This window comes from Corythoichthys intestinalis, chromosome 6 (assembly GCF_030265065.1).
Source record: "Corythoichthys intestinalis isolate RoL2023-P3 chromosome 6, ASM3026506v1, whole genome shotgun sequence".
Taxonomy (NCBI): Eukaryota; Metazoa; Chordata; class Actinopteri; order Syngnathiformes; family Syngnathidae; genus Corythoichthys; species Corythoichthys intestinalis.
The window spans coordinates 2,306,392-2,428,575 of NC_080400.1; the positions used below are offsets into that span (position 1 = coordinate 2,306,392).

The 122,184-nt window shown below is 39.8% G+C and overlaps 3 protein-coding genes across 5 annotated transcripts; 1 reads left to right on the forward strand and 2 right to left on the reverse strand.

Annotated features, from left to right (window-relative positions):
• The first annotated feature begins 15,068 nt into the window (after positions 1-15,068).
• On the forward strand, positions 15,069-48,326 carry zgc:162698 (Transmembrane protein 87A-like). Of its 3 annotated transcripts, XM_057839052.1 has the most exons (21): positions 15,071-15,298; positions 15,358-15,430; positions 15,533-15,630; positions 18,885-19,004; positions 21,871-21,924; positions 22,046-22,189; positions 22,281-22,413; positions 22,488-22,549; positions 25,382-25,565; positions 35,101-35,200; positions 35,264-35,357; positions 35,416-35,493; positions 38,937-39,045; positions 39,114-39,172; positions 39,241-39,344; positions 43,432-43,514; positions 43,595-43,665; positions 44,066-44,118; positions 44,183-44,213; positions 47,660-47,728; positions 47,792-48,323. In XM_057839052.1, exons 1-20 carry the CDS (start codon positions 15,173-15,175, stop codon positions 47,699-47,701), a joined length of 1,818 nt encoding a protein of 605 aa, XP_057695035.1. In that variant the 5' UTR covers positions 15,071-15,172; the 3' UTR covers positions 47,702-47,728; positions 47,792-48,323. The 3 variants fall into 3 exon arrangements, with proteins under 3 accessions (XP_057695036.1, XP_057695035.1, XP_057695034.1); XM_057839053.1 differs by having other exon boundaries at positions 15,069-15,298; positions 43,598-43,665; positions 47,660-48,326; XM_057839051.1 differs by having other exon boundaries at positions 15,110-15,298; positions 47,660-48,319.
• A 2,279-nt stretch (positions 48,327-50,605) lies between these two features.
• Positions 50,606-87,533, reverse strand: si:ch211-137a8.4 (sodium/potassium/calcium exchanger 1). Its single transcript, XM_057838607.1, has 4 exons — positions 87,391-87,533; positions 58,863-60,163; positions 56,088-56,570; positions 50,606-53,682 (listed from the first exon to the last, which is right to left on the reverse strand). Exons 2-4 carry the CDS (start codon positions 59,956-59,958, stop codon positions 53,660-53,662), a joined length of 1,602 nt encoding a protein of 533 aa, XP_057694590.1. The 5' UTR covers positions 59,959-60,163; positions 87,391-87,533; the 3' UTR covers positions 50,606-53,659.
• Positions 87,534-95,109: 7,576 nt separating this feature from the next.
• On the reverse strand, positions 95,110-115,385 carry si:ch211-137a8.2 (uncharacterized protein LOC777613 homolog). Its single transcript, XM_057838041.1, has 12 exons — positions 115,288-115,385; positions 107,885-107,974; positions 107,676-107,817; positions 107,406-107,588; positions 104,763-104,897; positions 103,667-103,864; positions 103,477-103,576; positions 103,302-103,412; positions 101,228-101,445; positions 101,017-101,136; positions 100,876-100,934; positions 95,110-95,286 (listed from the first exon to the last, which is right to left on the reverse strand). Exons 2-12 carry the CDS (start codon positions 107,953-107,955, stop codon positions 95,124-95,126), a joined length of 1,500 nt encoding a protein of 499 aa, XP_057694024.1. The 5' UTR covers positions 107,956-107,974; positions 115,288-115,385; the 3' UTR covers positions 95,110-95,123.
• Between the last annotated feature and the right edge of the window lie 6,799 nt (positions 115,386-122,184).

Below are 122,184 nucleotides of genomic sequence, written 5' to 3' on the forward strand. Positions count from 1 at the left end.
AATGGCAGCCAATAATTTAAAAGTGCATAACCTGCCCAGTCACACCCTAGTCTTTCCCGTCCTCCCTCTTGATAGCAGTCAATCCCAGTAAAACAATTCTTGTTTGTTATTTTAATAAAAATATATGTACGGGATCGCATAAAAAAATCTATCCAAATAAATGCCAATTTAGGAAGGACCTCACATAAGCATGTCGGCGTGAGTCATGCGCACACGCCACACGCCCTCTATAATCAGCCGCTCTCTTCTCTTATTAAAAATGTCCGCCAAGGCCGCAGCTAAATTTACCACCGTCATTTGCAAAATAAAAGCGAGGTAAATTGAATGAAATTTCCTCAACCTTTGACGGAAGTTCGGAGGAGTTGTGAAGTCCCGGATAAAATATCTCTGTGATCAAAGTGCGGCGGGAGGAACCCGAGGAGCCTCTTTTGAGACAGAACAGAACATGGAAGTGAGACAATGATTGGACGCGTGATCTAACGGCGCCTTTGTAGCCTCCTAATCTTCGTCTTGGCAGGTCAACTCTGACCAGAAAAAAAAACTTCTTTTGCTGCTCAAGCCTCATGGAAAAGAGATTTTTAAAAGGCGCTATTAGTTTCCACCCACATTTTGTACGCCACATTCACTGAAGTATAGAAATGCTAACGTTAACGATGCTAGACATCCAATCGCGTTGCTCTTTTCATCGCTCTGGTGTGGATTTACTGCGTTTTTCAGACTATAAGCCATGGGTTTTTTTAATCAGTTTGCCCGACTTTAACTCCAGAACCAGTTATACAATATATTTTTAGCCAAACTGCATAATTTCCTACTGTATAGCCGATGCTATGCTAAGTTGTCATTAGGAATTGACATGATAGGAAGCAGTTTTTAGAATACAGCAAAATGGCTTTTCGCATACGGTGTTTTTTTGGCTTATGACAAAGTGGCTTTTGGCATATATTAGTTTGGCATATGGTAGTTTTTTGGTATACAGCAAAATGTATTTTGGCATAAGGCAGATTTTTGGGAACATGGCAAAATGGCTTTTGGCATATGGCATTTGTTTGGTATATGGCAGTCTTTTGTCATTTGGCAAAATGGCTTTTGGCATATGGCAGTCTTTTGGCATAATGCAAAATGCGTTTTGGCATGGCAGTCTTTAGGCATATGGCGAAATAGCTTTTGGCAGTCTTTTGGAATACAGCAAAATGTATTTTGGCATATGGCAAAATGGCTTTTGACATATGGCAGTCTTTTGGCATTTGGCAAAATGGCTTATGGCATATGGCAGTCTTTTGGGCATTTGGCAAAATGCCTTTTGGCATGGCAGTTTTTTGGCATATGGCAAAATAGCTTTTGGCATATGGCAAGATAGCTTTTGGCATATGGCATTTGTTTGGCATATGGCAGTTTTTTTGTATACAGCAAAATGTCTTTTGGCATATGGCAAGATAGCTTTTGGCATATGGCAGTTTTTTGGTATACAGCAAAATGTCTTTTGGCATATGGCATTTGTTTGGCATATGGCAGTTTTTTTTGTATACCGCAGAATGTCTTTTGGAATATGGCAGTCTTTTGGCATGATGCAAAATGCGTTTTGGCATGGCAGTTTTTTTGGCATATGGCAAAGTGGCTTTTGGCATACAGCAGTCTTTTGGCATATGGCAAAATGCCTTTCGGCATGGCAGATTTTTTTGCATATGGCAAAATGGCTTTTGGCATATGGCATTCGTTTGCTATATGGCAGTTTTTTTTTTTAAATACAGCCAAAACTCTTCTGGCATTAGGCAGTTTTTTTGGCATATGGAAAAATGCCTTTTGGCATGGCAGGTTTTTTTTTTGCATTGGGAAAAATGGCTTTTGGCATATGGCATTTGTGTGGTATATGGCAGTTTTTTGGAATCCAGCAAAAAATATTTTGGCATATGGCAAAATGCCTTTTGGCATAAGGCAGTATTTTTGGCGTATGGCAAAATGGCTTTTGGCATATGGCATTTGCTTGGTATATGGCATTTTTTTGGTAAACGATGATATTAGCTTGTGCAACTTATACACCAAAATTATGGTTGCGTTGAATTCATTTTGTAATTTCCCCTCCAAATTTATCATACGTGTCACTTATACCTGCTCTGCACGTTGACGTTGATCCCAGAGAGATGTGCGCTCATTAGCGTAGCCCCCGAAATGTTATTCTTTCCCTCTTCCAACAACAACAAGAACATCTCTGGGAGATCGGCCGGCGACGTCGGAAGCGTCGCCCGGTGGCGCGGCCTCGCCGTGACCCCCTTCTTTCTCCTCCTTCTATGAATGAGACGGTCTCGCTCCGTGAATCAAAGCCAGGCCTTCTGTTTTTCTTGGCTTCCTCCCGTCGGACTCCTCGTATCGTCTCGGCAGGAGGAGGAAAGGAAAGGAAAGGGAGGTCTCGTAGGAAGTTAGGGGAATGGGATGATGCCCTTCCATGACTGGGTTATTTGTCTTCGGGCTGTCTGACTTTAGCTTTGACAGCGATGGACGTCCAATCAAAATGGATTGGACGTCAATGGCACTAACACATCATTGCCTGGCACTAAGGGTCACAGACGTCCAATCCGCTCAAAGTGGGAGCTTCAGTAGGTACGGGTCACTTTCTGTTGATTACAGGCAACTTGCTGTTCATTTTGGGGGGATTTACAGGTCACTTCCTGCTGATATTTTGGGGAATTTACCATTCTCTTCCAGCTAATATTTGCATCACTTACTGTTGATTTTGGGGCATTTACGTGTCACTTCCTGTTGATATTTCGAGACATTTACGGGTCACTTCCTGTTGATTTTTGGGGCATCTACAGGTCACTTCCTGTTGATATTTTTGGGCATTTACGGGTCACTTCTTGTTGATACGTGGGGGCATTTTCAGGTCATTTCCTGTTGATTTTAGGGTATTTATAGGTCACTTCCTGTTGATGTCTTGGGAGCATTTATGGGTCACTTCTTGTTGATATTTGGGTCATTTACAGGTCACTTCCTGCTAATATTTGGGTCATTTATGAGTCATTTGCTGTTGATTTTGGGGCATTTAAGTGTCATTACCTGTTGATATTTGGAGACATTTAAGGGTCACTTCCTTTTGATTCTGGGGCATTTACAGGTCACTTCCTGTTGTTTTTGGGGCATTTACAGGTCACTTCGTGCTGATATTTTTGGGGATTTATGGGTCACTTTATGTTGATGCTTTGGGGGATTTACCAGTCACTTTCCGCTAAAATTTGCATCACTTACTGTTGAGTTTGGGGCATTTACGTGTCACTTCCTGTTGATATTTGGAGAGATTTACGGGTCACTTCCTGTTGATATTTGGGGCATTTATAGGTCACTTCCTGTTGATATTTTGGGGGTTTTTACAGGTCACTTCCTGTTGATATTTTGGGGCATTTATGGGTCACTTCCTGTAGATATTTGGGTCATTTACCAGTCACGTCGTGTTGATTTTTGGGCATTTACGGGTTACTTCTTGTTAATTTCTGGGGGCATTTTCAGGTCACTTCCTGTTGATTTTGGGGCATTTACAGGTCACTTCCTGTTGATATTTTTGGGGATTTATGGGTCACTTTATGTCGATGTTTTGGGGGATTTACCGGTCACTTTCCGCTAATATTTGCATCACTTACTGTTGAGTTTGGGGCATTTACGTGTCACTTCCTGTTGATATTTGGGGCATTTACAGGTCACTTCCTGTTGATATTTTGGTGGTTTTACAGGTCACTTCCTGTTGATATTTTGGGGCATTTATGGGTCACTTCCTGTTGATGTTTGGGTCATTTACCAGTCATGTCGTGTTGATTTTTGGGCATTTACGGGTCACTTCTTGTTGATTTCTGGGGGCATTTTCAGGTCACTTCCTGTTGATTTTGGGGCATTTACAGGTCACTAATTCAGAATTTTGAAATATCTTTCCTCAAAAAAAAAAAAATAGATGGAAGTCAACTCATGCATCTGCAGGTTCCATGAGGGGAAAAAAACAGGATTTAGCAAGGGTTATAGATATTAGATCGATTATTACACATATTTTTTTTTCTTTTTTACAAATTTGAAAAAAAGGTTTTATTAAGACCATTTTTTTTGCAAATTTTGTGATTCTCTGACAATTGCTTCATATTGCAAGCATTAAAGGGTTAAGGGTCACTTCCTGTTGATTCTGGGGCATTTACAGGTCACTTCCTGTTTATATTTTGGGGCATTTAAGGGTCACTTCCTGCTAATATTTGGGTCATTTACGAGTCACTTCCTGTTAATATTGGGACATTTACAGGTCACTTCCTGTTAATATTTGGGAGCATTTACGGGTCACTTCCTGTTGGTACTTGGGGATGTTCACGGGTCACTTCCTCTTGACTTTTGGGTCATTTATGACCTACTTCGTGTGGATTTTTGGGCATTTATGGGTCACTTCCTGTTGATATTTGGAGGCATTTACAGGTCACTTCCTGTTGATATTTGGGGGGATTTAAGAGTCACTTCCTGTTGACATTTGAGTCATTTACCAGTCACTTTTTGTTGATATTTAGGTCATTTCCTGTGGATTTTGGGGCATTTACTGGTCACTTCCTGTTAGTATTCGGGGGCATTCACGGGTCACTTGCTGTTGACATTTTGGGTGATTTACGGGTCACTTTATGCTAATGTTTGGGTCATTTACAAGTCACTTCTGTTGATATTTGAGTCATTTGCGAGTCACTTCCTGTTGTATTTAGGGGCATTTACAGGTAACTTCCTTTGGATTTTGCGGGATTTATGGGTCACTTCCTGCTTATATTTGGGTCATTTATATATCACTTCCTGTTAATATTTAGGGGCATCTACAGTTCACTTCCTTTTAATTTTGGGGCATATACTGGCCACTTCCTGTTATATCTGGGGGCATTTACGGGTCACTTCCTGTTTCTATTTGGAAGCATTTGAGTCACTGCCTGTTGATATTTTGGATGACTGAAAAGGAAGTGCCTCCAGAATGTCCCCAAATGAATAGGAAGCAACTCAAAACTAACAGGAAGTGTCCACAAAAGACTGGCTGATAATGCACTGGTTTCAGTGCCATTGACGGCCCTAGACGTCCAATCCAATCAAAACTAATTGGATGTCCAGCACCAGCTAACGTAGACGCTCTTCTGATGAAAGATTGCATTGTATTGTATGGACGGTATCCCTGTGGCGAAACCCAATCTGGGTGCAGCTCCAACAACGGAACCTCCTTCCGGAACATCTGCACCTTACATGAGATGATCTCGGTGTCTAGCCGACGCTCGGGGGGCGCGGTCGCAGCTGCGTCCGACCGCCCCCAGATGTCGCCGATAGCGTTTGATCCCGTCGCGCCGAGGGCCCGCCGGGCTCGGCGAGGGCCCGAAGGAAGCTCGGCGAGCCTCTCGGAGGAACCTGCGGTGCGCCAAAAGTGTCTTCAGATGCGAAAAAAAGGAGCCTCAGCTCTTGGAAGCGAACCGAGCTGGGCCGCAAACATTGTAATAGAAGCACTAAACACTTCAGTTTGATATACAGGCTAACCTCGTGACTTACATCGGTGCGCCTTAAAATAAAGGCTTGCCGACCATATGCGCACGAGATGAAGATTCCTAACGCCGGCCTGCCTTTTATGCAGCCGCCGTTAAGTTGGACGGCTATGATATTTTCAGAGGAGGAGGCAGGAGTGAAATGGGGGCGTGTCTGGCCATTCGTCACAGCAAAGCGCTATTTCAAAGTTGCGCTCTAATGACTGTCATGTTGTTTTCATCAAATAGCCCTGAGGTAAAATGGCTGACGAGTGATGACGCCCGGACGCATTTGCGGACAACGTATATCTCATTTATATGTACAGACATGCAGTGCTTAATTTGTAAATCATAAGGGTGCCGGAACGCAAAGTACATATAACAGCGCAGAGATGACTAGACTGGCACAGGTCCCGGAACATATGCAGAAAATGGTGCTGAAAAAATGCCCACTTGCCATACAAGCCTCAAATTCAGATAATATCCATGGTATAAATGTTATGACAACAATTTACAATTATTTAGGCTATACTAGCACAGCGCGGGAAATTGCCCACAAAACCACAGATGGGACTTACAGTAAACAGTCAGCAGTTTCTCCCCAAAAAAATCTGAGATTACAATAAGTAACACAAACCAATTCTTTTGCAAGTTTCATCACCCCATCTTCTGTGGCCCTGAAGTTCCCAACCTTACAAATTGTGCAGTCCAAACCCGAATTTCCTACTAGGGTACTAGCCTGTTGGTGGTCCACCTGGCTGACTGGTGGCGCTGTACCTGGCCCCCACTCCGGGTGGCACTGAACCTGACCGGGTGCTGCCACGGTAGCAGCCTCCTGCCCCGGCTTGGCTGGCTGTCCGTAAACCTGGCTCGCTGCTACAGCGCTAGCCTCGTAGTGCACCCATTAGCATGATCATTGGCAGTTATTGCTTTTCTGCCTCGTTTTGAAACCTCTTCCTTCTTTTTGGAAAAAAGACAGTAAATGCAACTGTCTTTTTAGCATGTTGAAATATTGTTTGATCCTGGCTGCTTGCTCCCCAGATGCCGCAAATTTCCCAATTTTTTTTTTTTTTTTTTTGAATGTCACACGAGAGGTGCCGGATCTGCCCAAATAAGTCCCGGAACACAGGGAGGCCAAAATCAAGAGGTGCCGGATCCTGTTCTGTCAGGATCCGGCACAAATTAGCCCATTTAGACATGGTAAGAACAGGGGTGGGTATCAAACGTACATACGTTGTAGTTCATCCAAACCGTACATAAGTACAACTGTACGCATGCTTTTATTTTTACATTAGTGCCGTAAAAAAGGAGAGTCTGTCAATGGCAGCCAATAAATACACAAAGAAGTGACCCCCAAAATTCCCCAAAACCAGTAGGCAATGATCCGAAATCTGGAGGAAGTTACCCAGAAATGCCCAAATATCTACAGGAAGTGACCTGTAAATGCCCTATAAGTGAGCTAAAAATGCCTCAAAATCAACAGGAAGTGACCAATGAAATCGAAGTGGCCCAGGAATGTCTAAAATCAACAGGATCTGATCCAAAATGTACAGGAAGTGGCCCTGAAATTCACCAGCATGTACAGGAAATGACCTTAACTACACCAAAACCAAAAGGAAGTGACCTAAAATCAACAGGAAGTTACCCAGAAATGCCCTAAAATCAACAGGAGGTGACCAATGAACAGGAAGTGGCCTGTAAATGTCCTTAAGGTTACCTAGAAATGCCCTGAGATACCCAAAATAAATAGGAAGTGACCTAGAAATGCCTCAAAATCAACAGGAAGTGACCAATGAACAGGAAATTGCCCAGAAACGTCTAAAATCAAGAGGAAATGATCCAAAATGTACAGGAAGTGGCCCTGAAATACCCCCGCATGTACAGGCAGTGACCTTAATTACATTAAAACCAAAAGGAAGTGACCTGAAATAGACAGGAAGTTACCTCGAAAGGCCCCAAAATCATCAGGAAGTGACCAAGGAACAGAAAGTGACATGTAAAAGCCCTAAAAGTTACTTAGAAATGCCCTGACATACACCAAAATGTACAGGAAGGGACCTGTAATTACCCCCAAACCAAAAAGGAAGTGACCCAAAATAAACAGGAAGTTACCTAGAAATGCCCAAAAATCAACAGGAAGTGACCATTGAACAGGAAGTGGCCCATAAATGTCCTAAAAGTTACCCAGAAATGCCCTGACATAACCCGAAATGTACAGGAAGTGACCCATTATTACCCGAAGACCAAAAGGAAGTCATCATCTGAAATAAACAGGAAGTTACCCGAAAATCAACAGGAAGTGACCAATGAACACGAATTGGCCCATTGATGTCCCTAGAATTTTCCTAGAAATGCCCTCACATAACCCAAAATGTACAGGAAGTGGCCCGTAATAACTCCATAAACCAAAAGGAAGTGACCCAAGGTAAACAGGAAGTTGCCAAGAAATTCTCCAAAATCAACAGGAAGTGACACGTAAAAGCCCTAAAAGCCCCCCATTCACTGCAAAATATACCCTTTTACAGTAAAATAGACCCAAAAGGGTGCCATTTGTTTGTGGTACATTTGCGCTAATTGTTGGGACACCCCTCTGTCATTGAGATAGTTGGTACGCTCCGTCAGCTGCGACTGAAGGGCTACGATTGACATCATCACTCGAAATTAATATCTCAAGTCCCCCATTTACCGCAAAATGGACCCGAAGGGGGGCCATTTGTTTGTGCTACGTTTGCGTAAGTTGTTGGAACACCCCTCTGTTATTCTGAGAGTTGGTATCCTCCGTCAGCCGTGACCAAAGTGCTATGATTTACGCCATGACTCAAAATTAATATCTCAAGCCTCCCATTTCCTCTAAAATGGACCCAAAAAAGTGCCATCATTGTGTGCCACGTTCGCGCTAATTGTTGGGACACCCCTCTGTTATTCAGAGAGTTGGTACGCTCCGTCAGCCGCGGGAGTTGGATACGGAAAAGCTGCGAATGACGTCATCATTCGAAATTAATATCTCAATTTCCCCTTTCACAGTAAAATAGACCCGAAAGTGTGCCATTTGTTTGTGCTACGTTTGCGCTAATTGTTGGGACACCCCTCTGTTATTGAGAGAGTTGGTACACTCCGTCAGCCGCGACCGAAGGGCTACAATTGACGTCATCACTCGAAATTAACATCAGAATCCCCCCATTTACAGCAAAATGGACCCGAACCGGTGCCATTTATTTGTGCTGCATTTGCGCTAATTCTTGGGACACCCCTCTGTTATTGAGGTAGTTGGTACGCTCCGTCAGCCGCGACCGAAGGGCTACGATTAACATCATCACTCGAAATTAATATCTCAAGTTCCCCATTCACCGCAAAATGGACCCGAAGGGGGTCCATTTGTTTGTGCTACATTTGCGCAAGTTGTTGGGACACCCCTCTGTTATTCTGAGAGTTGGTATGCTCCGTCAGCCGTGACCGAAGTGCTATAATTTACGCCATCACTCAAAATGAATATCTTAAGCCCCCCCATTTACTCTAAAATTGACCCAAAAAAGTGCCATTATTGTGTGCCACGTTCGCGCTAATTGTTGGGACACCCCTCTGTTATTCAGAGAGTTGGTACGCTCCGTCAGCCACGGGAGTTGGATACGGAAAAGCTGCGAATGACGTCATCATTCGAAATTAATATCTCAATTTCCCCTTTTACAGTAAAATAGACCCGAAAGGGTGCCATTTGTTTGTGCTATGTTTGCGCTAATTGTTGGGACACCCCTCTGTTATTGAGAGAGTTGGTATACTCCGTCAGCCGCGATCGAAGGGCTACAATTGACGTCATCACTCGAAATTAATATCTGAATCCCCCCATTTACAGCAAAATGGACCCGAACCGGTGCCATTTATTTGTGCTGCATTTGCGCTAATTCTTGGGACACCCCTCTGTTATTGAGGTAGTTGGTACGCTCCGTCAGCCACGACCGAAGGGCTACGATTGACTTAGTCACTCGAAATTATAATCTCAAGCCCCCCATTTACTGCAAAATGGACCCGAAGGGGTGCTGTTTGTTTGTGTTACGTTTGTGCTAGTTGTTAGGACACTCCTCTGTTATTGAGAGAGTTGGTACGCTCTGTTATCGGCGGGAGTTTTATACGGAACAGCTCCGAGTGACATTACAAACACGTACAAACCTAGCACAAACGATTTACATCATTTTTAAAAAATAAATTTGCGTCTGATGGGCTGCCAACGTCACGGAGGTAGCGAACGGTGCTGCTTGTTCATGTCAACAAAAAGTAGTAGGCTAAGAGCTAAAAAAATACAATATTTATGCTTTTCTAAATCAGTCAAGCTAGCTTGTTTGCTAGCTACTTTGGGCTTTCTCTTCCCAGTTGTTTGCAGACAAATCATATAAAATCACACACATTTGGTTGCAGCTTAATGAAATGTGTGGTACGAATACATTTTTTTCCCGCCTGGCTTTCACCCCGGAACGGCCCTTAAAAATAGTTTGAGTTGGTTTGCGCGCCGCAGGCAGATGTGTTTTTATAGCACGCGCAGCTGCGGGCTGTAACTCGCTCTCTACAAGCGGCAGAAACATGGCAGAGCATAGCAAAACGCCAGATGCAAAGCCTCGCCATGTCAATTCCTTGGACTTTCTTAAAATACTGCAAGAAAAATAGGGCTTCCTGGTGTTTTTCTCGCTACGGTTCGAGAATGTTCAAGTCATTGGATGGTAGCAATTATTTTTAATATCTATGTAGTGTTTCTGATTGGATTTTATTGGGGGGAAAGCATGTATTTTCGACTGGATGTGGGCTACACTGACGTCTAGTGGTTAGAAGGGGGAATAGCAGGCAACACAAGGATGTAGGAGAGAAAATGGGAAGTATTATGTTGAAAACTATGAGTTTTATTTTGTGTGGAGGACTTCCTGTAGATATCATGTAACTTCCTGTTGATTTTGGAGCAGTTTAGTTTCACTTTCTGTTCATATTGGGTCACTTCCTGTAGATATGGAGGGGTTTCGGGGTCACTTCCTGTTGATTCGCGGGCACTTCTGGGTCACTTCCTGTTAATTTGGGGGCATTTCAGGGTCATTTCCTGTTCATATTGGGTCACTTCCTGTTGAATTTGGGGCACTTCAGGGTCACTTCCTGTTCATATTGGGTCACTTCCTGTTTATTTTGGGGCAGTACAGGTTGACTTTCTGTTCATATTGGGTCACTTCCTGTTGATTTGAGGGTATTTCAGGGTCATTTCCTGTTCATATTGGGTCACTTCCTGTCGATATTGGGTCATTTCCTTTTGATAATGTGGCATTTCAGGGTCACTTCCTGTTCATATTAAGTCACTTCCTGTTGTTTTGGGGGCGTTTTAGGGTCACTTCCTGTTCACATTGGGTCACTTCCTGTCGATATTGGGTCATTTCCTTTTGATGTTGTGGCATTTCAGGGTCACTTCCTGTTCATATTAGGTCACTTCCTGTTGTTTTGGGGGCGTTTTAGGGTCACTACCTGTTCACATTGGGTCACTTCCTGTCGATATTGGGTCATTTCCTTTTGATGTTGTGGCATTTCAGGGTCACTTCCTGTTTATATTGTGTTATTTCCTGTTGTTTTGGAGCTATTTCAGGGTCACTTTGTAGAGATATTGAGCCACTTCCTGTTGCTTTTGAGGCATTATAGGGTCACTTCCTGTTGATTTTGGGGCAGTTCAGATTCACTTCCTGTTCATATTGGGTCACTTCCTGAAGATATGGAGGGGTTTTGGGGTCACTTCCTATTAATTCAAGGGCATTTAAGGGTCACTTCCTGTTCATATTGGGTCACGTCCCGTAGATATTGGGTCATTTCCTTTTGAATTTGGGGCACTTAAGGGTCACTTCCTGTTCATATTGGGTCACCTCCTGTTTATTTTGGGGCAGTACAGGTTCACTTTCTGTTCATATTGGGTCACTTCCTGTTGATTTGAGGGTATTTCAGGGTCATTTCCTGTTCACATTGGGTCACTTCCTGTCGATATTGGGTCATTTCCTTTTGATGTTGTGGCATTTCAGGGTCACTTCCTGTTCATATTAGGTCACTTCCTGTTGTTTTGGGGGCGTTTTAGGGTCACTTACTGTTCACATTGGGTCACTTCCTGTCGATATTTGGTCATTTCCTTTTGATGTTGTGGCATTTCAGGGTCACTTCCTGTTTATATTGGGTTATTTCCTGTCGTTTTGGAGCTATTTCAGGGTCACTTTGTAGAGATATCGAGTCACTTCCTGTTGCTTTTGAGGCATTATAGGGTCACTTCCTGTTGATTTTGGGGCAGTTCAGATTCACTTCCTGTTCATATTGGGTCACTTCCTGAAGATATGGAGGGGTTTTGGGGTCATTTCCTGTTAATTCACGGGCATTTCAGGGTCACTTCCTGTTCATATTGGGTCACGTCCCGTAGATATTGGGTCATTTCCTTTTGATTTTGGGGCATTTCAGGGTCACTTCCTGTTTAGATTAGGTCACTTCCTATTGTTTTCGGGGCATTTTAGGGCCACTTCCTGTTCGTATTAGGTCACTTCCTGTTGTTTTGGGGGTATTTCAGGGTGATTTTGTAGAGAGATCGAGTCACTTCCTGTTGCTTTTAAGGCATTACAGGGTCACTTCCTGTTTATTTTGGGGCAGTTCAGGTTCACTTTCTGTTCATATTAGGTCACTTCCTGTAGATATGGAGGGGTTTTGGCGTCACTTCCTGTTGATTCACGGGCATTTCGTGTTCACTTCCTGTACATATTAGGTCACTTCCTGTTTATTTTGAGGCATTACAAGGTTACTTACTGTTGATTTTGGGGCAGTTCAGATTCACTTCCTGTTCATATTGGGTCACTTCCTGAAGATATGGAGGGGTTTTGGCGTCACTTACTGTTGATTCACGGGCACTTTTGGGTCACTTCCTGTTCATATTGGGTAGCTTCCTGTTGATTTGGGGGCATTTCAGGATCACTTCCTGTTCATATTGGGTCACTTCCTGTAGATATTAGGTCACTTCCTATTGTTTTCGGGGCATTTTAGGGCCACTTCCTGTTCATATTGGGTCACTTCCTGTAGATATTGGGTCATTTCCTTTTGATTTTGGGGTATTTCAGGGTCACTTCCTGTTTATATTAGGTCACTTCCTGTTGTTTTGGGGGCATTTTAGGGTCACTTCCTGTTCATATTAGGGCACTTCCTGTTGTTTTGGGGGCGTTTTAGGGTCATTTTGTAGAGATATCGAGTCACTTCCTGTTGCTTTAAAGCCATTACAGGGTCACTTTCTGTTAATTTTGGGGCAGTTCAGGTTCACTTTCTGTTTTTATTGGGTCACTTCTTGTAGATATGGAGGGGTTTTGGCATCACTTTCTGTTGGTTCGGGGTCATTTGGTGTTCACTTGCTGTACACAATAGGTCACTTCCTGTTCATTTTGAGGCATTCCAGGGTCACTTCCTGTAGAATTGGGTCACTTCCTGTAGATAAGGAGGCGTTTTGGGCTCACTTCTTGTTGATTCAGGGTCACTTATGGGTCACTTCCTGTACATATTAGGTCAATTGCTGTTGATTTTGAGGCATTCCAGGGTCACTTCCTGTTCATATTAGGTCACTTCCTGTTGATTTTGGGGCATTTCAGGGTTACGTCCTGATCATATTGGGTCATTTCCTGTTTATTTTGGGGCAGTACAGGTTTACTTTCTGTTCATATTGGATCACTTCTTATAGATATTGGGTCACTTTCTTTTGATTTTGGCATTTCAGAGTCACGTCCTGTTAATATTAGGTCACTTCCTGTTGTTTTGGGGGCATTTCAGAGTCATCTCCTGTTCATATTGGGTCACTTCCTGTTGATTTGGGGCATTTCAGGGTCTCTTCCTGTTCATATTGGGTCACTTCCTGCTGATCTGGGGGCATTTCAGGGTCACTTCCTGTGGATTTGGGGGCATTTTGGGTTTACTTCCTGTTGATATAGGGTCCTGGGACCTGGGTTGGAAATCAATAGGAGTGAATGGAAATTATGTGCTATTGAAATGAATGGGAAATTTTAACCATTAGAAATGAATGGCTACTTTTTGGGGCAAATTTTGGCCGAAAGGTACGATTTTGGCAAAATCTGAATAGAAATGTTGTGCCCCATGGCGGCGTGATTTTTTTATGAATAAAATATGTGATTTGATGTTAAAGGCCATTGATAAAATAAAAAAATGAATAACATAAAATAACCCATTTGTATGCGTAGTGAGACAGTCAAGCATCCGTATGCGATCACAGGTTAAATGCTTCCCTCTACTGGCTATCTCGTGACTTACAGGCAATTTTCAACTGCAGGCAATAATAATTCCGCACTGCTCTCTACTGGCAAATTCCTAATTTACAGAAGGCTGCCCTCTACTGGCTAACTCTAATTCTGCTGTTATTTAACTGCCATTGCGAACAATAGACACCTAATTTGATGGCGCTAGACGTCCAATTTCAATGGCAACCAGTGAGATAGCAAAAAATGTATAAAAGAAAGCATTTCTAGGTCACTTCCGGTCGATTTTGGAGCAGACCTGGGTCACTTCTTGTTCATTTAAGGCCCCTTTCTGTTGATTTTGGAGCCATTCCAGGTCACTTCCTGTGTATTTTGGCGCATACCTAGGTCACTTCCTGTTTGGACAATTTCCTGTTGATTTTTAGAGCATACCTATGTCACTTCCTGTTCATCCTGGGCCACTTTCTGTTCAATTTACCCACTCCAGGCCACTTCCTGTTGATTTTGGGTCATTTCCTGTTTATTTTGGAGCCATTTCAGGTCACTTCGGATTCATTTTGGGCCATTTCCTGTGTATTTAGGCGCATACCTAGGTCACTTCCTGTTTGGACAATTTCCTGTTGATTTTTACAGCATACCCAGGTCACTTCCTGTTCATCCTGGGCCACTTTCTGTTCAATTTAGCCATTCCAGGCCACTTCCTGTTCATTTCGGGCCATTTCCTGTTGAATTTGGCGCTTTCATGGGTCACTTCCTATTCATATTGGGCCACTTTCTATTCGATTTAGCCATTCCAGGTCACTTCCTGTTCATTTTGGGCCGTTTCCTATCAATTTTGAAAGCATACCTGTGTCACTTCCTGTTCATATTGGGCCAGTTTTTGTTCAATATACCCATTCAGGCCACATTCCAGAGCACTTCCAGTTCATTTTGGGCCATTTCCTCTTGATTTGGGAGAATAGCTGGGTAACTTCCTGTTGATTTTGGGTCACTTCCTGTTAGTTTTGTGTCACTTCCTGTCATATTTTGGGTGAAAAATAATGACAAAAGTAAATAAACAAATGATAAAAATAAAAATAACAAAAAAATAATCAAAAATAATCAAAAATATTTTTGTGGGACGAATCAGTTATTGTAGTTTGTTTGCTTATGATATATGTTTTTAATATTATTGGGGGGGAAAAGTATACAAAAAGTACAGTACACAAGTATATAAGAAAGTCATTTGATAATTTGAGGGAGAAAAAATGTACAATTTAAACGAACTGCCAACATAAAACAACACGATAGCGAGAGGTGAAGAAAAGGGCGGAGCTTGTGGCTAACGACCAATGGGTTGGTGTTTCTCCTTGACGTACCCGGAAGTAGGAAGTGAAGCGTTGGACCGGGCTCCCTCCAACAAGTTTTCTCCCTCGCTCGCTCGCTGCTCAAATGGCGGCCGAGCGGACGTTGTGGTCCCCGTGGACCAGTACGGTCCTCCTGCTGGCGCTGTCCGGACTCCTCGAACCCCGCTGCGCACTATCGGAACCGGGCAAATGGGTTGTGAACGTGGACAACGTGAGTCTTTCGCCGACGCTTGCCCTACGGCAACGAGCAACCGTCTCTGTGTTTTCCAGGAAACTTTGAGGAAGCACAACCTTTTCGTCTTCGCTAAAACGCTCTTCAACAACAGCGTCATCCATCTTAAATGTACGCACGCCTAAAAAAGACAAGTCAACTCGCATCCCAACGCGGACTATTTGAGTTTCACGCGTTCTCTGCGTGTGTGTTTGTTTATATTTGACGGTGCAGTGGCGGGCCAGAGCTGCAACTCGTCTTTTCCAGTGCGCCTGAACGTCTCTTGGTACCTGAGGAGCTCTCGTTGCTACGATGAAGTCTTCAGTCTGGACGTAAGTGAGATGCGTTCACGTGTTGTATTTTTTATCTCCGCTGAAATGGCACTTAAAAAACATAACAAACAGAAAAGTCAGTGTTGAGAAATAGTAATAAATGATACATACATGAAAACATGGTATTGATTTGGATAAAAATACTGAATAAAGAAAATTAAATGTAATACTTAAGTACATGAAAATAACAAAAATGTATAGAAAGTTCATTTGAATAAGACAACAAAATAATGGAAAATCCTAAAAAATCGATAAAAATAAAAGTGTATTTCAGAAATGTAAGTAAAAATAAAACATTTTAAAATGAATTCAAAATAAAATGTTGGAAATTATTTAATCAAAATATTTTGAATTAAAACGGGGTGGGGGGGGGGTAAAAATGTCTAAAATTGTGAAGTAAAATTAATGACATTTTTAAAATTAATTATTCCATGTCTTTTATTTCTTCAAAATTGAAAAAAACATTTTGACCATTTTTTTTGTTTTAATAATTTCTAAATTCAAGCCATATTTTTAATTTTCTGTGGTGTTGTTTTTTTTTTAAACAGTACTATTTTTTATGTCCTTAACTCATTTGCTCCCGGAACCGTATAAATACGTTCTATTTCCAAATGCTTCAGTGTCCCGATTACGTATTTATACGTCTTTTGCGTTTTTTTGTACAAGAAGCATCTAGAGCAGTGGTCTCAAACCGGTCCTCAAAGGGCCGCAGGGGGTACTGGATTTCATTCCAACCAAACGAGACAAATACCTTTTCACCAATCTGGTTTCTTACAAGTGTAATCAGTTGATTGCAATCAGGTGCTGCTTATGTTAGTAGAAACCTCATTGGTTGAACTGTTTGTGCTGGATCTGTTGGAACAAAAACCAGGACCCACTGCGGCCCTTTGTGGAGTCGGTTTGAGACCGCTGATCTAGAGCTTTCGATCTATCGCCAAAACAAAAAACAAGCCTCAAAACCCATTTTAAAGCAATAAAACTGGCCACTGGAGGGCAGTAGCGCATTTGTTAAGAGCCCACAACTCAATTCAAACAGTACAACTTTATTAGGGAAGCTAGCAGAGCCCCTCCGCAGCTTGCTGCTCACGTCCACCGCACGCTCGAGGGTCCTGCACGGAAACGCGCACGGCCAAACCAGTTCCCCCCCAGGAACATAAGTTCCCCTGGTGAACGAGACAGTGGTCACCACAAAAAAAGACTTTAAAAAAAATCCATCTTTACGAGACAGTCGGCAATGAGGGAAAAGTTTAACCGCTGTCGCAGCCACCAAACATCATCTCTCAGTTAGGTAAATTGTTACTTTGCTATGAAAAGCTCTATTTGGCTGGTTGTTCATGTTATTTTGTAAAAGGAAAACATTATTCAGATGTTTGGGATGTCACTGAAGCAAAAAATAGCCGTGTTAAAGTCAAAATTATGTTTGAAATTTTTGCGTTTACAAAAAGCTCATTTTCTCCGTTTTTTCATCAGAAATTGGAAAAATGCTCAAACTAAGCTATTTTCTAATGCTGATTTCTAAAGAATGAAATAACGTATGAACTTACTTTTTTTTTCTGCTGAAAGAAGAGAGTCTAATCTTTCTTTTGGTGGGTTCCATGTTTATATAGCAATAGAACAGATTTTTTTGTGGGCCGTGCAAAATCAGTCAAAATCCAGTAAAATGGCCGGGAGCGAAGGGCCTTGCTCCGGTGAAAATGGCTGGGAGTGAATGAGTTAAGTATTCCCCTAATTCTTTATGTACCAGAATATTTGGGTTTTTTTAATTTTAAAAAGGGTAAAAAAAAAAAGTGTTTACAATATAATACATAGGCTGATATTACCAAAATTAGCGTGAGTTTAATTGCGATGAATCGCATTCCATATAATAATAATAATAATAATGAATTAATATGAGTATTTAAGACATTTTTGAGTGACAGCGAGAACCAAAAGTGTTATTTGCCATGTGGCATTTTTTTTTGCCACATGGCAAAGATCCATTTTACCACGAGGATAAAAATGCCGCATGGCAAAAAAAAGAAAAACCCCATGGCCAAAAACATGCCACATGGCAAAATCCATTTTGCCACATGGCAAAAAAAATGCCGCATGGCAAAAAAAATGCTACATGGCAAAATCCATTTGCCACATGGCCAAAAAATGCCACATTTCAAAAATTCATTTTTTCACATTGCAAAAAAAAAAAACCACGTGGCAAAATCCATTTTGTCACATGGCAAAAAAAATGCCACGTGATAAAATCTATTTTGCCACAGGAAAAAATACCACATGGCAAAATCAGTTTTTTCACATGGCAAAAAAATGCCACATGGCAAAATCCATTTTGCCACATGGCAAAAAATTGCCACATGGCAAAATCCATTATGGCACATGGCAAAAAAAAATCCACATGGCAAAATCCATTTTGTCACATTGCAAAAAAATAAATGCCACATTGAAAAAAAAAAAGCTACATGGCAAAATCCATTTGCCACATGGCCAAAAAATGCCACATTTCAAAAATTCATTTTTTCACATTGCAAAAAAAAAAAAAGCCACTTGGCAAAATCCATTTTGTCACATGGCAAAAAAATGCGACGTGACAAAATCTATTTTGCCACATGGCAAGAAAAATGCCACAGGGCAAAATACATTTTGCCACATGGCAAAAAAATGCCGCATGGCAAAATACATTTTGCCACATGGCAAAAAAAAAAAAAAAAACACATGGCAAATAAAATGCCACATGGCGAAATCCATTTTGCCACATGGCAAAAAAATGACACATGGTAAATTTCATTTTGCCACATCTAAAAAAAAAAAAAAAATCCCACATGGCAAAATCCATTTTGCCACAGGGCAAATACCACTTTTCGTTCTTGGCCCTGTTGGATTTTTATTAGACATGTACTGTGATATGAAGAAAATCTATGTTAAGTCACAATGAGGTCATGCGAATTGAAGATGATTAATTATATGAATTTATGTGAATCAACTCGCCCAGCTTTCAGGCTTAAAAAAGTTCAACCATGTCTCCAAACAATGAATTGACATTATCAATGTCGACTCATTGTCGCAACCTGTTTAAGAATTCAAAATAAGTAAGGAGTAGCCAAAAAGATCACGTCTTTATTTCTCGGCTTCCAACAAAAGAATACACACTTCATAGAAGTTGAGGGTCTATCGGTATAGTCCACTACACAGCACCAAAGGATGTGGTTCTCTACTGGAAGCAGTTTAGAAAAATTACAGGCTGGCGTAAAATCTCCTTCCAGACCTTGCGAGCGGAAAAATACTTCAGGTCCACGGAGGTGAAGCAGGAAGGAGGAAGCGGTTTCTATGTCTTTCATCAGTACCCTCTTATCACCTGCGAGTCACCAGTGGACCCCAACAAAGTAAGTCTGTCTGTCTGTCTGTGTGTCTGACAGACAAACTGTCTGTATGGCAAACTTTCTGTCTGACGGACTGTCTGTCGGATTGGGACTGTCTGACGGACTGTCTGATGGTATTTCTGTCTGACAGACTATCTGACAGATTGTGACTGTCTGTCTCTGGCTGACCCTGTTTGTCTGTGTCTGTCTCTCTGTCTTTGTCTCTGACGGATTTTATCTGTCTGACAGACTCTGTCTGACGGACTGACACATCGTGACTGTCTGTCTGATGGACTGTCTGACGGATCGTGACTGTCTGTCTCTGACTGACTCTGTCTAGGTCTGTCTCTCTATTTTTGTCTGTGATGGATCCTATGTGTCTGTCTGTCTGATAGACTGTCTGTCTGAAAGACTAACGAATTTTGACTGTCTGTCTGTCTGATGGACTATCTGACGGATTGTGACTATCTGTCTCTGACAGACTGTCCGTCTCTCTGTCTTTGTCTCTGACGGATTGTATCTGTCTGTCTGACACTGTCTGTGTCAAACAGACCCTCTGTCTGACGGAATGTCTGATGGATTGTGACTGTCTGTCTGACGAACTGTCTGATTGACTGTCTCTCTGTCTTTGTCTCTGACTGATCGTATCTGTCTGTCTGACACTGTGTCTAACAGACCCTCTGTCTGACGGAATGTCTGATGGATTGTGACTGTCTGTCTGACGAACTGTCTGATTGACTGTCTCTCTGTCTTTGTATCTGACTGATCTTAAGGATTGTGATTGTCTGTCTGACGAGCTGTCTGATGGACTGTCTGTCTTTGTCTTTAGCCGATTGAATCTATCTGTCTGACGGACTGTCTGATGGATTGTGACTGTCTGTCTGATGGTCTGTCTGTCTCTCTGTCTGACGAACTGTCTGTCTGAGTCTGATGGACTGTCTTTGTCTGACAAATTCTATCTGTCTGTTGGGACTGTCTAACGGACTGTCTGATGGACTGTGTCTGTCTGACAGACTATCGGACGGGTTGTCTCTGTCTGTCTGACGGACTGTCTCTCTGTCTTTGTCTCTGACCGATCATCTATCTGCCTGACGGACTGTCTGACTGATTGTGACTGTCTGTCTGATGGTCTGTCTGTTTGTCTCTCTGTCTGACAGATCGTGACTGTCTGTCTGATGGACTGTGTCTGTCTTCTGACAGACTGTCTGATGGGTTGTCACTGTCTGTCTGTCTGACGTACTGTCTCTCTGTCTTTGTCTCTGACCGATCGTATCTATCTGTCTGACGGACTGTCTGACAGATCGTGACTGTCTATATGATGGACTGTCTGTCTCTCTGTCTGACAGACTGTCTGAGTCTGAAGGACTGTCTTTGATGAATTCTATCAGTCTGTTGGGATTGTCTGTCTGACGGACTGTCTGATGAACTGTCTGATGGACTGTGTCTGTCTGACGCACTGTTTGATGGACTGTCTGACGCACTGTTTGATGGACTGTCTGACGAACTGTCTGATGGATTGTGAGTGTCTGTCTGATGAACTGTCTGTCTGTCTGACAGATCGAGACTGTCTGACAGACTGTTTGTCTGAAAGACTATCTGACGGATTTTGACTGTCTGTCTGACAAACTCTGATGAACTGTCTGTCTCTGACAGATTGCATCCATCTGTCTGACGAACTGTGATGGATTGTGGCTGTCTGTCTTGTGGACTGTCTCTCTGTCTTCGTCTCTGACTGATCGTATCTGTCTGTCTGACACAGTGTCTGACAGACTGTCAGTCTGACAAACTATCTGACGGATTGAGACTGACGGGTTGACAGATCATGATTGTCTGTCTGATGAACAGTCTAACGAGCTGTCTGTTAGACTGTCTCTCTGTCAGATGGACTGTCTGTCTGTGTCTGTCTTTGTCTCTGATGCATCGTATCTGTGTCTGACACTGTATGTGTCTGACAGACTGTCAGTCTGACAGACTATCTGACGGATCGAGAATGTCTGATGGGCTGACAGATCATGATTGTCAGATGAACTGTCTAACGAACCGTCAGATAGTCTGTCTCTGTCAAATGGACTGTCTGTCTTTGTCTGTCTCTGATGCATCGTATCTGTCTGTCTGACACTGTCTGTGTCTAACAGACTCTCTGTCTGACAGAATGTCTGATGGATTGTGACTGTCTGTCGGACGAACTGTCTGATTGACTGTCTCTCTGACTGATCGTATCTGTCTGTCTGACATGGTGTCTGACAGACTAACTGATAGATTGTGACTGTCTGACGGACTGTCTGACAGATCGTGACTGTCTGTCTGGTGGACTGTCTGATGAACCATCTGATGGACTGTGTGTCTCTCTGTGTTTGTCTCTGATGCATCGTATCTGTCTGTCTGACGAACTGTCTGATGGACTGTCTGTCTCTGTCTGACGGACTGTCTGACAGATCGTGACTGTCTATCTGATGGACTCTGACGAACTGTCTGATGGACTGTCTTTCCCTCTGTCTTTGTCTCTGTTGCATCATATCTGTCTGTCTGACACTGTCTGTGTCTAACAGACTGTCTGTCTGACGGACTGTCTGATGGATTGTGACTGTCGGGTGGTGGTCTCTCTGTCTCTGACAGCTTGTGTCTTTCTGTCTGTCCGACACTGTCTGTCTGTAAGTCTACCTGTCTGATGAACTGTTTGCCTTTCTGACGGACAAACTGTCTGTCTGTCTGATGGACTGTTGGCCGGACTGTCTGATAGACTCTGTCTTTGTCCATCTAACGGATTGTATATGTCTGTCTGACAGACAATCTTACAGATTCTGTCTGTCCGACTGATTGTGTCTGCCTGACGGACTTTCTGTGTGTGGTAAAAATGATGTTTTGTTGTTGTTGTTTTTTTCTTCAACAGTTTGGTCTGGAAACCTTCACAGAGAAAACTCCATTGACTGAACTGCAAATTCAGGTGAGCAAAGTGTGCAAAAACTCAACTTGAGCTGCTGTTTTTAACCGATTGGCCACCACCCGACATCTTAAGGCAGTTATGGTCTCTGTCACTGTTGATGTTTCACGCCGGTCCTTTTCAGCCAAGCAATACAAAGGCCCCCGTCAGAAACCACAGAGATGCGGGGCTTCCTAAACCCAAGGTGCAAACAGGAGGAACGGACAAGAAGGAGGAGAAGCAGAAGAATAAAAGTTCTGCAGGAGACACCAAAATTGCTCCCAAACAGGTCCATTGAAGTAAAAGAAATGCATTTTCTGGAGAAATTATCTGGGGATATACAACTGTGGCTAACTCCCTGTTTCGTTTTGTTTCTCCAGAGCGTCGCAGCACATGCCCACTTGGACGCGGTGGCCGAGAGCTGGGCGGACGGTCCGTACCTCTTCCTACTGAGCGTCCGCGAGGTGGGCGGCCAGAAGGGGGATCCGGCGCCTGCCCCTTGGAATTTGCGGCGTCAGTACACGTTTCCGGTGGGCGCCCCTTCCTCCACGCCCGCGTGTCCTCCACGTGTCTGCTTTTCTTGACAGTCGAAGTGAGCGCGACGGGACCTCGCGATTACCTCTCAGCCTCGGAGTGGCCGCTCATGCTGGTGAGACATTTTCGGAGGCTCACGATTGCATTGATCTCACGATATGGCGATGCGACAGTATCGGGTCGGGGAATCAAAAACATGACTCTTTTGTTCCTTCGCCTGTGAATTAGAATTAGTTTATCATGAGTAGACGTCTGACGCGTTTGAGGTGGGAGGGTGCATTCGCTGCCACCCTCCCACCTCAAACGGGTCGGACATCGATTGGCTGTCAGTGGCGGCCCAATGCCACGCAATTTTGGAGGCATTTCAGATCACTTCGTGTTGATTTTCGGTCGCTCCCTGTGGATTTTGGGCCATTTACGGGCCACTTCCTTGTTGATTTTGGGTTACTGAAAAGGCAGTGACTCAAAATCAACAGGAAATGACGCTAAATGCCTCATTTTAGGGCAGTTAGGGGTAATTTCCGAGTTGATTTGGAGTCACTTCCTTTTCAGTGACCCAAAATCAACAGGAAGAGACCCATTGACAGGTTACTTCCTGTTGATTTGGGAGCATTTCAAGGTCACTTCCTGGAGGTAACAGATCACTTCCTGTTGATTTCTGGGCCTTTACCGGTCACTTCTCGCTTATTTTGGGAAGTGACTCCAAATCAACAAGGAAGTAACCTGTAATTGCCCTAAAATGGGGCTTTTCATGTCATTTCCTGTTTATTTGGAGTCGCTTCCTTTTCAGTAACCCAAAATCAATTGGAAGTGACCCGTAAATACCCCAAAATCAATGGAAAATGACCCGTAAATGCCCCAAGATTAAATGGAAAAAAACTGCAAATGGGTCACTTCCTGTTAATTTTGAGGCATTTACAGGTCACATCCTGTTGATTTTGGGCACAGAAAGGCAAATGACCCAAAATCAACAGGAAGTAACTTAATTTCCCTAAAATGGGGCATTTGAGGTCATTTCCTGTTGATTTTTGGTCACTTCCGTTTGCTTTTGGGGCAATTACCAGTCACTCCCTGTTGATTTCGGTTGAATTTACAGGTCACTACCTGTAGATTTTGGGTATCTGAAAGGGAAGTGACACTTCCTGTTGATTTTGGGTTACTGTGAAAAGGCAAATGACCCAAAATCAACAGGAAGTAACCTGAAATTCTCTAAAATGAACCGGAAAGGACCTGTAAATGGGTCCCTTCCTGTTGTTTTGAGGCATTTACAGGTCACATTCTTTTAATTTTAGGTTACAGATAGGGAAATCACTCAAAATCAACGGGAAGTAACCTGTAATTTCCCTAAAATTGGGCATTTGAGGTCATTTCTTGTTGATTTTTGGACACTCCTTTTGCTTTTGGGGCAGTTACGAGTAGCTTCCTGTTGATTTTGGGTTACTGTGAAAAAGAAGTGACTCAAAATCAACAGGAAGTAACCTGAAATTGTCTAAAATGAACCGGAAAGGACCTGTAAATGGGTCACTTCCTGTTGTTTTGAGGCATTTACAGGTCACATTCTTTTAATTTTAGGTTACGGATAGGGAAATGACTTGAAATCAACAGGAAGTAACCTGTAATTTCCCTAAAATTGGGCATTTGAGGTCATTTCTTGTTGATTTTTGGACACTTCCTTTTGCTTTTGGGGCAATTACGAGTCACTTCCTGTTGATTTTGGTTGCATTTACAGGTCACTACCTGTTGATTTTGGGTTACGGTGAAAAAGAAGTGACTCAAAATCAACAGGAAGTAACCTGAAATTGTCTAAAATGAACCGGAAAGGACCTGTAAATGGGTCACTTCCTGTTGTTTTGAGGCATTTACGGGTCACATTCTTTTAATTTTAGATTACGGATAGGGAAATGACTTGAAATCAACAGGAAGTAACCTGTAATTTCCCTAAAATTGGGCATTTGAGGTCATTTCTTGTTGATTTTTGGACACTTCCTTTTGCTTTTGGGGCAATTACGAGTCACTTCCTGTTGATTTTGGTTGCATTTACAGGTCACTACCTGTTGATTTGGGGTTACGGTGAAAAAGAAGTGACTCAAAATCAACAGGAAGTAACCTGAAAATGCCCTTAAATGAACTGGAAAGGACCTGTAAATGGGTCACTTCCTGTTGATATAGTGACATTTCTGGATCACTTCCTATAGATATGGTGTCACTTCCTGATAATTTGGGGTGCATTTCAGGGTCACTTCCTGTAGACATTGGGTCACTTCCTGTTGATTTTGGGTTACTGCAAAGGAAGTGACTCTAAATCAGCAGGAAGTAACTTTTAAATACCCTAAAATGAAACTGACAGGACCTGTAAATGGGTCACTTCCTGTCGATTTTGGGGCATTTCAGGGTCACTTCATTAAAATAACCTTAAATTTACCCTAAAATGGGGAATTTCACACCATTTGTTGTTGATTTTTGGGCATTTGTTTGTAACTTCGTGTTGATTTTTGGTTTTACTTGTAACTTCCTGTTGATTTTGGGACATATACAGGTCACTTCCTGTTGATTTTGGTTTGGCTGACTTAAAAGGAAGTGACTCAAAATCAACAGGCGGTAACCTGTAAATACCCTCAAATGAACTGGACAGGACTGTTAAATGGGTCACTTTCTGTTGATTTTGAGGCATTTCAGGGTCACTTCCTGTTGATTTTGGGTTACTGAAAAGGGAATGACTCAGAGTGACTCTAAATCAACAGGAAGTAATTTGCTCTTTTCATGAAACTGAATTACTGGATACTCACTTGGATATAAAGTAACGGAATGGAGATTCATGACCAAGATAAGTCGTTAGCTGCCACTGACAGTGCTAGACGTCCAATCCTTTTGAAGTGGGAGGTCTGACAGGAAAAGAAATTGTTTGACCTGTTAGCTAAGCATTTCCTCTCTCCCTCCCGCCGTTCAGTTCTACATGGGGATGTGCGTGGTGTACGTGCTGCTGGCGCTCTTGTGGCTCATCCTGTCGGCGTGCTACTGGAGGGACCTGCTCAGGATCCAGTTCTGGATCGGAGGCGTCATCTTCCTGGGGATGCTGGAGAAGGCCGTTTACTACGGCGAGTTTCAGAGCATTCGATACCACGGATTTTCGGGTAGGCGTACCTCACTACAGGCTACTCACGATGTACAAATTAGTAGAGGTTGAGATTTGGGATTTTGAAAGGCCAATACCGATTGAAAAAATTCAGCCGATTATAGCAATTTGGTAAGCTGAAATTTGAAGAAATATATACAGTATATTCAGTAGTTTAAATTTATTTCATAGATAAGCGGCTCGGAAAATGAATGAACTTACTTTTGTATCACTGGCCATAAATCAGCCCAATATATCGGTTCTCCAACATATCTTTATAGGGAAAATGACTAACTTACAAAAAAAAAAAAAAATCCACATATCGGTCATGGAGTGACCTTTATAAGATAATCATCCAAACAGTGAACATAAGTTATCATATTGGTGAATATCGGCTGGACTTGGGGGAAAAAATCCAAATATCAGCCGATATATCGGTCAACCAATATATCGGTCGACGTTTAAAAAAAAAAAAAAAAAAAAATCATCACCCAAACAGTAAACATAAGTTATTTAAGTTAACTGTTATGTCAGTTTTGTATTGGCTGGTATTTGCCGATCTTGGAAAAAAATAGCCACATATCGGCCCGATATATCGGCCAGCCTATATATATAGGTTGACCTTTTTAAGAAAGATAATCGCCCAAACAGTGAACATAACAGTTATGCGATTGCATCGGTTATGTATCGGCTGATATCTGTGGATATTAAAATAAAATAAAAAATCCCAATATCGGTCATGGATTGAACATTATAAGATAGTCATCCAAACATTGAACATAAATTATTGAATTACTGATATCTGCTGATTTAAAAAAAAAAAAAAAAAAAAAAAAAAAAAAAATCCAAATATCGGGCCGATATATGTGTTATGCTATTATATCGGTTATGTATTGGCTGATATCTGCCAATATATCGGCCTTTTTAAGAAAAATAATCAGCCAAACAGTGAACATAAATGATCCTAATATATTGCATGATATCGGCTGATCTTATAAAAAATATCGGCCCGATATATTGGTCAGCCAATATATCGGTCGACCTTTTATAAAAAAAAATAAATAAACAAATAAAAAAACCATCATAACCCAAACAGTTGACCTAAGTTATGCTATTATATCGGTTAAGTATTGGCTGATAATTGCCCATTTTGGGGGGCGTGGAATCAACATATCGGACAGATTAATCGGCAAGTCGGTATAACAGTTGATTTTTATAAGAAAAATAATCGCCCAAACAGTGAACATAACAGTTATTATATCAGTTAAATATCGACTGATACCCGCAGATTTCAGTTAAAAAACAAAAAAAAATCCATATATCGGTCATGGATTGACCTTTATAAGATAATCATCCATACAGTGAACATAAATTATCCTATTACTGATATTGGTTGACGTTTGGGGGGAATCCAATAATGAGCCCGATATATCGGTCAGACAATATATCGGTCGACCTTTTATTTAAAAAAAAAAAAAAAACTATCATCATACAAAAACCAATAACAGTTATGCTTCTATATCGGTTATGTATTGGCTGATACCTGCCGATCTTGGAGGGTGGAATCCAGATATCGGCCCGATATATCGGCTTTTATAAGAAAGATAATCAGCCAAACAGTGAACATAAATGATCATCTAACATATTGGATGATATGGGCTGATCTTGAAAAAATTTTAATATATATATATCGGCCCGATCTATCCAGGGTACCCGAGAGTTATTAAAAGTATTAAAAAGGCATTGAATTTAGTTTTCCATTATTAAAAGTATTAAATTAGCTGTCGTAAGTCTGGAATTTTTTCACCGTGGTTTTAATTTTCAAGAACATCTCAGCGCAACCTAAATCATATCCGTGACGAAGTTTTTTGTTTTTTTTTAATCCATAACGAAGATGACGCGTAGAATTTTTACGATGCACTGCATCTCGTGCGTGCGCGCCGTTAGCATGAACATCACAACAGCAGGCAATCGCACAGTACCAGGCCCGGAGTGGCTAATCGGGAGAACCGGGACAGTTCCCGGTGGGCCGGCCCGACCTTTGGGCCGGTCGTAATACACATTTTTAACGAAGCTTTCAGTTGAACTATTTACTAACGGCATCAAGCAAACCCCGCTTTGCATGATCAATTGCGGCCCTTCTAGCATTCCGTACTTTGAAATTCGATACCCCGCAACAGGCTCCCTCGCAGTCTCCAATGCCGCCAGCTCTGCCTCTGGGAAAGAGTATCATGCTATCATCCTGTTGACTTGATTCTGGAAAAACTTAATTTTGGGTTTTAATGGCTGAAATGGGGCACGTTGAGGCAGCATGACGAGCGTGAACCCGTCTGACTGTTGGCGCGACCCATTATCGTTGTTTTTTAGCATGTTTGGATAAAAGTACAGCGATAAACCGTAAATGAACATGCAGAATGAAATATTTTTCATGAGAGCACCACTAAAACTTCCGCCATGGAGGCTCCGGGCACTATTTTTGGGCACAAAGACGGAGCATTGGGGTGAAATCCACGTTCTCAGGCAAAACATAAGTTGGGCATTTTAACCCAAAACATTGCACTCTGAGGTGGACTGATGAGCGTGAACTATCCTGAAATACACATGTGTCTGAACTAGAGCTGAAACGAATACTCGAGTAACTCGAGTTTAAAAATTGATCTGAGTAATTTTATTCACCCCGAGTAATCGTTTATTTTGACAGCTCTAAGCATCACGTTTTGCTCGGACTACTTTTAATGCGGGACAACGCGCTGATATCACGTGCGTAGAGGAAGAAGCAAAAAAAAAAAAAAAAAAACTGCAGTCGACAGCCGCTACAAGCAACGCCGACGTTGCTAAATACGAGCCCGCACGATGTTACGTTGGTAGCAGGTAGCGTCTGATGAGTCTCATAGAGATCACATGTATGTTGAACTAGATGGATATTGACAGACTCGGCCGCGTCTGGGCAGCGTTAGTAAACAGCCGCCATCTTAAAGCAGTAGAGCGCTAAGCGCTAATAAATAAGATTAACGTTACTGTCTCTAGTTCACGTAACATTAGCCCTGCGGAGCACCACTAAAACTTCCACTATGGAGGCTCCAGGCACTATTTTTGGGCACAAAGACAGAGGATTGGGGTGAAATCCACGTTCTGAGGCAAAACAGGTGGATTGATGAGTGTGAACTACCCTGAAATACACAGGTGTCTGAACTGTATAAGTGCATTGGGAGACGGCCGTGAGTTCAATTATTCTTTCAATCAATCATTCAATCTTTCACATTTAATTGCGGTAATTTTATGTCATGAATAATATGAAAACTAAGAGTGTGACAATATCTCGATACAGCGATATATCGCAATATTTTGCAACATGATGGGTTATCGATATGCTCCCGCCAAGAATCGATACTTTTATTTAACATATTGGCTATACAATGGAGTATGGATGCTGTAAACTGCTCAATGTTTGTTGAGCAATTCCTTGGCGGTCCACTAGGGACGCTCGGGAGTGGCGGTGAGGGTAAAGTGCGCACAAGTTGTCTAGAGGAACTCCAAGTGGGTTGAAAAAATAAAAAAGCTCCGTGAGAACGGTGGAGGAAAAAATGAGAAAAATATTGCTACAAATCACACATGGGGACACACTTTAGATTTTACACCAACAAGAAAGGAAGTAAGGTGAACAAGGACTTTGCTGTATGCAAGAATTGTCTAAGAAAAATAAGTTTCACTGGGAGCTGGTGACGTAGTGGACACTGGAGTTTGTGAGCTTCGCTTTCATCACTTGAGGTAAGAAAGTTTTGCAATGTAATTTACTTTTTAATTTACATGTATTATTTTAATGACATTTGGTGTTGAATGATATAAAATAAACCAGGACCCTAAACTGGATGAAAATGAATATCGAACAAGCCCACATGAATTTACCGATTTATTTGAGAACCAATTTCCATCTAGTTTACTACACAAACTGTTATTACTGTCATTTTGATACAATAAGCTATACAAATGGTTTGAATAGGTTCCAAGATATATAAAGTGATGTGCATGATAATTAATGTAGCCTACATATTAAAAATAGGTAATTATTGAATTTTTAATTTCTATACATTCAATTCATATTTTTTTTAATTCAATACTTCCAACACAAAAAAAAATCAGGATTTCAACTCAAACGCTATGAAGTAGCTAATATTTTTTGTTTTATTTTGTTGTTTTTAAGGTGAGGAAGACTGTGACTGAGCAAGTCTGACATCTTAAATGCTGAAGCAGATAGCGGAAGTGCTCAAACCAAGCAACAAAGTTCATAAACGAAGAAAAGACCCACCAATTTTATCATTGCCCCACTCCAAGCTCAACTGCTGACACCTACGGCACTTTTTATTTATTTATTTTTTTAAAGATTTAAAACTTTAAAGAAATTAAGGGTGCCATTCATCATGATCTCTCCAAGCGACATCAGTGGTCGTGGTTGGTTTCCTCTATATGTGCAGGGGCACAATTTGCAGTAGATTTTTATTTAACAGCAATGTTGCACAGAAAAGGTGTCACTGTTTAATAAATGACTTTTTTTTTTTTCGTTTCAACAGTTGTATCGTAGAATGTCATGTATCCAATTTCTGACCAATATATCGATAATTGCTGTATCGTGATACAATCGTTATCGTGAGCCTTGTATCGCGAATCGTATCGTATCGTGAGGTGCCCTGAGGTTCCCACTCCTAATGAAAACACTCATAAGTAATGATATATTACATTATTTTTTTATTTATTGAAACCTATATACAGTGCGCCCCCAAAATTTTGAATATCAGGTAAAAGTTGTTTTATTTTGGTAGATTAAACCAACAAAATTGAGTATGTCAATTTGCATGTACCACAAACCCAAAAAAAATGATGAAAAGCTTCAGTTTTGTACACACTTGCCACATGTGTAATTCAAAACACCTGCAAAAGGTTCCTCATTCTTTGAAAAGTCAGTCTAATATAAGATAAAATTATAGCTAGTACCTCAAAAATAAAATGGTAACTTCACACAAAACCCTTTTTATAAGTTATTTGGGGAAAATTCATATTTGATTCATCTTTACAAGTGTAAAGGAAAACTCTTTTCTTGTTTCTAATGAGGCTTAAATTTGATGAACTCCTGTGCTAATAGGTGTACAGTGGTACCTCTACATACGATCACTTCGACACACGAACTTTTCGACATCCGACGTAAAATTTGAGCCGCCATTTGTTTCTACATCCGACGAGTTGCTCGAAATACGACGACATGACAGCACTGCAAACGAACGCACGGTGGATTTTCTTGTGTGAGAAATCAACACAGTTTTCAAAAAAAGTTGATACAGTTGGAGAAACAAGGAAAAAAGTGATGCTTACCTTTGAAATGAAGATGCAAGTTATAGAAAAATATGAGCTTGGGGTGCGCGTCCCTGAACTGGCTCAACAATACAGCTCCATGGTCCTCTTCCGACCACCGTTCGCCACTATTTATAAGTTAAGGTGACAATTATTATTGTGGTAACATTGCCAAGGAAATCGCCAGCTTCGTCACGTTTTTATCATTTATTTAAGAACTTATCCAACACAAAACGCCCATTGTCTTAAGCAGTTGACTGCTCTCAAGAAAACGAAAGTATTATCTCTACCGCACCGACCTATCTCACTGAGACGTCAGCTTCGCGGTGCGTTCAGGGACAGTAAAAAGTGTCCGCCATATTAGAATCCGATTCGTTACATTATTTACAGGAATAATTATTAATTCTTCTTATTATTATTATATTATTCTGAATTATTTATTTATATCTTATTTGTTTTTCTATGTTTAATTGTCATTTGTAACAGTGCCAGCAGTATTTATTAAGAATTTAGTGTATGTTTTTAGGCTTTGGAACGAATTAATGGAATTATAATGTATTCCTATGGGAAAATCCTGCTCGACATACGACCATTTCGACTTACAAACAAGGTCCTGGAACGAATTAAATTCGTATGTAGAGGTACCACTGTATTTAGAAATTGAAATATATAATTTATGCATTTTAAAAAAGTTTACCATTGACAGCATGCAATTAGTCACGATTTTAAAAAATGAATCGCTTGACGGCACGATTATTATTACAATATTTTAATAAGGTAGGTCATGACATAAAGAGGGCCGGTCTGTGGCACAAAACTTTTTGTTTTAATTGTATCTTCAATAAATGTGCATTCTTTTGTCAAACGCACTTAGTAATTGAGGTTAAATTTGATGTTCAGTGCTTTGTTTTTTTAATATGATTAAATATTATCAAAATAATGGGTGCGAGAAAAGTATAAATTTTCAGTTTAAATGGCATTAACCCTTTAACACCTAAGCCTATTGTGGCCGAATTTGCATGCATTTGATGTTGCCTTTATATTTCAAAGAAAAAATTGTTCACAATGGCCAAGTTGGGTCCCTTTTTTAAGGACACCTTGAACTTCATGTCCAAACTGTTGCTTTCTTCACTGACCAATTATAATCCACATTTTGGACCCAAAAAGACAAAAAAATCCCAAAATATGTTTTCAAAATTTGTAATGTTGATGTCCCATTGACAACCAAACATGCTCGACCAAACGTTTTGAAGCTTGATAATATTTATTCTACTTGTTAGGATAAACATTCAATAGAAAAAAATAAGATTGAATAGTTTTATGTCTGACAATTCAACACAAACAGCAAGTATGTTCATAGGCGCTTTTGGCCTTTACACATACTATGGTCAAAACGGGTTATATACAGTGCAAAATAGTGAGAAAAAAAAAAAAATCATCTAACACAAAAAGGGTTTGGAGGATATCTCTTTGTGAAGTTAGGTATTATACCCATCACCTTATCTAAAGTATTTACGTACATGCAACCAAGCTTCTCGAACACTCATCTTTATAAAATTTTCTTGAAGAAAAATGTATATAACATTGAAAAAAAGTATTTAAAAAAATATTGACAAGTAGTTCAGTTCAATTCAAATTTTTCTGGCATACGACTCAATAAAGTTTTTTTTTTTTTTTTTTTGCGAACTCAATAAAGCTTCTGCATGAACAGGTCACGGAGCTGCGTCACACAGCCTACTCCGTCCTGTTTGCGCGCTGCTGTCAGCCTGTCACTTCTACTCGTAGAAACGCCGACTCATCCCAGGAAAACAACGGCAAATACGGCTCATCTTCTTCCTCGAGTTAATGAAATAATGCATTAGCTTGCGCTAAATTTAGTTTTAGATTCATTCTGCACGTTTCAAAGTCGCTCGCTCAAACTGGCCGTTGTTTGCTTCAGCATGCCTCCTTTTCCTTAGTTGGCGCCTCGCTCGGAAATGCATTTAATTTTTTTTTTCAACAAATGTCCACATTCGGTTCGTCCTTCTTGACATCACAACGACTCTTGGGATATGTAGTCTTTTGTGCTTCTTTTGGTTTTGAAAAAGGACAAGAAATGATGGAAATATGGAGATAGATACATGGTCCATGCAGCGTTTTAATGCATATTTATTAGTGCAATAAAACTATAAAACTCAAATGACAATATCTCCCGTTTTTCTTGGTCGATTGACTTCAAATAAAAACTGGTGTGGACATCAACTTCCGTACTTTCAAATGAGACCAACCAGCGGCACGTGGGTGACGTAATTACAGCGTGACGAAGCTTCAAAGACGACATGGGTAAACGCGTCGCTGCCGACACGTTCGGTGTTAAAGGGTTAAAAAAAAAGGTCTAAAAAGTCTTGAATTTAGATTTATCAATCCTGGGGGGGGGCCCTGCTATCGGTCAATATATCGGTCGACCTTTTATAAAAAATAAAAAAAAAAAGATCATAACCCAAACAGTTAACATAACATTTATGTTATTATGTGTATTGGCTGATATTTGACGAGTTTGGGGGAGGGGGGAAATCCACGTATCGGCCCGTTTTTTGGGCCGGCTGATATATATAGTTTGACCTTTATAAGAAAGATAATAGTCTAAACGGTGAACATAAGCATTATGCTATTAAATCAGTCATATATCGACTGATAACTGCCAATCTTACAAAGAAAAAAAAAATCCACATATCGGTCATGGATTGAAAATAATAAAATAATCATCCAAAGAGTGAACATAAATTATCCTATTATATTGACTAATAACGGCTGATCTTGGGAAGAAAAAAAAAATCCACATATTGGCCCAATATATCGGTCAGCTGATATGTAGTATATTTGCCGATCTTGGGGGGGGAAAAAACTCCACATATCGGCCCGATATTACAGATGGCCGATATATCTGTTGACCTTTATTAGAAAACTAATCATCCAAACAGTGAACATTACAGTTGTCCTATTATATTGGCTCATATCTGCCGATCTTGAAAATCCATCCATATATCGGCCCGATATTGGTCAGTCAACATATCGGTGGACCTTTATAAGAGAGATCATCACCCAAACAGTGAGCATAACAGTTATGCTATTATATTGGTTTATGTATCTGCTGATATCGGCCAATCTTGGAGAGAAAAAAGACACATATTGGCCAATTATCAGTTGACCTTTTCATAAGAAAGAAAGATAACACAAACAGTGAACATAAGTTATCCTAATACATTATATTGGCTATATATTGGCTGATGGCCGATTCTGAAAAAAACCCGTATCAGCCGAGCTTTAGTATTGACCTTTTGTCGCGTTTTAGCCATTTATGCTGTTTTTTGCCGACTATGTTGGCAGTGTTAGCGCTTCCTTTCCTCAGCTGTTGTGCTTTCGGTCTCTTATTTTGTGTTAGCCGTATTATATGCTAATTGTGTATTGATGCCTCTCACTTTTCTTTGATTTGTGGCCCCTTATTGTGTGTTAGCTGCTTGCGCTAACTGTGGATTACTGATACTCACTTGGCTTGGAAATGTGGTTTTTTACCCGCTTACGCTAACAATTTGATGCTTACTTTGTAGGCAGCGTTAGTGCTTCCTTCCCTCAGCTTGTCGCACCTGTAGTTCTTTTTGCATGTTAGCCATATACGCTAACCGTGTTTCGCTACCGCTCACTTTGCTTTGATTTTATGACCTTTTATTGCGTGTTAGCAGCTTAGGCGCTAACTGTGGATTACTGCCGCTCACGTGTCTTTGAAATGTGGTCTCTTGTTGTGTGTTAGCTGTTTACACTAACCGTCTTACACATGCTGTGTAGGCAGCGTTAGCTCATGTTAGCCGCTTGTGGTAAATGTGACTGGCGGCAGCTCACTTGGCTTTGAATTGTGGCCTCTTGTTGCGTGATAGCCGCTTAAGCTAACCGTTCTACGCTTGCTAGGTAGGCATCATTAGCGCTTTTTTTTACCACAGCTTGTTGCATTTGTGGTCTCATTTCTGACCTCTTTTTGCGTGTTAGCCACTTGCGCTAACCGTGACTGACGGCCATTTACTTGGCTTTGAATTGTAGCCTTTATTGGTGTTAGCCGTTTACGCTTGCCATTTTACGCTTTCCGTGTAGGCTTATTATGTATGTAAACTTAATATGTAGGAGGGGTGCATCTTGGCCAGAGAAAGAACACATTCAATTGCCAGTTGTCCTCCCTCCAGTCCAGGGGGCGGCGGTGTTCGCCGAGCTTCTGTCGGCCGTGAAGAGGACGCTGGCGCGGGTGCTGGTCATCATCGCCAGTCTGGGATACGGCATCGTCAAGTGAGTGCTTCGAGCCCGGCCCGCCTCCCGCGTGTTTGGTCACGACGCAAATATGTCCGTCAGGCCACGGCTGGGAGCGCTGCTCCACCGCGTGGTTGCCGTCGGTCTGCTCTACCTGTTGTTCTCCACCATTGAAGGCGTCCTGCGAGTCAACGGCGTAAGTTAGCGCGTGTTAGCTAGCTAGGCGCGCATTCTGACAAGACGTCTGCTTTCAGGACAGAAGCAGTGACGCCGGAAGTTTGTTTTTGTGCGACGTGGTGTTAGCCTTCACCGACTCCTGTGTCATCTGCTGGATATCCTTTGTTGCTTCGCAGCCACTGGGGGGAGCCAAAAGCGCCAATTTCCAGATATGTCTTCAAAATAAAAAGTTACTGTACTTATAATTGAATGAACAAATAGATCGAAATTGAACAATAGAAACCTATAAGTAAAATTGTAGATTATAAGATTGTAATATATTACTATACTGTATAAATATAATATTGCAGCAATGGCATAATTAGTGACTCATTTAAAAATTGATATAATGTGTTTTGTTTTTTTTAAATAGATATAATAAAGAAATACTAATGTTGAAGTCAAGAAGAATTCAAACAAATATATGAAAAATCTAAATGTTGAAATAAATCATCCAAATTTTAATTCATGAATTAAGATACTGAAATACCGTAATTTCCCGAATATAACGCGCACTTTTTTCCCCCAAAATCAACTTGTAAAATCAGGGTGCACATTATAAACGGGTACATGGATGGAGACAGAAATATATATATATATATATATATATATATATATATATATATATATATAAACCGATTTTTTTTATTGACACGGTTGTGTTGAAGAAACGTATGCGGCGACACGTTGCCGACCATTACGGTATGTGACGTCACCATTTTGTTTCAGTAATACTTCGCTCTGATCAGCCGAACGATTTAATCTGTGTTAAATTCTGATTTTTTCACTCTTCATAAAGCACAGAATTTAGTTTCTTGAACTCATTTGAGTCAACATTTATTGCAGCTCCGCAACTCGGACCATAACAAACGTAAGCACACAGACTTCCTGTGTCCGTCAACTATATCTGTCCCTCGGGAAACTCAAACCCAAATAACAATAGTTCCTATTGTTACTGTCGTGTCGACAGCGATGAGCTCTCACGGATTTCCGACTTAAACGTTCTCACTTTCATTTTACCTGATCAATCCATGGAAGAAACATTTATTCATCATGATGAAACGAGCAAGTTATACAGCAGCCTTTAAAAGAAAAGTCACATCTGTTTTGTTTTCTCCTAGATTCTGGTAAGATGGAGAAGTTGTCAAATCATATTACTACCGTAAATATTGTCAGTTTATGGTAATGTTTTGAACAACCAATGTGCTATGCTTGTGCTGTGTTTCACCAGTCAGTAAAATGACATTTCTGTAACTGTACACGAGTTCTGTTTTCTTGTATTCTTCTGTTTATTGGTGCTAAAATTAGGGTGCGCGTTATAAACGGGTACAATAATTTTCCCTAGATTTTACAAGTAAATTTGGGGTGCGCATTATACACGGGTGCGCCTTATATTCGGGAAATTACGGTAGTAGCTTTTAATGACTCTTAATTCAAGAAATAAATTATGTGTGTATATATATATATATATATACATATATATATATTTCAACTTAATAATGGAAATAATGTTAAAATATTTTTAAAATAGAAATTAATCTGTTAATATCCAATTAAATGCTGAAATAAATCATCCAAATTTTAATTCGTAAATTAAAAGAAATGTAGAAATAAATACTAAAGTGATAGCTTTTAATTTTAGATATTTACTTCATAAAAATGGATATAATGTTGAAGTAAATTAAAAAAAAAAAAAAAAAGTAATCTATTAATATCCAGTTAAATGTTGAAATAAATCATCCAAAAAATGTATATATATATTTTTTTCCAACTTAATAATGGAAGTAATGTTATTTTTAAAATAGAAATTAATCTGTTAATATCCAATTAAATGCTGAAATAAATCATCCAAAAAAAATTATATATATATATATATTTTTTTTCAACTTAATAATGGAAATAATGTTATTTTTAAAATAGAAATTAATCTGTTAATATCCAATTAAATGCTGAAATAAATCATCCAAATTTTAATTCATAAATCAAAACAAATATAGAAATAAATACTAAAATGATAGCTTTTAATTTTAGATATTTACTTCATAAAAATGGATATAATGTTGAAGAAAATTTAAAAAAAAAGTAATCTATTAATATCCAGTTAAATGTTGAAATAAATCATCCAAAAAAATTATATATATATATATTTTTTTTTTCAACTTAATAATGGAAATAATGTTATTTTTAAAATAGAAATTAATCTGTTAATATCCAATTAAATGCTGAAATAAATCATCCAAATTTTAATTCATAAATCAAAACAAATATAGAAATAAATACTAAAATGATAGCTTTTAATTTGAGATATTTACTTCATAAAAATGGATATAATGTTGAAGTAAATTAAAAAAAAAAAAAAAAAAGTAATCTATTAATATCCAATTAAATGTTGAACTAAATCATCCAAATTTTAGTTCATAATTTAAGACAAATATAGAAATGAATACTAAAATGATAGCTTTTAATTTGAGATACTTTTATTTCATAAAAATGGGGATTCTTCTTTTTTTTTTTTTTTTAATTAAAATGAACATTAAAATGCAATGTTGAAATAAATATATAAATCTAAATAAAATACTTAAAATCAATAATAAATAAAGAAATAATAATACATTTAAATTTCTAGAAAAAATTTGAGCGAAACTAACTTTTAACGACTCAGTTATTGATTTCATTACATTTAAAACAAAAATTTAAATCTAAATGAATAATAAAAAAAATATAATCAAAATAGTTGTTGAAATATTGTTTTATTACTAATGTTATTGATTAAATTTGTATTATGTATTCTAAAATGATTTTATGGGTGAAACATGGTCATATAACAAGGGTCTAACATATCGGAGAAAATGCGACAGTTACAAAAAAAAAAAAAAAAACAGTTAAGCGATAGTTATGAGGTAGATATCCGTGACTTTTTTGCAGAAGCCATTTTTTCATTTTGACGTAATTTTAAAAGTTTCAAATATGCGAGAGAATTTTTTTTTTTTTTCTTACGAAACGAAATATATGACATCAATTAATAATTCTAAGCTAAAAATGGCACATTTTGAATAATAAAATATAATTACCTTGGTTTTATGGTTGGGTTGAAACAAAAGCGGTTGCGCGACGTCTGTAAACTGTGGTTTTCAGGGTAAAACGGACAAATTAAAAATAGTTTGGGGGCTTAATACACCATGAATCTTCTATTGCAGCATATAGACATATTGTTCTATCAAACACAGTTGTTTTGGCTTAAAATACAGCCGTTTCTTTCACAGAGGGGTGCAAGAGCAGAAACTGCTTTTTTACCCATTTTAACAATTACAGGCCTCTCTAATCTTTTCAAGTAGGAGAACTTGCACAATTGGTGGTTGACTAAATACTTATTTGCCCCACTGTATTTTTCCATTTAAATGATGTAGATTTAGAAACGATTGGTGAAATAAGTCAATGCTGAAATGAAGAACATATCGAACACATTGATTGGACCGGATTGGATGTCTATCGCCGTCACTGGCACTGAAGCCCGAGCGCTCAATCCCAACCAAATTGAACATCCTTGACTTGCCGCCACATCTTCGTGAGTCTGGCTCAGACCATGAAGCTTCTCCGCCTCCGCCGCAACCTGGTCAAGCTCTCGCTCTACAGGCACTTCACCAACACGCTCATCTTGGCCGTCATCGGTGCGTACCTTCAATCGTCCCCGCTCTGAACGGATCGGATGTCAACTGACTTGCGCGTGTGTTTGTAGCGTCTGTCATTTTCATCGTTTGGACTACAAAGACTTTCAAGATGGCCAAATGTCAATCTGTAAGTGTTGGATTTGTTTTTACTTACCAAAAAACAAAATAGCTGATTTTCAGTGCGTGTGTTTGGAGGACTGGCGCGAGCTTTGGATCGATGACGCTTTCTGGCGTTTCCTGTTCTCCGCCATCCTGTTGGTCATCATGTTCCTATGGCGACCGTCGGCCAATAATCAGAGGTGGGCCCTTGTTTCTTTGGCATTTTGTTTATTTTTGGGTAAAAAAAGAATAAGATCCCCTTTCATTACCAACAGGATAACCATACAATTTCAAATGTTCAAAAGGCTGCATGTTTTTGTCATTCACGTCATTCGCAAATAAAAATAATATGGCGGAAAACACTCAGGTGATTTGAAGTTCGGCTCTGAGACCCCCAATTTGGCCAAATTTCAAAATTGTCAGATATGCGATGTGATACATCATTGGAAAGTTTGAAATCTCAATTTTCTGGGGGAAAAACATTTTGAACTGGAAGGCATTTTTATTTTTTTTTAAATAAAGTTTCTTAAACAGCAAACTAGGGCTGCAGCTAGACATGTGCCGGTTACCGCTTTCACGGTTTACCGTGGTGTGAAAACGTCGCGGTTTCAAAACCACTAAAATTTTCCGTCATACCTTAGTACGGTATTCGCTATTTTTCATGTGCCAAAATGCAGCCGAAGTGGCTTGGTGCTGCAGCGCTCACCCTTCCCGTTTGTTGCCGTGAGTGTCAGTGACGCTATTCAACAGCCAGCAAACCCAAAAACACACCCTCCAAACAGAAGGCGTACTTTTCTTCAATTTATTGAGCTCTCAAATCGTGGTGAAATATACAAATGAATACATTTAAAACGTTATACAATTGTATTTTTCCACATGTGAGTAGGTTCAACAGGATAGCAGTAGCACCATGAAAAAGGTCGCCAAAAACAAAACATACATTTTCCTTTCAAATTCAATATACAAACTATCTAAAACTTACAAAGACGAATGTTAGCCTCGCTGAGTGAGAAACAAGCTTGAATGAAGGGGGGAGAAAAAAAAAAGGATCGCGTCAAAGATCGCTAATTGCGAAAGGAGGTCTCACTCCTCACTTTTTGTTTTAGATGAAACCTTGAAACCTCAACAGTATTTACATTTTAACTAACTTATAAAACTAACTTATACATTTTTAACTAACTTATTAACTTATGAATTCTTTGTTCTTTTAAACACAAAGGCCTGACATCATGTAGAAGAGAGTTGACACAGTGGCTGAAAATGGCGAAACTTCAGCTTCTCCCCCTCAAAAAAAGTCATACAGTATATATTTTTAATTTTATTTCGAAGTGTTCTTACTTTTTTATAGCAATTATTTTGTTCTTGCTCTATTATTGAGCAACTTGAGCTCTGGCTGTGGGTATAGTCTAGGTTCTATTTATTTTAATTTTATATAAAATATTTGTTATTTTTTGTTAATTTATTTATTTTCACATTAATTTATTTTCACGTTATATTCATGTTCCAATTTGCAAATATGTTCTGAAAAAAAAACCTGTTCAATGGAAAAAAAGTTTTTTTGTTTTTTTTTTTAAACCCATACATCTCAAAATTTTGGAGCTATAATTGCAATACCGTGATACCGCGGTATTTTTGCTCACGGTTATCGTACCGTCAAAATCTCATACCGGCACATGCCTAGCTGCAGCTATAAAATATTTTAGTAATCGAGTAATCGACTGAAAATTCTATCGATTAATCGAGTAATCGGATAAAACAAATATATTTTTAGGTGAAGAGCAATTATAAATTTACATGAGAAAACAAGACATTTCATCTAAACTTGAACCATTTTCAGTCAATCAATGTCTTTATTTTCGATGTATATTGTTTTAAAACAGCCAACAATTGCATCTCAGATGTAACTAGAATTAAAAAAAAGACAAATTCACTGCTTTCACTCAAAAAACCTTTACATCTTATTAAAAAATGTATATATTTATTCCTAAAAATGCCATTACGCTTGATAACACACATCACTTAAAAGTTAGGATTTTTTCCCCACCTGTTTCAATTGAATTTCTATTTGTGTCAAGCCATTTTTGAGTTCTAGTTAAGTTTTACGCTACTCTAAACTGTAAGTCCTGATAGGATTTTGTGTTTTTGCAGTGTCCAAGATAAATGTATGATACAGGCTGTATTGGAGCACATTAGGGACCAGTGCTACTTGGTGTTTTATCCAGCAATGACTACTAAGCTAAAATTGATAGTTAGCATTATTGAGTTTTTATTTTACACCCTTATCACTCCACAAAGCTATGTTATGTTAAAGCCTGTATGTAAGACACGTTAGCCACGCATCGAAAGTGGTCATAATTAATAGAAACCTAGCCCTCCGCAGGGCTAACGTTACGTGAGCTAGTGACTCAGACTGTAACGTTAATCTTATTTTTTAGCGTTTAGCGCTCTTTATTAGCGCTTAGCGCTCTACTGCTTTAAGATGGCCGCTGTTTATTAACGCTGCCCAGACGCGGCCGAGTCTATCACATTGCATCTAGTTCAACATACATGTGATCTCTATGAGACTCCTCAGATGCTACCTGCTACCAACTTAACATCTTGCGGGCTAGTTTTTAGCAACATCGGCGTAGTTTGGAGCGGCTGTCGGCTGCGGAAATGTTTTTTATATTTTTTTATTGCTTCTTCCTCTACGCACGTGACGTCAGCGCGTTGTCCCGCATTAAAAGTAGTCCGAGCGAAACGTGATGCTTAGAGCTGTCAAAATAAACGATTACTCGAGGTGAATAAAATTACTCGGATCAGTTTTTAAACTCGAGTTACTCGAGTTGCTCGAGTATTCGTTTCAGCTCTACAGCAAACCCTATCTGGAGGTGAGAGCACGCGAGAGCAGAATTACAGACGCCATGACTTTAACGAGATATTATTGTGCACTTACCTTGTTTCGATTCAAAAACACCATGCAGCATGTATCACCGAGTGTCAAGACCAGACATGTCCAAATCCGGCCCGGGGACCAAATGCGGCCCGTGGTCAAATTTCATCCGGCCCCCAGCCTCTGTCATAAAATCAATAACATCTGGCCCGCACACAATTGGTCAGCAGTACTGCAACCAGCATATGAAATAGCTTACACACGAAATGCTGCTCCTCATTTACCCACTAAAAGGCAGCAGCACTTACTAACCGACCTCTATTATAAGCATTCATTAATGCTTATGACGTTGTAATGTAATAATTATGACTGTCAAATGACAGTGTTATGGCCAAGAAAATGTTACCAAATACCATAACTAGCAATTAATGAAACAACTGGAACAGTAACTGAAGTAATAATTAGCACAGAACATGATTGTTATTTACATCTGTAGCGCCGCAATGCATGCTAGGAGGAATGTTGGATGACAACAGTGTTGAAAGCAGGTGGCAGCAGAGGTTGACTGTCTCCCCCAAGGGAGCACCGATGGCCAGATGAAGCTTTTAGAAACAATAAGGCTTTGCACCCAATTGGTTCAAAGCTTAATGGTGGTTCATTTGTCTCATGACAGTCTTATGATGCCATTGTCAAATGAAGTGTTACCAGTTAATATCTTTTGGAGTAAATATCCCATAATACAATGAGGACAACTGCAGCTTATAGTCCACTGCGGCTTATCTATGACCAAATGCCGTTTTCGTGTCGAATTTGGTGGGTGGCGGCTTGTAGTCAGGTGCGCATTATAGTCCAGAAATGACGGTAGTTTAAAGCTGCTGGTACAGAATGGGGACTGGAATTTTTTATTTACTGTTATTTTTGTATATTTGTCAACTGTTATATGTTAACTTGATACTGATATAGTAGTTTGGTTTAGCCTGAGAGGATTTTTGAACAATTTTGGAACTAATGTACAAAACATTAAAAAAAAAAAAAAAAAAGCAGGGGGCTGCATCAATAATCGTTTTATAATCGAATCGGAGCCTCTGAATATGGTGAAACACAGCACAAGCATAGCAGTCAGTAAAATGACATTTCTGTATCTGTACACGAGCTCTGTTTTCTTATATTCTTCTATTTATTGGTGCTAAAATTAGGGTGCGCGTTATAAACGGGTTCAATAATTTCCCCTAGATTTTACAAGTAAATTTGGCGTGCGCATTATACACGGGTGCGCCTTATATTCGGGAAATTACGGTATATTTTTTTGAAATAATGAGAATGTTCACTTTTTTTTTTTCGTATTTATTTATGGGGAAGCGTCACTAAGGTTGAACGGAGGCTCCTTTGTCAATTTTCCCACCGATGTGTTGCAGGTACGCGTTCCGGCCTCTGGTGGATGAAGAGGACAGCGACGAAGAGGAAGAGGAGGAGGAGCTGATGGTGAACGAAGCTTTCGGTCAGACGTCTAGCTCGTCTCGTCGCTTACCGCCGAGCAAAACATAATGCAACTGTGCTGCTGTTTTTTTTCCCCATCAGAAGGCATGAAGATGAGAGGCGTCAAGAACGAAAGCAACGGCAGCGCCGCCGCCGCCAGAGCCAGCAAAGTGGTGAGTCCATGTTAACTACAAGCTGGACGTTTTTTTTTCTGAGAAATTCAGATTATTTGCTGGCTTTTTTTCCTTTTTCAATCAACATCAACAAAATAAATGAATAATAATAAATAGGTTCAAAACAAAATATAATAATTTTTTTGTTTCAATCAATATAAATAAACGAATAATCAAAATAATAAAAAATACGTTTTTATCTTTAATCTTGAAGCTTAATAAATTTTTCATCCATTTAAAAAAAATGTGAAAAATTTAATAAATGTAAATATGTTGACAAGTATCTAAAATACCTAAAATATATCGGTATAAAAAATTTAATTTAAATTTATATTTAAAAAAAAATCTTTTTGGCTTGTTTTTTTTTAGATATTCAGATGTGGTCACTTTATTTTTGCAGGATGAAGATCTGAAATGGGTGGAGGAGAACATCCCGTCGTCAATGGCTGACATGTAAGTGCCGAACACGGCGCCGCGGTATCCGTTGCTTGACGCTCACGTGAACTTTTTCCCACAGCGCCCTGCCGCCTCTGCTCGACTCGGAGGAGGTGAGTTGGCGCCGTATTTCGCAAACTTATGTTACGACATTTTTTAAAAATTTTTATATATATGTATATGTATGTTTTCTACGGAGTCCCCCGGGTGCCATGGTAGAAAAAATAAAAAAATCATAGCTAATCTGTCCCCACAGATTACTAAACTGTACCCACAGTTTACTAATCTGTACCCACAGATTACTAAACTGTACCCACAGATTACTAAACTGTACCCACAGGTAGAAAAAATAAAAAAATCATAGCTAATCTGTACCCACAGTTTACTAAACTGTACCCACAGATTACTAAACTGTACCCACAGTTTACTAATCTGTACCCACAGATTACTAAACTGTACCCACAGGTAGAAAAAATAAAAAAATCATAGCTAATCTGTACCCACAGATTACTAATCTGTCCCCACAGATTACTAAACTGTACCCACAGTTTACTAATCTGTACCCACAGTTTACTAAACTGTACCCACACTTTACTAAACTGTACCCACAGATTACTAAACTGTACCCACACTTTACTAATCTGTGGGTACAGTTTAGTAATCTGTACCCACAGTTTAGTAATCTGTACCCACAGATTACTAAACTGTACCCACAGATTACTAATCTGTACCCACAGTTTAGCAATGACCCAGAAACAGTAGTCACCAATGTTTGGCGGGGAATCCGAGTCCAAACGCCGAGGGACCAACCGAGCAACCATCTGCACCATTTGCCCTTGGCGAACAAAGGGGTTTTAAAAGGTAACTATTGCACATTTTCTTTGGTAGCCGTCTACATTTTCAGGTGTCATCAATCAATATGGCATGTTGTGTGTTAGTAGCCGCTAATGCGGCTACTAAAAATAGCTAACTGACAAATGAACACTACTTGAATTAAGCACGCACGGACATGACAGCAGCACAGAAAATGTGCAAACACAACATGCCATATTGATTGATGGCACCTGAAAGACGCCTACCAAAGAAAACGTGCAATAGTTACCTTTTAAAACCCCTTTGTTCGCCGAGGGCAAATGGTGCAGATGGTTGCTCGGCCGGTCCCTCGGCGTTTGGACTCGGAGTCCCCGCCAAACATTGGTGACTACTATTTCCGGGTCATTGCTAAACTGTGGGTACAGATTAGTAAACTGTGGGTACAGTTTAGTAATCTGTGGGTACAGATTAGTAAACTGTGGGTACAGATTACTAAACTGTACCCACAGATTAGTAAACTGTGGGTACAGATTAGCTATGATTTTTTATTTTTTCTATCCTGGCACCCGGGGGGCTCCGTAGTTTTCTTTGTATTTGAAAGCATTTCTTTTTTTTAGAAACTGGTTTGAAGAAAATTTTAAACATTTTTCTATATTTTCTTTTGTTTTGATTTAATTTTATTTTATTTTTGCAAGCATTATTTCTTTTTTTCAAAGGTTTAATTAAAAAAAAAAAGTTTATTTTAGATAATTTTCTGTATTTACTTTTATCTTGTGACTGTTTATTTTTAATTTTAGATGTTTTATTTTTCATTCACTTTGTATTTCAGCTGCTTTTAAATTAATAAAAAATACGTTTTTTTTTTAAATATTTCCTTTTTAATCATTTGTTCTATTTTTGCAAACAGCATTTGTTTAAATTTTTTTCAAACGTTTTAATTTATAACAATATTTAAAATATTTAAAATCCATATATATATATATATATATTTTTTTTTTATTACTTATACATGATATAGTATATGTATACTTATATGCTTTATTTTTGAAAGCTTTTCTTTGTTTTTTAATTTTAGAAACTGGTTTAAAGAAAATGTTAATGATTTTTCTATATTTTCTTTGTTTTGATTTAATTTTTAATTTAATGACTTAATTAAGAAATTAAAAAATATATATATGGAAATTTAATTTGGAAAAAAATGTCCTCCTTTTTCATTATTTGTTCTATTTTTGCAAACATTATCTTTAATTTTGTCAAAGGCTTTGATCAAAAAAATAATAATTTTCTGTATTTTCTTGTGACTGTTTTTTTAATTTTAAATATATTTTTCATTCACTTTGTATTTTATTTGCTTTTAAGAAAAAATTAGTACAATAAGTAATATATATTTTTTAAGCTTTTCCTTTTTAATTATTTGTACTAGTTTTGCGAACAGTATGTTTATTTTTGTTTTCAAACGTTTTAATTTATAAAATACATTTAAGATATTATTTAAAACCTATATATTTTTAATGATTTTTTTTTAACTTTGATTTCATTTAAAATATTTTGCTTTTAATTAAATTTCTGTAAAAATTAATTTCAGTAACTATTATCATTTTACTATGCATTTTATTTTTCATTCACTTTGTATTTTATTTGCTTTTAAATTAAGAAAAAATAAGTACAATAAGTAAATAATATTTTTAAAATATTTCCTTTTTAATTATTTGTACTAGTTTTGCGAACAGTATGTTTATTTTTGTTTTCAAACGTTTTAATTTATAAAATACATTTCAAATATTATTTAAAACCTATATATTTTTAATGATTTTTTTTTACTTTGATTTCATTTAAAATTAATTTCAGTAACTATTATCATTTTACTATGCATTTTATTTTTCATTCACTTTGTATTTTATTTGCTCTTAAATTAAGAAAAAATAAGTACAATAAGTAAATAATATTTTTTAAATATTTCCTTTTTAATTATTTGTACTAGTTTTGCGAACAGTATGTTTATTTTTGTTTTGAAACGTTTTAATTTATAAAATACATTTAAAATATTATTTAAAACCTATATATTTTTAATGATTTTTTTTTACTTTGATTTCATTTAAAATATTTTGCTTTTAATTAAATTTCTGTAAAAATTAATTTCAGTAACTATTATCATTTTACTATGCATTTTATTTTTCATTCACTTTGTATTTTATTTGCTTTTAAATTAAGAAAAAATAAGTACAATAAGTAAATAATATTTTTTAAATATTTCCTTTTTAATTATTTGTGCTATTTTTTCAAACATTTTAATTTATAACAATATTGTAAAATATAATTTAAAATATATATAAACATATATATAAATGATTTTATTCTTTACTTGGAGTTAATTTAAAGTATTTTGTTTTTAATTAAGTTTCTGTAAAAATTAATTTCAGTAACTATTATCATTTTATTATTTTTCTTTATATTATTTTGCAATTTATAATTTAGGATTTTCCATGATTTTGAAAAAAAAAACATTTTTTTTTACTTTGATTTTTATTTATTATTATTTACGTATTTTCTTTTTTTGTATTACTCAAACAATAAATATTATCATTTATATTGAATATAATTAATATTCAAAAAATATAATGAAACGCTTGATAGTGGAATTAAAAAATATATGCCTATATTTCATTGTCTTACCTTTTGCATACCACTAGAGGGAGCAGGCGTACCGCTACAATTTATATGATAGTGACAGTTGTTTCTGTGTCAGGAAATCATGACGACCAAGTTTGAGATGTCCAAGATGGAGTGACCTTCAGTGACCTCCTTTATGAGCTTTGTAAGCCTCAGTCGCTCTGCATTTTTCTTCTTCTTCGACCTTTTTTTTTTTTTTTTCCAACAGTCACGTGACTAAAATGACTTTGGAAAATAGTCCTTTCTTCTGCCATTGACGGCGATAGATGTTCGTAATGTCGCTACGGGTGTTTGAAATCCTCGGATCATTTGTAATTAAATTTCTGTCGTCCTCGGTGAAAAGTTGAGGATGACAGAAATCGGAGGAGTTTACGGTTTTTATTATTTTTTATATATGAATAGTTATTTAAAAAATAAAAATGTTTACCGGGTTTTGCGTATTGTGTTTTTTGTAAATTAAAACAATAAAAAAATATCATTGAAATAGCATATTTACTCTGCTTTTCCTTTTTTTTTTCTTTCTTGAATTAAAATTCATGCTTATATTTTTTTTTTATATGTATATGCGTATACTCCAATATTTGTCAAATGTAAATTCAGGCATCACAGGGTTAACTCTTTCACTTGTTTGCCATTAAATATATACCGTAAATAGAATCATAATTATAACAAATAAATAAAAATGAAAATGAGAAAATAATAATTAAGATGAATTTAAAAAAATAAAAATCAATCAAATAAATAATAACAAATTGAAATAAATGAAAAATATAAATCAATATATAAAAATAAAATATTTGTTTAAAAATGACAAATAAACCAAAAATTAAATAAAAAAAAATAGTTAAAAACAATAAAACTAAATAAATGAATTAAAAAAATAATTAAAATAAATAAGTGAAATATGACAAATAAAAAAAGGAGGAAATATAAAATTAGTAATTATAAATAAATAATTAAAAGAAAAAATGACAATAAATAAAATCATTAATAAAAATAAATATACCAAAAAGTAATGAAATAGTTTAAATTAATATAAAAATGTAAACAAATTAAAAATAATTTAAAATGATACCAAAAAACTATGAATAAAAAAATTAAAAATGAATGAAATATAAATCAATGAAATGAATAAATAAAAATAAAAACATTGAAATAGAAAATTATATGGAAAATATAAAATTAATAAATAATATATTTTTTAAATGACAATAAAATAAAAATAAACCAAAATATATTTAAAAAAATAATAAAATAGTTAAAGAAACTAAAACATATAAATAAATGAATTAAAAATAATTAAAATATATAAATTAAAGATTAAAAAATATAAATAAATGAAATATAAAATTCATAAACAAAATAATTTAAATAAAAAATGACAGTAAATAAAATCATACAAATAAATATACCAAAAAATAATCATATAGTTGAAATTAAAAAAAGAAAGAAAAGTAAATAAAAAAATATAATCCAAAAAATAACTTAAGATAAATAAAAAAATAATAAATGAATGAAAAATAAAATGAAAAATACAAATAAGGTTAAATAAAAAATTATGAAAAAAAATATATATAATTAAATAGCTAAAATACAGTATAAATGAACAATGAAAAAAAAAACAATAGCATGAATGAAAAATAAATAAAAATGAAAAAAATAAACATGTAAATAAAAGTAAAACTATGTGAATAAAAGTAAATGAAAATAAATCCTCAAACCAAAAAATAAACAATTAGGGGGAAAAAGTTTAAATAAACTAATATAAGTTTATTGAAAATTAAAATTAGAATAATTAAAAAATATAACACAAATAAAAAAGTGAAAAAAATGATCATTTTAGAATAAGCAAAGGGGGGGAAAACATGTTTGTCACTAGTAGACGTCCAATCCATTTGAAGAAGGAGAAGCTCCTCCCACTCCAAATGAGCTTGGCGTCCATCACAGTCTGTGAGTGACAACCAATACATTCATCGACCATCCAAATTGAAGTGGATCAGCAGATTAATTGTCGATTAGTGGTTTCGCGGCACGTCCAAATCTGCCGTTACGTAAAAGGATGAGATTATCGATACGACCGCCGAAATAAGCGCCACGCCACACACCACACTCCACTTGTTAGATTTTCATCTTTATTGTACTATTTGTTTTTTCATTTTTCATATTTTTTCATGGTTTTTTGCTAGCAGACGTGAAAACTGGACCAACAAAAACATCGTCGTCGTTGTCGCGAGAGTGTAAATGACTGCGGGGGAAGGAACAAACATTGACAAAATGTGCTTTTACAAAAAGGAGACAAAAGAATCGACGGAAGCGTGTTGCATTCACTTGGGCAGAAAAAAAAAACGGAATTTTCAATTTTATTTTATTTTTATTTTTTTTGTCTTTTTTTCCCCTGAATATTCTTTTTGTTTTATAAGTATCTTTTTCTGAACTTAGTCTGATGTTTTTTAACTCAAAATAAATACAATTTTTTAAAGTTTTCTTGGTCATTTTTTCCCTCACTTGTAATTTATTATTTTTTTAATTTAGGGCCACATAGATATCAATAGAAATATGAGAATAATGTTGAAATATTAGAAGGCTAAAGTCATATTTTTATGAGGGAAAAAAAAAAAATATATATTTTCTTGCAATTTTAAAAAAATGTTTTTTTCTGTGTATTATATCTAGAAATCGGGAGAATATTTGAAATAATAAAAGTAAAATATCCAGGATTTTTTTTTTTTTTAAGAATTTTTCTGAGAATTTTTTTCAGTGTGGTTTTGTTAAATTTTTTTAATGCTTTTTTTTTTATTTTTATTTTTTATTTTTTTGTCAGACAACTGAAATCAGGAAAAATATTGAGAATTATTTTTAAAATTCATGGAAATTTTCAAGTTTATAGTGACAAAAAACTGGAAAAGAAATATTCAGGAAATCTTAAAAAATAAAATAAAAATTTTTAAAAACCTGAAAATGAATGACTCCGAAAAAAAAGGTTTCTTTTTTTCGCCCAGTAAATGCAATACGCTTCTGTAGCATTCGTTTTTTTTTTTGTTTGTTTTTTTTTTTTTAATTAACTCGGTGCCATTGACAAAGATAGACGTCCAGTCATCCTTTTGCAAATGAGTTTTATCAGTAGTAGACGTCCAATCCGTTGGAAGCGGAAAGGATTGGACGTCTGTTGCTGTCAATGGCAGCCAATGAGTGAATGAGTTGATTTTGGCACTCCTGGTCCTGCATAATGAACTCATTAGCTGCCATTGACAGTGATATATTAACCAGTTTTGGGTCACTTCTTATTGATTTTAGGGGCCATTCACAGGTCTTTTCCTGTTCATTTTGGCTCCCTATTATTTTTGAGGGGTGGAGTTGATTTTGGGTCACTTCCAGTTGATTTCGGAGCATTTACAGGTCACTTCCTGTATTTGGGCAGCAGGGCCGAGAACAAAAAATGGTATTTGCCGTGTGGCATTTTTTTTTCTTTTGGCATGTGGCATTTTTTTTGGTCATTTTTTTGTGGCAAAGTGGATTTTGCAAATCTACAGTATGTGGAAGAAATTTGCCACATGGCAAAAACAAATGCCATATGGCAAAACCACTTTTCAAAGAGACAGCAAGTACCAAAAGTGGTAATTGCCAAAATGGGATTTTTGCCATGTGGCATTTTTTTTTTTTTTTTGCCACGCCATGTAGCAAAATTGATTTTCCCACGTGGCATTTTTTTGCCATGTGACAAAATAGATTTTGCCTTGTGTTTTTTTTTTTTTTTTTTTTTTTGCCATGCATTTTTTGTGCCATGTGGAATAATGGATTTTGTCTTGTGGCATTTTTTTTTTTTTTTGCCATGTGGCTAAATGGGTCATATAGAAATTCTGGGCCACTTCTCTTTGATTTTGAGGCAAAAATGCCATTTTTTTGCCAGGTGGCAAAATGGATTTTGCAAAATCCATTTTGCCACATTGCAAAAAGAATGTCACAAGGCAAAATCCATTTTGCCACATGGCAAAAAAAAATGCCACAAGATGGCAAATACCACTTTTCATTCTCTGCCCTGCTGGAGAAGTGACAGCGAGTAACAAAAGTGGTATTTGCCATGTGGCAAAATTGATTTTGCCATGTGGCATTTTTTTTTCCATTTGGCAAAATGGATTTTGCCATATGGCTTTCTTTTTGTTTTGTTTTTTTTCCATGTGGCTAAATGGGTCATATAGAAATATGCGTGTATAGGTCACTTCCTGTTGATTTGGGGTCGATTCCAGTTGCTTTTGTTGGTTTTGTGGCATTACTAGGTTGCCTTCTGTTGATTTGGGCGTATTTACAGGTCATTTCCTGTGTTTGGGAGCGTTCTGGGCCACTTCTCTTTGATTTTGAGGCAAAAATGCCATTTTTTTGCCAGGTGGCAAAATGGATTTTGCAAAATCCATTTTGCCACATTGCAAAAAGAATGTCACAAGGCAAAATCCATTTTGCCACATGGCAAAAAAAATGCCACTTGGCAAAAAAAAAAAAAAAATGCCACATGGCAAATACCACTTTTCATTCTCTGCCCTGCTGGAGAAGTGACAGTGAGTAACAAAAGTGGTATTTGCCATGTGGCAAAATGGGATTTTTGCCATGTAGTAAAAATTGATTTTGCCATGTGGCATTTTTTTTCCATTTGGCAAAATGGATTTTGCCATGTGGCTTTTTTTTTGTTTTGTTTTTTTGCCATGTGGCAAAATGGATTTTGCCACGTGGCTTTTTTTTTTTTTGCCATGTGGAAAAATGGATTTTCCCATATGGCATTTTTTTGGTATGTGGCTAAATGGATTTTGCCATGTGGCTTTTTTTGCCATGTAGAAAAATGGATTTTCCCATACAGCATTTTTTTTTGCCACGTGGCTAAATGGGTAATATACAAATATATATAATCTATATAGGTCACTTCCTGTTGATTTGGGGTCACTTCCAGTTGGTCTTGTGGCATTATTAGGTTGCCTTCTGTTGATTTGGGGGTATTTACAGGTCATTTCCTGTGTTTGGGAGCATTCTGGGCCGCTTCTCTTTGATTTTGAGACAAAAATGCCACAAGGCGAAATCCATTTTGCCACATGGCAAAAAAAATGTTACAAGGCAAAATCCATTTTGCCACATGGCCCAGGTCACATTTTCGGGGTTACTTCTTTAAATTGGGGGTGTTTCAGGTTTACTTTCTCTTGATATACAGTCACTTCCTGTTGATGTCGAGACATTTTTGGGTCACTTCCTGTTGATTTTATAAAGAAAAAATATATTAACATTTTCATAAGTGTTGTATGCCCCATTGGAAATATGTTGGGAAGCTTTTTATGTTGACTTAATTGATGAAACCGATAACTTTTGAATGCCTTAATTTTGTCAATTGTTTTTCTGTTTTTGAATGATGTGAATTGGACAACATTTTTTTTTTCCATTGAAAATGAATGGGGAATTTTTTTTGCTGTTCAAAAAAAAAAATGGACGTCCAGCGCTGTCAATGGCAGCCAACGAGTTAATTGTTTATTTTTGTTGTTTTTTTTTTTTTTAGTCTTTTACATCATCATGTCCACGACAGAACAGTCTAAACACTCAACACGCAGCTGGAGACATCGCAGTGTTGTGGGGGGGTCGGGGGGATAAGGAGGGCAGTCTTCGGGGCTGTCTATTTACTGGAGCAGTCTATGTACTGGAGTCCAAACTATTCTTGGATGGATTGGGGCGGGGGGAAGGGGTGGGGCTACAAAGCATAACGGCTTTCGATAGAAAACTAACACTCTCGTTTGTTTGTTTTTTTTTAATCCACCAATCAGGGCTCGGCACGGACAGGAAGTTGGACGTTGTTTTCTAACTTGACATTTCTGCAAAATAAAATGTCACACACAAGCAGAGGAAATCAAACGACGGGACGGGACGTGAATTATTGCTTTCCGAGTAGTTCGCATCTTTTCCTCTTAACACCTGATTGGGGGCGGGGCCAGGGCGGGTGGGGGGTGCAAGGAAGGATTTGGGAGGGAGGGATTGTGGGTGTGTGTGGTGGGGTGGGCGGGGCTCAGAGCTCCTTGCTCAGCGAAGTTCTAATCCTCTTTGTGCGGCCTCACGCGCTTCCCGCCTTTTTGTCTGGTGAATGATAACAGAAGAAAAGGTGGTCAAAACAAACAATAACAACAGGCAGACAAGTGTTAATAAGCAAAATTATTTAGGCTTTTAGGCTGTTTTTTCAAGTATGTGGAGAACTTTTATGGGGTTTTCTTGTGGGGGGTGTTTTTGGATAAGAACTCAGCTCAGACAAAAAAAATAATAGAAATTTAAACAGAAAAATTACAATAGTGATTTGTAATTTTTTTTTTTTTTTTTAATAATTTTGTCATTGCTAGTTTGTTTTCTGTTTTGTTTTTTAATTTATTTTGTTTGGTAAATTTTTTGTGTAGGAATTGAGATTAGAAAAAAATCCAGTCAACAACAAAAATGACAGAAAATTAAAATAACTTTCTAAGGCAAGTATTCAATATTCAATAGTTGTTTCATTTTTTATATTTTTATTTGAACATATTACTTTTACTTAAAACTCATTCGTCATATAATTTTAAAAAATTATAAATAAAACTTAAAAAATTAATGTTTTTTTAAATTAAAAATTAATACTGAAAACTCATCACAAAATAAAATGTAAATAAAACAATATAACAAAGTAAAAATGTTTTTTGAAATTAAAAAATAATTTGAAAAAAATAAAATATGTAAGATATATAATCAAAGAAATAATAAAATATATTTTAAATAAAAAAATTATTCAAAATATAAATAATAATGTAATAATAAACATACATGTATGCAATAAAAATGATCAAATATATGATGTTTTTAATTAAAATTTTATTTAAAAAAATAGATTATTTATCAAATTTAAAAACATTTAAATTGAATAAAAATAATTTTTTAAAAAAGAATAATAATAATATAATTATAGGAAATAATAATAACATAATTAAACTGGAAGGTAAAGTAGTATTTTCTTGTACATTTTGTTCTATTTTAATTTTTTTTTTCAATTTTATTTTTTTTAATTGAAATGTCAGAAATTTTATTTTTTCAAATAAAATTTTATAATGTTAAATTTAATTTAAAAATCCTAGTTTCCTCCCATTGAGCGCGATCGACATCTAATTTTTATTTCAATTATTTTAATTTTTACAACTTTTTTTTTTTTTTTTTTTTATGACGGCATTCGCTGCCAATGACGGCGCTAGATGTCCATTCCATTTTGACTGGGTTTTTTTTTTCTCCTTAACTGATTGGCTGCATTTGACAGCGATAGACGTCCAATCCCTCTTGATTGAAAGTTTTTCAATTTTATTTGAATAAACTCCACGTCTACCACAGACTTCCAATTTGCTCAAACTGTCCGACAGGAAGTGACCTGTAAATGCACCAAAATCAACAGGAAGTTACCAAAAAATCTGCAACAAATGCCCCGAAATGTGCCAAAATTAACTCATTGGCTGCCATAATTCATTTGGACTGGAAGGAGGTTAATGAACATGGGTCACTTCCTGTTCTTTTTTTGGACATTTCTAGACAGGAAGAGACCCATAAATTCCCCCAAATTAACCTATTGGCTGCCATTGACTTCAATAGCTGTCCAATTGTCTGTGATAAAAGAAAAAAATCAACTAATCTATAAGTAGACAAAAGGAACTCAATACAACTTTCTGTTTATTTTGGGCATTTCCAGGTCACTTCCTGTTCATTTTGAGACACTTCCTAGTCATTTTTGGACATTTCATGGGTCACTTCCTGTTGATGTTGGGTGACAGAACAGGAAGTGACCTGTAAATGCCCCAAAATTAAGCCATTGGCTGCCATTGACGGCACTAGCTGTCCAATTTATATTGACAAGGAGGGTTGAAAGAACATGGGTCACTTCCTGTTCATTATAGGGGAATGTACAGGTCACTTCCTGTTGATTTTGAGTATTTTTAGGACATTCCCAGGTCACTTCCTGTTCAAGAACCCAAAAACGGCAGGAAGCGATTCGTAAATGTCCCCAAAAATCAAAAGTAAGTGACCCAAAATCAACAGCAAACGACCGTAAATGTCCCCAAATGAAGAGGAAGTGACCCAAAATCAACAGGAAGTGGCCCAAAATCATTAGGATGTGACCCGGAACTGCGCTAAAATTAGCCTCCCGGTCAAAATGGAAGGGAATTGGACGTCTCGCCCCGTCAATTAAAATGTCAACTTTAGCCCACTCAGGCTAGCTGTCCATGCTAAGCTAATCTAGCATCCATCCAGAGCTCCACGCCGCACCTCACGCTCTAATTGGTCAGCGGCGGCGGACACTACGCTTCGGACGATGGCCGCTGCCGCGTCCCTTAGCTCTCTCTTCCTCACCACCTCCACCTCATCATCTTCCTCCTCTTGCTCCTCCCCCCACAACTCATCGCTAACGCTCGTTAGCGGCGAGCCGTTGGCGTCTCCTCGCAAGCGGTGACGCTCGTCCCGCCGCCACGGCGGTAACTCACCGCTGTTCACGGGCGGCGCCGCGGCGTTGATGACCTTGGCGTTGGTCTCTTCCTTGGCTCCGCCCACCTCCTTGCTCTTCTTCAGCGGGCTGTTCTCCTCCTCCCGGTCCGGTCGCTCGTCGTGGGCGTCGTCCTCGGCCGTCCCGTTCTCGCAGCCGTTCTCGCCGTTGGCGACGGGCGTCTTCTCGGCTTCCTGCCGCGCCTCGCCGTCGTCGGCGACGCTTTCGCTAGCTTCGCCGGCGTCTCCCGCTTCGGTCGGTTTGTTAGCTTCGCCGTCGCCTTCGCCGTCTCCACCGGCGTCGCCGTCGCCGCCTTCTTCGGCGGGCGTCGCTTCTTCTTCCTTGGCGGCGTCGCCCATGTCCACGCTGGTGGACTTGCCTTTGCGGAGGATGAAGTTTTTGAGGGAGACGGCACGGCCGAAGTGGGAGCGCTTGGCTTTGGCCGACTTGGCGTCTTTTCCGTCCTCCGTCGCGCCGTCTTCGCCTGAAACGGGCGAAATTTGAAAAAAAAAAACAATCAGGAGCACGCTATCATAGGTGAAACGCTGCCCTCTACTGGTTAATTTGTAACTTACAGGCACTCGTATACCTCATTAGGCCCGATCTAAATGAACGAATAAAGAATATTTTGTTTCCTTTTCATATTGGTCACGTCCTGTTGATTTAAAGTCACTTCCTGTTGATTTGGGTGCATTTTGGTGTCACTTCCTGTTGACATATTCACTTCCTGTTGATACAAAGTCTCTTCATGTTGATTTCAGGGTCACCTCTTGTTGATATTGGGTCACTTCCTATTGATACCGGATTACTTCCTGTTTCCATATTCATATTCACTTCCTGTTGATACAAAGTCACTTCCTGTTGATTTCAGGGTCACTTCTTGTTTATATGGGGTCACTTTCTGTTGACATTGGGTCACTTCCTATTGATTTAAAGTCACTTCCTGTTGATTTGGGGGCATTTTGGTGTCACTTCATGTTGATATCAGATTACCTCCTGTTGACATAATTCACTTCCTGTTGATACAAAGTCACTTCCTGTTTATTTCAGGGTCACCTCCTGTTGATATCGGGTCACTTCCGTTTGATACCGGATTACTTCCTGTTGCCATATTCACTTCCTGTTGATACAAAGTCTCTTTCGGTTGATTTGAGACATTTTGGAGTCACTTCCTGTTGATATCGGGTCACTTCCTGTTGATTTGGGGGCATTTTGGTGTCACATCCTGTTGATATTGGATTACTTCCTGTTCATTTGGAGGGGCAAGTTGGGGTCACGTCCTGTTTACATTGGGTCACCTCCTGTTGCTTTGGGGGCATTTCGGGGTCACTCTCTGTTGGTGTCAAGTCACTTCCTGTTGATTTGGGGACATTTGTCACTTCCTGTTAAAATCGGGTCACTTCCTGTTGATTTTGAGGAATATCAGGGTCACTTTTGTTGATATCGAGTCACTTCCTGTTGATTTGGGGGCAAATTGGGGTCACTTCCTGTTTACGTTGGGTCACTTCCAGTTGATTTATGGACGTATTTTGGACACTTCCCCTTGGCATCGGGTCATTTCCTGTCGATGTACGGGCAATTCAGGATCGCTTCTGTTGATATCAATTCACTTCCTGTAGATATCGGGTCACTACCTATTGATTTGTGGGCAATTTGGGGTCACTTCCTGTTGCTTTGGGGACATTTTGGGGTCAATTGCTGTTGATGTACGGGCATTTCATGATCACTTTTGTTGACATCGAGTCACTTCTTATAGATATTGGGTCACTTGCTATTGATTTAGTTTCACGTCCTGTTTACATTGGGCCACTTCCTGTTGCTTTGGGGGCATTTCGGGGACAGTTCCTTTTGATATGGGGTCACTTCCTGTTCATATGGAGGCATTTTGGTGTCACTTCCATTAGCTATTTGGTCACTTCCAGTTGGATATCAGTCACTTCCTGTTGATGTACGGGCATTCCAGGATCACTTTTGTTGATATCTGGTCACTTCCTGTTGATTTGGGGGTAATTTGGGGTCACGTCTTGTTTATATCGGGTCATTTCTAGTTGCTTTGGGGGTATTTTCGGGGTCACTTCCTGTTGATTTGGGGGCAATTTGGGGTCACGTCCTGTTTTGCATTGGGTCACTTCCTGTTGATTAGGGGGCATTTTTGGTCATTTCCTGTTTACATTGGGTAACTTCTTAGTGATTTGGGGAAATTTTCGGTCACTTACTGTTTACATTCGGTTACTTCCTGTTGCTTTGTGTCACTTCCTGTTGATACCTGTTCACTTTGTGTTGATTTTGGACATTACGGGGTTATTTCCCGTAGATATCGGGTCCCTTCTTGTTGATTTGGGGGCATTTCAGGGTCACTTCATGTTCATAGGGCACTTCATGATTTTGGGGCATTCCCATACTGGATACTTCCTGCCGGTCTCGGGTCACTTCCTGTTGATTTGTGGGCAAATCAGGGTCACTTCTTGTTGATAGCAGGTCACTTCACAATGATTTGGTGGCATTTCAGGGTCACTGTTGATAATGGGTCACTTCCTGTTGGTCTGGTGGGCGTTTTAGAGTCACTTCCTGTTAATATTGGGTCACTTCCTGTTGGTTTCATAGCATTTCATGGTCACTTCCAGTCTTTACTTATTTATTAAGCTAGTTATGACTTAATTTTATTGTCAATGTATTGTCTTTAATGTTGCCCCTACCAACATGGCTACCCTGAGACCATGTTGGTAGGGCTACTTTTGGACAAATGTTACGCTAAAAGTCGCAAAAAGTGACTGACCTGAGGCGGTTCCGGCGTTTGCGTCATCTTCCCCGCCAGGTTGGCACTCGGTGTTTGCCCGCTTGGACTTGGGGATGACTCGCTTCTTAAAGGAGGTCCAGATCTCGTTGGCGTGTTGCGTGACGGTGCCCCCCGCCGCTGCCGCCTTGTCCTCCTCGCTCCCCTCCGCCTTCTCTCCTTCGCCGCCCTCTTCCTCGCCGTCGGGCGCCTCCTGCTCTTTCTCTCCGCTCTTGGTCTTCCCGCTGATGCCCACCACGGACGGATCCCTCTTGAGTCCCTGGAAGGTCCAGGAACGCTTGAGCTTCCACCTCTTTTGTCCCGACTCCTTGGAGTCCAACGTGGACGAGTCTCCGCCTCCTTCTCCGTCGGCGCCCTCTTCGCCGACGCTCCTCTTGTGCGTTTTCTGGGCCATGAGCTTCTTGAAAGAGTGCCAGCGCTTCATGTGCTTGGTGGCGGACGAGGAGGACGCCTTCTGCTCCGCCTCCGCTTCGGTTTCCGCTTCGGCTCCGCCCTCCGCGCCGCCGTCCGCCTCCTCGGTGCTGAGCGCTTGAGGATCCTCCAGGCGATCCAGAGACCTGGAGCGAACCGGTTTGGGAGCTTCCGAGCCGTCTTTCTTCTCCGCGCTCCGGTGCGAGAAGATCTTAGCCACCGGCTTCCGGATCAGATCCCGGACCGAGGACTTGGACTCTTTGCTCTTTTTCTCCTCGTCCTTCTCGCCGTTTTCCAGCGCTTTCTCCGCCGCTTCGGCTTCCGGCTCCGCCGCCTCGTTCTCCGCGTCTTTCTCCGTCCCCTCGGCGGCGCCGTCCTCTTTCTTTTTCCTCCCGGACATCACCTTCCCCAGACCGCTCTTGTTCAGGAAGGAGTCCAGGAAGGAGGTCTTGTGCTCGTGGTTCTCGGCGCTCTGAGGGGGCGCCGAGTCGCCGCCGGCCGCTCCGGCCTCCTCGGCGTTCTCCGCCGTCTCTTCGGTAGGGACGGCCTCGCTGTTGACGGCCGCGCCGTCTTTTTCCGCAGGTTGCTCCGCCTCCGTCCGCTCGCTCTCCGGACTCTTGCCGTCTTCTTGGACGGCGGGCGCCGCGTCGGCTTCCGTTGCCGCCATTTCCCTACGCGGACACAAAGTGCGAGCCCGCCCCGGAAAAGTGTCTTTTCTTCTTTCCTCGCCCGGCCTTCTGCCCGCTCCTCTTCCTGGCGCTCGCTCGCGATTGGTTCCTCCCGTCAGGTGGCGCTCTCAGCTCATGGAAGTCAGGGTGGAGAAGAATAGCGGAGAGGGAAGGTACTCAGCATCCTAATATTCCTCCCGACTCCTGCGGAGGGAGGACAAAGGGTTAGCGTGGAGTTACAGGGACGGACAACCACTAGCAACAGGAAGTTACCCGAAATGAATAGGAAGTGTCATGTAAATGCCCCAAATTTAGCATAAAGTGACCCAGATTTGCCAAAATGAAAAGGAAGTGACATGGAAATGCTCCAAAGTCAACATGAAGTGACCCAGAAATGCCCGAAATCGACAACAAGTGACACAAAATCACCAGGAATTAATATGGAAATGCCACAAAATCAACAGGAAGTTATATGGACATGCCCTGAAATTCATCATGAAGTGACCCAGAAATGCCAAGAATCAATAGGAAGTGATCCAGAAAAGCACAAAATGAACATTAGGTAAACAAAAATGAACAGAAAGTGACATGAAAATGCCCCAGATTGATAAAAAGTGACCTAAAATCAACAGGAAGTGACCCGGAAATGCCCAAAATCAAAATGAAGTGACACAAAAACAACAGGAAGTGGCATGGAAATGTCCCAAATTCAACATGAAGTGACCCAGAAATGCCCAAAATCAACAGGAAGTGACCCAAAATCAATAGGAAGTGACCGATAATAGCCCAAAATTTACAGGAAGTGACCCATAAAAGCCCCAAATGAACAGTAAGTAAACAAAAATGAATAGGAAGTGACATGGAAATACCCCAAATTGACAAGTAGTGACCCTAAATCAACAGGAAGTGACCCAGAAATGCCTAAAATCAACAGGAAGTGACCCAGAAATGCCCAAAATTATCCGGAAGGGACCCCAAATCAACAGAAAGTGACCCAAAAATTCCCAAAATCAAGAGGAAGTGACCCAAATTCAACAGGAAGTGACCCAAAATCAATAGGAAGGGACCGATAATAGCCCAAAATTAACAGGAAGTGACCCATAAAAGCCTCAAATGAACAGTAAGTAAACAAAAATGAATAGCAAGTGACATGGAAATACCCCAAATTGACAAGAAGTGACCCAAAATCAACAGGAAGTGACCCAGAGATGCCTAAAATCAACAGGAAGTGACCCATAAATGCCCAAAATCATCCGGATGGGACCCCAAATCAATAGAAAGTGACCCAAAAATGCCCAAAATCAAGAGGAAGTGACCCAAATTCAACAGGATATGACCCAAAATCAATGGGAAGTGACCCAGAAATGCCTAAAATCAACAGCAAGTGACCCAGAAAATACCCAAAATCATCCGGAAGGGACCCCAAATCAACAAAAAGTGATCCAAAATCAATAGAAAGTGACCCATATAAGCTCCAAATGAACAGTATTTAAACAAAAATGAAAAGGAAGTGTCATTGAACCCAATTGACAAGAAGTGTCCCAAAATCAACAGGAAGTGACACATAAATGCCAAAAATCATCCGGAAGGGACCACAAATCAACAGGAAGTGACCCAAAAATGCCCAAAACCATCAGGAAGTGAACAAAAATCAACAGGAAGTGAACAAAAATCAACAGGAAGTGACCAGAAAATGGCCAAAATCAACAGCAAGTGACCTAAAATCAACAGGAAGTGACCCAGTAATGCCAAAAATCAACAGGATCCAAAATCAATAGGAAGTGACCCAGAAATGCCTAAAATCCACAGGAAGTGACCCATAAATGCCCAAAATCATCCGGAAGGGACCCCAAATCACCCGGAAGTGACCCAAAAATGCCCAAAATCAACAGGAAGTGACCCAAAATCAATAGGAAGGGACCCATAAAAGCCCAAAATTAACAGGAAGTGACCCATAAAAGCCCCAAATGAACAGTAAGTAAACAAAAATGAGTAGGAAGTGACATAGAAATACCCCAAATTGACAAGAAGTGACCCAAAATCAACAGGAAGTGACCCGGAAATGCCGAAAATCAACAGAAAGTGAACAAAAATCAACAGGAAGTGACCCAAAATCAACAGGAAGTGACAAGAAAATGGCCAAAATCAACAGCAAGTGACCTAAAATCAACAGGAAGTGACACAGTAATGCCAAAAATCAACAGGAAGTGACCCAATCTCACCAGGAAGTGACCCAGAAATGCCCAAAATCAACAGGAAGTGACCCAATAGCAACAGGAAGTGACCCAGTGATGCCGAAAAAAAGACAGGAAGTGACCCAACATCAACAGGAAGTGACCCAGAAATGCCTGAAATCCACAGGAAGTGACCCAAAAATGCCCAAAATCAACAGGAAGTGAACAAAAATCAACAGGAAGTGTACCCAAAATCAACAGGAAGTGACTAGTAAATGGCCAAAATCAACAGGAAATGACCCAATATCACCAGGAAGTGACCCAATATCACCAGGAAGTGACCCAAAAATGCTCAAAATCAACAGGAAGTGACCCTGTAATGCCAAAAAAAAAAACAACAGGAAGTGACCCAGTAATGCCAAAAAAAACAGGAAGTGACCCAATATCAACAGGAAGTGACCCAGAAATGCCCAAAATCAACAGAAAGTGAACAAAAATCAACAGGAACTGCCCCAGAATTGCCCCAGATCAACAGGAACTGAACCAAAACCAACAGGAAGTGACATGGAAATGACCCAAAATCAATAGGAAGTGACCCAGATCTGCCCAAAATCAACAGGAAATCTATGTCTAAATCGCTGGAATATATGTATATTTTTAATGACTCCCCCAATCCATTTGATGCGTATTTTTAAAAAATAATTATAAGTTTAAGGGGTTGAACAGGAATGACTAGCTGTGAATGCTCATTTTTCAGTGCCATTGATTTTTTTATCAATTTGGCCTGGCATGGGCTAATAAACATTCCTAACATTTCTAAATCATCCTTTCACGTCCTGTCCCTCGATTTGACTTTGCCACAAGACTTGTCTTTTTGTGTTCAGCTGAGATGGGGAGCAGATGAAGAGTACAAAATGGAGGGAACCAGCGTGCGCGAGGACGAGCACCAAGCGGCGCTCGTCTTTTTTTTTTTTTGCCCGTCGTCTGTCTGGCTGCCTTTTTTTTTCTTTCTTTGCGCCTTCGCGGGGATTTGTCCTCCCTCCCCCTCTTCGTCACTGGCTTATTTTCTCCTCCGTCTTTGTCTCCACCTCGTCATCTTGCCGCCGATGATCGTGCGCACGAGCTTCTCCGCTGTAATAGCGGCATCATTATCATCATAATAGCTGGAATGTGTTGCGTTTCTTTTCTAATTGATGCACCTCAGGGGAGGTTGAGAGCGTGTTTTTGCGCGACCGGAGGTTAGAGTGCCCTCCATTTGCCAGTTTTTGCACGCACGAGCTGTCGTTTGACCGCATTTTTGTTTGCAATCGTAATCTCTTTATGTAGCTTGAAAACATCAGAAAATATCTTAAATGTGAGAAATTGTTCTGGATGAGAGGTTTTTGCATTTGAAAGCACGGAAAAAACAAAGAAAATCATTTGAAAGCAAAAAAATAGGGGAATTGTTATAATGACAGCAAAATTATCCAGATACATAAAAAATTTGAAAAAAATTAGAAGGAAATATTGGCGAAAAAATGATGTAAGATAAATACCAAAAAACTGAAAAATATGCCCAAAAATATATTTTTTTAAAGCATGGCTTCAGAATTCAATTCCAAATTTCATGCCTTGAAAAACATGATTGAGTGGCTGATTTTTTTTGTTTTTTGTTTTCAGTTTCCATTTGGAAGGATTTCGGCCTCAAATGGCCACTTCAAACCAAAATGGCTGACTCCCTGTGTGTTTTTTGTGATAGGTCCTTAGACTTTTTTGTGGGTTTGCTCATGGTACACACGCCTACCAAATTTCATAGTCCCAGGCAAAACAGGATTTGGAGGCTGATTTTTTTGTTTTTTTAAATTCCCATTTGGAAGGATTTTAGCCTCAAATGGCCACTTCAAACCAAAATGGCGGATTTCCCATGTGCTTTCGGGAATGGCTTCTTGAGACTTTTTTGTGGGTCCGCTCATGATAAACTTGCCTACCAAATGTCATTCTTCCAAACCAAACAGAGTTTGGGGGCTGATTTTTTTGTTTTTTCAATTTCCATTTGGAAGGATTTCAGCCTCAAACGGCTACTTCAAACCAAAAATGGGGGATTCCCTGTGTGTTTTTTGTGATAGGTCTTTGAGACTTTTTTTTGTGGGTCCGCTCATGATCGACATGTTTACTAAATTTCATGCTTCCAAGTCAAACAGGATTTGGGGGCTCATTTTTTTTTGGTTCAATTTCCATCCGGAAGGATTTCAGCCTCAAGTGGCCAATTCAAACCAAAATGGCTGACTCACTGTGAGTTTTCAGGCCTGGCTTTTTGAGACTTTTTTGTGGGTCTGCTCATGATAGACACACCTACCAAATTTCATGGTCCACACGAAACAGGATTTTAGAGGCTGACTTTTTTTGTTTTTTCAATTCACACTTAGAAGGATTTCAGTCTCAAATGGCCACTTAGAAACCAAAATGGCTGACTCCCTGTGTGTTTTTTGTGATAGGTCCTTGAGACTTCATTGTGGGTTTGCTCGTGGTACACACGCCTATCAAATTTCATAGTTCCACGCAAGACAGGATTTGGAGGCTGATTTTTTTGTTTTTTCCAATTTCCATTTGGAAGAATTTTAGCCTCAAATGGCCACTTCAAACCAAAATGGCGGATTTCCCGTGTGCTTTCGGGCATGGCTTCTTGAGACTTTTTTGTGGGTCTGCTCATGATAGACTTGCCTACCAAATGTCATTCTTCCAAACCAAACAGGATTTGGGGGCTAAATTTTTCTTTTTTCAATTTCCATTTGGAAGGATTTCAGCCTCAAACGGCTACTTCAAACCAAAAATGGCTGACTCCCTGTGTGTTTTTTGTGATAGGTCCTTGAGAGTTTTTTTGTGGGTCCGCTCATGATCGACATGTTTACTAAATTTCATGCTTCCAAGTCAAACAGGATTTGGGGGCTAATTTTTTTTTTGGGTCAGTTTCCATCCGGAAGGATTTCAGCCTCAAATGGCCAATTCAAACCAAAATGGCTGACTCACTGTGTTTTCAGGCCTGGCTTCTTGAGACTTTTTTGTGGGTCTGCTCATAATAAACACGCCTACCAAATTTCATGGTCCCACACGAAACAGGATTTTAGGGGCTGACTTTTTTTGTTTTTACAATTTACACTTAGAAGGATTTCAGTCTCAAATGGCCACTTGGAAACCAAAATGGCTGACTCCCTGTGTGTTTTTTGTGATAGGTCCCTGAGACTTTTTGTGGGTTTGCTCAGGATACACATGTCTACCAAATTTTATCCTTCCAAGTGAAACAATTTGGGGGCTGATTTTTATTTCAATTTACATCTGGAAGGATTTCACCCTCAAATGGCCACTTCAAACCAAAATGGCTGAATCCCTGTGTGTTTTTTGTGGTCGATCCTTGAGAGTTTTTTTGTGGGTCTCCTCATCATATACACGCCTACCAAATTTCATGCTTCCAAGTCAAACAGGATTTGGGGGCTTTTTTTTTTTTTTTCAATTTCCATTCAGAAGGATTTCAGCCTCAAATGGCCAATTCAAACCAAAATGGGTGACTTACATTGTGCTTTCAGGCATGGCTTCTTGAGACTTTTTTGTGGGTTTTCTCATGATAGATGTTCACCAAATTTCATGCTTCCAAGTAAAACAGGATTTGGGGGCTGATTTTTTATTTTTTTTATTTCCACTTGTAAGGATTTCAGCCTAAAACGGCCACTTCAAACCAAAACGGCTGACTCCCTGTGTTTTTTTTTTGTTTGTTTTTTTTTTGTGATGGGTCCTTGAGACTTTTTTGTGGGTCCGCTCATGATAGACACGCCTACCAAATTTCATGCTTCCAAGTCAAACAGGATTTGCAGGCAAATTTTTTTTGTTCAATTTCCATCTGGAGGGATTTCAGCCTCAAATGGCCAATTCAAACCAAAATGGCCGACTCACTGTGTGTTTTCTGGAATGGCTTCTTCAGACTTTTTTGTGGGTTTGCTCATGAGAGACATGTTCAAAAAATTTCATGCTTCCAAATCAAACAAGATTTGGGGGCTAAATTTTTCTTTTTTCAATTATGAATTAGATTTCAGCCTCAAATGTCCACTTCAAACCAAAATTGCTGACTTCTCATGTGTTTTCAAGCATGGTTTCCAGAGACTTTTTTGTGGGTCTGGTCATAATAGACATGCATACCAAATTTCATGCTTCCAAATCAAACAGGATTTGGGGGCTAAATTTTTCTTTTTTCAATTATGAATTACATTTCAGCCTCAAATGTCCACTTCAAACCAAAATGGCTGACTTCTCGTGTGTTTTCAAGCATGGCTTCCTGAGACTTTTTTGTGGGTCTGCTCATGATGGACATGCCTACCAAATTTCATAGTGCCACACGAAACAGGATTTGGGGGCTGATTTTTTTGTTTTTGGGTCAATTTCCATCAGGAGGGATTTCAGCCTCAAATGACCAATTCAAACCAAAATGGCCAACTCACTGTGTGTTTTCGGGCATGGCTTCTTGAGACTTTTTTGTGGGTTTGCTCATGAGAGACATGTTCACAAAATTTCATGCTTCCAAATCAAACAGGATTTTTTCAATTATGAATTCGATTTCAGCCTCAAATGTCCACTTCAAACCTAAATGGCTGACTCCCTGTGTGTTTTATGTGAGAGGTCCTTGAGACTTTTTTGTTGGTCTGCTCACGATGGACATGCCTACCAAATTTCATAGTCCCACGCGAAACAGGATTTGGGGGCAAATTTTTTTGTTTTTTGGTCAATTTCCATCTAGTGGGATTTCAGCCTCAAATGTCCACCTCAAACCAAAATGGCTGACTCCCTGTGTATTTTTTGTGATTGGTCCTTGAGAGATTTATGTGGGTCTGCTTATGATCGACACGTTTACCAAATTTTATGCTTCCTAGCTAAATATTTGGGGGCTATTTTGTTTTTTTCAATTCCCAATTGGGAGGTTTTCAGCCTCAAATGGCCAATTCAAACCAAAATGTCCGACTCACTGTGTGTTTTCAAGCATGGCTTTTTTTCAACATTTTTGTAGGTCTGCTCATGATAGACATGTTCACCAAATTTCATGCTTCCAAGTCAAGATATCTGGTCTAGATTTTTGTTTTTTGAATTCCCATTTGGATGGATTTCAGCCGTGTGGGCTATTTTTTGCAAATTGTGACCTAATTTTCTTCAGGCATTACACCTACATCAGACGCTGCTAAGCTACGCTAACCGGAAGCAGAAGACGACCGGCAGTCAGCCGCCACCTGCAGGTTAAAGTTCAAGTTGAACAATTTTTGCTCCGACCGTTGTCATCGTTGACGTTTAGCATGAGAGTCACGCGTCCTTGTGTAGTTGTTGTTGTTGTTGTCGTGGAGCGGCTTAGCTTAGCGTGGCCCGCCCTCGCAGGACGCGGGGCCTTTTTAGCGCGCCGGCTTTAGCGCGCCGCTAATCCCGCTTCAGGAGAGCAGCCAATTTAAAGGGGATTGACGTCCCCGACTGTTTTTGGATCTCCGTTGCTACCCCGGCGCTCCAGTTAGCCTGCGTCGCGCTCGCGTTAGCAGCGAGAATAAGTCTGCGATGACCCAGTTGATTGCTTCATTTAGCCACGCTAATAAGAACTCAGCGGATGACGGGCGCCGGGCGGTTGTTAGGATGTGGTTTGCGTTCAAAACGCGGCGGGTTTAAAGCACGTTTCGCGTCGGTTGTCCCGTAGTGAACCCGGCGGGCCGCCACCTTGACCTGTGAACTCTGTCCATGAGTGTGTTGCTAGCTAAAGCGGCTTAGCACTGAAGATGTGGATGAGCTGAGTAGGTCCAAACTCTCTCTCTCTCTATCTCTCATTGAAGTTGTGTTAAGTCCATCAACAGGATCAGCGCAAACGGCACGCCAGGACAACAACAACACGGTAAACGTGCAGGAATGTGCTTACATTGCGCGACCGAGGACCAAAAGATAGCTATTTCGATTGTCGAGGAAACGTTTAACGCTTTATAGACAGACAATTGATTTAAACTATGAATGCTCATCTTTCAGCGCAATTGATGACACTTCCTGTACATTTGAGGCATTAACAGGTCACTTCCTGTTTATTTTGGGACAGTTTTGGGTCACTTCCTTTACTTAGTCCAATCATTTTGACGGGGGGTGCAAATGTCATTGACGTCGCCCGTCCCAGTCAAAACAGATTGGATGTATAGCTCCGTCAATGGCAGACAATGAGTTAAATACTACGATTTTTAAAAACAAAAAATCAACTTCAGAAGGATATTGGACGCCATAACCAGAGTTGATTTCTCTTGAAAATGCCACAAAATCAACAGGAAGTGATCAAAATAATTAGAAAGTGACCCAAAAATGCCCCAAATCAATAGGAAGTCATCAAAATAATTAGAAAGTGGCCAGAAATGACCCAAAAAAACAACAGGAAGTGACCCAAAAATGAACCCAAATCAAAAAGAACTGCCCAAAATATACAAAGTGACCCTTAAATTACTAAATCACTCAAAAGTCACCAAAATACACTCCCCCAAGTAACAAGAACTGACCCAATAATGCCCCAACTCAAAAGGAAGTCATCAAAATAATTAGAAAGTGGCCGGAAATGACCCAAAAAATAACAGGAAGTGACCCAAAAATGCTCCAAAATCAAGAAGAACTGACCAAAATATACAAAGTGACCCTTAAATTACTAAATCACTCAAAAGTCAGCAAAATACACTCCCCCAAATAACAAGAACTGACCCAAAAATGCCCCAACTCAATAGGAAATCATCAAAATAATTAGAAAGCACCCGGAAATGACCCAAAAAAATAACAGGAAGTGACCCAAAAATGCCCCCAAATCAACAAGAACTGGCCAAAATATACAAAGTGACCCTTAAATTACTAAATCACTCAAAAGTCAGCAAAATACACTCCCCCAAATAACAAGAACTGACCCAAATATGCCCCAAATGAATAGGAAGTAATCAAAATAATTAGAAAGTGGCCAGAAATGACCCAAAAAAAAACAACAGGAAGTGACCAGAAAATGAACCCAAATCAAAAAGAAATGACCAAAATATACAAAGTGACCCTTAAATTACTAAATCACTCAAAAGTCACCAAAATACACTCCCCCAAATAACAAGAACTGACCCAAAAATGCCCCAACTCAATAGGAAGTCATCAAAATAATTAGAAAGCACCTGGAGATGACCCAAAAAAATAACAGGAAGTGACCCAAAAATGCTCCAAATCAACAGGTAGTAAATAAAAGGAGTAGAAAGTGACCAGCAATGATGAAAAAATAACAGGAAGTGACCCAAAAATGACCCAAATCAACAAGAACTGACCAAAATATACAAAGTGACCCTTAAATTACTAAATCACTCAAAATTCACCAAAATACACTCCCCCAAATAACAAGAACTGACCCCAGAATGCCCCAACCCAATAGGAAGTCATCAAAATAATTAGAAAGTGGCCGGAAATGACCCAAAAATGTAACAGGAAGTGACCCAAAAATGCTCCAAATCAACAGGTAGTAAATAAAAGGAATAGAAAGTGACCAGCAATGATGCAAACATAACAGGAAGTGACCCAAAAATGACCCAAATCAAAAGGAAGTGATCAGAATAATTAGAAAGCACCCGGAAATAACCCCAAAAAAAATAAAAGGAAGTGACCCAAAATGCCCCAAATCAACAGGAAGTGATCAAAAAGAAAGTGGCCAGCAATGACCTAAAAATAACAGGAAGTGACCCAAAATGCTCCAAATCAAAAGGAAGTGATCAGAATAATTAGAAAGCACCCCGGAAATGACCCCAAAAAAATAACAGGAAGTTGCCCAAAAATGACCTAAATCAATAGGAAATAATCAAAATAATTAGAACGTAACCAAAATATAACCCCAAAATTACAGGGAGTGACCCAAAAATGCTGTGCAAATCAATAGGAAGTGATCAAAATTTAGGAAATGCCTTGGAAATGACTCTAAAAATCACAGGAAGTGACCCAATACTGACCAAATCAAGATGAAGTAATACAACTAATGCTAAAGTGGCCAGGTATTACCCAAAAATAACAGGAAGTGACCCAAATATGCCCCAAAATCAATAGGAAGTGATTAAAAAAAACTACAATGCGCCCCAGATATGACCCCAAAAATAATAAGAAGTAATCAAAAGGATAATAAAGTGACCAGCAATTACCCAAAAATAACAGGAAGTGACCCAAAAATGCCCCATAATGAATAGCAAGTAATAGTAAATAATTAGAAAGTGACCAGCAATGACCCCCCCAAAAAAACTGGAAGTAACCCAGAGATGACCAATAATCACCAGGAACAGACCAAAATAAACAAAGTGACCCTTAAATTACTAGATCACTAGAAAGTAACCAAAATACACCCCCTCAAATATCAAAAAGTGACCCAAAAAATGCCCCAAATCAAAAGGAAGTGATCCGAATAATTAGGAAGCACCCGAAATGACCCCCCCCCCCCAAAAAAAAAAACAGGAAGTGACCCGATCTAACCAAAATACACACAAAATCATCCGTAATTGATCAAAAATCAGCAGGGAGTGACCCCAAACTTTCCCAGAATCAACAGGAAGTGGCCCATATTTTCACAGGAAGTGAAGCGAAATCAGCAGGAACTGACCAAAACAAACAAAGTTGCTCTTGAATTATCCAAAATCAACAAGAAGTTTTGTTCACTTCATGTTCATTTTGGACATTTCTGGGTCACTGTTGTTTAAATAATCAAAAATCAACAGAAAGTGACCCAATATTAACAGGAAGTGACCCATAATCACCAGTCCGCCATTTAAATCATCTAAAGCCAACCGGAGGTGACCACGAAAAATTTCCCAAAATCGACACCTGATTTAACAGGAAGTGACCCAAAATCAAAAGAAGCTTACCAAAATAAAGTCGCCCTTAAATCATCCAAAACCAACAGGAAGTTAGCCCCCCCCCCCAAAAAAAAAAGTCACCAGTAAGTGACCCAATTTTAAGTCACCAGTAAGTGACCCAATTTTAACAGGAAATGACCCAAATAAAAATAAAAGTCACCCTGAAATCATCCAAAACCAAAAGAAAGTCACCCCCCAAAAATTCCCCAAAATCGACAGGAAGTGACCTGATTTAATAGGAAGTGAACCAAATTCAACAGAAAGTGACCAAATCAAAACAAACTGCCCTTTAATTATCCCCCAAAAAAGGAAAAGAATAACTGCAAGTGACCCAAAAAATCCCCCCAAATCAGCTGTTAAAACTTACCAAAATAAAGTCGCCCTTGAATCACCCAAAACCAACAGGAAGTCACTCCCCAAAAATTCCCCAAAATCGACAGGAAGTGACCTGATTTAACAGGAAGTGACCCAAAATCAACAGAAAGTGACCCGGAAATGCTTTTCCGCAGGAAGAGACTCAATTTTAACAGGAAGTGACCCAAGATCGATAAGAACTGACACAAATTAACAAAGCTGCCGTTTAAATCATCTGAAGCCAACAGGATGTGAACCCCCAAAAAATCCCCAAATCTTTAGGAAGTGACCCAAAATCAACAGGAACTGACCAACTCAAAACAAACTGCCCTTTAATTATACAAAAAAAGGGAAAAAAATAACTGCAAGTGACCCAAAAATGCCCCAAAATCAGCTGTAAAAACTTATCAAAATAAAGTTGCCCTTAAATCATCTACAACAGGGGTGGCCATTACGTCGATCGCGATCGACCAGTCGATCGCAACGCTAGTGTGGGTAGCTCGCAGCATCCAAAAAAAAAAAAAATTATTTTTATTATTTTTTTTTTTTAAATGTACATAGTTAATTATGTTTTGTGAGCAAACATAATTTACCGTCCATTTTTTATTTATAGTTTTTTAAACGTACAGTTATTTGTGTTTTGTGAGCAACATAACGTCATATGTTGCTCTTAAGGTAGATCGCGGGAGGTTGTCTCATTTAAAAGTAGATCTTGGAGCAAAAAACTTTGAGCACCCCTGATCTACAACCAACAGGAAGTCACCCCCAAAAACAGGAACTTACCAAAATAAGGTTGCCTTTAAATCATCCAAAACCAACTGGAAGTCTCCTGGTTTTAACAGGAACTGACCAAAATAAAGTCGCCCTTGAATTATCCAAAATCAACAGGAGGTGACCCCCCCCCCCCCCCCCCCCCAAAAAAAATCCTCAAATCAACAGGAAGTGACCCAATTTTAACAGAAAGTGACTGAGAACCAGTAGGAACTGATCAGAATAAACAAAGTTGGCCTTTAATTATCAAAATTCAACAGGAAGTGACCCAGTCGTAATAGGGAGTGCCCGAAAATCAACAAGAAGTGACCAAAACAAAGTCGCCCTTGAATCATCCAAAACCAACAAGAAGTGACCCCCCCCCTCAAAAATCCCCCCAAATCAACAGGAAGTGACCCAATTTTAACAGGAAGTGACCTAAAACCACCAAGAACGCACCAAAACAAACAATCTTTATTTATCCAACATCAACATGAACTCGCAAAAATAAAGTTGCCCTTAAATCGTCCAAAACCCAACAGGAAGTGACCTCCAAAAAATCCCCAAATCAACAGGAAATGCCCCAAAATCAACTGGAACTGACCAAAATAAACAGGAACTTAACAGGTAATGACCCCAGGAATTCCCCAAATCGACAGGAAGTGACCCAAAATCAACAGGAACCTACCAAAATAATGTCACCCTTAAATCATCCACAACCAACAGGAAGTCAACCCCCAAAATGTTCCCCAAAATCAACAGGAAGTGACCCAGAAATGCCCATCAACGGGAAGTGACCCGAATTCAACGAGAACTAACCAAAACAAACAAAGCCGCCCTTTAAATCATCCAAAACCAACAGGACGTAACCCCTCAAAATTCTCCAAATCAACAGGAAGTCATCCAAAAATGCCGCAAAATCAATAGAAATGTAACATCTAATGACCCAAGAAATTCCCCAACCCCCCCCCCCCCCCCAATACACAAAGCCGCCCTTTAAATTATCCAAAACCAACAGGAAGTCATCCCAAAAGATTCCCACAAATCCAAAAATGCCGCAAAATCAATAGAAACTTAACAGGTAATGACCCCAGGTATTCCCCAATTCTCTCCCAAATCAACAGGAAGTGACCCAAAATCAACAGGAACTTACCAAAATAAAGTCCCCCTTAAATCATCCAAAGCCAACAGGAAGTCACTCCCAAAAATCCTCCAAAATCAACAGGAAGTGAGCCGGATTTAACAGGAAGTGAGCCAAAATCAACAGGAACTGACCAAAACAGAGTGGCTCTTGAACTATCCAATATCAACAGGAACTTAACAAAATAAAGTCGCCCTTAAATCATCCAAAACCAACAGGAAGTGACCTAAAAAAAAATCCCAAATTCAACAGGAAGTGACCCAATTTTAACAGGAAGTGACCCAGTTTCAACAGGAACTGACCAAATAAATAAAGCTGCCCTTTAAATCATCCAAAACCAACAGGAAGCAACCCCTCCAAAAATCCCCCCAAATCAACAGGAAGTGACCCAAGTTAAACAGGAAGTGACCCAAAATTTACAGGAACTGACCAAAATAAACAAAGCTGCCCTTTAAATGATCCAAAATCAACAGGAAGTGACCCCCCCAAAAAAAATCTCCAAATCAACTATCAAATCAATTTTAACTGGAAGTGAACCGAAATCAATAGGAACTGACCAAACAAAGTTACCCATTAAATCATCCACAACCAACAGGAAGTGACCCCAAAAAATCCCCAAATCAACAGGAACTTACCAAAATGCGGTCGCCCTTAAATCACCCAAAACCAACAGGAAGTGAGGCCAAAAAAATTCCTCCAAAATCAGCAGGAAGTGACTTAATTTTGACAGGAAGTGACCAAAAATCAACAGGAACTGACCAAAATAAACAAAGCTGCCCTTTAAATGATCCAAAACCAACAGAAAGTAACCCCCCAAGAATCCCCCAAATCAAGAGGAAGTGAACCAAGTTTAACAGGAAGTGACCCAAAATCAACAGGAACTGTCCAAAACAGAGTCACCCTTGAATTATCCAAAATTAACAGGAACTTACCAAAATAAAGTCACCCTTAAATCATCCAAAACCAACAGGAAGTGACTCCGAAAAAATTACCAAATCAACAGGAACTGACCGAAATAAAGTCACCACTGAATTATCCAAAATCAACAGGAAGTGACCCAGTTTTAACTGGAAGTGACCCAGAATCAACAGAAACTGGCCAAAATGAACAAAGTTGTCCTTAAATCATCCAAAACTACCTGGGAATGACCCCCCAAAATCAACAGGAAGTGGCCTAAAATAGACAGGAACTCACCAAAACAGACTCCCCCTTGAAAAATCCCCCAAAATCAACAGGAAGTGACCCAATTTTAACAGGAAGTGACCATGAAACAACAGGAACTGACCAAAACAAAGTCACCCTGAAATCCTCCAAAACCAACAGGAAGCGAGCCCTCCAAAAATCCCCCAAAATCAACAGGAAGTGGCCCAATTCAACAGGAAGTGACCCAAAAGTTACAGGAACTTGACCAAAACAGTCACCTTTGAATTATCCAAAATCAACAGGAAGTGACCCCGAAAATTTTTTCCAAATAAACAGAAAATGACCCAATTTTAACGAGAAGTGATCCAGAATCAATAGAAACTGGCCAAAATTAACAAAGTTGTCCTTAAATCATCCAAAACTAACAGGAAATGACACCCCCCCCAAAAAAAATCCTCCAAAATCAACAGGAAGTGGCCTAACATAAATAGGAACTCATCAAAACAGACTCGCCCTTGAAAAATCCCCCCAAATCAACAGGAAGTGACCCAATTTTAACAGGAAGTGACCATAAATCAACAGGAACTTGACCAAAACAGTCACTCTTGAATTATCCAAAATCAACAGGAAGTGACCCCGAAAAAAATCTCCAAATCAACAGGAAATGACCCAATTTTAACTGGAAGTGAACCGAAATCAAAAGGAACTGACCAAACAAAGACGCCCATTAAAGCATCCAAAACCAACAGGAAGTGACCCCAAAAAAACTCCCCAAATCAACAGGAACTTACCAAAATAAAGTCTCCTTAAATCATCCGGAACCAACAGGAACTGACCTCTAAATAAATTCCCCCGAAATCAATAGGAAGCGACCCAATTTTAACAGGAAGTGACCCCAAATCAACAGGAACTGAACCAAAATAAACAAAGCCGCCCATTAAATCATCCAAAACCAACAGGAAGTGAACCCCAAAAATTCCCCAGGTCAAGAGGGAGTGACCCAATTTGAACTGGAAGTGACCCAAAATCAACAGGAACTGACCAAAACAAACAAAGTTGCCCTAGACATATCCAAAAATCAATAGGAAGTGACCCAATTTTAACAGGAAGTCACTCGAAATCAACAGGAACAGACCAGAACAAACAAAGTTGCCCTTTAAATCATCCAAAACCGTAACCCCCAAAAATTCCCCAAATCAACAGGAAGTGAGCCAAAATCAACAGGTGAACCAAAATATACAAAACCGCCCGTTAAATCATCCAAAACTAACAGGAAGTGAGCCCCAAAAATTCCCCAGTGACCCAATTTTAACCGGAAGTGACCCAAAATCAACAGGAACTGACCAAAACAAACAAAGTTGCCCTTGAGATACCCAAAAATAAATAGGGAGTGACCAAATTTTAACAGGAAGTGACCCAAAATTAACAGGAACTGAACCAAACTAAACAAAGCCGCCTGTTAAATCATCCAAAACCAACAGGAAGTGAGCACCAAAAATTCTCCAGGTCAACAGGAAGTGACCCAATCTTAACTGGAAGTGACCCAAATCAACAGGAACTGGCCAAAACAAACAAAGCAGCCCTTTAAATCATCCAAAACCAACAGGAAGTGACCCAATTTTAACCGGAAGTGACCCAAAATCAACAGGAACTGACCAAAACAAAGTTGCCCTTGAGATATCCAAAAATAAATAGGAAGTGCCCCAATTTTAACAGGAAGTGAGCCAAAATCAACAGGAATCGAACCAAACTAAACAAAGCCGCCCGTTAAATCATCCAAAACCAACAGGAAGTGAGCACCAAAAATTCCCCAGGTCAACAGGAAGTGACCCAAAATCAACAGGAACAGATCAAAACGAACAAAATTGCCCTTGACATATCCAAAAATCAATAGGAAGTGAACCAATTTTGACAGGAAGTGACCCAAAATCAACAGGAACGGAACCGAAATAAACAAAGCCGCCTGTTAAATCATCCAAAACCAACAGGAAGTGAGCCCCAAAAATTCCCCAGGTCAGCAGGAGATGACCCATTTTTAACAGGAAGTGACCCAAAATCAACAGGAACTGACCAAAACAAACAAAGTTGCCCTTGAGATACCCAAAAATAAATAGGGAGTGACCAAATTTTAACAGGAAGTGACCCAAAATCAACAGGAACTGAACCAAACTAAACAAAACCGCCTGTTAAATCATCCAAAACCAACAGGAAGTGAGCCCCAAAAATTCTCCAGGTCAACAGGAAGTGACCCAATCTTAACTGGAAGTGACCCAAATCAACAGGAACTGACCAAAACAAACAAAGCAGCCCTTTAAATCATCCAAAACCAACAGGAAGTGACCCAATTTTAACTGGAAGTGACCCAAAATCAACAGGAACTGACCAAAACAAAGTTGCCCTTGAGATATCCAAAAATAAATAGGAAGTGCCCCAATTTTAACAGGAAGTGAGCCAAAATCAACAGGAATCGAACCAAACTAAACAAAGCCGCCCGTTAAATCATCCAAAACCAACAGGAAGTGAGCACCAAAAATTCCCCAGGTCAACAGGAAGTGACCCAAAATCAACAGGAACAGATCAAAACAAACAAAATTGCCCTTGACATATCCAAAAATCAATAGGAAGTGAACCAATTTTGACAGGAAGTGACCCAAAATCAACAGGAACGGAACCGAAATAAACAAAGCCGCCTGTTAAATCATCCAAAACCAACAGGAAGTGAGCCCCAAAAATTCCCCAGGTCAGCAGGAGATGACCCAATTTTAACAGGAAGTGACCCAAAATCAACAGGAACTGACCAAAACAAACAAAGTTGCCCTTGACTTATGGTAAATGCCCCAAAATTCCCCAAAATCAATCGGAACTGACCAAAATAAACAGAAAACCATCCATACACGATCAAAAGTCAACAGGAAGTGACTAAAAAAAAAAAGCCAAATCAACAGGAAGTGCTCTAAATCGTTCGAACTGACCCTGAAAAATAACGAAGTGACCCAAAATCCATACCAAACCACAAAAACCAGACTGATTTGCAATGTATCTCGTACATGGCCAAAATGGAGCTAGCTTGCCACGCTAATTTCGAACAGCGCTTGACGTCCAATCCGCTGCGACGGAACGTCAGAAAATCCCCATCGACGAGCATGAGCAAGAATCCCAAAGAGCACATTTGAACAGAGAGCCCCCTTCACGATCTGGCCGTGACAGGACAGGACAGGACAGGACAGGGCGTCCTTTCTCCGCCGTCCGTCATGTGCCCCCTCCCGTCTTTCTCTTTCCCTCCTCGGGCTTTTTCAAAACGCTCGCCAAGAAACACTAAAGTATTGTTCTTTCGCTCGTTCTTCTCCAACGTGTGTGGAGATACGCAACAACGCTTTTCACAGTTGACCCGTTATTTTGGCACCGAGAAAATAATTCCAATAATAATAATTGAGACCTGGTGCATTCTGGGTAGGCCACAAAATATAAACATGAACTAAAAAAGTGTGGCCTACATAACCCAGAATGCACCAGGTCTCAATGAACATGATTATTATTTTCTTTATAAAGTCTGAATTAGCATTTTTAAATTTTTCTCTATTATCCATTATTTTTTAAATATTTAATAATTGAGACAAGGTGCATTCTGGGTGATGTAGGCCAAAAAATATAAACATTTACTATACAAGTGTAGGCCTACATGCATCTCAAGGTGCATTCTGGGTGATGTAGGCCTACACTTGTATAGTGAATGTTTACGTATATTTATGCACCTTGTCTCAATTATTAACTCATGTCAACTTGCTCTTAACTCAAATTTTGTTCTCATCTCAAAAAAAAAAATCAAAACTTCAAGCTCTGCCCCTCTCAAAACTCAAACCTCCTAAAACTCACAAATCAAGGCACTCCTGACCCAAACTCTGCTTTGATTTCAAGGTGCTCAAATGATGCTTGTCTTCCAAAAACTCACATCACCTTGCTCATAACGCAAATTTTATTCTCATCTCAAAACAATAAAATGTCAAGACTTCAAGCTCCGCCCCTCAAAACTCAAACCTCCGAAAACGCACAAGTCAAAGCACCCGCAACGCAAACTCTGCTCTGATTTCAAGGTGCTAAACTGACGCTCATGTCTTCAAACACTCAACTTGCTTGTAACTCAAATTTTGTTCTCATCTAAAAAAAAATACCAAGACTTCAAGCTCCGCCCCTCTCAAAACAAACCTCCTAAAACTCACAAGTCAAAGCACTCGCAACGCAAACTCTGCTCTGATTTCAAGGTGCTAAACTGACGCACGTCTTCAAACACTCACGCCAACTTGCTCGTAACTTAAATTTTGTTCTCATCTCAAAAAAAAAAATACCAAGACTTCAAGCTCCACCCCTCTCAAACCTCCTAACACTCACAAGTCAAAGCACTCGCAACGCAAACTCAGCTCTGATTTCAAGGTGCTATACTGACGCTCATGTCTTCAAACACTCAACTTGCTTGTAACTCAAATTTTGTTCTCATCTCAAAAAAAAAAAATCAACTTCAAGCTGCACCCCGCTCAAAACTCAAACCTCCTAAAACTCACAAGTCAAAGCACCCGTAACGCAAATTCTGCTCTGATTTCAAGGTGCTCAACGAACACTCGCGTGTTCAAGTACTCACACCAATTTGCTCATAACTCAAATTTTGGTCTCATCACAAAAAATAAAATATCACGGCTTCAATCTCCTCCCCTCTCGAAACTCAAACCTCCCAAAATTCACAACTCAAGGCACTCGCAACTCAAACTGCTTTGGTTTCAAGGTGCTCAAATGTCCTCAGAAACTCCCGCCAACTTGCTAATAACTCAAATTTTGTTCATCCCAAAAAAGACTCCTAGCCCCTCCCCTCTCGAAACTCAAACCTCCTAAAACTCACAAGTCAAGGTAGTCGCGACCCAAATTCTGCTCTGATTTCAAGACGCTCAACTGACACTTGTCTTCCAGAAACTCATGATCAACTTGCTCATAACTCAAATTTTGTTCTCATCTCAAGCGCCCCGCCCCACATAATCAGACTTCAAGCCCCCCCCCCCCCTCGAAACTCAAAGCTCCCAAAAAATTCACAAGTCAAGGAACTCACAACCCAAACTCTGCTCTGATTTTAAGATGCTCAACTGATGCTAGCGTCTTACAAAACTTATATAAATTCAAATTTTGTTCTCATCTAAAAAATAAAAAAAAAATCAAGACTTTAAGCTCCACCTCTCTCAAGCCTCCTAAAACTCACAAGTCAAGGCACTCACAACCCAAACTCTGCTCTGATTTCAAGGCACTCAACTGAAACTCAAGTCTTCCAAAAACTCACGTCAACTTGCTCGTAACTCAAATTTTGTTCTCATCTCAAGCCCCTCCCTCAAAAAATCAGATTCAAGCTCCTCCCCTCTCAAAACTCAAACCTCCTATACCTCACAAGTCAAGGCACTCACAACCCAAACTCTGCTCTGATTTCAAGGTGCTCCACTACTGCTCGTGTCTCCAAAAAGTCAAACAATTTGCTCAAAACTCAAATCTTCCTTCTCATCTCAAGCCCCCCCCGCTCCAAAAAAATTTTAGATTTCAAGCTCATCCCCTCTCGAAACTCAAACCTTCTCAAACTCACAAGTCAAGGCACTTGCGACCCAAACTCTGCTCTGATTTCAAGGTGCTCAACCGATGCTCGTGTCTTAAAAACATATCAAGGCACTCATAACTCAAATTTTGTTCTCATCTAAAAAATAAAATCATGACTTCAAGCTCCTCCCCTCTCAAAAATCAAACCTCCTAAAAACTCACAAGTCAAGGCACTCACAATCCAAACTCTGCTCTGACTTCAAGGTGCTCAACCAATGCTCATGTCTTTCAAACACTCCTGTCAACTTTTGTTCTCATCTCAAGCCCCACCCCCCACCCCAAAAAAAATTCAGACTTCATCTTCCTCTCCTCTCAAAACTCAAACCTCCTAAAACTCACAAATCAAGGCACTCTCAATCCAAACTCTGCTCTGATTTCAAGGTGATCAAAAAAATTCATGTCAACTTCCTCACAACTCAGATTTTGTTCTCATCTCAAAGAAAAATATCAAGACTTCAAGCTCCTCCCCTCTTGAAACTTAAACTTCCTAAAACTCACAAGTCAAGGCACTCGCAACCCAAACTCTGCGCTGATTTCAAGGTGCTCGAACGATGCTTGTCTTCCAAAAACTTAGATCACCTTGCTCGTAACTCAAATTTCACTCTCATCTCAAAACAATAAAATGTCAAGACTTCAAGCTCCGCCCCTCTCAAAACTCAAACCTCCTAAAACTCTCAAATCAAGGCACTCACGACCCAAACTCTGCTCTGATTTCAAGGTGCTCAAATGATGCTTGTGTCATCCTAAAACTCACATCACCTTGCTCATTACTCAAATTTTATTCTCATCTCAAAACAATAAAATTTCAAGACTTCAAGCTCCACCCCTCTCATAACTCAAACCTCCTAAAACTCACAAGTCAAGGCACTCACATCCCAAACTCTGCTCTGACTTCAAAGTCCTCAACCAATGCTCATGTCTTCCAAACACTCGTATCAGCTTGCTCATAACTCAAATTTTATTCTCATCTAAAAAAAAAAAAAAACATTGACTTCAAGCTCCGTCCCTCTAGAAACTCAAACCAAAAACTCACAAGTCAAGGCACTCACAACCCAAGGTGCTCAACTCATGCTCGTGTCTTCAAGTACTCACGCCAATTTGCTCATAACTCAAATTTCATTCTCATCTCAATAAAATGTCAAGACTTCAAGCTCCGCCCCTCTCGAAACTCAAACCTCCTAAAACTCGCAAGTCAAGGCACTCACATCCCAAACTCTGCTCTGATTTCAAAGTGCTCAACTAATGCTTGTCTTCCAAAAACTCACATCACCTTGCTCATAACTCAAATTTTATTCTCATCTCAAAACAATAAAATGTCAAGACCTCAAGCTCCTCCCCTCTTGAAACTCAAACCTCCTAAAACTCACAAATCAAGGCACTCACGACCCAAACACTGCTCAGATTTCAAGGTGCTCAACTCAAGCTCGTGTCTTCAAGTACTCACGCCAATTTGCTCATAACTCAAATTTCATTCTCATCTCAAAACAATAAAATGTCAAGACTTCAAGCTCCGCCCCTCTCGAAACTCAAACCTCCTAAAACTCTCAAATCAAGGCACTTGCGACCCAAACTCTGCTCAGATTTCAAGGTGTTCAAATGATGCTTGTGTCTTCCAAAAACTCACATCACCTTGCTCATAACTCAAATTTTATTCTCATCTCAAAACAATAACATTTCAGACTTCAAGCTCCGCCCCTCTCATCACTCAAACCTCCTAAAACTCGCAAGTCAAGGCACTCACATCCCAAACCCTGCTCTGACTTCAAAGTCCTCAACCAATGCTCATGTCTTCCAAACACTCGTATCAGATTGCTCATAACTCAAATTTTATTCTCATCTAAAAAAAAATCGACTTCAAGCTCCTCCCCTCTAGAAACTTAGACCTCCTAAAACTCACAAGTCAAGACGCTCGTGACCCAAACTCTGCTCTGATTTCAAGGTGCTCAACTGATGCACGTATCAATGCACTCATAACTCAAATTTTGTTCTCATATTTAAAAAAAAAAATATCAAGACTTCAAGCTCTCCTCTTAAAACTCAAACACCCCCCACCCCCCCAAAAAAAACGTCTCAAATTCTGCTCTCATTTGAATTTGCTCGTATCTCGAAACCCTTTTAAATCGAGGCAAACGTTTTCTTTCATCTGCCGGTATTGGATGACTTCCACGCTTGTTATTTCTTCTCCAGTCGTCCTCAGACGCCATGTTAGAAGTTTGCTGCGCCCCCAAAATGGAGGAGACGACACAGTTTGTATGCGTGCATGCGCGGGAAGGGAGGGCTTAAAAAGAGAGAGAAGGGGGGGGGGGCTTATTAGAAATGCAAATTGCTTTCTCTCCCTCCTTCAGTGGCACTGCATGGAGCACCTGCTTTCTCGTGCGTGCGTGCACCCCCTTTTCGTCCCCCTTCTGACACTCGGGGAAATTGCGCGTGCACGTGCGCACACATTGAAGCCAAGGGAGGAAATAACTGGCCTTAAATTTGGATTGTGGATGAATTGAGCTTGACCTCAAAATGGGATAAATGCTCTTTTTATAGCCTTTTAACGCAATGGCACTCAAACATGAACATTCAATGTCGGGGCTTGTCATTGAAGTGAATTGGGCAATGTCAATGGCAAGCCAATCAGTAGAAGTAATAGTCACTTTTTTATTTATTTATTTTAAATGTTAAACGTTATTTTTGTTATTATTAAAAGTAAAAAAAAAACATAATTTGTTATTTTATAATATTTTTTAAATATTTATAATTTCATATTTTGATTTTGATTTTTTTTATTTTATAATAATTATAATTATTAGTATTTTCGAATAAAGTGGAAAACGCAAATTTTCTTATACATGTATTAATTTAATTACATGTATTTAAAAAAAAAACTTCAGTTAAAAAAGGAAAAACTGCAAATATATTGATTGGTAATTTTTAATTAAAACAAAACAAAAAAAGACTGGAAAAAAGTGAACGGTTAATATTATTATTTATATATTTTAATTCCATTTTATTTTCAATAGTTTAAATTAAAAAGGAAAAAAACTGCAAATGTTATATTTAAAATGTTTTTTTTTTGTATTAAAGCAAAAGTGGGAAAAATGACAAAAAAGTGAAGAATTGTTCATGTTCTCTTATTATTTATGTATTTTCCATTTTATTTTAAAAAGTTTCAATTTAAAAATGATAATATGTTCCCTATTTTATTCAAAGTGTTGTTGTTTTTTTTAATTAAAACACAAAAAAGGGAATTTTAAAAAATGTTCAATAATCATCAATTATTGATGTTATTTTTATCATAAACTATAATCATTTTTTTAAGCTTCAATTAAAAAAGAAAAAGCTTGCAAATATTCTATTTAATTTTTTTTTTTTTTAATAAAACAAAAAAATGAGTGGGGAAAAAAATGACAAAAATAGTGAGGAACAGTTAATATTCCCTTGTTATTTATGTATTTTAATTCCATTTTAAATAGTTTGAATTAAAAAATACTTATATTCTCTATTTTATTAAAATGTTTATTATTTTTTTAAAACACGAAAAATGAATTTTAAAAAAATGTTCAATAATCATCAATTATTGATGTTATTTTTATCATAAAATATGACTAAAAAATCTGTATTTTTAAAAAGCTTCTGTTAAAAAGGAAAAAACGGCAATTTTTCTTTTTACATTTTTGTTGTTGTTGTTAAAACAAAAAAACGAGTGGAAAAAATGACAAAAAAAGGTGAGGAACAGTTGATATTCTCTTATTATTTATGTATTTTAATTCCATTTTATTTTAAATAGTTTCAATTAAAAAAATGCTAATATTCTCCCTATTTTATTTAAAATGTTGTTTTTTTTTTAAAACAAGAATTTTAAAAAATTTTCAACAATCATCAATATTGATGTTATTCTTATCATAAAATAAATCAATTTTTAAAAAGCTTCTGTTAACAAGGAAAAAACTGCAAATATTATTTGTATTTAAAAATATATTTTTTTATTATTAAAACAAAAAAACAAGAGTGGAAAAAGATGACAAAAAAGTGAAAAACAGTTATAATTCTCTTATTATTATTTCCATTTTATTTTAAATAGTTTCAATTGAAAAAGGAAGAAAAATTGCTAATCTCTCTATATTTTATTTAAAATATTTTTTAAATTAAAACAAAAAAGGGAATTAAAAAAATGTTCAACAATCATCAATTATTGATGTTATTTTTATCATTAAATATAATTATCAATAAATCAATTAAACAGTTTCTTTTAAAAAGAAAAGTAAATATTCTATTCATTTAAAAAATATATATATATTAAAACACAAAAAAACAAGAGTGGGAAAAACTGACAAAGTGAAGAACAGTTAATATTCTGTAATTATGTATTTCAATTCCATTTTAAAGAGTTTAAAAAAGAAAAAAAATGCTAATATCTATATATTTTTTTATGTTTATTATTTTTTTGAATTAAAACACAAAAATAGGGAATTTAAAAAATGTTCAATAATTATCATGTTGATGTTATTTTATTCTAAAATAATAAATAAATATTATTATTTATCTTCCACTAGAGTGTTATAAGAGTGACCAGTGTATTCCAATTGTTATTTTAATTGTTTTTAATTTTACATAAAAAGATTTTATCACACCAAAATCCCAAAAATTAAGATGAAAAAAAAAACTTGCGTGTCAAGTTGAGAGAGTTCATTTGAATACATTAAAACAAAACAAAACAAAAAACAACAACATGTATGGTGCAAATTAATGACAACAGATATGTATGATACAACAAATAGTCATCAACCACTTATGTAGTTAATGTAATATATTTTGAGGCTTACGTCACCCAGAATGCACCAGGTCTCAATTATTAAAAATAATGTTTAAAAAAAAAAAAATACAATAATGATTTATAGTAAAGAAAAAAAAATAGTATAAGCCTACATGACCCAGAATGCGCCAGGTCTCATGGAGGCCAAAAAAACCCAAAAATTACTCACTTACCTACTTCATTTTAATGTAATTGCATTGACTTTGATTGGAATGTTGCCCCTACCAACATGGCTGCCTATAGGCCATTTTTGGAGAGATGATGCTTCTACTTTGAATTGAAATGAGTTCAACACTGGGAGACTTCCAATCCATTTGAAGAGAAAGGGTGACAAGAGCATGGAAGACCTTTCATCGCCCCTACCAAAGTGGCCAAAGGGCGGCCATGCTGGTAGGGGCAACATTCCTATCAAAGTCAATTACATTAAAATCAAGCCATAGCAAACTTATTTCTCAACCCATTTTTAAAAGCTTATTCAAATTATAGGTCAAACACAGTGTTATTTACTCAATGGCTGCCATTGACGGCCATAGACATCCAAACCAATTGGAGTGGGATGCTCGTCAGCAACGAGTGTCCCTCCAAGCTCAAATAGAGTGGACTTCAACGAGCGCTAAACTCACGGAAGAAGCCTGCTATTGTTAGCGATAGACGTCCAATCCATTTGAAGCGGGATGCTCGGCGGCGAAAGAGCATCCATCCGAATGAACGTCTAACCCTTCCACTTCAAACGGATTGGCCATCCACTAGTGATCAACTTATTTCAATTCACAGTAAAAGCGGGAAAAGAGCTTTCATCGCCCCTACCAAAATGGCCTCAGGGCAGCCATGTTGGTCGTGGCGATGTTTCTATCAGCGAATGAGCAAACATCCCTCCTACTTCAAATGGATTGGCCGTCCACTAGTAGTTAAAAAAAATTCAATTGACGGTAAAAGTATGAAAAGAGCTTTCATCGCCTCTACCAAAATGGCCTCAGGGCAGCCATGTTGGTAGGGGCGACTTCCCCAGCAGCGTATGAACAAACCCACTTCAAATGGATTGGACGTCCACTAGTAATAAGCTCATTTCAATTCACAGTAAAAGCGTGAAAACAACAACCATTTCATTGCCCCCACCAAAATAACCTCAGGGCGGCCATGTTGGTTGGGGCAACATTCCCATTAAAGTCAATGCGTTCCCATTAAAATCAAGTCATAACGAGCTTATTTCTCAAACGAACCTTTGTTTTTTTTTGTTTTGTTTTTTTAACTCAATGTCTGCCTCTGACGGGTATAGACATCCAATCTGTTTGAAGCGGGATGGGTGGCAGCAAATGAGCGTCCCTGAAAATGAACATGTATTCATTTGCTGCCAACCCTCCCACTTCAGGAATGGACGTCTAGTGATATACACATTGAAATTCACAGTTTAAAAGCTTTCCATCGCCTCTACCAAAATGGCATCAGGGCGGCCATGTTGGTAGGGGCGACGTTCCCATCAGCAAATGAACAAACCCTCTTCAAACTGATTGGAAATCCACTGGTCATCAACTCATTTCGATTTACAGTAAAAGCATGAAAACAAAAACAATGTCATCGCCCCTACCAAATTAACATCAAGGCGGCCATGTTGGTAGGGGCAACCTTCCCATTAAAGTCAATGCATTGCCATTAAAATCAAGTCATCATGAGCTTATTTCTCAAACGGACATTTGTTTTTGTTATTTTTTAACTCATTGTCTGCCACTGACGGGTATAGACGTCCAATTTGTATGAAGTGGGAAGCCTGGCAGTTGATTTTTGGGACGTTTACCGCCAACTCCCTACTGAAGTGTACATAACTCGCTTATTTCTCAACCCATTTTTCAAAAGATTCTTTAATTGGACGTCTAGTGCCGTCAAGTGCGGTGACTCGTTGCAAAGCCTCCACTTGACTTGGGGCCAAATTTGAGATACGAGCGCCGCCAGATGGAGACTCTTGCGTCATGATTCCTAGCGGAAAATAGGATTGCTTATAGTTTGAAAAGAAGAGCCGTGGATGATTGGTGGGCGGGGTCGATGGGGGTGCTAAATAGGCGGGAAGTGGATTTTTTTGTTGGGGGGGTATGCAGAAGGGGGGGGGGGGTGCTCCCATGCAGTCCATTTCTCATTCAACAAAACAAGTGAAGCGCCAAATTCCCAACAAGCAGCCTCCTTGTCTGCTGCGCGCGTGCATGTGCAGCATCCAAGCCCCCGCGCCCCCCACCACCGTGTCCATCATTTTTCACACGTCCAAAATGGCTGAGACGCCCCCGCCGGCCGAATGGCGCGCTCCCTTTCTGTCTGTCTGCGTGCGCGCTCCCGCTCGCTGTCATCTCGTCTTGTTTTTAATGGTCGAGGCGCGCAAACTAGTGCGCGCGCTTGCGATGTAAACCAAAACATGCACGGGGCGGTAGGAAATAACATGGCAAAATCACGTTTTGGGGGTGATGTGATGGCGAGCGCGCGTGTTTGTCTGCTTTGTCGCCAAGGAAGAAGAACCTGTAGCCCTCACCTGCCGCTCCGGCGGGAGGGAAAGATGAACGGATGAAAATAAAAAAGAAACTCACCTGCTTCCGTGCGCGTAAATCCGTTCGCAGCTCGCCCCGCTAATAATCAGCTTGTTGTGCGTTGCGCTCAAAAGACGCCAACGGCGCCAAATCCTCACAGACGTCCTCCTCTCTCTCTCTCCTCTCTCTCTCTCTCTCTCTCTCTCTCTCTCTTTTTTCCCCTCCCCCTCCCCTCCCAAATGGTCTCCCAGCAGGACATGGGCAAGTCTCACGCACGCGCGCGCACGGGATCACTCCCCTGCGGTTGCCCTTAGCAACGGTGAAGACCCTCTTGGCCCCACCCCTCTATCATTTGAACGTTATCTCCATATGGAGGATGACGAGGAGGAGGGTATAATCTCCTTCGATGCGCGCGCTAAAAATAAACAAGAAGAAGCCGAATTTGTCTGGAGAAAATAAAGCCCCCCCACACACCCCTGTTGACGCCATTGTTTGTGCGTGTGCATGAGAGAACAATGAGGCTGACTAAGAAAAGGGGGGTCGCCATCCTTTCAAATGGGAGGCGAAGAATCTCCCATAATTCCTCTCTGGTGTCTTCACGGCGTTCAACTGAGCGCGTCTTTCACGGATGCCGTTGATCACTGTAGACGTCCAATCTGTTTGAATTGGGAGGGTTGGCAGCGGATGAATGAAGCCACCTTTCCAGTTCAAGTGGATTGGACGTCTACTAGTGGTAAACTCATTTCAAGTCAAAGGCAGATGCATGAAAAGAGCGTTCATCGCCCCTACCTACATGGCTTCAGGGCGGCCATGTTGGTAGGGGCCATGTTCATTCTCTGACACCCTCCCACTTCAAACTGTTTTGACGTCTACAAGTGATGAACTCATTTCAATTGACAGTAACAGCATGAAAAGAGCTTTCATTGCCCCTACCAACATGGCCGCCCTGAAGCCAAGTTGGTGGGGGCGACGTTCCAATGAACAAATGAACAAATGTCCCTCCCACTTCTTACCTCAGATGGATTGACAACCGCTAGTAGTAAACTCATTTCAATTGACAGTAAAACCATGAAAAGAGCTTTCATTGCCCTTACTAAAATGGCCTCAGGGCGGCCATGATGGTAGGGGCGATGTTCCCATCAAAGTCAATGCATTGCCAACCAAATGAAGTAATTTCTATCTTATTTCTCAATTGAGCCTTTGTCTTTTTTTTTTTTTTTTTGTCTGCCATTAATGACGATAGATGTCCAAACTGGCCTCAGGGCAGCCATGTTGGTAGGGGCAATGTTCCCATCAACAAATGAACGATTTGCTGGCACCCTCCCTATTCAAACGGATTGGACATCTACTAGTGATGAACTGATTTCATTTGACAGCAAACGCATGAAAAGAGCTTTCATCGCCCCTACCAAAATGGCCTCAGGGTGGCCATGTTGGTAGGGGCAAAGTTCCCATCAAAGTCAATGCATAGCAATTCAAATGAACTATCATATTTCTGAACTGAAACTTTGTTTGTTTGTTTGTCTGTCTGCCATTAACGACCATAGACCTCCAAAATGGCCTCAAGGCGGCCATGTTGGTAGGGGCGACATTCCCATCAATGTATGAACAAGCGTCCCTCCCACTCCTTACTTCAGATGGATTGGACGTCTGCTGGTAATAAACTCATTTCGATTTACAGTAAAAGCATTAAAAGCGCTTTCATTGCCCCTACCATAATGGCCTCAGGGCGGCCATGTTGGTAAGGGCGATGTTCCCATCAACAAACGAACAAACGTCCCTCCCACTTCAGATGGATCGAACGTCTACTAGTAATAAACTCATTTCAAGTCAAAGGAAGACGCATGAAAAGAGCGTTCATCGCCCCTACCAACATGGCTTCAGGGCGGCCATGTTGGTAGGGGCCATGTTCACTCTCTGACACCCTCCCACTTCAAACTGTTTTGACGTCTACAAGTGATGAACTCATTTCAATTCACAGTAACAGCATGAAAACAGCTTTCATTGCCCCTACCAACATGGCCGCCCTGAAGCCAAGTTGGTGGGGGCGACGTTCCCATCAACAAACGAACAAACGTCCCTCCCACTTCAGATGGATCGAACGTCTACTAGTAATAAACTCATTTCAAGTCAAAGGCAGACGCATGAAAAGAGCGTTCATCGCCCCTACCAACATGGCTTCAGGGCGGCCATGTTGGTAGGGGCCATGTTCATTCTCTGACACCCTCCCACTTCAAACTGTTTTGACGTCTACAAGTGATGAACTCATTTCAATTGACAATAACAGCATGAAAAGAGCTTTCATTGCCCCTACCAACATGGCCGCCCTGAAGCCAAGTTGGTGGGGGCGACGTTTCAATGAACAAATGAACAAACGTCCCTCCCACTTCTTACTTCAGATGGATTGACAACCGCTAGTAGTAAACTCATTTCAATTGACAGTAAAACCATGAAAAGAGCTTTCCATGGCCGCCCTGAGGCCATGTTGGTAGGGGCGATGTTCCCATCAATGAATGGAAAAACATCCCTCCCACTTCAAATGGATTGGACATTTACTCGTGATAAACTCATTTCATTTGAAAGCTTTCATTGCCCCCATCAACATGACCTGACTGGCAGCCATTTTAGTAGGGGCAAAATTTCCATCAAACTCAATGCATTGCCATTAAAATGCAGTCATAACTTGCTTATTTCTCAACCAAACGTTTGTTTTTGTTTTTGTTTTTTAAAGTCATTGTCTTCTATTGATGGCCATAGACGCCAGCCCTCCCACCTAAAAAAGATTGGACGTCTACTAATGATAAACTCATTTCAAGTCAAAGGCAGGTGCATGAAGAGCGTTCAATGCCCCTACCAAAATGGCGTCACGGCAGCCATGTTCCCATAAACTTTCATCTGCTGACACCCTCCCACTTCTAACGGATTGGACGTCAGTTTTTGATAAACTCATTTGAAGTCAACACAGAAGCATGAAAGCAACACGGCCTCAGGGTGGCCATGTTGGTAGGCGCGACGTTCCCATCAATGAATGAATAAACATCCCTCCCACTTCCCACTTCAGATGGATTGGACGTCCCTTGCCCCTACCAATATGGCCTCAGGTTGGCCATGTTGGTAGGGGCGACGTTCCTATGGACAAATGAACAAATGTCCCTCCCACTTTAAATGTATTGGACTTAATAACCTCATTTCAAATGACAGTAAAAGCACGAGAAGAGCTTTTCACCCATACCAAAATGACCTGACGGGCGGCCATATTGGTAAGGGCATAATTCCCATCAAAGTCAATGCATTGCCAGTAAAATGCAGTCATAAGGTGCTTATTTCTCAACTGAACCTTTGTTTTTGTATGTATTTTCAACTTATTGTCTGCCTTTGACCGTGCTAGATGTCCAATCCGTTTGAAGTGGGAGGGATGGCAGTGAATGAACTAGTGTTCCTGTTGGTTTTGGGACATTTATTGGTAACTTCCTGGTAATTATTAGGCATTTTAGCTCACTTCCATTTCATTTTGGGTGACTTCCTGGTATTTTCTAGGCATTTCAGGTCACTTCCTTTGGATTTTGGGCCACTTCCTGTTATTTTTTAAGGCATTTTAAGTCGCTTCTATTTTATTTTAAGTTACAGTACTTCCTGTAAATTTAAAGTCACATCCTGTTAATTTTGAGGCATTACAGCTAACTTCCATTTGATTTTGGCTCACTTCCTGTTAGTTTGGGGGCATTTCAGGTCACATCTTTCTGATTTGGGTCACTTCCTGTTAATTTAAAGTCACATCCTGTTAATTTCAAGTTATTACAGCTCACTTCCTTTTAATTTAGGGTCACTTCGTGTTGATTTCCAGGCATTTCAGCTCATTTTGGGTCACTTCCTGTTAATTTTGAGCCATTTCAGCTCACTTCAATTCAATTTTGGATCATTTCCTTTTATTTTAGGTTCACTGTCTGTTCATTTTGAGGCATTTTAGGTCACTCGCATTTCATTTCTGGTCACTTCCTTTTAATTTAGGGCCACTTTCTGTTAGTTTTGAGGTATTACAGCTCACTTCCATGGGATTTTGTTAATTTTTGGGGCATTTCAGTTCACTACTGCCCAATTCGGGTCACTTCCTGCTAAGTTTGAGGCATTTCAGGTCACTTCCATTTGATTTTGGGTCACCTATTTTTAATTTTTAGGCATTTTAGGTCATTTCTTTTTGACTTTGGGTCACTTCCTTTTAATGTACGGTCACTTCCTGTTCATTTAGAGGCATTAGAGCTCACTTCCATTTTATTTGGGGTCACTTCCTGTTAATTTTTTGTCACATCATGTTAATTTCAAATTATTGCTGCTCACTTCCATTTGATTTTGAGTGACCTCTTTTTAATTTAGGGTCACTTCCCGTTGATTTTGAGGCATTACAGCTCACTTCCTTTTGATTTTGGGTCACCTCCTCTTAAATTAGGGTCACTTCCTGTTCATTTTTTGGCATTAGAGCTCACTGCTGTTTTATTTTGTGTCATTTCCTGTTAATTTTGAGGCATTTCAGCATATTTTGGTTCACTTCTTGTTAGTTTTGAGGCATTTCAGCTCACTTACATTTAATTTTGAGTCGCTTCTTCTTAATTTGGGGTCACTTCCTGTTAATTTCGATGCATTTTAGGTCACTTCCTTATGTTTTCAGACATCCCACTTCAAATAGATTGGACGTCTCCTAGCGACAAACCCATTTCAATTCACGGCAGACGCCACATAATCATCATCAAAGGCACTGAAAGCGTTCGTATATATGAATTCATGCAAAATGGAGGAAAGCACAAGAGCCAGAACATGAGGGGGCGTGTTGTTGACCTTCTGAAGATGATGTGACCTGACATCAACCTTCCTCCTCATCATCCTCATCTTTCCTTACGGTGAGGATGAAGAACAAACCAGTGATGTTCATCCAGTCAAAGTGGATCAGCCGGCTAGCACCGTGCAATGGCAGCCGTTGAGTTAAGAGGCTCCAAAAAGACCAATTTTAGGTCAACGGGGTCTTGAAACCATTCCTCGACTATCAAAATAGTTGTCTATTGACTTTATAGTTAATTATTGGTCGGTTAGTCGATTCAACATGGCACCCTTAACACACACACACAGAATAGTTAATCTCCACTTAATGTATTAGCGGTACTATGCCTTTTCCAGACACGTGCACCAAGCACACGCTAATCTCGCCTAATAACACTAACGCCTTTTATATCAGCAGTCTGAAAATGTTCAGTACATATTTGAGCCGACGCAGATCGTGAAAAGCATCAGCATACGATAGCTAAAGGCTGCTAATTAGCACGAGTACGATAGCATCGAATTCACCATAAGATCGCGCTAGCAACGAATGTTCAGGACATGCCTCTTTTCTTTTTTTTCTTTTTTTTTAACTTTTAACTCATTGACTGCCACGCCTTGAACAAGTCATGTGACTTCCTTGTTGATATTTATGGTACTTAGGTGTCGCTTTTTGTTGATTTTGGGTCACTTTCTGTACATTTAGCATGTTTTTTCTGTTGATTCTAGGACATTTGCAGGTCACGTCCAGTTTATTTGTCACTTCCTGTTGATTTCGGGGCACTTCCTGTTAATTTGGGGGTATTAACAGGTCACTTCCTGTTAATTTCCATTCACTTTGTGTTGAATTTTGGGGCATGTCCAGGGTACTTCCTGTTGATTTTGGCTCACTTCTTGTCGATTTGAGGGAATTTCCAGGTCACTTCCTGTTGATTTGGGGGCATTACCAGGTCACTTCCTGTTGATTTCCATCCCATTCACTTTCTGTTGAATTTGGGGGCATTTCCAGGTTGCCATCGCTTTGATTTCAGTTGGTTTTAAGGCTATTATGGGTCACTTTCTGTTGTTTTTTGGGGGGGACATACTTTGGAAATCAATTAGAGTGATTGGAGTTATTTCATATTTAAAACATCTTGAAGAAACTAGAAACTGCAATTTCTGGAGAAATTACTCTGGGTCTTTGCTGTGTGGAGAAACAAATCTTAGCCCCACCCAGGTTGGTTTGGGGACATTTCAGGGACAATGTCAGGTCACTTCCTGTTGATTTTGGAACATATGGGGGGCGTGTCCTGGTCATATCAGGTCATTTTGGGACATTTGGGGGACGTGTTCTGGTCATATCAGGTCATTTTGGGGGCGTGTCCTAGTCATATCAGGTCATTTTAGGGACATTTGTGGGCGTGTCCTGGTCATGTCAGGTCATTAGGGGACATTTGGGGGCGTGTCCTGGTCATATCAGGTCATATAGGGACATTTGGGGAGCGTGTCCTGGTCATATCAGGTCATGTGGGGACATTTGGGGGACACGTGCTATCTATATCTGGTCATTTCCTTTTGATTTTGGGACGTAGGGTTTTTTTTGCCATTTAAAATGAATGGAAAAAGTTTGGACGTCCATGGCCGCGAATGGCATCGACTAGCATAGGCGTCAATGAAATTCAAGTACATTGGCATCAATATAATGGACAAACATGCCCGTCAATAGCATTAAACAACGTAAATGTCACTGGAAAGGAATGGGAAATTTGGACGTCCATGGCCGTCAATGGCAGTGCCCTCCATAAGCGTCAATGGAATCGGGGACGTTTCGGTGACACGTCTTATTAATATCTGTTCATTTCCTGTTGATTTGGGGACATTGTTTTTTTGCCATTGAAAATGAATGGGAAAAAATTTGGACTTCCATAGTTGTCAATGGCATCGACTTACGTAGGCGTCAATGAAATCCAAGTACATTAGCATCAATTTAATCAACAAACATGGCCATCAATGGCATTCAACAAAGTAAATGCCATTGGAAATGAATGGGAAATTTGGACGTCCATGGCTGTTAATGGCATCGACATCCATATGCGTCAATGGAATACATGTACATTGGCATCAATAGAATGGACAAACATGCCCGTCAATTCCATTAAACAAAGTAAATGCCATTTGAAATGGTTGGGAAATTTGGACGTCCATGGCCGTCAATGGCAGCACCCTCCATAAGCGTCAATGGAATAGGGGACGTTTTGGGGGGACGTGTTATTGATATCTGGTCATTTCCTGTTTATTTGGGGACATTTTTTTTTTTGCCATTGAAAATTAATGGGAAAACATTTGGACTTCCATGGCGGTCAATGGCATCAATGCAATGTAAATTTAATTGGAAATTCCATTGGAAGTAAATGGGAAATTTTCCCATTAGAAATGAATGGGAAAGTTTTGGGCAAATTTCCGGGGAATTGTAAATTTTTTTTTTTCCAAATTCTGTATACAACTTTTATGCCCCTGACCGTCCCGGAATTTTTGATGTCCAAATGGTCAAAAAATTGTGACATTTTGAAAAAAATTTGTTTTTTTTTATTTAGAAAAATCAGCGTTTACGAGCGAGCGGAAAATGTTTCGGGGTCGTCCGAAAAGTTCCGTGCGTCGCGTGAAAATTCCGGTCGTTTCGATATTCGAACAGTGCCAATCGGTGAAATGGTTCGGGCTGTGCTGCGCGGCCTAAGAAATCCCATTAAAAAAAAAAAAAAAACACCCAGAATAACACTATCTGGGTTTTTTTTTTTCAAAGACCCAGATAAAAATTTGGCTAAAGTTGCAGAACAACACTATCTGGCCCTTTCCCATAGGGAAAGACCCAGATTTAAAAAAAAACAACAACAACAAAAAAACTGAATAATACAATCTGGGTACTTAGAAAACACAGAATATTTGATTTTTTTTTTTCTTTTTAATGAAGCAGAATTTTTCACTGTCAAGGAAATAAGGCGGAGACAACATCAGGTGGGCGGGGGTCCGTTGACGTAGCTCAGGTGCAAGTTGATGGTAGCACCGTGATGGTACAGCGGCTCCGGGAAACTCCAGAGAAGACAAGCCAGCAGAGATAGCGCGGCGACCAGCAGGACGCTCTTGAAGGCCATGCGCACCGGCGCCAGGCAGCGTCTGCAAAATCACAAATGATACTTTGTTTCCTGATGAACTCCTTTTAAAGTCAACGCATTGACATTAAAACGAAGTCATAAGTAGCTTATTTTAACTGACAGTAAAAGCACAAAAAGAGCTTTCATCGCCCCTACCAACATGGCCTCAGGGCAGCCATATTGGTAGGGGCGATGTTCCCACAAACCTTCATTGACTGACACCATCCCAGTTCAAACGGTTTGGACGCCTACTTGTGATGAACTCATTTCAATTGACAATGAAAGCATGAAAAGAGCTTTAATCGCCCCTACCAAGATGGCCACCCTGAGGCCGTCTTGGTAGGGGCGATGTTCCCATCAGCGATTGAATGCTAACCCTCCCACTTCAAATGGATTGGACGTCTTTTAATAATAAACCCATTTCAAAGTCAGGGCAGAAGCATCAAAATCACTTTCATCGCCCCTACCAACATGGCCTTACGGCAGCCATGTTGGTAGGGGCAACGTTCCCATTAAAGTCAATGCATTGACATTAAAACGAAGTCATTAATGCTTCATTAAGTCATTAAAGCTTATTTCAATTGACAGTAAAAGCACAAAAAGAGCTTTCATCGCCCCTACCAACGTAGCCTCAGGGCGGCCATATTGGTAGGGGCAATTCAATTTTATTTGTATAGCCCCATATCACAACAAGGTTGTCTCAAAGGGCTTTGCAGAGGCAATATGATACACAATCAGAAACAGCAGATGAAATAAATAAAGATGAAATAAATAAAGGTCAAGTCCCGGGCATCCCCCATCCTTAAACCCTCATTGTCGGCAAGGAAAAGCTCCAAAAACTCTTTGGGAGAAAATGAGAAACCTTGGGGAGCACCACAGTCAGGAGAGATCCACTCCCAGGACGGATAGACAGGATGCACCAGGACTGCTAATGGGAATTAGCAGATGGAGTTACAGTTTGTAAAGATGCAATAGAGTAAGGGAACAAGAAAAGGTCCATCTAGCCAGATGAGACGGGGGGCAATGTTCCCACAAACGTTCATTCACTGACACCCTCCCACTTCAAACTGTTAGGACGCCTACTTGTGATGAACTCATTTCAATTGACAGTAAAAGTATGAAAAGAGCTTTCATCGCCCCTACCAACATGGCCACCCTGAGGCCATGTTGGTAGGGGCGACATTCCCATCAGCAAATGAAAGCCAACCCTACCACATCGAATGGATCGGACGTCCACAAGTGATAAACTCATTTCAAATTCATGGCAGAAGCATGAAAATCACTTTCATCGCCCTTACCAAAATGGCCTTAGGGCAGCCATGTTGGTAGGGGCAAAAATTCCCATCAAAGTCAATGCATTGCCATTCAAATGAAGTCATAACTAGCTTATTTTGCAACTGAACTATTGTTCTTGTTTGTTTTCTTTTTTTTTTTGTCTTTTAACTCGTCTGCAATTGACGGGGCCGGACGTCCAATAGGTTTGAAGTGGGAGGGTTGGCAGTGAATGAATGAATATTCATTCGCTGCCACCATCCCATTTCAAATGGATTGGATATCTACGAGTTATAAACTCATTTCAAGTCAAAGACAGATGCATGAAAAGAGTGTTCATCGCCCTACCAACATGGCCTCAGGACGGCCATGTTGGTAGGGGCCATGTTCATTCTCTGACACCCTCCCACTTCAAACTGTTTTGACGTCTACAAGTGATGAACTCATTTCAATTGACAGTAACAGCATGAAAAGAGCTTTCATTGCCCCTACCAACATGGCCGCCCTGAAGTCAAGTTGGTAGGGGCGACGTTCCAATGAACGAATGAACAAACGTCCCTCCCACTTTCCACTTCAGAGGGATTGGACGTCCTCCACTAATAAACCCACTTCAAGTGACAGTAAAAGTATGAAAAGAGCTTTCCATGCCCCTACCAACATGGCCTCAGGGCGGCCATGTTGGTAGGGGCGATGTTCCCATCAACGAATGGAAATACATCCCTCCCATTTCAAATGGATTGGACATTTACTCGTGATAAACTCATTTCATTTGAAAGCTTTCATTGCCCCCATCAACATGGCCTCATGGCAGCCATATTGGTAGGGGCAAAATTTCCATCAAACTCAATGCATTGCCATTAAAATTGCTTATTTCTCAACCAAACCTTTGTTTTTGTTTTTTAAAGTCATTGTCTTCTATTGATGGCCATAGACACCAGCCCTCCCACTTAAAAAAAGATTGGACGTCTCCTAATGATAAACTCATTTCAAGTCAAAGGCAGGTGCATGAAAAGAGCGTTCAATGCCCCTACCAAAATGGCGTCACGGCAGCCATGTTCCCATAAACTTTCATCTGCTGACACCCTCCCACTTTAAACGGATTGGACGTCAGTTTGTGATAAACTCATTTGAAGTCAACACAGAAGCATGGAACCAACACGGCCTCAGGGTGGCCATGTTGGTAGGCGCAACGTTCCCATCAATAAATGAATAAACATCCCTCCCTCCATCCCATTTCAATGGATTGGATTGAACCAAGCGAATGAACCTATGTTCCTGTTCATTTTGGAGCATTTACAGGTCACTTCCTGTACATTTTGGGGGGATTCCCGGGTGATTTCCTGTTAACTTGGAGGCATTTCAGGTCACTTCCTGTTCATTTTGGGTCACTTCCTGTTAACTTGGAGGCATTTCAGGTCATTTCTTTTTTATTTTGGGTCACTTCCTGTTAATTTTGGGTCCCTTCCTGTTAATTTTGAGGCATTTTAGGTTACTTCATTTGATTTCGGGTCACTTCCTGTAAATTTCGAGTCATTTCAGGTCACTTCTTGTACATTTTGAGGCAATTCATGTCGCTCACATTTGATTTTGGGTCACTTCCTGTCTATTTATGGTCACTTTCTGTTCATTTGAGGCATTTCAAGTCACTCCCATTTGATTTTGGGTCACTTCCTGTTAATTTCGAGGCATTTCAGCTCGCTTCCATTTGATTCTGGATCACTTCCTGTCTATTTAGGGTGACTTCCTGTTAATTTAAGGTCACTTTCTTTTAATTTGAGCCATTTCAAGTCCTTTACATTTGATATTGGGTCACTTCCTGTTAATTTGAGGTCACTTCCTGTTCATTTTAAGGCATTTCAGGTCACTTATATTTGATTTTTGGTCACTTCCTGTTAAAGTCGGGCTCACTTCCCGTTAATTTTTAGGCATTTCAAGTGACTTCCTGGTAATTAAGGGTCACTTTCTGTTAATTTGAGGGATTTGAAGTGGCTTATATGTGATTTTTGGTCACTTTTTGTAAATTTTGAGTCATTTCAGGCCACTTCCTGTTAATTTTGAGGCATTTCAGGTGACCTGCATTTCATTTTTGGTCACTTCCTGTTAATTTAGGGTCAAATCCTTTTTGTTTTAAGCATTTCAGGTCACTTCCATTTGATTCTTGGTCACTTCCTGTCTATTTTGGGTCACTTCCTGTAAATTTAGGGTCATTTTGTTTTAATTGTGAGGCATTTCACATCACTTCCATTTGATTTTGGGTCACCTCCTGTTAATTTTTGAGGACGTCCAGGTCAATTCCTGTTCTTTTTTGAGCAATTTCAGGTCACTTGCATTTGATTTTTGGTCACTTTTTGTTAATTACAGTCACGTCCTGTTAATTTGGAGGCATTTCAGGCCAATTCCTGTTAATTTTTGAGCAATTTCAAGTCACTTGCATTTGATTTTTGGTCACTTTTTGTTAATTACAGTCACTTCCTGTTAATTTGGAGGCATTTCAGGTCACTTCCTGTTAATTTTTGAGCAATTTCAAGTCACTTGCATTTGATTTTTGGTCACTTTTTGTTAATTTAGAGTCACTTCCTGTTAATTTGGAGGCATTTCAGGTCACTCTCTGTTAATTTAAGGTCAGTTCTTGTTCATTTTGAGGCATTTCCGGTATTTTCCTGTTAATTTTAAGGCATTTCAGGTCACTTCCTGTTAATTTAGGGTCACTTCCTTTTAATACGCAGTCGTTCCAGGTCACTTACATTTGATTGAGGGTCAGTTCCGGTAAATTTTGAGGCATTTCCGGTGACATATATTTCATTTTGGGTCACTTCCTGTTTATTTAGGGTCACTTCCCTTTAATTTTGAGGCATTTCAAGTCAATTTCATTTGATTTGAGGTCACTTCCTCTTTATTAAGATTCACATCCTGTCAATTTTGAGGCATTTCAGGTCACTTACATTTCATTTTGGGTCATTTCCTGCACTTTAGGTTCACTTCCTATTAATTTTAAGGCATTTCAGGTGCCTTCCTGTTAATTTTGAGTCATTTTAGATCACTTTAATTTGATTCAGGGTCACTTCCTGTACATTTAGAGTCATTTCAGATCACTTCCTGTTCATTTTGAGGCATTTCAGGTCACTTCCTGTTAATTTAGGGTCACTTCTTGTTCATTTTGAAGTATTTCAGGTATTTTCCTTTTATATTTGGGTCACTTCCTGTTAATATGCTGGCATTCCAGGTCACTTACATTTGATTGAGGGTCACTTTCTGTAACTTTTGAGGTATTTCAGGTGCACTATATTTCATTATGGGTAACTTTTTGTTAATTTTGAGGAATTTCAGATGACTTCAATTTCATTTTGGGTCACTCTGGGTAAATTTAGGGTCATTTTGTTTTAATTATGAGGCATTTCAGGTCACTTCCATTTGATTTTGGGTCACCTGTTAATTTTTGAGGAATTTCAGGTCACTTCCTGTTCATTTTGAGGCATTTCAGGTCAGTCGCATTTGATTTTTGGTCACTTTTTGTTAATTTAGAGTCACTTCCTGTTAATTTGGAGGCACTTCAGGTCACTTCCTGTTAATTTAGGGTCACTTCTTGTTTATTTTGAGGCATTTCCGGTATTTTTCTGTTAATTTTGAGGCATTTCAGGTCACTTACATTTGATTTGTGGTCACTTCTGGTTATTTTAGAGTACTTCCTGGTAATTGTGAGGCATTTCAGGTCACTTCCTGTTGATTTAGGGTCACTTCCTTTTAATATGCAGTCGTTCCAGGTCACTTACATTTGATTGAGGGTCAGTTCCATTAAAGTTTGAGGCATTTCCGGTGACTTATATTTCATTTTGGGCCACTTCCTCTTTATTTAGGGTCACTTCCCTTTAATTTTGAGGCATTTCAAGTCAATTTCATTTGATTTGAGGTCACTTCCTGTTTATTAAGATTCACATCCTGTCAATTTTGAGGCATTTCAGGTCACTTACATTTCATTTTGGGTCACTTCCTGTAAATTTAGGGTCATTTTCTTTTAATTTTGAGGCATTTCAAGTCACTTCTATTTGATTTTTGGTCACTTCCTGTCAATTTTGAGGCATTTCGGGTCACTTCCTGTAAATTTAGGGTCATTTTCTTTTCATTTTGAGGCATTTCAAGCCACTTCTATTTGATTTTGGCTAACTCGCTGTCAATTTTGGGTCACTTCCTGACTTCATTCGCTGCCATCACTCCCACTTCCAACGGATCAGACGTCTACTATTGATAAACTCATCTCAATTCACGGGAGAGTATGATTTGATGATTATAGGACAGTCCACATGGTTTGGACGTTGCTCGCTGTCAATGGTAGGAGCGTCACCTTTGACACGCTTTATCATAGATTTCTTTCTTGTCCTTTCGTGTTCTGTTGTCTTGAGTCTAAAACACAAAACACATGCATTTAGAAAAAAAATAAACTTTTTGAGGATGACATCATCTCTTTTTGAAGCCACGGACTAACCGGACGTCGCTTCTCGGAGGACTTGAGGTTGAGTTGACTAGCCGCGGGATCGGCGCGCTCATCGCCGCGGCAACTCGGGACGTGAACCGCGAGGTCTGCGAGATCGCCGGCCGCCAAACACTGAGTACGGACGGGAGACAAAACCAATCATATTTATAAGGACGGAACATCAGGAGCTCGAGAACACATTGACTTGTTAAACTATATTAACCTGAGCGTCCGTCTGCGCGGCTCGACGACGGGAAGGAACGGCGGGACTACGGCTCCGGACGTCCGACTCGGCGGGCGATAGGGCGTCTGAGAAGACTTCGGGTGGCGTGGCCGCGGGACGCTCGCCCCTCCCGCCGGCGTGACTCACCGCCACGGGGTCGCGCTCCCCGATGACGTCGGAGCACAGGGAAGCGGGGTAGCTCCGCCTCTCTCCTGCACCTGAGAGGAACAACTACCTTCATATTAGGGAGGATACAGCAAGAAATATATATTCAAATGAACGACGACAAATTGCAATAAATGTGGACGTGATCCAAAAAAGACACTTCCTGTTGGATTTTGGAAGGGACCCGAAATAAAGAGGATGTGACCCTAAATTGCCCCAAAATCGACAGCAAATGGCCTGAAATCAACAGGAAGTGACTCTAAACTGCCTGCAAATTAACAGGAAACAGGAAGTGACCTCATATCAACAGGAAACAAACCCAAAATGCCCTCAAATCAACAAGAAGTGAGCTGTATCAACAGGAAGCGACCTGATATGAACAAGGAAAGGCCCCCAAAATGCCCCCAAATCAACGGGAATTGATCTGATATCAGCAGGAAGTAACCTGATATAAAAAGGGAGTGACCCAAAAATGCCCCCAAATCAACAGGAAACAGGAAGTGACCTGATACCAACAGGAAGTCACCCGAAATGCCCCTAAATCAACATGAAGCTAATTGATATCAACAGGAGGTTACCCAAAGTACCGGAAGGGTAGGGTAGGGAGCGGGGTAGGGCAGTTTAGGGTAGGGTAGGGCGGTAGGGTAGGTTAGGGTAGGGTATGGAGGTAGGGTAGGTTAGGGTAGGGGAGGTTAGGGTAGGGTAGGGAGCGGGGTAGGGCAGTTTAGGGTACGATAGGGCGGTAGGGTAGGTTAGGGTCGGGTATGGAGGTAGGGTAGGGTAGGGTAGGGTAGGGTAGGGTAGGGTAGGGTAGGGTAGGGTAGGGTCAAGAGCGGGGTAGGGTAAGGTAGGAAGCAGGATAGGGAGCAGAGTATGGTAGGTTAGGGTAGGATATGGAGGTAGGGAGCGGGGTAGAGTAGGTTAGGGTAGGGAGCGTGGTAGAGTAGGGTAGGTTAGGTGAGAGAGGTAGGGTAGTTCAGGTTAGGGAGAAGGGTAGGGTAGGCTAGGCTAGGTGCGGGAGGTAGGTAGGGTAGGGAGCGGGGTAGGGTTGGTTAGGGTAGGGTGGAGTAGGGTAGGGAGCAGGGTAGGGTAGGGTAGGGTAGTTGGAAGTGAATCTGGTTGCTTCCCCACCAGGGCAGTAATAGGGTAGTTTAGGGTAGGGTAGGGTAGGGGGTTAGGTTGTGAATCTGAGCCCTCCCTCCCCCGGTAGGGATCTTCTCCCAATTCCGAGGGTGGGGGTAGGTGCCCTGTCCTTCTCCCAACAACCCCTATCCTCCTTGTTCTCGAATTGACGGGGGTGCGCCAGCCGGCGTCGCCTCCCGTAGAGGACTTGTGTCCATTGGTCCATTCTATATAATTATTTAGAATGTGACCAGTGAAAAAATAGTTGGAAAAAGACTCCTAAAAGAAGCCAAAAAAAGCTTCTGCGAATAATAAACAACACTTAAAATTTCTTAAAATGTACTAAAAGTACTTCGCTAGCGATAACCATGTGCCACGACAATGTTTCGGCCCTCAAGGCCTTCATCAGGTCGAAAATGGCACAATTAAAAAACAATAGGCTGCTCTGCACAATGTCCTATGTCGTCTCTTCAAGCTCTAAACTCAGACTGGGGTAGGATAGTTTAGGTTTGTAAATCTGAGCCCTCCCTCCCCCGGTAGGGATCTTCTCCTAATCCCGAGGGTGGAGGGGAGGTGCCCTGCCCTTCTCCCAATGGGGTAGGATAGTTTAGGGTAGGGAGTGGGGTAGGGTAGGTTAGGGTAGGATAGGGAGCAGGTAGGGTAGGGTAGGGTAGGGTAGGGTAGGGTAGGGTAGGGTAGGGTAGGGTAGGGTAGGGTAGGGTAAGGTAGGGTAGGGTAAGGTAGGGTAGGGTAAGGTAGTTGGAAGTGAATCTGGTTGCTTCCCCACCAGCGCAGTAGGATAAGTCACGTCCGACGTCCACCGAGGGGTCCCACTCCAGACCCAAATGCTCATTGGACGGCGAAGGAGGACGATGATGGTGACGGTGGTGGCGGCTTTCTGAGAGAACAAGATGGACAAGTATGACACTCGATCAAAGTCCACGTACCCATTTGTCGTTCACCTTTAGGGTCCAGCGGGAGTTCACGGTCCTCCTCGAACAAAGTCTCGGAGGGGCAGCCGGAATCCGTACGTGGAGTTAGCAGGAAGTCATCCTCAAAAACCTGCCCAGTAAGAAACACGTCCTAGCTTTTATTTTGTAAACCAGGCTTTTATTATGCTACAGGAAGTGACTCATTCGTTATGCTATTTACCAGTCGCATGCTGAGGAATCTTGTGCGCGCTCGACCGATGTCGCCGTAGACATGAGCGCATTGGCGCAGGAGCTCCAGCAGGCGGCGCTCCACGCGGTCTGCGTGGCAGGCTTCGCCGGCGCGTTGGATGAGGGCCTCGCCGCGCTCCAGCACGTCGTTCATGCGAGACGAGTTGACGCACATGCTCTGCTGGAACCACTGCACAAATTGGCGGAGAATTTAGGTTCAATTTCAGGTCACTTCCTGTTTATTTTGGAGCATCACCAGGTCACTTCCTGTTGATTTTGGGTCACTTTCGCTGGATTTTTGGTCATTTTTTTACTAACTTCCTGTTCACTTTTTTCACTTCCTATGTTTTTCAGGACATTTTGGGTAACTTCCTGTTAATTTAGGTTCAAGTCCAGGTCAATTCCGGTTTATTTTGGACCATTACCAGGTCACTTGATTATGGATAATTTCTGGGTAACTTCTTGTGTAATTTGGTCGATTTGGGGGCAATTCTGGGTCACTGATTTCTATTGATGTTTTTTAAAAAATCATAATCAGGTTATTTCCTGTTTGTTTTTGTCACTTGCTGTTGGTTGTGGGGCACTCCTGAATGACTTCCTGTTTTTTTTTTTTTTTTTTGTTTCTTTTTTTTGGTCGCGTCCTATTGATTTAGTCCATTACTGGGTAACTTCCTGTGCATTTTGGGTCACTTCCTGTTGATTTTGAATCATTTCAGTGTTACTTTCTCTTTATTTTGGTCACTCCCTGTTGATTTTGGGGCATTTTGGGTCATTTCCTGTATAGTTTTTGGGCATTTCCAGCTCACTTCCCGTTTATTTTGGATCATTTCAGGGTTCTGCATATTTTGGTGCGGTTGAAATTAACTCTGGTTATGGCCATAGATATCACATATAAAACTACAGTGGATGCAAGGAGCAGTGTTATAACATGCAGCCATCTTAAAGCAGTTGATTTCTCTGGCAGGTTGTTCAGCAGTTAATGGGTTGGCAAACGAACCCTGATTAAATTGGATTGGACGTCTATCGCCGTCAATGGCGGCCAAATCAGTTAAACGTTTATCTGGGTTGGCTGATGGTCGTGAAGGCACCTGCAGCTGTCGGAGTTTGTTGCACGTGCTCCCCGAGGCGTGTAGGACTTCGGTGAGATCGGCTTCCATTTCAGCCAACCAGATGGCCAGCTCCTCCGTCTCCTCCTTAAACTCCTCCCACTCGTAGAGTGAACCCTGCAGGAGGCCACGTTGCGTTTGAGAAGCCTGGGTCTGTCTGCAGCTTGTGACGAGGGGGCGCGTCTGGAAATGGGGGCGTCACTGGTCACCCTATTTGTAACCCTAACCTCAACCAACCCCCCAGCTAGCAATAGCTAGCAGTAGCTAGCTAACCCATACCCTGGCTAACCTTAATCTCAACCACGCCCCAGTCAGTTAGCTAGCAGTAGCAGTAGCCAGAGATACATAGCGATAGCTAGCTCGCCCAGGCTCTGGCTAACCCTATTCATGAGCCTAACCTCAACCACACACCTTCAACAATGCAAGCTACTGGTAGCTAGCGCAACATAGTAATAGCAAGCGGTAGCTACCAGAAAATAGCGAAAGCTAACTGTAGCTAGCTAACCGAGGTTCTGGCTACCCTTATTCAATACCCTGACCTCAACCACACCCCTATCAATGCAAACTAGTTGTAACTTGCGAAACATAACAATAACTAGTTCACCCAGGCTCAGGCTAACCCTATTCATGAGCCTAATCTCAAACACACACCCCTAACAATGTAAGCTTGTAGTAGCCAGCGCAACATAGCGTTAGCTAGCGGTATCTAGCTATAAAAAGCGATAGCTAACAGTAGCTAGTTAACCCAGGTTCTGGCTAGCCTTATTCAATACCCTAAGCTCAATCTAACCCCCCACCAATGCAAGCTAGTGGTATCTAGCACAACATACCAATAGCTACCAGAGGATAACGATAGCTAACTGTAGCTAGCTAACCCAGGTTCCGGCTAACCTTATTCTATACCCTAACCTCAACCAAACACACCCCCACCAAGGCAAGCTAGTGGTAGCCAGCGCAACATAGCGATAGCTAGCGGTAGCTAGCACACAATAGTGATAGCTAACTGTCACTAGTTAACCCAGGTTCTGGCTAACCTTATTCAATACCCTAACCTTAAACACACACCACCATCAATGCAAGCTAGTGGTATATAGCGCAACATAGCAAAAGCTACCAGACAATAGCGACACCTAACTGTAGCTAGCTAACCCAGGTTCTGGCTAACCTTATTCAATACCCTAACCTTAAACACACACCACCATCAATGCAAGCTAGTGGTATATAGCGCAACATAGCAAAAGCTAGCAGACAATAGCGACACCTAACTGTAGCTAGCTAACCCAGGTTCTGGGTAAGCTTATTCAATACCCTAACCTCAACCAAACACACCCCCACCAATGCAAGCTAGTGGTAGCCAGCACAACATAGCGATAGCTAGCGGCAGCTAGCACACAATAGTGATAGCTAACTGTAGCTAGCTAACCCAGGTTCTAGCTAACCTTATTCAATACCCTAACCTTAACCACACACCCCCACCATTGCAAGCTAGTGGTAGCCAGCGCAACATAGCGATAGCAAGCTAACCCATGCTCTGGCTAACCATATTCATGACTCTAACCTCAAACACGACCCCATCAAAGCACGCTAGCTGTGTAGTTTTCGTCAACGATGACTATAACATTAATACTTTGTCAACAAACAATTTTTTTCATGACGATGACGAGCTAAAAACATGTTTTGACCAAAACATAATGAGACAGATGCCAGTCTGTCACAATGTGTGACATTTTCTTATCATATGTGTAATTAGCATGCATCATAGCATTGTTTGAAAGCTTGCGGAAACTTGCGGAACACAGCGGAAACTTGTGGAAGCTAGCAGGAGCTTGCGGAAGCTAGCGCAGGCTAGTACTAGCTTGTGGAATCTAGCTGGGAGATGTTTAGGAACACGTTTTTGTCGCTTTGTTGTGATGTTTTGTGGAAGCTTACGAAAGCTAGCAGAAGCTTGTGGAACATAGCGGAAGCTGACGGAAGCTAGCGAAACAGAGCGAAAGCTCGCACAAGCTAGCGGAGGCTAGTACTAGCTTGTGGAATCTAACTGGGAGATGTTTAGGAACACGTTTTTGTCGCTTTGTTGTGATGTTTTGAGGAAGCTTATGAAAGCTAGCAGAAGCTTGTGGAACATAGCGGAAGCTAGCGGAAACTGGCGGAAGCTAGCGGAACAGAGCGAAAGCTCGCGCAGGCTAGCGGAAGCTCGAGCAAGCTAGCGGAGGCTAGCACTAGCTTGTAGAAGATAGCTAGTCAGCCAATGAGATAAGAACTAAAAGTAATAAACTGGGAGATGTTTAGGGACACGTTTTTGTCGCTTTGTTGTGATGTTTTGTGGAAGCTTACGAAAGCTAGCAGAAGCTTGTGGAACATAGCGGAAGCTGGTGGAAGCTAGCGGAACAGAGCGAAAGCTCGGGCAAGCTAGCGGAAGCTCGAGCAAGCTAGCAGAGGTTAGCACTAGCTTATAGAAGCTAGCTAGTAAGCCAATGAGACAAGAACTAAAAGTACTAAACTGGGAGATGTTTAGGAACACATTTTTTGTCGGAAGTGATCGATTCGTTGTGACGTATAGCCGGACGCGCCCCAGTCTCCTAAGCCGCAGAGCCACCCGATTGCTCGCGTTCGGGCTCCTCTGACCTCGAGTTTCCCGCCGACGGACTCCAGTTGGACGTTGAGGCGCTCCCATCGGAGTCGGCAGTCCCGGGCGGCTGCCTGGAGGCGGGACCGCATGACGCCCCGGAACAGCGGCGTCAGGGTCCGCGTCCTCTGGTTCAGCGCGTCCAGCTGAACCAGACGTGAAGCCGCCTCGCAACGTAGCCTCTGGGATGCGTGCAAAGAAAAATACCGACTCAAAATCTGACGTTTTAATGGCGATTTACGTTGTGCCGCCATTTTCTTTCTTCTCACCTGAAACCTCCTGACGTCATCCACGAAGGTCACCCGTGTCCAATCGCGGGAGGCCACGGCCCGCTCGGCCGATCGCAGCCAAGCGTCCAAGTGGGCGTGTTCCTCCATGAAGCCGTGCCAGAGCCGCCATCGTCTTTCCAACCTGCGGGTCCAAACGGCAAATGACAACGGCGCCGGTTCGTTTGGCACGCGTTAACAGGCGGACTCACGTGTCGCACCCCGGCGGGTCTCCGTCTCTGTTCCAGGCGTCCGTCGGCGGGGGCGTGTCTAATCCAGACATGTTGACGTCAGCTCGCCGTCTAGGGGAAAGACATGGTGGGAAGCTCAATGCTTTTGGGTTTCGTAGAACCCGGCCCCGGCGAACACAACTTCTTGTCCTGGACTTTGGAACGCAAGTTATCTACCGCCCCCTTCAGGACAGGCGCTCTGTTAAGACTCTACAGAGGTCTTCCTTCTTACTTTGTATGTCATGTTTGGTGATGTTTGACCGCAAGCGTCAGTGATGTCACCTTTCGAATCTACGTCATCGTGATGACACGCTAGCTGTTCGTTTAGTGACGGACGGACGGGTGCGCCAGTAACTCATTTGAGGATGAACAAGATCTGCTTCCAGAGTCATTTGACTTTGGGGCAATCCTGGGTCAATACCTGTTGATTTTGGGTCACTTTCTGTTGATTAAAGGCCACTTCTTGTAAATTTTGGGGCAGTTCTAAGTACGTTTTTAGGGGGGAGCATTTGAGAGCATTTACAAGTTTCTTTTCTGGGGGGTTGGGGGAATTGTGGTTCAGTTCCTGATGATTTTGAGGCATTTCTGGGTCACTTCCTATTGATTTTGGGCCACTTCCTGTTTATTACAGGTCACTTCCTGTAAATTTTGGGGCATTTATTAGTCAGTTTTTTTTTGCGGTTCAGTTCCTGATGATTTTGAGTCAGTTGATTTTGGGTCACTTCCTGTTAATTTTGGGACACTTCCTGTTGATTACAGGTCACTTCCTGTACATTTTGGGGCATTTATAAGTCAGTTTTATTTTGGCGGAGGGATTGCGGTTCAATTCCTGATGATTTTGAGTTTCTCCTTGTTGATTTTGGGGCATTTCTGTGTCACCTGCTGTTGATTTTGGGTCACTTCCTGTCAGGGGCGGACTGGTAATCTGTGGGTTCTGGAGGATCACAGAACGGCCGGTGCCCTGGACGGCCGGCGGCCGCCATTCATTATACATCACTGTTTTTGTCCCCCCTTGCCTCTGATTATCTACAGTTCGCATCCAATCCAACAGGTGGCAGCAATGCACCTGGCTGTTCATCGCCAGTCTGATAGAAGAACGAAAGAAGCACAAAGTTGCCTTCATTGGTTCCTTGTGGAAGCAAAATGGCGACGAGCGTTAATGCACAATATGGATGGTGGTGGCAAAAAAAGAAAAGAGAAGGGTGGCGCGAAGAAGGTTAGGAAGAAAAAAATCAAAGAAACTGGAGAGCGAAGCATCAAAATGTCATAAGTTGACAAATATTTTCGCAAGCAGCAGTCTGGCTGCAACGGCCACGTCGGGTAACAGCAACCCACTCCCGGCGTGAGAGGGGGAGCGGCAGCCGCTCTGACGCGCAGCCGGTTCAGGGAGAGAGAAAAAAAGAGGGAGGGGGTAATGATAAGCTGGTGGAAGTTCGAGAGGGAAGTTCCCCAGACAAGCGCAGAGCAAGTAAAAATGGATGAAGAGGGTCACTTGTTCGGTATACTGGCAATTGTTATCCACCAGGTAGGTACATTTTAAATGAAATAAATGACAATTAAAGGGTTAGTGCCAGCTAGTCGATGTACCCGTTGGCAATCGTGTCAAGTTACAATATGCTAGTCCTACTATCACTCTCCTAAGAAAAAATATTTTAGCTGTAAAACAACGTATGCACACGCAGCAGCAATATTAATTCAGAAGAAATATAACAAAATATTAATAAAATGAATGGTTTTACTTTACAGTTTAGGTAGTTAAATTGATATATATTTTTAATCATTTATATATCGTTTTGTTTTCTGGTGAATACTTTCCGATGAAGGTTATGTATACAGGATTTGTCTTGAAATGTTTATTGTATTTTCATTGAAATTTATTATTTGTATGGCAAGATTAATTATGGCAGGGGTCTCCAAACCGGTCCTCAAGGGCCACTGTGGGGCCTGGTTTTTCTTTCAACCGATCGAGTACCGACAGTTTAACCAATGAAGTTTCTGCTAAAACAAGCAGCACCTAACTGCAATCAACTGATTACACTTGTAAGACACCAGACTGGTGCATAGGTGTTGTCTTGTTTTGTTGGAATGAAATCCTGTGCCCGCTGCGGCCCTATGTGGAATAGTTTGTAGACCACTGAATTATGGCATAAACAATGAAATTGTTTTATAGACAGAGATATATAGAGATATATTATAATCAATCGGATACATGAATGAATGAATTTATTGTCATTGTCATCATCATCATAATCATTGACAGTTTCAGAATGTGGAATTTGCCCGAATACTTAAAACTTGCTTTGAAAAATACATTCTTTCATTTGTTTATTTAGGTCTATCATAGAGCTAGTACAGAAAATGAACCCAACTCCAGTTCAGCCTTGCAGTACTTTTAGCGCCCCAAGTCAGACAGTGACATTTATTCATTCATTTTCCATGCCGCTTTTCCTCACGAGGGTCACGGAGGTGCTGGAGCCTATCCCAGCCAACTACGGGCAGTAGGCAGGGGACACCCTGAACTGGTTGCCAGCCAATCACAGGGCACAAGGAGACATACAACCATTCACGCACACACTCATACCTACGGACAATTTAGAGTGTTCAATCAGCCTACCATGCATGTTTTTGGGATGTGGGAGGAAACCGGAGTTCCCGGAGGAAACCCACGCAGGCACGGGGAGAACATGCAAACTCCACACAGGAAGGCCGAAGCCCGGGATTGAACCCTTGATCTCAGAACTGTGAGGCAGATGTGCTAACCACTAAGCCACCGTGCCACCCAGACCGTGACAGTCTAAACATATTTTCTTCATTTTCTCTTAAAGTGCAAAAAATTGATGCATTTTACAATAAAATGTAAAAAAAAAAAAAAAAAAATTCTCCCCGGGGTTGGGGGGTTGGGCGGTATGCCCCCAGACACCCCTAGGGGGTCTGTTTCCCTTCGTAAAGCGATTCTTGTGGGCTGGGCTGAGTCAAAGTCCAGGGCTGCTTTTTAGTCCCAGTCCGCCCCTGCTTCCTGTTAATTTTGGGACACTTCCTGTTGATTTTGGGTCACTTCCGGTTGATTATATGTCACTACCTGTAAATTTCGGAGCATTTATAGATCCGTTTTTTTTTGGGGGGGGGGGGGGGGGGGGTTGCAATTCATTACCTGATGATTTTGAGTCACTCCTTGTTGATTTTGGGGGGTTTCTGGGTCACTTGCCGTTTATTTTGGGTCACGTCCTGTTGATTAGTCGATTAGTGAAGTCTTTTTTTTTTTTTTTTTTGCAGTTTAGTTCCTGATTATTTTGAGTCACTCCTTGTTGATTTTGGGTCACTTCCTGATGTTTACAGGTCACTTCCTGTAAATTTTGGGGCATTTATAGGCCCGTTTTTTTCGGGGGGGGGGGGGGGGGGGTGGGGTTGCGGTTCAGTTCCTGATGATTTTTAGTTGCTCTTTGTGGATTTTGGGGGCATTTCTGGGTCACTTCCTGTTAATTTTGGGACACTTCCTGTTGATTTTGTGTCACTTCCTGTTGATTATATATCACTACCTGTAAAGTTTGGAACATTTATAGATCCGTTTTTTGGGGGTGGGATTGCAATTCATTACCTGATGATTTTGAGTCACTCCTTGTTGATTTTGGGGTGTTTCTGGGTCACTTCCTGTTGATTTTGGGTCATGTCCTATTGATTAAAGGTCACTTCTTGTAAATTTTGGGGCATTTATAAGTCAGTTTTTTTTGAGCGGGGCATTGTGGTTCAGTTCCTGATGATTTTGAGTCATTCCTTGTTGATTTTGGGGTATTTCCGGGTAACATCCTCTGGATTTTGGGTCGTTTCCTGTTCATTTCGAGTCACTTTTTGTTCATTTTGGGGCATTTCCGAGTCACTTCCTGACGGATTTTAGGGCATTTCTGGGTGACTTCATGTTGGTTTTCGATCACTTCCTGTACATTTTGGGGGCATCTTGGGGGCATGTAAGTCACTTCTGTTGTGGAGCAAACCTGGTTCACCTGCTGTTGATTTTGGGTCACTTCCTGTTGAGTTTTTGGTAGTTTCTTATTGGTTTTTTTGCCATTTAAAGATGAGCTTAAAGTTAGTTAGTTTAAATGAATTGGACTCCTGTCATTTTGAATGGCACGTAATGTGGACGCCAGTTTTTTTTTTTTTTGTTGTTGTATTTTGAATGACCACATATGCTATTTCATAAATGGACAATGACATTTTTTTGCCTTCTTTCTGTCCGGAAAATTCCGAATAGAGTTGGAGAGTCGAACCAAATGAATCGTCTCGGTCCGGCGATGAACGAGACGAATGACAAAGACTTGCTGTGTGCTGAAGAAAAGAAGGCCCAACTGGAGAAGAAAAGATGCATCAGTTCACACGGTTTCAAGTGACTTCTCACAAAGCGAGCGAGGGGCGGGGCTCGTGTTTTTTGACGCTGAACCAACAAACGTCCTCAATATGATTTGAAGGACAAGATTTTGTCTGTTGTTTTTGAGTCACTTTGTAGTTTTGGGGGCATTTCTGAGTCACTTGCTGTTGATTTCAGATCACTTTCTATTGATTTTTGTGTTTTTCTGGGTCACTGCCTATTGGTTTTGAGTCGATTGGTAGTTTGGGTGCATTTTTTAGTCCTTTCCTATTGATTTCAGGTCAATTTTTTGTTGGTTTTGTCCATTTCCGGGTAACTTCCTGTCAATTTCAGGGTTTTCATGGTCACTTCCTGTTTGTTTTGAGTCACTTGTTAGTTTTGGAGCATTTCTGAGTCACTTCCTGTTGATTTCAGGTCACTGTCTGTTCATTTTGAGCATTTTTGGGGTCACTTCCTGTTGCTTTTGAGTCCCTTATGAGTTTTGGGGTATTTCTGCGTCACTTCCTGTTGATTTCAGATCATTTTTGTTGGTTTTGTGCAGTTCTGGGTAATATGCTATTGATTTGGGGGCACTTCTAGATCACTTCCTGTCGATATCAGGGCTTTTCAGGGTCAACTTCCTGTTGATTTGGAGTCGCTTGTTAATTCCGGGGCATTTCTGAGTCACTTCCTGTTGATTTCAGGTCACTCTTTGTTAGTTTTGAGCGTTTCCGGGTAACTTCCTATTGATTTGGGGGCACTTCTAGGTCACTTCCTGTCGATTTCAGGGCTTTTCACGGTCATTTCCTGTTTATTTTGAGTCCCTTGTTAATTCGGGGGCATTCACGAGTCACTTCCTGTTGATTTCAGGTCATTTCTTTGTTCGTTTTTTTGCATTTCTGGGTCACTTCCTGTTGATTTTTGGGGAAGTTTCAGGTCACTTCCTGTTGATTTTAAGTCACTTGTTAGTTTTGGAGCATTTCTGAGTCACTTCCTGTTGGTTTCAGGACATTTCCGGGTCACTTCCTGTCATTTTGAGTCACTTTGTAGTTTGGGGGGCATTCCTGAGTCACTTCCTGTTGATTTCAGGTCACTGTATGTTGGATTGGAGCATTTCTAGGGTCACGTCCTGTTCATTTCAGGTCACTTCCTGTTGATTTTCAGTCACTTGTTAGTTTTGGAGCACTTCTGGGTCACTTCCTGTTGGTTTCAGGACATTTCCGGGTCACTTCCTGTCGATTTCAGGGCTTTTCAGGGTCAACTTCCTGTTGATTTTGAGTCGCTTGTTAATTGTTAGTTTTGAGCGTTTCCGGGTAACTTCCTATTGATTTGGGTGCACTTCTAGGTCACTTCCTGTTGATTTCAGGTCTTTTCATGGTCGTTTTTTGTATTTCTGGGTCACTTCCTGTTGATTTTTGGGGAAGTTTCAGGTCATTTTGAGTCACTTGTTAGTTTTGGATCATTTCTGATTCACTTCCTGTTGATTTCAGGTCACTTCCTGTTGATTTTGAGTCACTTGTTAGTTTTGGAGCACTTCTGGGTCACTTCCTGTTGGTTTCAGGACATTTCCGGGTCACTTCCTGTTGATATAGTGGCAATTCCAGTTCACGTTGGGTTGCTTTTGAGTCACTTCATAATTTGGGGGCATTATGTGAGTCACTTGCTGGTTTGGGGACATTTCTGGGTCACTTCCTATTGATTTCAGTCACTTCCTGTTGATTTTGGGGTAATTCCAAGTCACTTAATGCTAATATCTGTTGAGTTCAGGTCACTTTTTGTTAGTTTCGAGAATTTCGGGGTAACTTCCTATTGATTTGGGGGCACTTCTAGGTCACTTCCTGTTGATTTCAGGGCTTTTCACGGTCATTTCCCGTTGATTTTGAGTCACTTGTTAATTTGGGGGCATTCACGAGTCACTTCCTGTTGATTTCAGGTAATTTCTTTGTTCGTTTTTTGCACTTCTGGGTCACTTCCTGTTGATTTCAGTCACTTCCTGTTGATTTTGGGGTAATTCCAAGTCACTTAATGCTAATATCTGTTGAGTTCAGGTCACTTTTTGTTAGTTTCGAGAATTTCGGGGTAACTTCCTATTGATTTGGGGGCACTTCTAGGTCACTTCCTGTTGATTTCAGGGCTTTTCACGGTCATTTCCCGTTGATTTTGAGTCACTTGTTAATTTGGGGGCATTCACGAGTCACTTCCTGTTGATTTCAGGTAATTTCTTTGTTCGTTTTTTGCATTTCTGGGTCACTTCCTGTTGACTTTTGGGGAAGTTTCAGGTCACGTCCTGTTGATTTTAAGTCACTTGTTAGTTTTGGAGCATTTCTGAGTCACTTCCTGTTGGTTTTGAGTCACTTGTTAGTTTTGGAGCACTTCTGGGTCACTTCCTGTTGGTTTCAGGACATTTCCGTGTCACTTCCTGTTGATTTAGCGGCAATTCCAGTTCACTTTCGGTTGCTCTTGAGTCACTTCATAATTTGGGGGCATTTTGCGAGTCACTTGCTGGTTTGGGGACATTTCTGGGTTACTTCCTATTGATTTCAGTCACTTCCTGTTGATTCTGGGGGGATTCAGAGTCACTTCATGCTAATAACTGGTTACTTCCTGCTCATTTTGGGTCACTTCCTGTTGAATAAGAGGCATCAATTCCTGTTTTTGTAAATTTGAACATTTTTTAACAAATAATTACCTGTACTTATCACCACATATATTACATTTTCATCTATTGATTTGAACATCTTTTCATATTTCACCTATTCATTTTTTTCTACGGGGCATCCTGACCCTGGTCGACTGGCGGTCAGTGAATTCATTGGCTGCCACTGACGACAACAGACGTCCAATCCATTGTTACTGGGAGGACTCGCGGGGACACCGTCACGTGTTTGGTTACCATGGCGACAGATGGCCGCACAGTTCCTATGCAAAGTCACACGCGCGCGCACGTAAAAACAACACAACAATAACAGCCGGGTCCGGGTCACGTGCCGAGCCGGTGTAGACAAACAAGACAATAAAAAGAGGTCGAAGTTCAAGGCAAAGTTACCTGCAGTTGAATGACGTCACGTGAAATCCCCCAAATAAAACGTGACGTTGCGAGTTGCCCTCACCTTGCAAGTGAAGACGTGACAGCGGCGAGCGAGTGCGAGGTGCTGGCGCACCGTGACGTCACTTTACCTGCCGCAGGTAACCACCGCGCCACGCCCCCTGCGCAAACCTGAAACTCCTGACCCACTTTCCACTGTGCTAACAATAATGTGTACTGTACACACAAAACAGCCACTTTTTAGCTGAGCTCTCGGGCTGTCATTGACGGTGATAGACGTCCTCTTTTAGCTAGGTTGGAATTGGACGTCTATCGCCGTCAATGTTCAGTTATACGGTAAGAAATAGTCAAAAACGAATGGAAAGCACTTGCTTGATTTCATGCTGCAAGGAACTACATTTGTTGTGCGCCTTTTGGCCACCAGGAGGCAGAAAAATATTTTACACCAAATACACCATGCTGAATGAAATTTAAAAATAAAAACTAAAATATATGAATGCATTTTAATCAAATAAATATACATATGGCGGAAAACACAGACTGAAAAAGCAGTTTCTGCTCTTGCACCCCTCTTTAAAATAAACTGCTGTATTTTAAGCCAAAACAACTTTTGTGTTTGATAGAACAATGTCTATGCTGCCATAGCAGATTCATGGCGCACTAAGCCTCCGAACTAGGGTTGTTCCGATCATGTTTTTTTGCTCCCGATCCTATCCTGATCCTTTTAGTTTGAGTATCTGCCGATCCCGATAGTTCCCGATCCGATTGCTTTTTTTTTATGCTCCCGATTCAATTCCAATCATTCCTGATAATTTTTCCCGATCATATACATTTTGGCAATGCATTAAGAAAAAAATGAATACAACTCGGACGAATATATGCATTCAACATACAGTACATAAGTACTGTATTTGTTTGTTATGACGATAAATCCTCAAGATGGCATTTACATTATTAACATTCTTTCTGTGAGAGGGATCCATAGATAGAAAGACTTGTAATTCTTAAAGGATAAATGTGACCTTGTATATTGTGACTAAATATTGCCATCTAGTGTATTTGTTGAGCTTTCAGTAAATGATACTGTAGCCATTTAACTGTGCTGCCCAAATGCATGATGGGAAGTGCAACCATGACTGTGCGTAGTGGTACCAATTGATATATCTTCTCTGCGTTGAGAAATAAAATAGGGTGTTAAGAAAAAAATCAACTACTACCTTTCTTCCCACGTTGCTCCCCACGATTTTTTTATTGTATTTGTTTATTATAACAATAAATCAACAAGATGGCATTAACATTATTAATATTCTCTTAAAGCGATCCATGGATAGAAAAACTTTTAGTTCTTAAAAGATAAATGTTAATACAAGTTATAGAAATTTTGTATTAAAACCCCTCTTAATGTTTTCGTTTTATTAAAATTTGAAAATTTTTCATTAAAAAAATAAACTAGTAGCTCGCCATTGTTGATGTCATTACACCATTCTCACTCCCAAAACCCATAAAATCATTTGGACCCAAGCGCCAACAGAAGGCGCCAAACAACAAAAAACAAGTAACAAGCGGACATTACACTGCTGTCATTTTAATCTGAGCGGGGTATGTGCGTTAATTGCGTCAAATATTTTAACGTGATTAATTAAAACAATTAATTACCGCCCGTTAACGCGATAATTTTGACAGCCCTGGTAAATACGCAATAATATCTTGTTAAATTCATGGTGTCTTTAATTCTGCTCTCTCATGCTCTCCCCTCCAGTTAGGGTTTTGCTGTTTAAAAAAAACATTTTTTTTTCCCTGTTCAAAATTTTTCATCCCCCAGAAAATTGAGATTTTAAGCTTTCCAATGATGTATCACACATGCACATAGGACAGTTTTGGAATTTGGCCAAATCGGGGGTCTCAGAGCTGAACTTCAAGTCACCTGAGTGTTTCCCGTCATATATATATATGTATATATACTAGGGCTGTCAAAATTATCGCGTTAACGGGCGGTAATTCATTTTTTAAAATTAATCACGTTAAAATATTTGATGCAATTAATGCACATGCCCCGCTCAAACAGGTTAAAATGACAGCACAGTGCAATGTCCACTTGTTACTTGTGTTTTTTGGAGTTTTGTCGCCCTCTGCTGGCGCTTGGGTGTGACTGATTTATGGGCTTAAGCACCCATGAGCATTGTGTAATTATTGACATCAACAATGGCTAGCTACTAGTTTATTTTTTGATTGAAAATTTTACAAATTTTATTAAAACGAAAACATTAAGAGGGTTTTTAATATAAAATTTCTATAACTTGTACTAACATTTCTCTTTTAAAAACTACAAGTCTTTTTATCCATGGATCGCTTTAACAGAATGTTAATAATGTTAATGCCATCTTGTTGATTTAATGTTATAATAAACAAAAACAGTACTTATGTACTGTATGTTGAATGTATGTATCCATCTTGTGTCTTATCTTTCCATTCCAACAATAATTTACAGAAAAATATGGCATATTTTATAGATGGTTTGAATTGCGATTAATTACGATTCCTTCATTTTTAAGCTGTAATTTAACATTTTTAATCGTTTGACAGCCCTAATATATACATACATACTGTACATGCAATACAGGCCAAAAGTTTGGACACACTTCAATCAATGCAACACAAACGAATGTCTCATTCCCATTGATAAAAGCAAGAAATATGACTAATTAAGCCTGAAAAGGCATACCTGTGGACTGACCACCATTTCAGGTATTTACATCTCGAAACTCATCGAGAGAAGTCCGAGAGTGTGCAAAAATGTCATCGGAAATGTCTTGCAAAAATGTCAAGGTTACTTTGTACTTTGAAGATACTAGAATATAAAACCTGTTTTTAGTTATTACACCTTTTTTTGCTAAGTACATAATTCCATACTTGTTGATTCATAATTTTACTACCTTCAATTAGAATTTACAATGTAAATAGTCATGAAAATAAAGAATAGGAACGCACGAATAGGAAGGTGTGTCCAAACCTTTGTCCTGTACTGGACATATATGTATAATACAATAGATACATGTGTAAATATATATGGCGGAAAACACTCAGGTGACTTGAAGTTTCGCTCTGAGACCCCGTTGGATCAGTGGAAAACTTAAAATCTCAATTTTCTGGGGAAGAAAAATTTTGGACCGGAGGGCATTTAAAAAAAAAAATTTAAACAGCAAAACCCTAACTGAAGATGAGAGCATGCAATCAATATAATAACTATAATATATGTTTATTAATTTATTAATTTAAATATAGTTTATATATTATAATAGTTCTCGTGTGTTACATAACGCATTTTTGCATGACTAGTTATCGCGTATCGCTCTTTTAAAAACATGCTGCCGTGTCAAAAAGTTTTTACCCAATAATAAACATGTTATTACATGACAATAACCACAGTTTTACATGGTAGTTATCTTGTGTTACACAACACATTTTTGCATGACTAGTTATCCCATATTGCCCATTTTAAAAACATGCTATTTGTAATGTCAAAAAATGTTTTTACCTAATAATAAACATTTTATGATAGTAACCACATTTTTACGTAATAGTTATCATGTGTTACATGACACATTTTTGCGTGACTAGTTATTGCATATCGTCCTTTTAAAAACATGCTATAATTGTCATGTCAAAAATCTGTTACGCAATAATAAACATGTTCTTACATGATAATAACCACATTTTTACATGATAGTTATCATGTGTCACATAACACATTTTTGCATGACTAGTTATCGCATATTGCCTTTTTAAAAACATGCTAATTGTCATGTCAAATCATTTACACAATAATAAACAAATTATTACCTGATAATAACCACATTTTTACATGATAGTTATCATGTGTTACATAATGCATTTTTGCATGACTAGTTATCGCATATCGCCCTTTTAAAAACATGCTAATTGTCATGTCAAAAATCTTTTACACAATAATGAACATGTTCTTACGTCTTAATAACCACATTTTTACATGATGGTTATCGTGTGTTATATAACACATTTTTGCATGACTAGTTATCGCGTATCGCCCTTTTAAAAACATTGTAATTGTCATGTCATAAATCTTTAACACAATAATAAACATGTTATCACATGATAATAACCACATTTTTAGGTGATAGTTATTGTGTGTTACATAACGCATTTTTGCATGAGTAGTTATCGCATATCGCCCTTTTAAAAACATGCTAATTGTCATGTCCAAAATCTTTTACACAATAATTAACATGTTTTACATGATAATAACCACATTTTTACATGATAGTTATCGTGTGTTACATAATGCATTTTTGCATGACTAGTTATCGCATATCGCCCTTTTAAAAACATGCTAATAGTCATGCCAAAAGGTTTTAACGCAATAATAAACATGTTATTACATGATAATAACCACTTTTTTACATGATAGTTATCGTGTGTTAAATAACACATTTTTACATGACTAGTTATCGCATATCGCCCTTTTAAAAACATTCTAATTGTCATGTCATAAATCTTTAACGCAATAATAATAATGTTATTACATGATAATAACCACATTTTTAAATGTTAGATTGTTTTACATGGCACATTTTTGCTTGACTAGTTATCGCATATCGCTCTTTTAAAAACATGCTAATTGTCATGTCAAAAATGTTTTAAACAATAATAAACATGTTATCACATGATAATAACCACATTTTAAAATACGTTTTTTGGTGACATAATGATCCTGACATTTCAGGGGTCTTTTTGTTTTAATTTACTTTATTTATTTATTTATTTTTTATTACAATGGTTACTAGATGTTAGCCGTCTAAATGTACGCAGCCACGCACGCGCACACAAAGAGTGACCCGGTGACCCGTCGGAGGTCCAAACGTTTTTTTTGTGCTCTCCGCTCTCGCAGTGACATGACTATTGTGCAGCTGTCAGCCAATAATAGTCCTATTGTTGACCCGGGCAGCCAATCGGCGCTGACAAACTGGCGGGTCGGCTTGCGGTTAAGCCCCTCCCCCCACCACAACCCATCTTATATATTCTTTTCTGCTAGAAAAATCCCTAAAGTGAAGTCAAGCAACTTAAAAGATCCAGCCTCTTAACTCATTGTTTGCCATTGACGGCGCTAGACGTCCAATACTTTAAAGAGGGAAGGACGGCAGCGAATTAACATCCTCCCGCTAGTGATTATTTCAATTCACAGTAAAAGCATGAATAGAGCTTTCATCGCCCCTGCCAACATGGCCTCAGGGCGGCCATGTTGGCAGGGACAACATTCTCATTCAAGCCAATGCATCGACATTAAAATCAAGTCATAACTATGTTATTACTCAACCACTTTTGAAAATTGGATGTGATGAACTCATTTCAATTCAGAGCGGAAGGATGATCGGATGCCTCATGATTGGACGTCTACTGCCGTTAATGGTACTTAAAAGAGTTAATTATATATTTGGACACTAATGACACATTTTATTGTATTGTATAAAATTGTTGTTTGATCAATTATCCTAATTTTTATAGCCAATCACAAAGGGTAATAATCAAGTTGTAACTGATCAAATATAATATTTGCAGAATAATAGAAAAAAATATATTCGTGACGGAAAAAAAAAGAAAAAAAAAAAACTAAAAAAAAAAAAATCTTTAAATTTAAGGAGTTTAGTGAAGTCATTGTAACGTCCCATTTGTGGAGATCGTTGAGCTTGTCTTGCGCTGACACCTGCTGGAATTTGTGGGCATTGCAGGTCTGAAATCGTACAGTTTTTAAAAAAAATTAATTTAAAAGAAATGAAACTAAAAAAGGTTTTGATTTTTTACATGATAATGAACATGTTATTACATGATAATAACCACATTTTACATGATAGTTATCGTGTGTTACATGACGCATTTTTGAATGACTAGTTATCGAATATCACTCATTTAAAAACATGCTAATTGTCATGTCAAAAAGTTTTTACCCAATAATAAACATGTTATTACATGATAATAACCACATTTTCACATGATAGTTATCGTGTGTTACATAACGCATTTTTGCATGACTAGTTATCGCAAGTCGCCCTTTTAAAAACAGGCTGTCATGTCGAAAAATCTTTTACACAATAATAAACATTTTATTAAATGATAATAACCACATTTTTAAATCGATAGTTATCGTGTGTTACATAATACATTTTTGTATGACTATTTATCCCATATTGCCCATTTTAAAAACATGCTAATTGTCATGTCTATTTTTTTTACTCAATAATAAACATGTTATTACATGATAATAACCACATTTTTAAATTGATAGTTATCGTGTGTTACATAATACATTTTTGCATGACTAGTTATCCTATATCACCCATTTTAAAAACATGCTAATTGTCATGTTTTTTTTTTTTTACCCAATAATAAACATGTCATTACATTATAGTAACCACATTTTTACATGATAGTTATTGTGTGTTACATAACTGTATATATAACGAATTAAGTGAAGTCACTGTAACGTTCCATTTCCATTTTGTTGAGCTTGTCTTGTGTTGACACCTGCTGGAAATTGTGGGCATTGCAGGTCTGAAATCGGACAATGTTTACAGCTTTTTTTTTAAATAGATATTTTAAAATTGATTTAAAAGAAATGAAACTAAAAAAACAAACAAACAATATTTTATTTCGAATAAAAAAGACAGATTTCAAGAATAAACCAACTAAAGAAATTAAAAAAAAATATATATATATATATATTTGTTTTACTTTTCATTTCTTATTAAAAAACAAAAAACAAATCTATTGCTATTTAGTTGTTTTCTTTCTGATTTTTAATTAATTTTTTGAAAAATAAATAGATGGTATTTTGTTATATGATATTAATTTCAAAATAAAAAGACA

Coding starts and splice junctions, on each gene's coding strand:
- zgc:162698 (XM_057839052.1), top strand. CDS start 15,173: ATGGCGGCCGAGCGGACGTTGTGGTCCCCGTGGACCAGTACGGTCCTC. Junction 19,005..21,870: donor CACCAGTGGACCCCAACAAA/GTAAGTCTGTCT, acceptor TTTCTTCAACAG/TTTGGTCTGGAAACCTTCAC. Junction 44,214..47,659: donor CTCTGCTCGACTCGGAGGAG/GTGAGTTGGCGC, acceptor TTTCTGTGTCAG/GAAATCATGACGACCAAGTT.
- si:ch211-137a8.4 (XM_057838607.1), bottom strand. CDS start 59,958: ATGGCGGCAACGGAAGCCGACGCGGCGCCCGCCGTCCAAGAAGACGGC. Junction 56,571..58,862: donor AAACGCCGGAACCGCCTCAG/GTCAGTCACTTT, acceptor CGCCCGTTTCAG/GCGAAGACGGCGCGACGGAG. Junction 53,683..56,087: donor GGCGCCGCCCGTGAACAGCG/GTGAGTTACCGC, acceptor ATCATTCACCAG/ACAAAAAGGCGGGAAGCGCG.
- si:ch211-137a8.2 (XM_057838041.1), bottom strand. CDS start 107,955: ATGTCTGGATTAGACACGCCCCCGCCGACGGACGCCTGGAACAGAGAC. Junction 101,446..103,301: donor TGACTTATCCTACTGCGCTG/GTGGGGAAGCAA, acceptor TGTTCCTCTCAG/GTGCAGGAGAGAGGCGGAGC. Junction 100,935..101,016: donor CCTCCGAGAAGCGACGTCCG/GTTAGTCCGTGG, acceptor TTTGTGTTTTAG/ACTCAAGACAACAGAACACG.